The sequence below is a fragment of the Myripristis murdjan genome, chromosome 24, assembly GCF_902150065.1.
Source record: "Myripristis murdjan chromosome 24, fMyrMur1.1, whole genome shotgun sequence".
Lineage (NCBI taxonomy): Eukaryota > Metazoa > Chordata > Actinopteri > Holocentriformes > Holocentridae > Myripristis > Myripristis murdjan.
The window spans coordinates 19210842-19355020 of NC_044003.1; the positions used below are offsets into that span (position 1 = coordinate 19210842).

The 144179-nt window shown below is 40.0% G+C and overlaps 1 protein-coding gene across 1 annotated transcript; it reads left to right on the forward strand.

Annotated features, from left to right (window-relative positions):
* Window positions 1–5519: 5519 nt before the first annotated feature.
* On the forward strand, window positions 5520–79011 carry cnih3 (cornichon family AMPA receptor auxiliary protein 3). The gene is given in 7 exon segments (XM_030047279.1): window positions 5520–5535; window positions 5538–5656; window positions 20612–20680; window positions 32046–32093; window positions 64594–64706; window positions 68752–68895; window positions 78836–79011. Coding segments are annotated over 7 exon segments (537 nt in total). The 3' UTR covers window positions 78864–79011.
* Window positions 79012–144179: the final 65168 nt, after the last annotated feature.

The following is a 144179-nucleotide window of genomic DNA, read 5'->3' on the forward strand; positions in this document are numbered from 1 at the left end:
CTGGATTTAGTCCCTGGATTTAGTGATTTCCTCAAACACGCAGCAGGATGGTTGCTTGCGGTCACAGGGGCTTAAATGTGGGCCTGCTGGAGCACCACCCTGCTCCCTACAGAGCGCCCGAGGTTCACTGATTCAAATATCTTTTAGAGGCTGGAAAAATCTGGGCCTATAAAGAGAGGGAGTAACACCCTCCTCTCTCTAAGCTGCTCCCCTTGAGGTGTCCTTGAGCAAACCATTAACCTTCAGCTACTCCAGTGAGGCTGGTCAGTGGCCAACAGTTGAAGCCCAGTTTGACTGAACAGCTCCCAAGTGTGAATGGTGTTAACTGGGCGGAGATCAGAAAGATTGGCCTCAAAGGAGTGTGTGTGCCCAGCAAAAAACAGTTCTTTGGATAAATCACAGGTGGAAAACACTGAGGTCTGAAAAAGCTTCTTGATTGGACTAAAGGATTTGTAGTTGCTACGCAACACCCATGAAATGCTTAGTGGGCATTGTGCACATTATGGCCTTGGCCCCCCTCCCAACAGAAAATTAGTGGCTTTGCCAATTTGTGGCTATGCTGCACCCACAGAAAATTGCAACAATGCCAGTGTTGCAGTTTATATACTGCCATGGCATAGCTGTGAATATGAATCCCCAAGGCAGCTGATACTGAATGTTGTTTGATCGTGAACTACTATCGAGTTGTGTGCACAAAAAGGATAATTCTGTGAACATTCCCATGAATAACACAATGAAATGGTATTTTTGTAACCTCTTGCTAGAGATGTGAAGGAGCCAAGACAGTTCAATCACCAGCTACTTATGAGAGCATTTCTGGAAAAAATAAAAACAAAATATGTCGAATATAATTTGCCTAAAAGTCAGAGATCACTCTGTGCAGAGTTAAGATGTCGTATATTACTACTACATATGGAAACTGAAACACGCAGAGGTGTGACTGAAGATGGAAGAATTTGTGCATATTGTGAGCTAAATGCGGTGAACAACAAAATTTATTTCATTTCATTCTGTAATGGCCTTTATATCATGTTGCACAACAAATACTGTTTAAAAAAGTTCATGTCCCTGATTTAGATTTGAGAGGTATTGGGAATGGAACTTTAATCAAATACCTTTTTGATAATGTTTTTACATTTTCTGAACATCTTCCTAAAGCAATAGACTCCGTTCTATTTGGACCGGAAACTACTGATTTATGAACTGGATCAAACATACAGTGGTTGGCAATATGGGATGGACATATAGATTTTGTTTTTTGTCTGGATTTGTGTTCTGAGTCATGTGCTTAGGGGGCTGTGTGTTGATGTGTATGTTAATGTTTGTACATTTGTTGTTGGTCCATTGTGAGATCTACAGGAGGTTTATGTTTATGTTTACATTTGGATGGTGTTTATGCTCATGTTTGGATGATATTTAGGTATTGTGCTGTGAAATGACACACCTTAATGTTATGTTTTGTTATTATTTAATTTGCCTGAATAATCCCATGAGGGATGAGTCAAGTAAATGACCAGACACCAAAATTAAATATTCATTCATTCATTCCACACCTTTGTGCGAAAACTTAATTGAGTTCAATGTATTTTTTGCTCTACCGATTAAAAGGACACAAGGATTCTTTGTTTGGGCAATATAATTGTATTAATGGTTGATGACATGTTTAATTCAGATTGTCAACCTGTAGACCCTTTTAACATTTTCTGGGTGTGATTTGATGACATGATGCCTGTTTTTTAAACCAACGAGTTACTAAATGTTTTGCTGCAAAACTTTCATGTATGACAGAAACATTTTTGCTTTTTCTAATAACAATGCACAATACAGTATGAAGCTAACATTCGCTTCATACATGAGATACACTGTGAGCAATAGCTAATTTGTGTGTTTTTGTATGTGTTTTTTGCTGAAAAGGGATGTTGGGATGGGGATTGACACGGGCAGGTAAGGCAGTTTTAGTTGACGGGTGTGTGAGGAAGTGATTGTTCAAGGATATGATGTTTTTAGAGGCTGAAATATTTGTTCATGTAGAGTGCTTAAACATGACATCATCACTGAAGATACAATGATTTACAGAATGCAGAGATACTGGATTTTTATACAAAATAAATAGATATATAAGTAGACAAATTTAAAAAATCAGTTGAATTTACTGGTGAATAGATGAGTCTTCCATCATGGAAAATTGACTAATAAATTGAACAAGTCGTTACTTCATTTCATAGTTTACTCACATGGGAGAGCCTTCAATAAGCAGCTGGAAGAACTGGTGTTTTTAACCAGTGGCTGGTTGCCATTGTCACTGCACTGCAATGATGGCAAGCAGCAGTAAAGAAACCAAACATCAACATCAATTCTGATGGTCAAATGTCACAGTTCTCACATACAGAGCCTCACACACCATATGGAGGTATAGTGCAAGACATCACAGACAGCAGACTACACAGACATTCAAGGTTTAGCTGCTATGCATTCACACAGCATGGTGTGTGGTCCACTTGAAGCTGTAGACAAAGAGCAGCTGTGACTGTGTGTATCTGTTTGAATGCAAAGCAAGATGAAAAAGCTTGATAAATAATGAATTTAAAATTTGAATGTCCACAGACAGCTTTCTTCTCAGTTTCTGACTGGACCACACTGTGCTCTGACTGTCCCAGTCAAATCTCAGATGCAGTATCATGGAATGTGATTTAAATAAGAACAAAGACAAAAAGGCAACCTTAAAGTGCTGAGCAATTATGTAGCACTGTATCCCTAATCTGCTGAATCACTAGTTGCTATGCAAACTCCTCAGTCCATCTGTCTCTATCTGTCTTTGCCTGTCTGTCTTTTTCTTTCAGGCTTCCTGTCTGTCTCTCTTTGACACTTTGACATAACAACTGCTTGATGACTCATAAAGTGGCCGACAGTGCTGTCATAATGCCACTTCTATTGGAGAATAACAGCATGACAGCGTGGTGGTTAAGTGTCACTGTGACAAAGACAAGTCCTGGAGTGACTTAGGAGAAGTGTGTGTGATGAGGATGAAGAGGATCTTAGCTGCTTGTGGACAAGAATGAAAAGCTGCACTGCAGCAGTTCTCTATAGCATCACGGGGGGGCTGACTGACAGGCTTAAGTATTGTACCAGCGAGCTTTCACACCAAGTAGCCAGCTCTGAAAGGAATAAAATGGCAATTTGGAGCTCAGTGTGCTTTTCTTTTTTTCAATTGAGCTTGTGTCATGCTGTGGCAAGAGTAAGAGAACGCATGATCAATTCAGTCAATTGTTAAATGTCCTTGGAAACTTTGTGCCACACTTAGACACACTGCAGCAAATGCCCAATGAAAGAAAATGCAGACTGAAGCTGTCCATCACATCAAAAGTATCTCTTAAATTAATGTTATTAGGCCTTGCCCATCAAAGTGTACTCAACATAAAACTGTACAGGTTTTTATGGACAGGGGATTAATAAACATGATGCTTGTACTAAAGTCAACACATCTCCATACTTGAGGGCTAAGTCAGCAGAATGCTTTAGTGAGGATCTTCCTAAACCACGTTCCAGACAGTTCCAGTGTATGTTATTTAATTCACTAGAAATTTAACCAACTCCTGTCACCACTATTAATCTTCCACAGACATAATGGCAGACAGTTATGCAGCTGGTTACTGCATTATCACATCAACAAATAATATCCTTTCCTGAAAAAAAATCAATAATGTGTGTCCATTTGGGGGCTCCCTCACGTTGCTGTGTATACTACTTACTTTGGTTGGTTCTGGTGTGTCCAGTGTGCGCTCAGTACTCTTCAAATCCTTCCATATATGATCTGATCTTGATTAACAGGGGAATCAGAGCTGCTGTTGGTCGATGCATGCTATACACGTAGGTAAGCTACTTTTACGCACACAACGTAAAGCGTCGATATCTAGATTGTTTTATTTGGGTTTACTTGAGACGGTAATGCAGTGGTCAATTGCGCCACAACCTGTTACAAACCGTTGCTGGGATACAAACCAGAAGCGTCAAGCAAGCTGGACAGAGCAGATAAATTGAACTACCGGTTATCACTTTCAAAATAAAACCCGCACAAACTGATCCCAGCTCTTTTTGGCTAACATTAATGTGTTGCTTCACGTCTAAATTCAGAACTACGGCCACAATGTTCAGTATTTATTTATTTATTTATTTATTTATTTATTTTTAATTTAGGCATGTTTCCAGGTTGTCCATTCTAGGGGGTTTTCTATTGCATCTTGAATATTTCCAGTGCTGCATGCACATGTAGCTTACGGGCATTTTTTTTAAAGAGTCAGATGGGGGCGCCAGGAGATCAGTCTATTAGCTCACCAGCTGCCTACATCAAAAGTGAATGATCTCGTTTCATCAGTCTCATCAATGAAATGTGTCTGCAAATCATTGTTTCCCCTTCAAAAACAAAACCATCACAATACGTGTTTGGCTGGATATTTTGGTTAGTTCCTTGTAATCCCTTACATTGTCTTCCTGTGTTTTTTGCAGCCTGAATTTCAAATGATAAATGCATAATTTTGTAAAGTTGAACATAAGTAATTTCGTTGTGATGATAGCACTCCTAAGGAAATCAGCGAACAGTCTATGTCAGCGAAATCTATGTAAGATTTCAAACATATTTGCCACCGTAACTAATGATGACTGACAAGTTGTTGTTTGAGGAATGTGGTATTAGTTGTAGCCTAAACTTTCAGTAAGATCACCAAATGCTTAGAGGCAACACTGGTCACCTGAATTCTAGTTTTAGATCACTTATCCCAGTGGGTTCCTGGTGATTTTGCTCTCCACTAAAAAACTACGATAGAGTTAAAGAACAATAACTTTGCCATATCCAACTAAGAGTAAAACGGGGCATTTGAACGGGTACACGCACACGCACGCACGCACACACACACACACACACACACACACACACACACACACACACACACACACACCCCAGCTTGAGCACTGCTCTTTTAAATCCACCTGTTCAAGCGTCTTCCTGCGCTCTCTGCGCGGTGCTGCTGATAGGTTTGTCGGGGGAAGAAAGCAGCATTTTTTACGCATTGTGCCAGAAGTGGCGAGGAGCTCCTCTCACAACATCATCACACCAGAGATGCTCATGTAGCAGCTGCTCCTCCAGCCGCTGCTGAATGGATTACCTACGAATTCATCTCTCTCGGATGGTTTTGCGCATAACCTCCTGATAACAGTTTCCACGTTCCTCTGACACGACTTATGCGTTCGTGTGGTTAGATTATAATCTCTTCAAGGTTTGTGGACGTTACCAATCATGCCAAGTGAACTGGACTGATTGATTACCCCCATCCAGAGACAAGCTTTGACTCCAGAGTCACATCCCCACTGCGGAGTGGACGCACGCTGACCATCTGGGGAGGTTTTCTGCAACAAATTGTTGCAAACACACACACGGGCGAAGTCATGCTGCCGGTACCGCCTTGGCTAGCCATGGCACCGTGATAACTTTCTTTCCGCCGCCCCCTTTCTTTTTTTTCTTTTAGATGTTTTTCAGTGGGATCGTGCTTTTTGGGGAAATTATCCACCGTTTCCCTTTTCAATTATGTTCACTTTCGCTGCCTTCTGCTACATGCTGTCTCTGGTCCTCTGTGCGTCCCTGATCTTCTTTGCGATATGGCATGTGAGTAGCTTGTATTTCATTATTAGTCTTATTATGCCTTTTATAGCCAAGGGACTGTTTGATAACACCGGTGATGTTTAATGCATGTCGGACTTGCAGGTTGACGGCCCAGCGTTGTGTGTGTGTGTGTGTGTGTGTGTGTGTGTGTGTGTGTGTGTGTGTGTGTGTGTGTGTGTGTAATTGTGAGGTAAAGGTCCGAGAGTCTATTTTGCACTATTCAAGATAGCAGATTTTGGCTCTCTGACTATTTGGGGCTATTTTCCTTATAATGACAGGTGCGCACCTGGGCAATGATGGTGTTTATGGGAGCTCCGGGTCCATCTAGGCTACACATACTGCTTGTATTTTCACCAGTTTTTCACATCAGTGTCACCAATGTTGTCACTCCTTCTCCAGTTTATGACAGATCATTTGTGCCATGACCTAATTTAATATGTTGAAGTGATTGCAGTGGTGTGCAGCTCTCTAGATCAATCAAACAGTCTAGCTTCCAGATCAATTAAGAAATTTTGTACTGTGTTGACGGTGAACCCCCAGTCCCCCTTCTCCCCCTCCCCTCTATCTTTCGGCACTGCTCCCTTTCCCTTTAATCAAGCCTCTGCTTGGCAATACAGCAATGCCAATACGACTGGCTGCATTACGATATTTGAATAATCTAATTATTTGCTCCCTGAGCCCCCCTTCTCGGTGGGTCTCCATCATGCAGGGCCTTATGTAAAGACAGATTTGGGTCAGGTCTTCCAGCCTACTGCCCTGGGTCTGTCTTTTGCATGGAAACAACAACAGATCTAATACACTTGGAATGACTGATGAAGGGCAATTACAGCCCAATAGTCTGCGTGCCTGTCCGTCTGTCAGACAGTGGCCCATGTGCCCAGGAATAAATAGACCAGCAGACAAAGAGCACAAAGTACCTTCATGACTGTAGAATTAAAACTGGTCGAGGAACTTTCTATGCATCGCACAGACAGACAGAAGGCATAACACTGCAGTCTTCCACAGTGTAATGAGAGCTCAACTTGTGAGAGGTTTGAGCTAACTGATAAGAACTAATTGGAAAATAGATCAGCACACATGCAGTATAACAGATCCTAACTTAATGATGCTATGGCATACCCCATTCCTACAAAAAAAACTGGCTCAATGCATATTGGATGGACAAAAAATGCGACATTATACCATCCATTATGTCTGTGATGTAAATTCAGCAGCCTGCTCATAGAGGATCACAATGGAACACATAATTCTGTAGCTTCAGCAATAATCCACACTGCACCAGGCTTTATTTTGCATTCTGCTTAAGAAGGCAGAAACAGTGGAGATGCCTTCTCTACTGATTCCCATTCATAGCGACATACAGACATGCAACATAATAAGCCTGCACTCTATACTGTGAGGGAAGATAATTAGGAAGAGGCTGCGAAGTGGGAATATGGGTAAAGATGTAAATGTGAAGCAGAGCCAGGGCTGGATATTAACACAAGCCACCTGCCAAATGCCGAAAGATTTTGGCAAGTAAGTCTATCAGTTCTACCAGACACTTTTGGCTGGTAGCCAGCTTGCCATCCGTCATTTTTTTCTATTTCAAGAACTCATTTGGCTTCAAAGAACTGGTGAAAATACTGAATCCCCTTGCCACAGTGGCCAGTTGACCAAAAGGTTATTTTCATGCCCTGAACAGCGCATTGCTAAAAAGAGCAAGGGTGCTGAGTCAAACGACCCTGGGTGAAATGCAGCTATAAATAAAATGAGCCTGTGTAAATGAACATAGAAAGACAGGGGCTATTAGACCAAGCACAAAAAAGCCGCTGGAATAAATGAGTTATGAATTGCGCTGCCTGCCTCCTATTACCAGTCCTGCCAGCAGGTAACATGACTTCCCAGTTCATTAAGGTCTCTCAAAGATGGAGAATGATATATGACTGTACATAGATAGACTTTTATCACTAATTGGCTGCAATCAATCAAACTATACCGCTCAATCCATTAGCTTACATTATCTACTTCTTGACTCATTTTCAGATGCTGAATCCCCCAGATAAATCTTTCATTTACTTGTTTTTAGATAGGGGCTTGGGTCGGACACGTCTGACCCGTGTCGTCCCGTCTTCCCACGACAAGCTTTTCCTTCTCTACAGCTTTCATTGCCCCGCAGATGAAGCGATGTCTGTCAAATGTATGGAAGGACAAAGGGAAGGGCATTTGAGCTATCTTTGGAATAACCATTATCATTAATCATGTCGTTCTCTTAACAGGCCATCCCTGGTTTCACTGGGGTAGAGGTGTTAAGTCTAGACAGGCTGAATGATGAGGAAGGAACAGATCTAGTCTCAGACCTGAAAACCTGAACTGAGCCACCACCTTGAACCCAAAGCATTTCTTTTTACCGCCTGAACTGAGCCCTGTGTGTATCGTATCCAGCTAAGAAATTGGAAAACAAAATCTGTTTTGATAAAAGCTTTTTAACCCTCACCACAGCACAGACAGACTGATTTTAGTGAGAAATGGAGCTTTTTTGGCACATGCAGCATAATAGTCTGCTTGTTTGACTGTGTCAAGTGATACGCTGAATGCTTAATAGTGGGAGATGAATAGGATAAGCCACCTTGTCCTAATCATTGCATTTTGTTTCAATATGTGGTACTCCTTATCACTCTGTGTAATCCTGGCAAAATGACACAGGCAATTTTTGAACCACTTTAGATTACGGCTCTTATTCTGTAATTATGGTGTAATTGCACTTAAAAATTAACACATCTGGTTTGGTTGTTTCCAGTTACGTAATGTGCATGTAATCTGTCACCGAACAGACACCTGACCTTATCTAAATATTTACCAATTTAAAATAAATTTGATTGCAGCCAAAGCAAAACAAGCTATTGTCACCAGAAAAACAAACAAAACAAAACAAAACAAAACAAAACAAAACAAAACAAAACAAAACAAAACAAAACAAAACAAAAAAACAATCTCTGTTTCTGGGCTTTTTTTTTTTTTTTTTATAAAATTTGATATTTGACAGGTTGATACTGAATGAATAAGTTTATAATATATGCTGTTACAGTCTATTCACAATCACATGCACAACAGAGCTTGAATTTAAATGAGTCGATTCACTTTCATTTACATTTACAGCTTTGGTTTTCATTACATTTGCTGTAAATGACTAGCATCCTATATGAACCCTGCCCCAAACACTTTTTTTTTTTTTTTTTTTTTTTAAACTGGACCATGTGCATTAGTTATTCCAGATTGTGTACTGGGCTCTGAGGGAGTCTTTTTTCTCTTTTACTGTAAGTGTAAAAAAAAGTCTAATGTCTGCCCTTGAGTGTCAGCTGTAGACTGTTGATAGTATCTTTCACTACATGGGACATCTAAATGATTTTGACTTCATAAATTCCTCTCTTCCTTCATCTTCTTTTGCAAGGAATAAAGTGACTTTCTAACACAAATTTACACGTAGTTAGGAACAACATAACTCCAACTTGAGTAATTGTCTTGACAGAACACCAAAACTGATTTGTTCCCTGAGAACAAGGTTAGGTAATATTTATGTAATGCCATGCGACAATTTTCTCACCGCCGGATAAAATGACATTTTCAGCGTTACACCAGATGCAGCAATCGGGGGAATCAATCTGTTCATCACACAGAGAGCAGCACCGCAGTCACCCATGGGAGCACTCAAGTAACCCATTATGAAGCCATTTTAATTAACATACAAGGTGAACTGCGACCTCCCCCGAGCTCAGCAGCTCAGCGCTTCAGCGGTCCAACTCAGACTGAACGATTCTTTTCCCATGTAACCACAGCCCTAATGCGCTCTAAGTGTCATTAAGGCGGGGAGCGAGCCAAGCGCTACTCCATCTCACTGGTGATGTGTGGGAAAACCCCATGGTGCAGATATGATGTAGAGGTTCCCCTGCCACTGCGGTAGAGGGCACAATGTCAAGCTGATATCATTTACCCTCCCTGTTGGTGTTCCCATTATGTTGTGGCTGTTTTGGCTACGCAAGACCAAATATTATGGGCGTGGTGGTGAGGGAGGATAGCGGATTTTTTCTCACTTTTCTCTTTTCTGTCTATAGCTCTCCCCTCCACATATAAAGTGATAATCCTTCAGACAGTAATCGCTGATTCCTATGAATAAAATGGAGGTATGAATGGAGGGGTTACAGGTTGTGCTATAATTCATGATAAAATATCTGATAGTTACACCATTTCAAATTTTAGTTGTCATCATGACCATTTGTGATTGATTTTGATTTTAGTTTTTAAAAAGTCACAGTAGTTGCTAGGCATACATGTCGAGGTTGATGCTAGACCAAGGCTACTGCCTTGCATCAACCAAAGTCAGCATCAACCAGCCAAGTCTTCTTATTCTCCTTCATCTACATCTCTAATAGTTTAATGTCAACAGAAGCTCACAGGTAACACTGTTTGCTCTGGTAAACACAGTATGTATGTGTACTTATCTGTCATCTGTCTGCAGACTGCACTCACTCATTCCACATGTTGATGGTGGTACGATGGCCAGATGTGCTGGCTTGTCCAGGATTGTCCCAGTTTCAAGCTGGGTGTCCTGAGCCCCGACAAATATCTGTAAAACACTGAAGTGGTTTTCAACATTCAGGTCTTTTTACTATTCACGCCATTTAGCCAGCAGCCTGCACCCCGACAAATACCTTCTGTTTTATTTTAAAAGGTATCTGACAATCAATAAATGTTATATTCCACCAGTGTAATCCTTGTGTTTTGTGTTCACTAGTGTTACACAGTTTTCAACTACGTTTTGGGTGATTTGGGGAGACAAAACAATTTTTTATCTGCTGAGGCTCTGCTCATGGTGTGAAAGGTGCGCATGGTGGCCTGTGTGTGCTGTGTGGGGAAATAATTGCCCCCCTCGTCCTGATGAAAATGCCTATGTTGCATGTATAAGAGCATACGCATGCAGCACTTAAGGGTCTTGGTTTGGGGGTTTCACAATATGGTCACCCTAACTATTGGTGCAGTATGTCTTCCAAAAAGACCCATCTGTATTTATGTAAATTGTACACTTGTGCTATATGTTTCAGATGCTGACATATAGCGTGCTGATAATTTAAGTTGTGATTTTCAATACAAAACATGGCTACACTTGCCATTAGCTTTATAACACAAATAACTGTTTTGTCTGATCTTCCAGCAAAGTATTGCATTACACGTTCTGCATATCATGATGGATTTAGAAGTTTGCATTTCTGCTAGCATCGCAGGGCATGTTGCTTCCCCACCCACCATGTGTCTCAAGTCTGTCAGTGCATCACACTGAGATTTTGACAAGTACAGGACATTCGCAGGTTTAACAGAGGTGCCGTGTGAATAATTGTTCACACTGAACAACCATAATGCGCTCGCATCTGTGTTACTGTCTTGATGCTGATATGATGTTGGAGCAAAACAACTTGCTTCTTTGGTTTCTATGTGCAAGAAAAAGAGAGAGAAGACAAGACTGGGGGTGGGGGGTGATGGCTGGTTTGAAAGAGAGTTGGTGGAAATGCATGGAGGAAAAAGAGGAATACTTCTCTGGGTTTAGAAGCTCAGGATTAGCTTTTTGAATGGCAGAAGGTTGATTTAGCTGCTGAGACAGATGTGAAAGTGCAGAAGAGAGATTGAAAGTGAGAGAGATATTTAGCCAAGCTTGATTTGTGCTAATTTCCTTAGGCTGCCGCAGGCATTAGTCATGTGATCCGTGAGGCCTCAGACATCAGTGAGTCCATTGGGGATGGACTGGTCAGGCCCAGAGGAAAGGGACAGGCAAGGTCAGAGGAGTTTAGAGGAGAGAGAAATATGGTTGTGGCAGGGAATGCTGAAGAGGAGAGGAATGACTCAGGCTGACGGAGTGATGAGATGATATGATGATGAGAGAAGATGAAGGAAGAATGGCAAAACTGCGGATTTTGCTTACTGTGAGCTAAAACCAGGTTAGACAGGTTAGTTGATAGATGACTGGAGGAGAATACAAAGCGATGATCAGAGACATGAAAAAGGGTAAAAACAGGCACAGGAGACGCTGCAAGGAGATGGATATACAGACAGTGGGAGATCAAAGAACGATAGGGAAGAAATAATAAAGTTCAACTTCTGTGTGAAGGTTGAGGTTGCCTGGGAGAGTGAAGGGAGTCATCATGAAGTGAGTGAGTTACAATGGCAGTGTGGAATACAAATGCAGAAACAGACGAGCAAGGGAGAGGGAGAGCAAGAGGCAGAAATTTCCTGTTAAGACAGACATGTAGACCTGTTCCACAGCAACAGGCGTCCAGGAGAGGAAAGGGCACTGTTTACTAAGCTCAGCTGTGTCCTAATGAAATCAGTGAAACACAGATGCAATTCAATCAGCTCTCTAGCTGATGTGCTTATTGCACCTGTGTCCTTTTTATTTTTAAAGATTATACAGTACTTGTGCCATCTTAGCTTAATGAAGCACCTGGGATGGATCTCTTCTAAAAGAGCTGGGTGCTGTGTGAGCCTCTGTGGCTGTGGATGTACACACACGACTACGCCCCAACAAAATGTTCGATGATGTTGAAGTCAGACATGATCACATGTATGTGCTTGTGTGTCCATGAATATGTGCTTATTAGATCAAATTCACAGGAAAATAGGGGGAAATTAGAGAAAGAGACGGGGATGACATATGACAAAGGCTGCTATTTGGGCTGGGAAATATAGCAATGCGTTATTAGCATTGTGATATGAGATTAGATATTGTCCAGGGATTTAAAATATTGTAATATTGTGATATGGCTTGTTGTCTTTTCCTGGTTTTAAAGCAGTGGCGGCTCTGCCTATGTTGCCGCCCTAGGCGAAATTACTGCCTTGCGCCCTTCCATGTTAGTACTCCAGCCCATTTGTAAAGATTTAGCAGGCGAGCTATTCCTGTGAACTGTATCTAAAATACATTGACAGATTTTTCTTTTTGCAGAGTGTGGGAAGTAGACATCAGGGTTAAAAAATGCATAGGTGAAGCCAGTGATTGTAATCTCAGTGAAGTAAACAGTCAACAGGGCTTTCTGGCACCAAGCACTGGAGGCTAATCGAAGTGGCGTCGGGTATAGTTGAGTTGGCTCAGCATTGATCCACATGTTCATTAACCCCTGCTGGCTCCTCATCCATCATTCTGCCTCCACTGTTCCTATTGTTCTACTGCACAGCACATTCACTGTGAATATATGGGTGATCCCTCTCCATTCACCCCTTAACTCACTCTTTTTCCTTTCCAATTGTCTTGTCTATCCTTCCTCATTCCTCCTCAACCTAGATTCTCCTACCCAGTTGTTTCCCATTCAAATAATTTCCCATGGATTCTTTTATTTTTTTTTTTTTCCTGACATCAGACAATTTTAAACATTTCACTCCACACTTAACATACAAGCTGATTTGCCTTCATGAATTGTCATCATAGCGCCTGCAGCACTGGACAAATCAATACTGTCCTCATGTTTCTGCAGTTAATAGAAATGACTTTGTGAGCTATTTGTTTCCAGGCCTGTTTGTTTCGTGAAAATTGCCCGGGGCCACTCAGTCAACAAAAAATTGACTGATGATTCACAGATTTTGAATGTCTTGGAATTGCATTGATTTCTTGACTGATTGCTGGCATGTTAAAAAGACTAAGGATATCCACAGTGGTTTAGGGAAAACACATCAACATCAAGTCGCATCAATGATATGCAAGTTGATTTACATAAATAGGCACCAAATATGCTGATAAAGAAAATGATTTATCTTTCTCTTTTCTCTAAGAATTGTTCTGTCCAGGCTGAACTGGGGGGTATGACGTGTTCTTTTTCTTTTGGTCTTCATTTCATGATTTTTATAAGACAGGTGTATTTTTACATAAACTCTTGTTTAGCACAGATTAAATTTTGAAATGCTAATTATAGCCTGTTGGTTCAAACCGTCACCAAGGCCACACATAATTATCCCTCTCTCGTATTTCATCATCTTTACATATCTCATCTCTGCTCCATTCTGTCTACAGTACATAGCTGCCAAAAAGCTTATTTCTGTTTCTAATAGTCAATATTTCTCTGAATGTGGCTATTTGAATGGTACTTGTGAGCATGTTGAATCTGTGCCATGCATTATAATGCCATAATAATGAGACCACGAGCTATTCAAGCAATAATGACTGAAAGGCCTCAGGTCATCAAGTGCATGAGCCTTAACAATGCCCATGATATAACTGGCACTTTACACACTGCTGTAAAGTCATAATTTTCAACTTTTCACCTCTGTGTAAAATGCACAAACAAGACCTCAAATGAACAACATAAACTAGCTTAGTATTACCTGGTCCCTCTGTTATCAGTAGCTGTGTTGTCATACTTTCTGTGACAGGTAGCTGAAGTAATGTGGGTTTGGGTCAGTGCATGTAAACATCATAATTGGGTTAGAATAATCTCAGTAAGCTCATGGTTTAATGATGAGAATCTCAGGTAAGATGCCCAGTTACTGTGGCATGTAATCATCATACTCACACAGCGTTAAAGATACATTTTGATGTCAACCTGGAAAAGTATAATAGCCTATTATGGAAGGATATTTCTCAGAGGTGTCCGATTTGCCAGATTGCACAGGCTTTTTGCCTGTAGGTGAGGCAACACAAATAGACAAGGATATTCTTTGAACTGGTTTATTCGTGGTAACAGGGAAACTCTATAGCAGGGGTGCCCAATCATGTGCCATGGAGGGCCAAGAGGCTGCAGGTTTTCATCCCAACCAAGACCTCCACTAGGTGACCTCACTGATCACCTCACCTTGTATCAGAAAGAACTAATCAGTGAAATCACCTGGTGGAGGTCTTGGTTGGAATGAAAACCTGCAGCCTCTTGGCCCTCCATGGCACATGATTGGACAACCCTGCTCTATAGGGTAGCTAAGGTTCATGTGCACAGCTCAACCCAAATAAGCTGGAGATAGACCTTAACTGGAGGTAGCCAAATTAATCCATATGTCTAAATGTAGCAACTGTTTTTTTTTTTGTTATTGTTGTTGTTGGTCATGGTTACTCATTCTCTTTGATAGAATCTAGTTACTGAATCATGGACGTGAACCAATGCAATACTGTTTCACTTGTTAAAGGAATAATTGACCGCTGGAAAGATGGTACATAAAACTGGTCTATATCAAAACTGCACTTACTCTATGCTCAGACATCCATTTTGCTCCACTAATAAAAAAAAAAAAAATGCAGAGGTGCAGTGTGGAGTTTGCAGTAGCCAGTAAAGTCCACTGGATGATGGTGGATTTTTGCAGGTCAGTGAGCAGGGAGCTCAGGGTGTGGGCAACATGGAGGGAGGGTAAACATTGCATATACTACCGACATTATAATGATCCAAAGATGTTTTAAAATCGGCAAATTATTCCTTTAAGTGTTTGCTATGTGCCTCTGCTGTGACACCAACAGCCTATAAATTTAAGGAAGTAAGTTGCACAATATAAATGTTGCTTAGTCTGCTATCAACTTTTTATTTAAAGACAATATGCAAATACTGTCATGAATTAATGTCACTGCAGCACTGCCTCTCAGCCAGGCTGAAGTTGCTGTCATGGTGACCTATTTTATAATGTCCATAAAACACATAATGCAAAGAAATCTGTGGGTTAAATACGTCCTGGTGCACCTATTTAATCAAAAGCAATCTTGTAACACAGTCACACCAGATTATAACATATTTTAATATCTAATATGTTGCATCATTTAATAATGTACTATTAAGTAATTAAAACTGTGATTCTAGCTGCATATATGTGTACAGTTTGCCTGTAATGCCTCACAATGCACCTTAAGTAAAGAGTTCCCCGAGTCCAGTTGATTGAATGCTGTGTGTAGATAATGTTGATACTGTATATGGATTTGCTACAAGAAAGGTTGTTTGCTTCCTTTTATGTGCTCACAGTAAAGTAAAGGTTTAACTGTGCCAGGAGCATTTCTGAGTGTCAGGGAAACTGCCTTCTCTGGCTGTCTCCCCCTGCCAAGGTGTTCTGTGCAGATAGAGGCCTACACAGATGTGAGCAGCAAAAACACAGGCCAGTTCCCAACACACACAGAGCCAGTGTCCTCTGGAAAGTCTGCGGGAGAGAGAAAATTATGAGCAGGGGAAAGCATTCTTCAAATGCTGAGGGAGAAAGGAAAACATGTTAAGTGTTGTTTTACAAGTTATGGTGATGAAAAAAGTGTAAATGTATCAAAAAATTGCAATAGAAAACAAAGTAATTTCACTAAGTCTCCATTTTTCTTTGCCTCCTTCCTACAATCCCCAAATAGGTTGTTTGTCCCCTTTGCAGGAATCCCTGCTGTCTGCAAGCCAGCCAAACTCCTGGCACTGGACATGTCGGCAGTTTGGTAGCCACTTTGCTTCAGCAAGCCTATATTATCAATGTTTTATTATGAAACTTGCCCATATGACACAATGAATCACAAGCAACAAAGACCAACACAGACGTGTTCACAAAAGACCTTTTCCCTTTCTTGGTCGTCCCCGCTTTGCATTTTGCTCTCAGCCCAAGATAAGATAAGATGAAACTTTAATGATCCTCGAGGGGAAATTGGGCAGCCTGCATTGTAAACTTTGTATCGTGCCAGTTAGTTAATGCTGGGAGCCAGACAGATTGCAAGAATTCAATCTAGGACCATTCAATTCTCAATTGGCTGTATGCATATTAGACTTAGCATCAGGCGCCAGTTTCATTGTGTTCTAAATTGCTAGTCAGAGGTTGGTGAGAAATGGGTGTGCAGAAAATTAACCCGTATCGAATGAGTTTAAAATCCCAATGAATAATTGAAGCAAGACACTGAATAATTGAAGCGGACCTTGTAGTCTTTTACATTAGAATGGATGTTCCACTGATTGCTGTTGTGCTGTTGTTTTTAATGCAGTTATTTCCATATGAATGCCTTGCAGCGGTGTGATGGCAGCACGAAGGGCAAAGCATGTTTTTGGAATGGGTGCACATTTACACATACACACTAACACACAACAAATTAGACCCCATACATATTCCCTATGTTCTCCTCTCTTTCCATCTCTTTCTCTTGTTCATATACACACGCACACACACGGCAAGGTGTCAGTCCACCGGCAGCTACAGTCTGTATTGAAGCAGTGTTTATCCAGAATCGGTGTGCCAAGAGGAGCAGAGGGTGCCAGTTTGTTCGCTGTCTCTGCCAGCCAACTTCAAAGCACTCTGTTAAAGCGAACATCCACGTAAAAACAAAATTTGATTTCCACAAAGAACCCCGAAGTTGTTGTCAATGGAGCCGCTGCGAACAGCATCCTTTTGAACACATCGCGGATTTGAGTTGTGGCGAGTGTTGTTTGTGATCAAAATTGATTGAGCACTCTCAGATCATTGGAATGAAATTCTATTTTAGGGTGGATTTTCCCTTCAGCCCGTCTAGAAATGACTGCCTGTCAGCAGCTCATCCATAGTCTTCATCTCATTAGGATGTATAGGCGAGGTATTTCAGTGTGGATCACCAACTCTCTGGATGGTTTTGTGTGTGTCTGTATCTCCGTATGGGTTTACATCCCTGTGCATGAATATACACATAATGGGCACGCACAGTTTTTTGCATACATGTACATCTAGATATACGCATGTATGCAGACAATGTGTGTGTGTGTGTGTCCCATGAGGAATGGCCAGAGGGAAAAGACAACACACTGTAACAGTACGAGGCAATGAGCCAGGATCATTCCACTGGGAAATAACATGTAAAGGGCTGGCTGTCACTGCGGGGGCGAGCCCAGGGAAATAACCCAGGATTGGTACAGGCCTCCACTGTCTCTGATGTTAATTCCCCGCACTGCGATAACACACACATCCACATGCACAAACACACATGTCACTGCTGCATTATGTCTTCTTTGCTTCTTTTTTCTCCCTCTCATTTACACCTACAATACAGATAAATGTTTGTTTATGTACACCACACACGCACAAACTCATGACACTGTAATTCAGTTTTTGTGAACGATCCATGCACACACGTGTACGCCACACAAAAACACAAACACACACACACACACACACACACACACACACACACACACACACACACACACACACACACACACACAGAGTATACATTAACATACTTTGCTGCTCTCACATCTTGCAGTTCTCCCATGGCACACACACAGCACATATGCAGATGCACGGACTGGCACACGCGTAATTTCTATCTCCCTGTGCGCTGCCTCTCTCTTTTTGTAGCACACACACACACACACACACACACACACACATACACACGCACCCTTCCCTCTAGGGGGCCAACTAGTCAAGCAATGACAGCTGTCTTTGTAGTGTGATTGCCTCCTTTGCAACACATAATCCAATGAAACAGTTGCACAAAGACGGCAGATTCCTTGCTGTTCATTATTTCTTGATTTTATTACCAAGAGCCGTCCCACAATGCAACACTGGGTGGGCGGAAGGATCAAATGACACCAGGGGACTGGAGTCAACTATAAGTCTCTAACATGCTCATGTTGCCTGTGGGCTGAGCCGTTCCGAATTAGCAGTTTGCATTAATGTTCTCCAACACTTTAATACAATAAAGTTAAAACAAATTTCTTCAAAACCTAATAAATGGGTGTTGTAGATGTTACCTGATGTGTTCAAACTACTGAAAATGACTGAGCAGGGTTCAAAAAAGGATTCTATATGATGGCCTTATTGTGCATGTGTAGGCTTAGTTGAGTGTGGTTTTCATAGTGTAACCCCTTGAAGCTTCAAAGCTTCAAAGGGTGTTGTGCGGCTGCAGATTTACATCAAATACAAAATATCTAGATACCTTGTGCATCACTTATATGCCATCATGAATACATTGTATAACTTTAATGCACATAGTATCCACAAGATATCATGTTCATGAGAAGAAACAAGGAGAAAAAAATAGATTATCTTGTCAAGTGCTCTTCTCAGGACCTCGACTGTTTCAGTATTAGCACCATTTATGGAAACAACTGATGAGTCTAATAGTCTATTAATACAACATGGAATACGGATATCCATTGGTTAATACATGCATGGGGGTTTCCATCTTAAAACCATCCGTCCAAAAGAAAATCCAAAAGGATTTTCTTAACTGCAGTCAGACCGACAAAAATAATCTTCCTCTGATGGCGTAATGAGTTAAGGAATGAATCATCATTCAAAAGCACAGTATTTGGCAGACATGGCATGTGAACATGAATAATGTCTGATATTATTTCAGTCACTTGGGACCAAAGCTGTCTGACCTCTGGGCACCCAGAACACATATGCACATATGTCCCAAAGGATTTTGGTAGCAGAGGGAACATATTGGACTTGGAATCATCCTCGACTGAAACGTGTCCTCATGATAAACAATATGCCTGTCTGTGAATCATTTTGTAATAAATCATTTGATGATTATAAATACAAGATGTTAGGGAAATGTTACCATACTCTGTTCAAATCTATAATCTGTCTATGTAATTTCTGCTGTAATATTTTTTTTAAACACTGGGTGTGTTGGAAGGGGATGGTTCCAACACACACCATATGTATGCAGGGTTGTGTGTGACTGTAAATTAAACAAAAACAAAAAAAAAGTTTGCATTTTACGTTTCTGCAAACCAAGGGTAGCCTACGTTGAAATGTTATGTCGTCATGTAGTATGAAGAGAGCACGGAAAAAGAGCAGGGTTTGAGTCCCGTGTAAAGCGATGACTGAGTTTGTTTTTAGTTGAAGTAACATCAACGGATGTTAACTAACATTTTGTAACGTGAACCATGACCTTTTCCTAAGCTTTACCATGCCGACGTACGTTTTCCTAACCATAACCAACTAGCTCTGGTGGCTAACGAAGGTAAACAAAAGTGGCTAAAACAGCTACAAGCTGATGTTAGCTAGCACTCGTGCACATGTTAACAGTCAGGTGACGCTGATTCAGGCTCATAGACTCTAAGTCTAAATGTTGACACGCAACATATTTGTTTGTTTGCAGAAATGTAAAGTGGCAATATTTTGTTCGGGTGACTGGGTTGGAAAGTGTATCCTTCTCTCAGTATTTCATGTTATTGTGGAAAACTGAAGTTATTATGCTACTCTGTACCCCATCACACATTTTTTCTACATGTTCTCAGACCTTAATACAATGTCCTATGATTGGTCTAAAGTGTTATTTTTGATTTACACACAGGATACACTAACTCTTTCTTCAAACAAATTTTTCATAACATGGAGCATAAATGAGTAATGATACTTGTAACTCAAAATACAGAACATTAAGACTCTTTTTTCATACTGCAAAGTTAGACATCTAATTCTGTTCTTCCCAGATATATTTTGATACTCTGTTTGTTCCAAAACTCAGCTGCTGATGGTGACGGTAACATGCTAGAGAAAAAAAATACTCTTGGCAGGATATTCACCTTAAACAATTGGAATTCACCCTGCAATTTGTTTTTACATTTAAACCCAAGATGTCATTGTTTTATGGCTGCAACACTACATCAGTATAAAACATCTAGATGTCTTGTGCATCTTTGTACACGTATTTCCCTGTAATTAATTCGGACACTTTGGTATCCTTGGAAACCCTGGGATCTCCACTAGAGTAAAAAATAAAGAGCAAAGAAATAAAGTTTGTTTGTTTGAACCAAGCTTGGTCCCCTGGTATTGATAGCCCCACCGATGGGAGCAGCAGTGTTGAAGGTGCTAATGTACAGTTAAAATCATATACAACAATAATCTGGGTTTTCTGCAGCCCAATTAAGCAGATAGTTGCCTTGTGCACAATCGGCGAGATATGATGCAGGATGTTTTTGATCTGCAAAAAGAAGTTTCAAACAGTTTTTCCTTCTCATCTCATTTTTGTCTCCTGCTTCTATATTCATCTCTTCTTTCCCCCCCTTCTCTCTGTCTCTCTCACAGATAACAGCTTTTGATGAGCTTCAAGCCGACTTCAAGGTGCCGATTGATCAGGGCAATCCACTCCATGCGGTAAGTTTGCTTTCCCTCCTCCAGGCTACACCATACATCTACAGTACATGCTACTCCACACGTGGATTATTTTTTATGTGTGTGTGTGTGTGTGTGTGTGTTTGTATGTTTGTTGTTAGTGCATCTGAAAAACGTGCAATACATTTGCTATGGGCCATTCTCATTAATACATTTTTTTTAAGAGGTTTTTCTTTGTTTCTTCTTTCCTTACCTATTCCTCGCTCTTTCACTGCCTCCATTCTGGTATCGTCTTGTTTTCTCTCTCTCTCTCTTTCTTTCTTTCTTTCTTTCTTTCTTTCTTTCTTTCTTTCTTTCTTTCTTTCTTTTTTTTTCTGTGCCTACTCTCATTAATATGAAATTATAGTAGCTTGCAACATGCAGGTATTACATGCTTGCCTCTCCTCACTTCCTCGCTAAATGAACTCCCCTAAGTGACTTAAGGCCAAAGCATCAAATATTAATTAAGTATCATATTTAAAGGACAAACGCTAAAATACAAATACAAATAAAATACAAACCCACAGACCCAGGCAAAGCCAAAGCCAAAACATGAAGTCAAGGTGTGAGTCACACTTGTGTCAGCCAATCATTTACAGCAATGCATTTTTACTAGTTAAAGGTTGAGTGTGATATTTAGGTTTTCCTGAAGCGTAGTATGACTAGTAAGTATAAGCAGGGCTTTCTGACTGATGAGTGAAACAAAGTAAACATCTCTCAGCGCACCCACTCTGGAGACTTCCTCATTCAGAAACACAGGAGAGGTTTGAGGTTGTGCTCTTCTTGGTGCTATAAAAGGCCCTAATACCTCATGATCCCATTTTCCCAAAAATTTGAACTGCACTTAAAGTCGTGTGAGAACTACAGGCTACTGTTATTTGTTAGCCTGGTAGCTAGCAGTCATTAGCATCTGGCTTTTTTTTTTTTAAATCCATGAAGGCATCACAGCCTGTTAGCATATCAAGACATCAAACAGTGGAGAATCACCTAACAGCTGAGAGGCATCATGATGTGTTAACAGGCTCCAATGTGGAGTAATACTGCTGCCTTTAGGCATAAATTAAATGCAGACCTTTCAACCTAAGCATGAAAGACTGAATTTACTAATTTTTTTGTAATGAAAAACATATACCCTAGCCATGTTGACGTCCTTCCATATCTTGTTTGTAAATCATACAAGTAACACTAAAGAATATTGAGGCATGGGTTTTATGAGAGACCACTTCCTTGAAGAAATAATTTTCATGGAAAAATTAATAAAGGAATGACTGCAATGTGATTTAATGGCATACAAACCTATTAGATAATGTATCCTCACGTGATGTTTCTTGTTTAAAAATGTTGGTTAGCTCTTTTGTTCAGTGCTCCATTCCTCTATTGTTGTAAAATCACTAACAGGTATAGACTAGTGATATATCATATTTGCTATTGTTACTTCAGTGTGGAAAAATATTCATATTTATAATAATAATAATAAAACTTTATTTGTATAGCACCTTTCATACAAGAAGTGCAGCTCAAAGTGCTTCACAATAAAAAGAAGAACATTTGAAAACACATTAAATAAAACATTAAAAAGAATAAAACACAGCACAGGGTGGAATTAAAAAGAAAAGGCTAAAAATTGAAATAAAATTTGAAATAAAACAAAAGATGCAAATAAAACAATAAAAGACAACAGTGTGCAATAAAATAGGAGCTAGTTAAAGGCTAAAGTGAAAAGGTGGGTCTTTAATCTTCTTTTAAAGATGTCTAGTGAGCTGGCTTCCCTGATGTCTAAAGGTAGTGTGTTCCAAAGCTCAGGGGCGTAAGTAATAAAGGCGGCATCCCCAATTTTCTTTCAACTGTTGTATTTCAGTGAAGTGTTTACAGAATATCATTATCTACATACATATATTATACCTATATGTATTTTTTTTGTTTTGTTTTTTTATGTCCATGAAGCTGTTCCCCTGGGCAGTCTAGTAAACAAAGTGGATAAGAATGAGCACTGAATATTGTATGAATACTGTTTTATAAAGCCACGTTTTTGACTCTGACTCTGCGCCAGTGGCTCTGTGTGAGTTTTCAGTATGTAAACAATGAACAACCTGATGCTTTATAGTGCATGTAACAGGGGGAAAAACAGGCCAGTTAATAAAATTTGGGTTTCTTTGAGTCATGGTCAGTTGGTCAGAGAGCAGCTTAAACACACACCCTTTCGCTCCTTACTTCAATGTCCTCTATTTTTTTTTTTTTTTTTTTGAAAATTTCATACTGAGAGGAAACAGGCAGATAGGTCCTGTTTCATCACTTAAATTGCCACAGGAGCAATCGCAGATAAACGGATTGTGCCAATGGGTTGTGGAGGGAAATTCGCATTGTGGCCACCTTGGGAAAGTCGCCCCTGGTTAAGTTGTTTTAGGATGAATTCCAACCCACTAAATCCCTTTCCCTTGGGTCTTTTGGGCTTTTACTACTGCAGTTGACTCTTTTAATAATGCATGGTGGTACAGTATGAGCTGTTAGTTTGGAGGTGACTTTGACTTAGAGCTCTGGACTGTATATAGCCACTCTGGAGTATTGACTTCTATGCATCCTTGGGGAATGAGCAGAAGAAAGAACGCAGTAAAGTTGGAGAAGGGGAAAAAGAGAGAAAAAGAGAATGTAAGACTGGGTGAAAGAGGACAGCTGAAGATGCAAAAGACAGAAAGCGGGAGAAACAGATAGCTGAATGAGGATTTCTTAATGAAAAGAATTATTTGGCTTGAAAGGCATTTTCAAGGCTTTGAGGACAGTACATTGGGCCAGATTTCCCCACACTGTAACACTTTCATATTTTGTCATATTTGCATATCATTATGCAGTGAAGAATGTATCAAAGAATTCAGCAGGGGAATGGGTACACAAGGTTCTGCCACATTTTCTCTTCCTTTTCTTCTTTAGCTCCCCCTGTCTCTTCTACCCATAATCATCCATTTTCTTCTATGTCTGTAGAGGAAAAGTTGGAAGTGAAAAGACTGGGGCACATCATCCAAACAACTTTCGGTTAACACTAGAGGACAAACGACAAAATTTCAACTTTTGTTTCAGTTGGTTTCAACGAAAGCACGTCTAACAGCACGTGTAGCTATGAATTCACTTTTCTGTGTCCCTTGCTTGCTTTTTGAAGGACACACAGCTTGGACCCAACAAGGAATTATACATTTGAAGTACTGTTGTTTTACAGCGTTTGACATAATAAGTATTTAAAGTCCTTTCTGTATCTTGAATATGGTGCTGCAGCGTGAACTGTTGATATATGCATTTGTTAGCCCACCCACTGAATATCAACACCAGTCGTCACTGGATTTTTTTTCAATTAATTTGTCTTTTACAGGGTTGCCCAGATACTTTAGAAATTACATAGAAATGCATAGTTTATGGATTTGAGAAAAATATAATACCAAAAGTTTTGTTCTGTTGTCCACTGAAGGATGCTGATTGGTTCGGTTAGAGAGTGGCCAGATGGTTTCATCTGCAGATCAGTTGGCTGTGATAACCAAATTGTGCTCTGGGGCTCTTTTCGGTTTTGCTTTTTTTTTTTTTTTTTTTTTTTTTTTTGAGTGGTTATGACTGACAACTTGGTGGGCCTAAGGAAACCAAGGATAGTGAAAGTTAACGATTGGCTGAAAATTGCACTACGAAACAAGGAAACATGTTCCTTTCATGTAAACGAGAAACAGAGGGAATGCTTGCTGTTCAGTCCAGCGGATGCTTATACTAAGCAGCAAGGCTTGTTACATCCAAAACCAGTCACACATCGAGTTAGAAAGCACCCAGTAGAGCACATGCCCCCATCAACACTGCATATGCTTAATATTCACAAAAAGTTAATGACACCCACTGCCACAGATAAATGGAATGGGGTGAAAACATAATCCCAATCCAACTCTGTTACCTGATGTATAGCAACTTTAACGTTTCACAGAGCAGTTTTTTTTTTTTTTTTTTTTTTTTTTTTAACACTTTGAATACAAAGTGATTGAAATGGGAGTTAGGCTTGATTTTAAGGTACCAATGCATACTCTGTACACATTTATGCAGTTAATGACAGATAAATGTAAACATGGACAAAAAGATAGTGTGGGTGAGCCTGAATCAACACTTCTATGCTATGGAACCATGCCTTCAGACACGCTCGTGCACACACACACACACACACACACACACAATACATTCACCCTATTTGAGTAAAGTTGGGTCTGGCCTGCTATCAGCTGTATACCTCAGTCATAAGAAAGCTAAAAACTTGTAACCGTTCGTAATATTCCCTCGCAAGTTTTACTTTCATGTCAGTGGTTATTGCTCATGAATATGTGATGTCTTTCAAATGGGTTAAAACTTCAAACTCGTTTGCATCCTTGCTCACTCTTCCCATCTCTCTTCCTGCTGTTATTCTCCCTCTCACCACAGGAGGTTATCAATCACAGGTTGATAGCTTCCTCCTGAGTGGTGTCGTATCTCCCTAACACACACACACACACACACACACACACAAACAGGCTTGAACCATCTCTCACTATTTTCTCTCTCTCTCTCTCTCTCTTTCTCTCTCTCTCTCTCTCTCTCTCTCTCTCTCTCTCTCTCTTTCTCTTTCTCTCTATCTGGCATAATGTCTTTCGCTCCCTCTGCCTTTTTTCCTTCCTCTCTCTCTGTCTCTCTTTCTCTCTCTTTCTCTCTCTCTCACTCTCACAACCAGGCAGTCTAATTAGCAGTTTTCTGTCAGCTTGCTCCCTCGGGGGGGAACTTCATTTGGTGGGGATCCTGCACACACACACACACACACACACACACACGCACACACACACATACACAAATGGGTTCACTCCCTGTCTGTGTCTCTGTACCTGTCAGTCTCATACACAGATCTTGACAGTTTTTTTCATGATATGTAACTCTTGCTTCATTTACCCATACTCTGTGAGTCTCTCTCTATCACACACACTCTCATGCAGATCATCTTCTTCTAATCAGATAAATTGGAGAAAACAGTAAAAGGATTCTAGTTGCACAGGGAGGCTAATTGTTTTCAGCCTCAGAAACTATTTTGATTCACAAGAAAAGTAGGGCTGCTGTTGCTGGAGGTGGTGGTGTTTTGGGTGTCGGTAACTCTTTGTCTCCGATAGTTTCTACACTTAGTGTTAGTACATCCTGTGTGGGTGTGTTTGTGCAGAGACTAGTGTTACATGGGTATTAAACCAGCAGTTGTAGGAATTTATCACCTAATCACTGCAACTACCAGGTATGTTTGTATTTAAGTGAAAAGAAGTGCATTTTTTATTCCCTTATTTAGAGTTCCAGTTTGTCTGTCTGTCAGCAGGATATGTCAAAAAACATATGGATGTGTTTCCCCAAATTTTCGAGGACAGATTGCTCTTGGGCTAATGAGCATGTGACTCCATGTTGGCAATGATCCAAATCTGAAATTCTCACCCTTAGATCATTACTCTTTTATAATAATAACTATAAAAGTAACATACATTGTGAGTTTAGATAGAGGAAGTTTCCATTTTCTGAGCTCCTATTTTTCTGTTTTTATTTTATTTTTTTCATTTAAGTTTTTATTTGCCCGGATTCTGTACAGTACTTTTGATGTAACAGCCCTTTGAGGCCCTTTGATTTGTTGTTTTAAAATTTATATCCAGCAGAGTTTGATTCCCGGCTCAGGTCTTTTGTGTTTGAGTTTGCATGCTCTCCTTGGGGATGCGATGGTTTTCTTTGGGTGCTCCAGCTTCCTCCCATATTCTAAAATACCTGCAAGTTAGGTGAACTGGAGAAATTTTAAATTGCCCATAAGTATGAATATGTCTGTCAGTATTAGCCGTGCACCCCATGTATGAATTAGGCTTCAGCCCCCTGCCATTCTGAGAACAATAGGCAAAGGAAATCGATGAATGAGTGCTCACTGCACTGAATATTTAGCTTGTTCTGTTTCTCTGCAGCTGGTTGGTGAGGTAAGAGGAGGCACGACTTGAAGCTAGTAGGGAGATAATACAGTGGTGCAGGTGACGCATTCTGTTTCGTCCAGCGTGAGGGGAACAAGGAGGTGATTTTTTTTTTTTTTGTCTCGCAACAATCAGAGATCAAGTAAGAGACTATGGATTGGGCTCCATCTGTCTATCACATGTGATTTCTGAGCCTATTGTGGCGCGTTTTGAATGAAACTTGGTGGAATGATGGATTTTCACGATGCCGTCCAGGATTTGGAATATAAACCTGATTGGTCCACCACAACATAATACACTACTGAGCCAAAAACTTTCAAACAACAATGCCTCAGCCACCACAGATTTGTCAACATCTAACATATGGTTTGTTATTCAAAGAACCCTATAGGGATATTTTTAACAATATAGTCTGTGTGTGCTTACATCCACACATACAGATACAAATACAAAAACTTCAATCGATTTGTATCTCTGTTTCATTCTCACACATCCACATCCACTCTCTCACACACAAACACACCGTGTCCCTTGATGACAATACACTTTAGTTTTAAACGCTTTGTATCCCACAGTGCTCAGAGTTTGGCAGGCATTATTCCCAAGCTCATGTCATCTGTTGCTTTCATGGCTCTCCATTACCAGAAACGCACACGTGCACACACTCCAGCGAGGATGTGTTCGTACACACGTACACTCTATTATCTGGGGATAAGGCTACAGCCAGGAGCAATGATAATATCACCTAACGCTCCCATCTGAATTCATAACGATAACTCACCAGGAGGATAAAGGCATCCTGTAATGAGAGCCTGGCCTTCTCACAGATCAGAGCCTCCAAGTAGTTCATGAATTTGAGATTTACCACGAGTGCATGTTGTTGATGTACACCAGCATTCCACCAGTGACACAAACACAATGAACACACATTGTCGCAGTGGTTTAAATCACACGGGTTATGTGTGCTCTATGAAACCCTGGTAAAACTAGCTGTAAGATGTTATTCTTGAACTGAACTGATTCCCCTGTTCTGTGGATTGTATTTGACAGCCTCTGTGTGCTGTTCACACCATATAAATGCTCCTTTACGCGGCCCATTTTCCTCTTCCATTCATTTCCCTCTCTCCTCCATGCCTGTCCCCCTCACTCAGTTTTAATTCTCAAACTTAATTGCTTTAAAGGCGATTTGGCAGCATTTAAACATATGACAACAGAACTTTGGCAAAAATTAAAAAAACGAAGGGGAAAAACAGAAGCATCAGCATCTTGGGCTGCCCCTCCTTTTTTTTCTCTCCTCTTCATCTTAAGGGTTCATTGCCCAATCATGCTTATACCAGGCAGTTACTATAACCAGGAATTTGTTATTAATTGGTCTGCGTGGTTAAATAAAGGTAAATTTTACTGGAAAAACTCTCCCTGTTCATCCAACCCGCTCCCCACCTCCGCCTTACTCAACTCTTGTTTACAGTTCGATGCCGCTCCTGCTTGTCAAGCAAATTCTTGCTGAGTAACATTTCAAAGAGGCATCAGCCTAATTGCTTGCTAATGAGAGGTTTTGAGTAGGTAGTGGCAGGCATATGCACACACACACACACACACACACACACACACACACACACTCATACACGTTGCTTCTTTTGGTGCTGCAAAGAGAAATCTGTTTGTGCGTCCTCATTCAAACCTGGGACAAGATGAAGGCGAGAGAAGATTGTGTTGTGCAGGCATGATTTGGTCTGCTCCTTGATGAGGTGTGCGGGCTCAACCAGAAATAGACATGAGGACTAGAGATAATTGGATATCAGACGGAGCCTTTCATGGCTTATCGCGGTGTTTTTGTCAGAGAAATGAGAGTGTGTGTCCCTCTGTGTCTCCTAGTGTGTGCATGTTCCTATGCAAGAATGCAGTAAGCTTGTATGTGCACTGTATGTGTATTTTGTGTGCATGATGTGTGAAGGTTAGTATGTAAGTATGTTGATGTGTGTGTGATGAGGAGGGTCAAAGCATATGAGAGACTGAAGAACATAAAAGTGTTACAACTGTCGTCATAAATGAATCAAACATACAATATTAACCCACTCTGGATGTGGCGATATGTACAGCCCACATATGTTGAATAATATGTGTGTACAAAACAATGGGGCAATATGCATGTATTCATAAATATATCCATATATCCATTTCATATAGCCCATTGGTATTTAATATGGACATATAAGCCCTATATGGAAATCTCCTATGTGTACATATATCACATTTTCATTTGGGAGGTCTCCATTATGTTGATATGGCATGTCATACTTCAAAGACAAACTTTTTTCTTCACTGTATGTTAAAATGACTTTTCCTTGTACTTTGAAAACATTTGAAATAACGAAAAGTTAAAAGACAGTGTGATATTTTTTGGCAATTTTCTCAAGCCTCCATAGTATCTGAAATGAGGTGAAGTCCCACGTGGCGTTTTTGGGGAGACGAGTGAGAGACAGAATGGAAATTGTGTTGCTTTTCCAGCATATAATGCTATACAGCAGCAAATACACACACACACACACACACACAGACACACACACACACACAGGCAAAGGAAGGAACAAATAAGTGCTGCTACCACGGTCACACTGCAAAAAAAAAAAAAAAAAATCTCCATTTTAACACACCATTTAGTCTCTTATTGAGTGTTAAAAATCTTGTTTTTCTTAAAACAAGAAAAATCTGCCAGAAGGATGAGATAATCCCACTCCTTTCCATGCAATTTCACATGTTTTAGGAATTTTTAGCATTTTTTAGCACCGGAAACAGGTGGGATGATCTCATCCCACTGGCAGATTTCTGAAGAAAATTTTAAGATTTTAAAAGTGAATATGAGAGTAAATAAATTGTTAAGATGGACATTGTTTATTTATTTATTTAGTTATTTATTTACTGTTTTGTTGCAGTGCAGTGTAACATGCATTCATATAGTGTCTTGAGTGACCCTCCCCCATACACACACACACGCACACGCACACGCACGCACGCACGCACGCACGCGCACACACACACACACACACACACACACACACACACACACACCACCTCCCCTCCCTCTGCATTGTTACAGTGGTATTACCTCAGACTTGTATGCAGCCTCCTACCCAGGAACCTCTGGTTTCATTATTTAGAGCACGGGCATTAATTAAACATTTTTCTAGGAGAATCGTTTTCTGTAACAGTCTGATTTTTTTTTTTCATAGCACTCAAATGTGCACAATTACACCCTTATCATTTCATATTTTAGGAAATAGCACAGAATGTCACTAGGCAGAACCCTGCAGAAGAAGGACCAGGCATTTGTCAACATGGATATGCAGTAAATACATTTTTTTTAGGACACGCTCAATGCCACTGCCCACACCAACTTAGTCCCTTTAGAATAAAAGTGTGAGAGACACACACACACAAATGCACACACACACACACATACTCATTCAAAACATTAGGGCCCTCTAGCTTCCCTGTTTGGCATTTGAGTTGTGCTTCTAAATCTGGAGCTGTTGTCAGCCCAGCTTCGCTGCCCACAAGCATCTTGGAGCAGGACTGTGAATGTCACTTTCACAGAGTCATCCATCACTGGCTACTGACTATTACCTGGTAAAATATGGTCAGATTGTAAATGGACAGAATATTTAATATAACTTTTTTTTATTTATTTATTTCATTGAAAAATTTAATGTTGTTAGAAGCTACAGCTATGCCCATTTTTGATTCATATGAACAAAAGATCTTGTAGGAAAAAAAGAACAAACAAAAAAATGTGTGACCAGAAAATGATTGGTGAAAAAAAATTGAATAAAATATCGTGAATAAAGTTTAGTGTAATTTAATTTGACCTAAATGCTTGACTGACAAAATTAAGTTTTACAGGCAAGTTGCTTGGCATTTCAGTATGCGCATTGAATACATCTGGTGCATAGGCACCAGATGTATTCATGTGTGTGTGTATGTGTATGTGTATGTGTATGTGTGTATGTATTTGTGTGTGTGTGTGTGTGTGTGTGTGTGTGTATGGTATGGGGACTTTTTGCTGCCTCTACTGATGTATTCTTATTATCTAGGTCTTTCTTACACAGGGAGCTCCTGTTTTGTTAAAGCACGCACGCGTACACACACACACACACATACAAACACACACACACACACACACACACACACACACACACACACACACACACACACACACACACACACACACACACACACACACACGCTGCTAGTTGTGGCTCAACAAATGTAGATTCTCATCCTCACAGTACACTGCTCAGTTTTTCAGAGCAAATCTAAATTCATGTGCTGTTTGCATGAATTCTGCACACTATATAAAGGAAACACAAAAAATATCAACTAATTTGTACACCTAACATAAAATCCCCAAGGGTGTTACATGTGGGTTGCTATCCATGTATAGATGCTGTCCATGGTTTTAGTAATCAGACAAATTAAATCTCCCTAATCAAAGCATCATAGAGGATTCAAATACGTGCTCAACCGCAAACAAGCTGCATCATCACCCCGTTTATTTCAGTGCATTTTCTTCTATTTTCATCATCTTTTTCATCTGAGCTTCACCGCCGTCCTGACTTTGATACCCTGCATAAGCATCAATTATTTTTTTATATACCTTAGTAATCCCATTGAGTCCCCGTAGAGACGTTTGCAAATAGCTTTTGAAATGCAAAGAAGTAAAAAAATGACAACCGCAGAACAGGAGGTTTGCAAGAGAGATCAATATATGATTTATGAGCATCCCAAGTTATGCATTGCCCCCCATGGAATTGACAGCGCTGCCACTCATGTCCAGATTGCATCTCTATAGGATTTTGTAAATATTTGATGACGATGTTAAAAGCTCTGGTGGGATTGTGGTTGTCAGAGTCAGCACTGTGGCTGCTGCTGATTTAACATTTTACAGGTTCTAAGGACCTCAATTATTGAAATATTTACATTAAAGCATGTCATTTGTTTATGTAATATATTCTTGTTCATTCATTTTTTATGTATTTATTGGGGTGAGGGAGAAAAGGAGGCTCTACTTCAATTTGTTTGTTGATTTTTGCAGACAACTGCATGTTCTGTTTATTAATCAGGAATATTTACCATGTGGTGAGCTTACCCAGAAACACTACAATAAATAAATAAATAAATAAATAAAAGCCTCAAATATTGTTCACCTCTAAAATCAGCCTCACCTTGCACCTACTTTCATTCCATGTGCAAGAACAAATATTGTCTTCTCTATTTCCATGGTGTTTCCCACAATATTATTTGATCCCAGTATCACAGCTGACTGAGTTGTCAAATAATAAATTGTTCTATGAATCCAAAAAATATGAAAAGTGAAAAGTTTCTCTTGTTTGTTGCCCTTTCAGAGGGAGAGACTGCGGAACATTGAGAGGATCTGCAATCTGCTGAGGAAGGTAAGCAGCAAAAAAACAATAACCTGAATCAGCCCAGCTCTGGTCATGTATGGTACAGATTACAATGTCTGTATCATGTAGGAAAGTCTTGTATCCCTTTTTTTATTTTTCACTAAATGATGTATGTGGAAAGTGGACCATGACCTCAGGATTGAGCCAAAATATTTGGTAATTTCCCATTAAAAAGAAAAAAAAAAAAAAAAAAAAGTTCAGCTTTTAAATTCATGATGTCATTCTTTCATGGCTGCACAATTACATCAAATGTAAAATATCTAGATGGTTTATGCATAATTTTATGCAGATTTCCATGTGATGCAGTGGGACATATTTGCTACCTTTGGAAATTTTCGGATCTCCACTAGATTTTAACATAAAATTTTGTGGGTTTGAACGGTAGCATGCATTTGTAATGACAAACCCACTGATGAGTCCAGTGGGATGATTAAACATATAATAGGTCTTATTGAGAGAATGAATCAATTCGCTGAATTCCTTCCCTGCATTCTGTAAGTTTGTCACTGGATTTTTTGCTCTAATTTGAACTGTAATCGAACTGCCTCATGTTGGACTGAGATCAGAGGGGAGACAGAGATTGAGAGGCGCTGTACTCTGCAGAGCCATGCAGTCTGTCTCTGTTTATATGTGTGTGTGTGTGTGTGTGTGTGTGTGTGTGTGTGTGTGTGTGTGTGGCCAGTTTGCCTGGAGGACACAGTATGAGGATGAGACAAGGCCTCTTCCCAGCTTCAATGTGACATCTGTTTCACTCTATACCTCTCTAAAGCTCACACTGTGTTTGCGTGCTGTGAGTGTGTGTGCACGCATGTGCATGTGTCTGCTATGTGTGTATGTGTGTGTGTTTCTGGGTGTATATTTAAGCTGGGGGTTGGAAGGTTCAGAAGCTGATCTTTGTTATCAGTGTTGTCAACTCGAGTCCTAGGGACCTCTAAAGGCCCCAGGGGAGATTTTCCCTACACACACACATACACACACACACACACACACACACACACACACACACACACACACACACACACACACACTGTCCTTGCAGCTGTGACCTGTTGTGCAGTAAAGAGACTACTGGAAGTGGCTGTAGAGGTGCTACTAATGTCTTATTATGCATCGGCTAATAGGGGGATACTGCTCAGTTTAAGAAGTAATGCATGCTATTCCTCAAATCAATATGGAGAATCCCTCTCCCAGTGCCAGAAACCACAGCACTCTGACTCAAACAGTGATGAAATCAATATGTCATAAAAACCTGCAGCAACTCCACAGGCAATAAATGGCAGATGGATTTTGTTGACTCGCAGAGTGCTTGTTTCACTTAACTGCATTATTTTGTGGTACCATCGGTTATGAACCAGAAAACGCTCTCTCGTATCCGCAACATCCCATTTTTAAAAATTTTGCTCTGAGTTAATTGTCAACACCTACTCCTAAGCGAAAGCAACGCACACAAACAAATCAAGACACACACATGAAAAAAAAAAAACAGATAGGAACCAATAGCTTCAATATCCACTTGGAGCAAGCACCCGCAAGTGTCACCAATGATGCTGTTTTGACTCAGTTTCATCGACATGTGACGGGAGTACCACACCTCCAAAGTGCTGTTTTTGGTGGGAAACCGTACTCAGTTTCTGTGTTGCTTCTGCTGGGGAGAGTAGAGATCATTGAAGTAGAGAGGCACAAAATAAGTAAACTTTCATTGTGCCAGATGACTGGCTCCTGTTTTTGACTCCTGTTTTGAATGTGATGCTGTTGGTTTCTATCAGGACATTTTCCAAGGCAATGTCGTCAGACTGTGGGTTAAGTGTCTAGTCACCTGGTGTTCAGAAAGACACATCACCTTGAGGACCGAGGTTCAAACCATCCAGATTGTAGGCTAAATATCTGTTTTGCTGAAGTGTCCCTGAACAAGACATTGGCTTCAGTCACATAATAACCTTTGTCTTGGGTGATCCAATCACAAGTGGATGGCCATGACAGATCATCATTCACACCTGGTATTATTGTACGTCTCAAAAGTGTCTCAGTGAAAACTGGTGATAGAGTCTGTGATCAATGCTATGGGGCCCAACGGGTCCCTGGGCACCTCTGCAAGAGGTTTGATGGATTGGATTGGTTCACAGCACTGAACCCTGTTCACAGCTACACTATCCACTTGTGATCCAATCACCCAAGATACTTGTTAAAACCAAATATGACCATGGTGACCGAGTCCCTATTCTAGTTTGTAGCAGGTGCTATGCTCTGACACAAGCAAAAATACGAATCATTTATCACCCACATATTGATCTAATATCAGATACTTGTATCATTAGAACGGGGTTTGTCCAAACCACATCGAGACAATACCAATGAATGCATAAACAGTTAACTAAAGAATTAATTGGGGCCGCATTTTCAGAACATGATATCTATTTCATATGTAGCTCAAAGCAGGCAAATTAGCAGTTTAAAAGAGCTCAAATTGGATGCATGAAAAAGGAAATACTTTCAGTTTACTTTCAGTTCAGTGCGTATTGCGTTCATTATGCCTGTCAGTCTGGATGCTTTAGGTCTTGATGCAGGAGAATCTGTTGTTTTGCAGGTTTTTTTGTTGTTGTTTTTTTGTCACAGCTCTCCTTTCCTCTCCTGAACTATTCAGCACATTCCAGCTGGCAGAGTCACACGGCGGTGGTCATCAGTGATTTGGTTAAATACTTTGGCTGTGTTTCTGTATGTTGGCATAATCTATTTGATAGTTTGCAGCACATGCATGTGTATGCACACACACACACACACATACACAGGTGCTAGGATACATGCCATTTTTGTTCTCAATGGAGTGTGTTGTGTTGTGATGGGTTTTTGGTCGGCAGCAAGCCCATGCAGATGACAGTAGCTTGAGGGGATATGCTGTGTTTTTTTTTACTCTCAAGTGTGTGTATGTGTGTGTATGTGTGTTATTCATTAGATGTGCAGTCTTGTGGCTTGAAGCGATGAGCCGGCACGTTGTCACAGCAACTGAGCAAACCTCTGAGTGTACTCATTAGTGCTCTTCCTCCCTTTATTTTTGGGCCTGTCTTGTCTCTCTTCCTCTCTCTCCCCTCCACTCCTCCAGTCTCTCTCTCTCTCTCTCTCCCTCTCTTTTCTCCCTCTCTGCATCTCTCTCTTCCTCCCTCCACATCTCTCTCTCAACACCTTATGATCTGTACCTCAGAGTGGGTGACAGAAAGCAGTTAGAGACAGTGAGCATAACGCCCTATACGCTGTTTATTTCTGAGAAGCCAAGGGGCTTTACTGAATCATTGCCTCACTGTCTTCAAAACTCACCTTTGGCTGCCTTTCACTTGTCTCATCAGGTGATGTCGATGCTTCTTTCCCTGTGGAGAAACAATCTCCCCAAGCTGTCTTGGAGAGAGGACAAAAAAAAATTTGAGCACAGAGAGTGAATCCTTATAGTTTGAGATGAGCTGTGTGCTTGACATTGTGCCGTCAGTTTAATACATTTTCCCAGTTGTTTTAATCATCTTGCTCTTGGAAAAGTTTTGCGTTAGGCAAAGTGAGCACCTCAAGGTCCTGTGTGTTTGCGTTTCCACCGTACAGCGAACTTTACAAGTGTGAACTTTTCAAGCGTGTAGTCACTCTGTATATGACTGACAACCACAGGTGGGACGTAATGAAGTTCAAATACTTTGTTACTGTTATTTCAACATGAACATCTGCACTTTCTACGCCTTATATTTTCAAACAGGTTCATTACTTTAGTTTTAATGCATTCGATGTCAACCAGATGGGACAGTGACACATAGAAAAGACGATCCCTTGGTGTATCCATCCACATCCGTGCATATCACACATGACAGATGTAACAAGACGAAACCGACAAAAGAGGGAGACTCGAATGAGGAGAAATGGCATCTAGTGAATGTGATGTCTGTGACAGGGAGAACTACTAGTCTTTGAATTATATTACAATAATATGACATGAGATTCGGTTAGCTTTGATATTATCTTATTAATAATTAACAGTAACAGCCAGTTGTCAAAAGAGGGCCTTAGAAATGTTCTTTAGAGGGCTACTTTTTACTTTTACAATTTAAGTACATTTCAGAGCCTGTACTTTTTATTCACAAGTATCTGTACTTCTGTTTGAGTAAAGAATGTGTGAACTCTTGCTACCTCTGCTGCCAACAGCAAAACTATTAAATAACTCTTAAATGGAAGATATCAGGAATATATACGGTCATCAATAAACTGAGGCTTCTTGAAAAGCAAGAGTTGAAAAGAGGCAGCTGCTTTTCTAAAGAGCAAGAACAGCTATGACAGGACATGACAGAAGAATCTATTACTAATTTTTGTTTGTGGCCCCTTTCTCCTGTTTTTCAAAATGCTGGGGGTGATGCGCTCACCCCCAGCATTTTGTTCATCTCTAAAACTCTTCCTCAGTTTTGTGGAACCTGGAAAGCACTACCATTGCAAGGGCCATTTTGGGGTCAGGACTTCAGCCCTCATGGTTAAAAAAGGCAGACTGGCTGGTTTGGAGCAAACAGGTTCCTCTAAAGCAGGGGTGTTGAACTTCGCATGTCGAACAAAGTCACTGATTACCTCACCCTCAAGCAGAGAGAGGGGACTAATCAGTGAAATCAGCTGGTGGAGTTTTTGGTTGGGATGAAAACCTGCAGTCTCTTGGCCCCCCATGACACCCCTGCTCTAAAGAGTTCCTGTGTTCTGGGGACGGTTCCTGTGGTTGCAAAGGGGAAATAGACTCCACTACTACTGTATGTTAAAGACTGATCTCTCTACAGACTTTGGTGCTGTTTATTTGCACCAGTCAGTATGGATGCATCTTTAATGCATTATCTTGGGGTTTCCCATTTGTTCCCATCGGCCAAGTCATCAACTGATGCTTCCTTGGTTAGCAAATAAACTTTCAGGATCTTTATCCATCCTCGGAATACCTTTGCTTTGAAGTCATATCTCAGTCGACAGATATGTGTAAATTTGTCTTAGAGGACACAAGATCAGACATGAACACATTGAGAGAATCTCTGCAGTTGTCATGGCAGTTGTCTTTTCTCCCCATCTCCAGTTTCTCTAAAATAAAAGTCTCATATGCATATGAGACTTTACCTCTCTTTCTCTCTCAATTCTTCCATTCCCATCTCTTGCTCTCTCATTTATTCCTTGTCTGTGTCTTTTTCTCGCCACTCTCTCTGTCCTTTTTTATCTCTTACAGTATGTTTCCCCCTCCTCTCTCTGCCTCTCTCTCTTTTCACACTCTTCACATTGGAAAGAGATGAGAGAGGAGTCAGAGATTGAGTGGGGCTGTGCTGAGCTGTGCTCTCTGTTTCTGCTCAGCACTGTGTGTGGGTGTGTGTGTCTGTGTGTCTGTGTGTGTGTGTGTGTGTGTGTGTGTGTGTGTGTGTGTGTGTGTTGCACGAGCATGCACGTGTGTGCCTGTGTGGTGATTCTGCATATCCAAGCTGGTAAACAGGAGCTTTTCATTTTTCACACTATTATCTGGACTGACTGGTGGGCTCCATGTGGCAAAGCCTAAACATCGACTGAGAAGTCCCATTCATATCCTATAGATACACTCACAACTTGCATTGCAACCAATATCTGTCATTGCATATAAACATTTATTTTGTGCTTCCCTGGTGTTGGCTTTGATATAAGCTTTGGCTGATATATTTATCTCTCGCCATTTTCAGCAGCCTGTAAAAAGAATTTTTGACGACATGAAATACTTCCTCAGCTGAGGTGATGTAAATGTGTCTATAACACGGTTCAGTCTCTCCATTTTAAGATCCACAGAGCTACACAGTCTTTTTGGCATCTCCTGTAATTAATGCCAGAGGCAACTGACCATCATAATCAATCAAGCAGTGAAGGATTGGAGAAGAAGAAGGAGGGCTTTTTTCTTCTCCTGTTCGGTAAAGCTGAAAGCTCAGCTCCTTTACATGGCTAAATTACTCCTGGTAACTTGTATTGACATATTTATTTTAATTACTATAATTTCCAAAATACAATAGCATATTGTGAGGACTGACACAAAAACCAAGTATCAGAATCGCTTTATTCACCAAGTATAATAAATGTGGCATTTTATTAAAGTGTATGGATAACTGTGGAGAAATTTTGTTGTTGCAGCAGCAGAGCATGTTTTTCATGCTAAAGCAGAATCAGAGACACTCTTATTTTAAATGGAGACAGCACACCCTGCACCATTTTGAAATGCCCCCAGGCAGTAAGACCACAGCCTTACTCTGAATGTGGAGTTGGTTAAATCTAGCCTTTTGGTGCATGAATTATCATTTGCTTTCCATATTTAGGAACACTGTGAAATTTTATACAACACTGAGTCTTTTTTCTCTTCCGTAATGGCTTAATGCCAAAGAAAAACAACAATTTTCACACAAAAAGGTTTGTACGCATGCGCTGCCCACACAGCAAGGTTACAACATCTTGCCTTGCGGCAGGCCGTGTTGTTACCATGGTAACTGTAAGCCATTTGTGTCAAACTCAAGGCCCGCTGGCCAAATCCGGCCCCTCGCAAATTCTGATCCAGCCCTCATATCAGTTTAGGTTCTCAATTATTTTTGGCCCGCCGGTAGTAGCCGTGGTCTGCACAGTGACGTACGCCCTCTGCACCGATCCAAACCGACGTGGGCGCCTCCAGCACACCTGCAAGGTAGCAAGCTAGCTAACACAAAATGACTCAAAAAAGAAAAGTTGATACTGAAGGCAGGTAATTTCAAGAGCTGGGAAACTGAGTACTCCATTTTCAAAGAATATAATTTGCGTCGTCATATTGAAACCACACAAGCTGAGATATGAAGCCCTGGACGGGGAACAAAGGCTTTGGAAGGTCGCCGAACTGAAAAGAGGCATGCAACTTCAGCTTTTTCTTCGAGCAGTTTTTTTCTTCATAGCAGAAGAAATAGCCAAATCAGGAAAGTTATTCACAGAGGGGGATTTTTCCAAAAAACTTTATGCTAAAAGTGTGTGATATTGTATACCCCAACCGATGACAAGCATTTGCAAATGTCAGTCTTGCCAGAAATACCATGGCCAGTAGCTAGCTGCTGATTTGCTATCACAACTCAAAGATAAAGCAAAAGAACTTGTTGCTTACTCCATTTCTGTGGATGAAAATACGGCTAGGACAGACACAGCTCAGCTGGCGATTTTCATCTGTGGAGTGGAGACCCAGTTGTCCACTACTGAGGACCTCTTGGACTTAAAACCAATGCACAGAACAAGCACAAGCCAGGACATTTTCAAACAGGTGGAGGGGTGCCTAAGTGAGGTTTTATGTGCAGCCAGTAGCATGCCAGAAGGCTGTATGGGACAATGGGACAATGAACGTCCCACACAACCACATAGTTGTGATATTTATGTCTGTGAAACAGGCTATGTGAAAGTTATGGAAACTTGTGTGTGTCCCTCAATGAAATTGAGTTGAAGTGCATGCATTTCCATTTTTTCCTTTACCTGGAGTGTCGAGCAAGCTAACAGTTGTCTTGTTTCTCTGGGCTGGCAGGGTTGTTGTCTGTTGGATCAGTTTTTTTATTTACTGGTATTCAATTGTCTCAATCACACACAACACATCACCAGCGCCAGATGTTGTTTAACATCCCTCAGTTTGCACTGATGCTCCGCCACGCTTGACTGATTGTTGTGGTCAAAGTTTTTGAGTCATTGCTTCAGAGGTGTAACTGCTGGCCTCTGCTACATCCAAAAAGCTCAAAATTATATTAATTTGTCCATAAAATCTTATCCCACATCACAGGTGACCATTGCAGATCACAGTGTTGAGTTGTCTTCTCAAAGTGGAAAGGTTTTTAGGTCTGAAGTGAGAGTGAAGCTTGTTTTCTTGTCTGAAAAAATGAAAGTATAAAGGGGCTTTCAGACAGGATGCAGTTTTTGCTACACTTACTGTTGGGTTCAGTGCAGATCTAAGCAGACATTCTGTGAACTCACTGAAGTGCATGCAAAATAGGCGCAGTTCCCACCATTATGTAACATTACAGAGCATACACACGGAGCATCAGTGTCACATATATGTGTCTCTGCTGTTCTCCCAAGGTCTCAGTACAAATGGAGACTGGTGTCATACAATCTGAGCAATTCAGGCCGAGCCAAAATCAACTGTTACTGCATTTTTTTTTTTTCATTCATTTTGACCATGGTTGATTTCCCAGCTTGTATCCCTTTTCTGCACAAAGAATTTGCCACAATCTGATGCAAAAAAGTTCACCTTTCTACATTTTAGGTTAAACTCTGGGCGACCACACAGTGCAGATTCATCAGTGCACAGCATAAGCCTTTGGAAATAATGGGTTCCAGCGTGCAGGGCCTCCACTGTCACATCCTATCTGAAAGCCCTTTTAGTGCTGTCTATCTGATGGTGGCAGTTTCAGTGGTCTACCAGGTCTTGCTAAATTGTCAGGAGTCCTATTTTCTCTATATCTTGCAGTATTTTTAACCTCAATTTTGGAAACTCCTGCCCGCCCTCCCCCTGAAAGGATGGAAAAGTTAAAGAGGCAGGGTGCACAAAAGTAAAAAAAAAAAGGGCTGCTGAAATAGTGATAATGATGTGGAGATTTTGTGTAATTTTCTCTTGCATACGGTATATGTTTTCTGCATTCATGTTTCTCATCAAAAAGTAAACAGTCTAAGCTGGATGGCCATTTGACTGGAAATTGTCTAGTCTCTAACTTTTGCACCGTAGCGCTGATAAACATAAATGAAACTCACATAGTAGAATTGTATTTCAGCATTTCTACATATGGAATAATGGACTGACAATTCTTGACATCTGCTCCCAACAGATGCCTAATTCCGTATGTGGACAAATAACATATAATGTACTTTGATCACAGCAGCGACAGATGGACATCGCAAATGTTGACTAATGCTGCTTAGCTTGGAACATGTTAAATGATAGCAAACATTGTTATTGTCCATAAGGCACACAATTATGTTCAGCATCAGCTGACTGAATGACGCAGATATTGTTCAGCTAGGAAAATGAAACCCCAAACACACTTTTTTTTTTTTCAGTAAATGAACCTTATAATGAAATACTTCCATCCTTGTATTAACCTTGATCAGATATTGTTACCCTCCTTCAAATCTTGACCTTAAAGTGGCTATTCCACTTTATCTGTCCTCAAGTTCTCACACTTCCAAAAGCTAGTGTAATATTGCATACGTATTTTTGTTATGATATAGGGGAAGCAGTTGGCACTTTTAGCTACCTGCTTGCATCATGTGTTTTTTGACAGTGTTTTCCATAATGGGGCACATGGCACAAAATGGAGTGCTAGATGTCATGACCAATGTCATCCATAGATTGTCAGCACCAAACGTAACATTCACCGTTAAAAGAAAAAAATCATACAACCACCACCTACAGTGAGGTTATGGAGGGGCGGCAGTAAAGTAGCTGACACCTTCAGACAGATATTACAGTGTCATCTGTGTGTGTGTGTGTGCCTGCCCTTGTGCGTGTGTAGGGGAACAGATGTCACAGGAGGATGTGATGCAGAGTGATTGATCGATGGCTTGCTATATATTTATGCAGCTGTAAGTGTCAAGACTGTCGTTTGGGTTGTCAGAGTTGTCCTTTGGAAATGATGTTAAAATGTCACTTTTTGTTTTTTTAAGTAGCAAAGATTCAGTCTTTAGATTAGCATTCACTGCAGCTGTAGTAACAAAACCTGGTATGCAACTTGCATGAAACACAAGGGCTTTGAACCTTTCTTGTGTTCTTTTTTTCATCCTGCAGTGCTTCACAGAAAATAATTGGAGACAGGGTAGTCCCAGCGAATCCCTGAGTATGGTACGAGGTTGGCATACAGTGACTTAAAGGATATGTGGGGGTGACAGAACAATCCAAACATCTTAAAATGTCAAAGTTGACCAGATGCAGGTAGTTAGCATATTTTGGGATTTTAGTTGTTGCTATTTTTATATAGTTACATAGAAATTTTCCATTTCACATTAGTTTTACACACTAGAAAGTTTAAATTAAAAAATATTACTTTTAATGCATTCTTTCAATGTGTTCAATGCAAAATTAAAGGATAGCTAAACCCTAAACCCAGATCTGTGTAAGGCCTTACGTCTACTGGTGAAAAATCTTTGGTGTTAGGTGATGCCACCACAGATCAGCCAATAGAAGATGACCAATTTACTCTACCTGTCACCAATAGATGTAATGCCTGTAGGGAGTAGGGCCCTCTTGGTATCATAAGTTCTTCTCACACATGCACTGCAACCCTGAGCTTACCTGGACTTTACCCAAAAGAGCTGTATGTAAGAATGCAAATGTCCAGATTAGCTGGACCGGACATGAAACAGACTTTACCCTGCTACCTCCCTGTAAGTATGTATAATGTTTGAGTCCATGTGTGAATAGAGCAGGTCACTGTGTGGAGAATTCACAGCAAGCGAGTGGGTGTGTTGATGATGTTTCTATCATGCCTCCTGCATGCTCTACCCAGGCATGACCCCTTGCCCAAACCAAACAGAGCATTTCTATGAGGTGAGAATGCGACTCCTGCTGTGTGCTACATGTGTGCATGGGCAACTCCCGACAATGTCTGGAGTTCATGTGAGAAAATGGCAATCCACTTGCAGACTCTACAACAGACTCTGACCTCAACCACGGTGTTTTTGGCATGCATTACATAACCAGTGATAGTGTTGGCAACACCCTCATTTTTGGTTTGAGAACAGCAGATTACAAGGGTTCAGCTTACAGGACAGAGGATTTAGGCCAAACTTACGCCGTTGACTGTCTATGTTGAAATGGACTGTCTCAAACTCACCTCCTTTGTCTCCATTGACAGAGAAAGCCAGAGTGGATTAATAAAATGAATCAAACTTAATAAAAAAAAATGTTATTAACTATTTTTAACACCCAGGCACATTGAAAATTATTTTCGAGCTACTTGGAAACACAAGTGAGAAAAACCACAGTTGTCACTTTCTGACCAAGCAAGAATGCCAGACATTTTCTAACACTTTTCAACTAAGAAACTGGTCACTGTGAATAATATGTACTGGAATGTGGACAGGATGGACCAAAAAAAAAAAAGGGCAAGTCATGTCCGACAGCTATGACTCAGCTAAAATGCAGCTAGCTTGACAAGTTTTCTAACAAATCACTTGTGGTTAGTTCAAGTAAACCTGTTGGTTTCAGGTTACAGTTGACAGTAGTGAAAACACACATCCATACACAGGGATAAATGTACTGACAAACACTGGGAAAATCATGATGGAAAATGAGGAACATGATGCAACACCCAGATTCAAAAAAATATAGCACATTCAATCCAATCTTATGGCACAAATAAACACTGAGGGAATCACAGAAGTCACACACGCACATACAGTGTGATCTTTCACCCAGGTGTGAAATTGCCAACTTCTCAGCAGTTGGAATAATCAGGGCTTAGTATGCAAACAGCACCACTTCCCTGATCCCGCAAACTGTTACCAGGAGAAAGAGGGAGAGAGTGGGAGACATGTGGAGAGAAAGGGAAGAGGAGGAAAGATAACAGAAAAGGAGAGCAAATGTGTGTTTGAGAGACAGAGGACGGAGAAACCATATAGGAGGGGAAAAAACGAGGCAAGGGAAAGACGAACTCTCCTCGACTAATAACTGACAACCACTGTTAGGCGCTCCGGGAAATTAATATTAATAATATGCTGCGTGCCTTGCATTGGAAACCAGCATGGAGGTTGTGGGCACTTTAAAAATTGCATGACTGTTTTTAATGGTTATATATACTAGTGAAGGACAGTAATATTTAAAAATATTGTATATGCACTCTAGCGAGGAGAGAGAGAAAGAAGGAGAGAGAGAGAGAGAGAGAGAGACACGTTTTTTTTAATGCACTTTTGCTCCATTATTAATTGCTTGAAAAAAATGTCATTTTGTGTTCAAACGTGCATATTGTGTTCTGCTGAACAATAGATAAAGCTAAAGTTAGAAAACTTTGTCTGCAGTATGAATGAGGGATGGATTTAGGGTAAATACATACAAGTGTATTTGTATGTATATGTACTATAAACATGCTGTTCCAAAAAGCCAGCAATCGGCCTCTAATCATTAATTTTACTTGACTGATGTAAGATGTGTGGAGTTATGAGTGGTTGTTCACAGACTCATCTCTAAATGATTGCTTGGATGATCTATCAAGTGATCCATCCATCCAGGTCATTCCACTTTCCACAGTGCCCATCTGCATGTGAGGAGCTTTTAGTGGTAATGATCTGATGACCTGATGTTGGAGTGCAGAATTGGTGTTCACTCTTTCCACAAATAAAAACTCCAGTGGCCAGTGTAGGGGTTAAGTTAAATTCATGCCTGGGGCAAAATAGCATTCATTTCTGAATACTGTCAAAAAGTCGTGAGGATCGCTTGCTCGGTTGGCATGTCATCTGACAGCTTTGACTGTGGCACTGAATGTGGTGCAGCTTGAAAACTGTAAAATGATAATATGACTATTTGTGAGATGTTATCCAACTAGGAAAACCTTGGCATCCTCTTTTCATTCATTCTTTTAGTTTGATTAGTGGAAACTCCAAATGGAGGCGTGCAGATGCTCCAGATTTATACACGAAGCAAGAAAATGGAATTAGTGTTTAATTAAAGCAAAGGGATTGCAGTCATCATGGAAAATGTAACACATTCAAATGTTACCAATAATATACTGTATAGAATTTGGCACAATCTCATTTTTATATATTTTGGCACAGACAATAGCCTTGATAATTAACTGATAGCACAGCCTACTTTTACTGCTACTGGCATAGTGAAATCCCTCAACTAAAATGTTAACCATATTTAATGGATGTCCTTGACAATGTCACATTTATTTCAGAATTAATTCTGCTAATTTACATATTAACAAGTGTGATGCAACATTTCATTCAAGATCATGTAAGAATGTTGCTTCATTTGTCTACAAAAAAAAAAAAAAACCTTTTTCACCTTTTTCATGAGGAGCATCACTGATTAATGAAGTACAACTCAAAATAGCTCCAGCACAGGAAACACTGACTATGAAACTATGCCACTACTGAAATATATTTGATGAAATGAGCTGAACACCTTCCCTGACCTGTTCTCCAGGCTCTCCCCCTGTCTCATTTCTCCTCATCACTCTTTCTGTCCTCTTCTCCCTGATTTGCCGCAGGTCAGTGTCTCTGTCAGTGTCACTCTTCGTTCTTGGAAAACTTTTATTCGGCAAAGAGTCTATCACTGGAACAGGGAGGGCACGAGATTTTTACCCCTGTCCCCACCTCCACCACCCCTTCCACCTCTAATTAATGATAAAATTAGGCCTCTGTGATATATCAATATATCTATATCGTCACATGACACTAGAAATGTCTGGGATTTTGGATAACGTAATATCATGATCTAACGTAAGTGTTATCTTGTCCTGGTTTTAAAGGCTGCAACACAATAAAGAGATGACCAGAACTTATTAAACCATTGTATCTGTCTCTTTTATTTGCCTCTACTTACTTGGCCATCATATCCACTTTAGTAGCAACTGTTTATCAAAAATCTCTTGTATTTAAATATCTTATGAAAACACCAACAGTCATCTCTACAATATCGTCACAATATCAATATTGAGGTATTTGGTCAAACATATCAAGATATTCGATTTTGTCCATATTTCCCAGTCTTAGTTAAAATGAACATAAAACTCGAACCACACTTGTTACCATTAAATTGACATATTGGTGTGTCTTAGAGGGAGTGTTTTGAGCCATTTCCTTTCCTCCTTTCCTCCCTTCCTGTCCTTTATCTCACTGTGAATGTCAAGGTGAAGCCAGTTCCACGTTCCACTTCCAACCAATCAGATTTGAGGATGCAAAGGGAGGGTGGGGTGGTACTGGTGGTGGTGGAGGGGGGTCCCCTGTGGTTGCCATGACGCTGGCTGTTATTCTTCAAAGGAGGAGCAGTACTTTTGAAGTTTCAGTACAAAGGTTCTCCTCTTCTGCTTCACTCCCCTTCTCCTCCTATCTCTGTCTGTCTCCCTCATGCACACACACACACACATACACACACATAGACATATATACTTTTATATATATAGAAAACAACAGCTGGACATGCAGGTGATGTAGTTTGTGTAAAGTGTGTTGTCTGATGTGGGGTCACTGAGGACCTGTCTGCATGATTTGAGAAAACTCGGTGAAGCTTGCCGAGTTACAGGACACAAAGTGAAGCTGGCTGCACCGCACAGATGGTGTCTCTGTTTGTGGGATTATGTGTGTGTGCATGTGTGTGTTGCGCATGCAACCTTGCTTGCATTTAGCTGTGTGTGTGTGCGAGCGAGGCAGAAAGAGATATATGTACCGAATGGCACGTTTTGACTGGGAAATTCTCTTTCATGTTTTACTGAAGGATAATGGTGATGGTGATGATGGTAATTATGGTAAAAGTTAGACATAAATGATATAGAATTTCCTCAACAAGCTCATTCAAGGTAGATGATTTCTCTTTGCGTGAGCCAGAGGGAAGAGAGGGATGCATTTTGACTCGAAATCCCTTCAATCATGCGTAGTGATCAGTGCACCTCCGTGAGAAAATCACTGATTATTGTGCATGTTAAAGCAGCTCTCATGGCAATGGCAGTTCAGTGGTTGTCAAAGTGGTTTCTGGGAACCCCCGGGGGTCCTTTAAGGGGTTCCAAGGACTCCCCAGCAAAATCAGGAATACTTTAATATCCCTACAGTATAATTTCATTCACAAGAAATTACCCCAGTTGTTCCAGTGAATGTATAAGAGTGACTATTCTAATCACAGGTCTCACTCTCACGACAAGTATCTCTCCATGCAAAGTGTAGGCATTATAGAAAATCATCAGCATAAATCCTGCCATATGAGGCATGTTTTTCTTCTATGTGGAGATTTCAAACATGAAAATATTTGAGAGGCCCTGACTCAGCGCCTGATGTCGATGAGGCGAACGCGCACATGATTCATTGTCACCATACTGTTGCTTACCTGATGATTTGCTTTTGACAGAGCACATCTGGGGTATTTTTGCATGATGAAACAGCATGGTTATTGTTGTACTGTAGCATTAGATCCTATAATTAGAACGAAACTGATTCTGTTTCCGTGGCTATTGTTCTCTGCCTCTCTGCAAAGCTGCCTGGTAACGGTTTATTTGAGGCAAAAAACGGGATGGGACGGTGTATCTAATTCAGTTTTTCCCCTACACAACCAATTTGTGACATAAGCTTAGCCTGCAACCAGTTCCTGCTGCTCTCTCTGCTGTCTCTCTCTCTCTCCTCTCTCTCCTCTCTCTCCTCTCTCTCTCTCTCTCTCTCTCTTCTCTCTCTCTCTCTTTGTTCTCAATGTCACTCTGCCCCTCACTGTCAATCCTATCTCTTCCCTTTTTTGACGCTGGGACTCTTGCATTGTCTCTATCTCTGCCTCACCGTCTTTCTGCCTGTATATATTTGCCTGGCTCTCACCTTACACAGATAGAGCACATCTCATTTTACTGCTGTAGTGAATGCTTGGTCCTCAGGTAATTTGTGTGTTTGTGTGTTTGTGTGTTTGTGCACGTGCATATGTTTATGCATGTGTTTGACAGTGTGGATATTGCTGTGTGATTTCTGACTGTCCAAACCCAATCAAAATGTACATCCTACTGCTGAGAAACAGACCTTCTCCATATGTAGAGATAGCTGCATGTGTTTTTTGTGATTTTATGTGTGTGAGTTTTGGTGGGAATCTTTATCTTTTCGATTCAGTTCGTGACTCACTGTTGGTGACAAGTTTTTCTAGTATTGGAACAGTTCAATTCAATTTGGATTTGTAATACATGATTGAAGTCAATGATTTTATTCATTAATTTTAGCCAAATTTTACATCTACGTGCACTATTGTAAGACTCTGCATTGTCTTCTGAAATGTGGGGGGAAAAAAACAGACGAACGAAATATTTAAACATAATCAGTTCAAAAAAGCATTATTAACAAAAATAGCTGCATTGTTTAGTACTCTGGAGCACCGTGTCCTAACAGCATGTTAGTGTCCATCTCGTCTCAAAGGAAGCTCTCTGTTCACACTGAAACCGTAAGAATTTAAATTAAACCATGTACATTTTTTCGACAGAGGTTCAACTCAAAATGATGCGCTACGCTGCATTGTGTCGCTCCTGGCCAGTCAGGACATTCCAATAGAAAATAGAGCAATCAAACTGATTTTGTCACTAACGATTGCTCCCATTGCATTCAGTTTGGACAGTGTCAGGTCGACACAATGTGAAATCTTTTCAATCAGTTCAAAGCATTTCATATTGATTCAGGCTGAGGTTAGACCCATCCATTCTATTTATTTCTTTTAGCAGATATATTTAGTCCTTTGACAAAGCACTATGAATGGCAACAGAGTGGCGTTGTCCATCGGCTGGAGGACTCGGATTCAAGCCGCAGTGTCAGCAAATGGCCTGCTGAAGTTCCATTGAGCAAGACAATATCCCCACCGGCTCCAAGGGTGCTGTTCTGAAGCTGACCCTGACCTCTGATGTCCCTGTGGAAGTGGACAAGCAAAAAGACAGTTTTCCCTACAGGGATAACAGTATAGGCTGAGGTCAATGTCTGATCAGTTTGTCCCCATTAATGTAGTTAAGATCAACATAGGAAATTTCTCTGACACACAGTAACATTAGTTTCACATATGGTGTTTTAGGTTAGAGGCAAAGATGTTCGGTGATGGAGGTATAACTGCATTACTGCTGCACAATGGCTCCATTCCCCAAGCAATTGTTTGGAAAATTCAAATTGTGTTCCCTTCTAAACCATCCAAAAGGCACAAGGAACATTTTGAAAACCTGTTATTTGAGAGATTTTAGTGTTGAGTTGGAGTGCAGGGAAGCAATGCCAGCCTTTAGGCAGCAAATACTGAACATTTAAAAAGACACAATGAAAGAAGTGAAAGTAGGTAAGACTAGGAAACCCCTGGGGACAAGTAAGACAACAGGAACCAAATGACATGAAAATTCAACACAAGGATCAATGGTACGCTTACCATCCATTAATAACAAGTATGTGGAAAAACAATTGTAGTAGGTATGTCTGGTAAGTCTCACTGACTCACATCCTCAATTATGATATGATAAGTCTGCAATTTTATATTGGAGACAAAAATAAAAATGAGTCACCCACTGTCATTGAACATTTGTGTATGCTAAATGTTGGAGCAAAAAGATTCCAGCAACACTGAAAGCAAAATTAGAAACACACACACACACACACACACACACACACACACACACACACACACACACACACACACACTTTATTGTGAAAACCAACACATTTCAGCAGAAAGCCTCCTATTTTGCCTGACCTGTTTATGCACCTTGCAAAGAGATGAAGCTGTGCCAGACTACCAGCTCTACTACTATATTCCAAATGTTTGCATGGAGTCCCAGAGTGAATGATCACCCAGCAGCATATGGATGATTCTCATCACTTAATGATGTTCACTGGGCCATTCTTCTAAAAATTCTGTGTATTCCTGTGAGAAACATTCCTCTACAGCAAGCAAAGCCAGGGAGACCCCTGTCCTGCATCCTGTGAAGTCTCCAACAGCTACCAGTGTACACATTTCTCAAAACAGGACAGGGTATAATCAAATGGTGAGGCTTGCCGCGGTTGGCAAATATCAGGGGATGCAGACGACATGGTGGGACGGAAGGAGTCATTAGGTTGTCAGCGAGTCTGTGAATCCATGTGCTGAGAGGCTGCATAGAAAGACAAAGAGGAGGCAGAGAAGAGGACAGAGTGTGAGAGCAACAAAAAGACAAGATGGGGAAGAGAAATAGAGTGTAATGCTTGTTTGCACGCAAAGCTGGCATTTAGGCCTACACCACCATGGTTTGATTCACTAGAGCTACTCATATTAAACATGGATAAACTCAGGGAATTGTGAGTCACTCTGGATAAAAGCATGCACCAAAGGTGGAAGACATAAAGTAACTCTCCTAACCTTGCTGGAATAAATCTTGCACCATCCCAACACAAAGAGTATAACTACTCTACTTTGATGTGTGAACACATTTTCAAGAAATGTGTCATTGAGATATGTTTGGAATTGTCTTATACTGAAACAATCAAAATGTAATTTCTCATTTTCAGTTTGAAAGCACAAAGCACTGTTTGTAATTGCATAGGACAACCAAGTGTGTTAATTTTTTTCTAACACAGCAAGGTAACAAAATTCAAATGGATGATGTCAGAAGACTGAGGTCGCCCTGTTGTGATGGGGTTCCTTTCAAAATGACAAATCCAACATTTGGAAAACAGTGATGCTAACTGTGGCATACTGACTGCTGACATCAAAATAAAACTTATCACAGAAAACATTTAAAGAATACATCAGATTTTTTTAAAGACTGTATTTAAAGAATACATCCGATTTTTTTAAGACTACACCCCCATTAAAACATGGTCAGGCATGATTTAAAATCATATACTGCACAATTTTAACAATCACTTTACACTGAGGAGCTTACCACTTGAGCTAGGCATTATGGACAAATTCTAATATTATGATATCTTTGATTGAGTGCCTTGATATCAGTATTGTAACAGTATTTTAGGAATGACTATTCACTATAGGGGTGTTTTTAGATACTTAAGATACTTAAACACAAGATGACCATCACTGCTGTCATAAGTCTTTAACCACATCAGATTTTTTTAAACAATCATTAGCAATGTGGATATGCTGACCAAGGATGTAGAGGAGAATAAGTTAAGATTGGATCCCTTTAACATCATACAAACCAGGAAAAGACCACACTTGTGCTACATCACAGCATTACAATATCCAAAATCCCAGACAATATCTAGCCCCATACCACGATATTGATTCAATACTGAAATATCACCCAGCCATACTTACCACTGTGTTGCAGCTTCTCACAGAGCTTCACTACAGTCCAGTGGGGGAATCATAAAAGGCTTCAAAATCCATAGATCCATCCACCTTTTTGAAAAGGGGGAGCTCACAGTATAGTCACATGTGAAGTTATCTTGCAGCTGTTACCTACAATAGCATTTTCCTCAGTAAATAAACTTGCAGCATGAAAAGAAGAAAAAAATCTGCAGGAGCACAACATTTGGCATACTTGTAGCCAGGAAAACAGATTTGCCAATATGCAAAATAGTCATTATATTTCCTGACAGAAAGTATGATTTGTTTAAATATATATATATATATATATATATATACTGTGAGGTTCCCATTTTAAAAAGGAGATGTACTAGTTTTTGGAGGTTTAAGTGATTACACAATTGAGAGGCTGCAGCACAAAGCTAAGTTCCTCATTACTAGAGGAATCAGTGAAGTTGGGGTCTGTTTCATAATGATGCCAGATTTTAATGAGGTCTGCATTGAAAATAGTAATAATAATAATAAAAATAACAACAACAATATGCAAACCTATCCTTTAGTAGCAGTTATTTCAAGACTTTTGCCAAGTGAAATCTCAAAATGATATACAGTGTTTTGGAATGAGTCTCTTAATTTATCCAGAAGGAGCTTGTCCCAGTGACCATAATTTCCATTCCAGCTGAGGGCAATATTGCTAATCTCAGTAGCTTCAAACTTTTAAACGTGTGCACCATGGCTTTTAGAATATACTGTGGCCTGGGGCTGCTGTCATCACCAGCTCCTGCTGAATGAGAATTTCATCATCTCAATTGCAAAAAGAAGAGTCTTGCAATTTCATGCCTATCATTCCTGCCCTCTGGGTGAGAGGGCATCAGCAGACACGCTGTCGGAGCTCAGTTTATTTAAGTTGAGAAAGAGGACCCTTTGATGTTGCAGCTGAAGAAAAGCTAGACTTTCTGAAGCTTGGCAATGAATGAAAGCAAGCTTGAAGTATACAAAATATCACAGCTGTGTGGCAAAAACCTAGCATCTCAAATATGTCAAGTTCTCACTAATTATGCAACAGACAATATTCAAAACAAACAGCCTACCATTTAGTTTGATGACCAACCGTTTCATAGCACAGATTTTTAAGGTTATGCATAGTACTAAAAATCCAAGAAAAAAAAACAAAAAACATACTTCTGACCAAACTATCAGCTGTTGCTAAGTGGTTGGCAACATGATGCAGCTTGTAGAGAATAACATCATTAACTCCAACATTGTTCCTATAAGCAAACTGCAATGGATACTGAGAAAATGAGACCTGCCTGCTCAAAATCTTTCTAAACATTACATAATGTGTGAAGTTAAACCTCTAGGTCAAAGATCCTTCCGTTCACACTGCATTTCTTAGGAATAGGAGCTAAGCATGAGGTTTCCCACCATAAAGGTTAGGGTTAAAAGTTAAGGAAAAGAAAAAAAAAACAAAAGAAGGATTCCAATTAAAATATTCTTATGGAAGTCATAAATAAGTGTTCAATAGGGATACTTATTTAGGGAAACTCATGCTGCATACCAAGGAAGCTCTAGACCCATGTGATCTTATACTTATATTATGTTGCTGTGCGGCAAGATTTTTTCATGTAAGTGTATTAAAATAACCATACATTTTGTGAACACCACACACATGAACATAGCGGCACATACTGAAAGCATGTAGCATGTTCCCTGCCTACCAGAAGCCTTCTTACTAAGCCTTTGTGTCCACATTTTCCTCTGAATTCTGTTTGAACAACTAAATGAACTGTGTGCGTCCCCGCACCACCGCCACTCAGACGAATGCGAATCCTTTAAAGGGTGTAAAATATGTATAATTATTTTTTGCTGAGCTTAATTACAGTTGCCTATTCTGAAAGGAGGGTTGAGACAGTAATTGGCGAGTAGGTCTTTTTTCATCTCAGCCGGTGGAGGAAAAATTGCTGCAGCTAAAATGAGCATCCCAGCTCCATGCAGAGGAGTGCGAATGAAAAGGAACTAGGCAGAGAACAGTGTGGTAAACTTGATTGTATGTATGCAACATGAGGGGTAACGTATGGGAGACTGGAGAGAGGCTGAGGGTTATGAGTTTCCAGGCTGCCTGTGTGGCTAGTGAACATCTTGCTTAGTCATTTTTTATCTCCTTTTTGCTGTAATGTTTTGATCTTAAAGGAAGACTCCATACAAAAAGTATTTCCATAAAGAGAAAGCCTTTGAAACCTTCTTCATTTATTTATAGTTTTCCATCTTGTATTCATGATTTTTTTTTTTTTTTTTTTTTTTTTTTAACATTGGCAGAACCAAGTAGTTTCATGGAACACAAAAGAGTGATGAATGACTGGTTAGACCATTGCCATTTAAGTAAAATATTTTCTGGCAAACAATAATTGAATTTGTGAAGATGTATAGATTATTTAATGGATTAATAATGCATAGATTAACCACTGCAGATGCTCTTCATAATATAAAGCATTATGAAGTGAGAGGTAACTGACTGATCAACCTGAATGTGGCTCTTGATGCCCTCAGGACACAGATGAGAGAAAAATGTGGGTTTGATGTTTTTTTTAAGTTAAATAATCAAATTGTTCAGGCAGTAGCCTGAAATTCACCCCCTTCTGTGTTGCTACTGTAGCAACTCTGGAAGAGCACTACCTACTGCCAACTGAGATATCCTTTTTGGCATGATGATAGCGTCATTGCTTGGAGAACATGAGGCCCTTCTGACAGCAACATTGGTGACATCCCGGGTTTGTGTCTGGTCCCCTTCAGATGTTACAATATATTACGTCTGATTGGCAGAGCTGACTGCACAGGCTCTTGACTTTTATACCAGCTCTGCCTGTGTCTCAGGAAGAAGCCAGAGTAGACTGGCATTAAGAATATGGGTGCACTGATGAAAGCTGGCTTCCGACTGCACTGCGGGAACAAACATCAGAGGCTGCATCTATTTTTCTCCTACGTCAGTGGTTTGAATCCAGGAAACTTTGCAGGAAACCGAACACCTGCCAGTCTGCCAAATGAAAATCTGAGAGTTCAGCCAACAGTTAAATCTTGGTATCAAACTTCATAGCCACCCTCCTCTGTTGGGAACCGTGGTCTAATGTCTGCTCAGTGCTTCTAATTTGCTGTGGTTCTGCGAGCTGCACAGCCAGGTGGGTCACAAACCAGGAGTCAGGGTGAACAGAGTAAGATGAAGAGTAGGGAAAAGTGGCCTGTGAGGTTGGGTTGCATGCTCAGCTGCATGCAGAATAGTTACATCCTCACTCTTTATCTTGCATTCTCCCTCTATTTATTTATTTCCCTCATTAATTCTCAGTGTTGCTCAGTGACCTGGTGTGTACCTCATGTCCCTTCAGGGAGCCGCCTGAAAAGTCACATTTGAAAAGCTCTCCAGCCTCTTTTCAACTGTGAATGAGCGCACTCCATGGCAGGAGGCCTCACTAATTGGACCTAGAGAGGTTGAGGCCGAGACGAGGCGGCTCTGTCAGGCTCCGCTTGGGCTCTGAAGGGAGCGTGGGCTGGAGCTCTCATTTACAATATTGAATGGTGATTTGTAGTAAGAGGTCTGGGAGCTGCTTGCCTCAGCCCACAGTTAATGAGAGGAAGGAGTGCACACAAAAGTGAATAAGCAGGAACACCTTTTTAGAGAAAGTGAAGGTGGATGAAATGTTTGTGAGAAGGAGGGACAAAAGAGAGGGACAAGAGAGACAAAAAGTGAGTCAGAAGGAGGTTCTTTTGGTTATCCAAATGTCACCTGAATCTAGTTATTTTAACATCTTTCGCACAGGAACATAGATCACTCTTGCCCAATGCACAGATGATGTCTTTGATGTCTTTCATTTGATGTGCTGGGTGGTTTCAGCGACATCAGATCTTCACCAAATTATGATGCTCTGCTGACAAAAGGAAAAAAGTGGAAATCAAATGCTTTGTTTATATTGTCTTTTAACAAAAACTTTTATAAATGAGCACATACAATGATCTGAAACAAGCAAAATTCAAATGAGATGCAGTCCATTGAATAAGTAAGGGAGGACGAAGTCAATTCAGGCCACGATTGCAGTGCGTGACCCAGTAAAGTTCATTATGTCTCTTTCCTTCAATGTCAGCTTTCCCAAATGAGAACAAAACACATCCCTCTGATCTAATTGTGCCTTGCCAGGATTTTGTCTTCCTGACACCACTGCAGATAACAACTACAGTGTGGTCCGGTGCCTTTCTTCAAAAAAATCAGGAGAAATGAGTCATTCCTAGGCCACGGAGGCAATCTGAGCCATTAGCACAGTATCACATGCAGTGCATCACTATTCCATTCAAATTTCTGCAGATACCCTTAAAACTGGCCATCTAATTTGAATGGAGAATTACATAATCTGTTTTCCAGTGTGCTGCTGTCCTCTAAAGCATGGCTTATTAGTGCAGCAGCCAGCATGTTATACATTTTACCAGCAGATGGCAATGTCAAGAGGAATGGGAGATGTCACTGCACCTCCTGGAGGCCAAACAGAGAACAGCTGTTGAATTCCATTGTAAGTTACTTGAGACTGATGTCATTTAGAGGCAGTTCAACACTACAACCTCATCACAGTTCACTTCTACTGGAAAAAAGAAAGAAAAGAAAAGCCAGTCACTTTAACTGAGCAGCCAAATAGTTGCTCTAAGGGTCATGCAGTTTAGCGACAGTATGAAGTGGCCTACCTCACACAGTGCGTCACCCAGTGTCACCAGACTGGAGACATACTGGCCTTTGACTTAAGTTGTCAAGTGCTGCTAATGTCATTTGGCTGCATCGCTGCAGTATAGACATATCTATATTATAATGCACGGATAGTTTTCCAATGTCTCACAGGCCTTACTGACTACTGTATATACAGTATGAGGTAAGCTAGATCATTCAGCATGAGCCCAAAATGGAGTTGAGAAAAAGGTTTTTGTTCATTTATGTTTTGGTTGTTTTCTTTTATTTTGTTTTTAACCTATTCAAACATGAACTTCTAGCCTAAATCTAAATCTAGTGATGATCCCAAGGTTTCCAAATAAACCAAATATGTCCCCTTGAATTCCAAATGGAATTACAGATGTTGGAGTTCATGGCAAACCCACCGGACTCATCAGTGGGTTTGTTATTACAAATGTATGCTGTGCTGCCGAGCTTTGTTCAAAACCCACAAAACTTTATTTTAAATTCTAATGGAGATCCCAAGGTTTCCAGAGACAACAAATATGTCCTGCCAAATGGCACAATGGCTTCTTGGGACTGAATATTCACTCAGTGTAAGCGTGGTGCAGCTTCAGTGAAACAGTGCAACTAGTAGATACAGAATATATGTATGTGACACTGTCATGCAATATGGAAAAAAAAAATGTTTGTTTCTCTAACTTTGAAGGTACTCAAGAGAAAAGGGAAAGTTATTGTTCAGTTATGTTTTTTCCTGTCCTCCCATTCCCCATTTCCCCCTGTATTTTTTATACTGGTACTGGTTTTTATACTGTAGTTTTTATACTGGTTTCTTGTATGGTGAGCAGAAGTGGGTCAGTGCTCTCACTGCATGTAGGGACACCAAGGTGAAGACATATCCCCCTGCTCTTTATACATTGTGCTTTCTGTGTATGGCTGGGGTGGACTGCTCAAACATTGCCAGCTCATTCTTTTTAAAACAGTGATAAGATGGCTGGAGGATGGCTGTGTCCTGTTGTGAAAAATGCATGGAGACCTTCCAGCCAATCAGAATGAAACAATCATTCAGGCCATGGCAAAAGAGGAGAGATGTTTGTTCTTTTCCACTGCATTGCTGCTTCTGTGTTTTGTTTATTTTTCTTCTGTTTTTTCTTCTCTTTCTTTCTTTTTTTTTCCTCGCAAGAACATGTCACTGATACAAAACCAGGGCGGAAATGAATGAATGCCACATATTGCCTTGAGTTTTACTTGTATGGCTACATGACCTTATTTCACCATTTACATTTATATTTACAAGTTTGGCATTTGCTCCTAGCCTGGGGGAAACCTTAGAAAAAGCTTCAGTTCGTTTCAGGCAACCTAGTGAGGAATGAGGGTACAAGCCATGGCACACTGACACTGTTGCTGTAAGAAGAGGGCTCATACAAGATACCAAATGCTAAATGCTGAGGCAGTATAGAAAGCAGGCTTTTGTTGTGCTGTGCATAAGCATTACCAATGTGAACAATTCTTTCACACCATTAAAATGCATATAACGTGCCGGTGTCTCAAACACTGAGTCAGACAGTTTGAGAGTGACAAAGGTGGAGTACACTAGAAAGAAAATATTAAAAATGAGTAGTTTTAAAGACAGGACATTGTGCAAACATATTCATCTTTAGATATAAAATTTATACTGCACTTCAGATGAATCAGCAGTGAAAAAGCCTGACTGTCATTTACTGACTGTACATGATACAGTGTCACTCCCCTTCCCTCACTGTCCTGTTTCTTGCTTTTACTCCATCTCCTTCTTTTTCACACCTCATCTCACTTTCACTCTGCTGCTCCTTGCTCACACCATGATACATAATTCATGCAAAAATACTGTATTTTGCAGGTGTTCTGGCGACTCAGCAGATTAAGACGCGCAGTGTGTATTTTCAGTATTGTCGATATGAATCTGGCTCATGCCATTTTTTACATGCTACACCCATCCTTTCTCTGTATTTCCTGGTAGTCACTACTGTGTGCTCTTTAGCAAAGCAAAGATGCCTGAATAAAACAGGAACATTGTATATTCCTTATAAATTTGAATCACAATCAAAAGTCTCAACTGCCAAGTCCAGCAAAGCTGCAGTAATCTGTGTCATTGATATTAGTGCGTGCTGGGTAATAGCCTATCAGCCAGTAGCAGTTTGCAATTTGTACTGTGCTGCTTTTTCAGAAACAATTATTAACGTGTTGACTGGAATATTGTTTGTTCACTTATACAACTGATATTGCTCTTTAAAGGCTTTTCAAAACCGTTTAAAACCGGACATGGACTTATAAACACTGGTGTAGTGTTGACTTTTACACTTACCCCCTGATTTACTTAAGCTTTCCGGTGGTGCTAATGGCATTGTGCACAACTGAACATAACTGAACTGACTGCAGATGAATTGTAGCTTTGATGGCAATTATCTGGGACAGTTATTTAACTGTACATTGTCCCTGTTAAATAAATAAACAAATAAATAAATAAAAATAAGGATATACAGGAACAAATGGGTCTTGGACATCAGCTGTCAACTCAAGGGGACAATCCATAGAACATACGCTGACTATATATGGAGTAACATATTTATATACTGTATATGCAGCCCATTCGGCACTGTATTACTATGTGTGTTCAGGCAGTGTGGCGTACAGTATGGCTGCAGCTGTACATAGTGTCCAGTAATGTGGTGACACAGTGCATCATGTGATACTTTTAATGAGTTGGATTAAAAACAAAAATAGATTCCCACATGAATGAACACTTGTCAGGGCTGCAGTTGGGAGCTGCTGGGTGGATCAGATGGGTGTAAGGGCGGCCCCCAGGCACCACAGCCAGAGATACAGATCTCCAGTCCCAGCCAAGCACAGTCCCAGATGGGTCCCTCTCTCAAAACACACACACACACATACACACACATACACACACACACACACACACACACACACACACACACACACACAGCATCAGAAGATCCTATTCAGACAGTCTGCGATAAAAGGAAGAAAATAGTCTATTTGCATGGGGATTGCATGTACATGCTCCAGCACACAAAGACATACACACACAGCTATTCTGAGTGTGTATACTGTATACACTGAGAAGTCACTGCAAGGTCGCCAGCGGTGCCCCATGTCTGTCACAGGGATCAGCAACACAACTGAGCTTTGAAACGAAACCATAATGCTCAGAGGCACTGGAGGCTTAATATGAGACAGGAACTGGATTTGGTCAATGATGCTGAGAAAAATATGGTTGGTTTTGTTTGTCTGTCTATAAACACAGTTCCTGTTTAACATATCCATAAAGTTTCATTTTACATATCCATAAAGTTTCAAACACACCCACCGTAGCAAATAAACTGAAACTTAAAGGAATAAGGAATAAGACAGGCTTTCCAATACCTTTTTCACCTCTGTACGTCCAGTGGTTCAGTACACAAGGTTATGTTAGCCATAGCCACCACACCCTACTGTGTTTTTAAAATACTCAAAACAATTCTAGTAATTTTCCAGCACTGAACATAAGCATAATAAGCATAATGTTAACAGCTAGGTGAGCCATTTTTGTGTAGAGATATGCTTTATTTAATCAGTTTTGGCAAATGCACAATGTTCACAGCTGAATAAAATCGGACCAAAGTTCAACTGTTACCCGCTAATGGCTTTAAGCATGACATGATACTGATGCTCAGTGACAAAATCAAGCATATTCAGAATCTACATTCTGCTTTCAAATACAAACCTTTGTCCTACAAAACTGTTCAACACTGTAACATTCAAGCCTACTCAGAGACATGGTGCTGTAAGTTTTCTTTACACTTGTGTTTTTGCGTATTTTACTTTATATGCTTGGGAGTGTAGCATTATTGCCTATACTGGATTGGTGGATCATGTTTATGCCTTCAACTACGTGCTCTTAACCAACATACAGCACTGTAGGGATTTGAAAGTGGGCAGAGTCTGTGTGTGTGTGTGTGTGTGTGTGTGTGTGTGTGTGTGTGTGTGTGTAAAGCTTTGTGTGACTGTTTGTTTTTTAATGAGCTTTTTGTCTGTGCATATAGGGATGGTAGTGTCTCTCTGTGTGTGTGCATATCCGTGCATGTGTCCGCTCATCCACGTACATAAGCACTTTTGTGTGTGTGTGTGTGTGTGTGTGTGTGTGTGTGTGTGTGTGTGTGTGTGTGTTGTATGGTATGTCAGAGTGTGTGTATGTGCCTTCTCCACGGCATGTGTGAAAGCAAATGGATATATTTAGTTTTTGTCTGAGCAGCAGTTTTTCTCGTCTCCCGCTGTTGAACAGCTATTCAGTGAAAATGTGTTATTCTGTTATTAGGAAACATGTAGCCATCTGAATAATGCATCCCGAACACTGCCTCTTCATGGCAGTATATAACGTACAATAATCTTCAAGGGCAGGCAGCTCTAATGTGTCAGCCCGTAGACTGTTAAATATACATGAGTAGTGAACACGCTTGCTTTTGTGTATAGCATTAACTATGGCACTGAAAAGCTAAATTTCACTGGACAACAACATTTTCATGTTTTAACATGCATGGCTCTCAGATAAATCACTCACCCATATTGGGGTTTGAAAGGCGTTCATAGCAATTTACACAGCAGGTGGTTTCACTCAAATAGTCTGACTGGTCAAAGATCCTTGAAGCTGTGAGTTATTGATTGAAATGGTGAATTTTGTGGTCAGCCAGGAGGATATTAAGCAAGTGCTAAGTGGGATCAGTTGTCAGTCAGATAGTGTGTCCAGTAGTCTGACTTGTTTTTCCTTGGATTCTCCATCTGTTAGTTCTTCTTCTATTTATTACAAACATACTGCTTCTGCTGTTGCGGCCAGAAATATGAAACACATCAGCTCTGGTGCACCAGAGGATTTTATTATCCAAGAAAGACCTACCAGACACTGTGAGTGTGTAGAATAGCAAATGTAAAAGCCTCCATGAACTGTGCATAGGTTGATCATGATTTTGCTGTATCAAGCAGTGATAGAGAGCGTCACAATGGATGTTTATTTATATGAAAATGTTGCAGATAATTACTTATATAAAATATTCCACACAGTGCACATGCTACAGTAACAACCGCATAAAAGCTGTACCAGCATAGAGGGCATTCATTACTGGGAATATGGATACTTCTGCACAGCTCTCATGAATATTGCATTATAACCACAGTAAAGAACACCTTCTCAGGTGACTTCATTTGAATGTCACTACATTTTGAAAGCATGGTCAGCAACTATGTACGTGCATCTTATGCATTCTCTTTTCTGTATGGTAACTCAGTGTAGGCCTTTTGATAAGGTGGACAGCCAGAACAGTATGTATACATTAGTTTTATATGATTGTGGTGTGAATATATTTGATGAAGTGCATGCTCTTAGATACCTTTTTCTATTTATGAACCTCTCAAAATGTAAAGAATAGATGTGTAAAGAAAGAAAAGAGAAGACAATGTTTGAGGCACGCTTTGAGGTCGTTTTCCGACAACATATTTGGCAGCCTCTCGCAGCTGTGAAAAGGTGCCAGACGACTGGGGTTCCCCTTGCCACTGGAAATACCACTTCACAATGAAGATAGTGGCACTGGGACATGCACAATCTCAGTGCCACTTTAAAAGCATTTCCGTGCAGGCAGCCTACAGTATACCTTGGCAGCATCGTTACAGACAACTGCACCCGGGATGATGAGATTCAAAACCGAATCAGGCAAGCATTAGCATCCCCGAGAAAGCCCGTGCAGTCTGCATTTCCACACCGCTCTGTGTTTGTGAGACCTGGACGTCGTGCAGCCGCCACATCAAATACCTAGAGGTCTTCCATTTACACTGTCTCCTGATCATCGACACCACTTGTGAGGACAGGGTGAAATCTGAAAACAAACAAGCAGGTTTTTGCAGTGTTGTGCCATGTTATAATCTATCCCTGATCATACTTTTCATTGATTCGTTTTTAGTTAAATTAATTAGAAGAGTGTACTCAGTAACACGCAGATCTCCACCAGGCATACCTCCCCTTTTCTGAACTATAGGCTACTCTATGCACTGAGCAAAACCTCAGAGTTAATTGTTTTATCAAATACTTTTCAAATTACAAATTAAATTACTGTATGACTAAAATATAATACAGTATATTATGGGAAAAAAACTCCCCAAGCCTCTCAACTTTAGCTGTTTCTTGTTCTTTCGTATCTGTTGTACTTCATTGCACACATTATACCAGAGGTCGGGAACCTGTAGCTCGCGAGCCATTTGTGGCTCTTTGCCAGAAGTCATGGCTTTCAACAGAAACCGAGTTTCAAAAAGAGCACACTTTAAAATAGCAATATTCAAAATTACTACTGAAGGTCTCCCTCTGTCTATAACTTCAGATCAGTTCAACTGAAATAGCTTTATTGCTTACATATGATGAATATTATTCAAAGTAAATACATGGACATCATTATCCAGGTTCCATACTGATACAGCCCATTCTTTAATTGCTATACAATGCAGCACACTACACTACAATTTTCTAGAATTTATTCAATTACTAAATAAACTTTATTTATTTATTTTTTTTTTTGTCCTTTAACCTAGAAGAACTTCCACTTTCTCTTTTGGAATTATCATTTGGAAGTTTGTTATTTTCTTGGCTATTTCCCTGTAGTGGAGATCTCTTACTGAGGCGAGCTTCTCACGGTGGAGGAGGAAGTGATTCTCTGTCTCTATTTCCCCTGACGAGCACATATACATTGCTTTCTGAGCAGCCATGTCTGTCTGTGTCTCTCTTTCTCTCTCTCTCTCATACACACACACACACACACACACACACACACACACACACACACACACTAGACCTGCGAACATTAGGTAAGTAGTCCACCGACATATGAAACAGTGACATCTGCTCTTCTACAGACGTGAACCAGACGGTGTTTCCTGACAGAGTTTTCCAGTGTGTCTGCTCTGTGTTCTGTTGACTCTCTTGTCAGCAGTGTGTAAACTCAAAAAAAACAAATGCAACTTTGATGTCAGTGAACTCGTAAGGTAAGGGTAAAGGTAACACCTACCACCTTGTGTCACCTTTTCTTACCAATTCTAAACGAATACCTGACTTGAATGAAAGACGTCTGGGTGGCTCACCGGTAAAGAGTGCACACCATGTACTAGGGCTTAGTCCCAATCGCAGCGACCGGGGTTTGAATCTGACCTCAGGTCCTTTGCTGCATGTCATCCTCTCTCTCTCCCCAGCCTTTCCTGTCTATCTCCACTGTGACTATCAAATAAAACAGAAAATGCTGAAAAAAAAAAATCTTTAAAAAAAGAAAAAAAAAGTCTGAAAACATGTTTCAGTCATGAGTGATTTTAGTTATTTGTTTATTTATGTATTCTTCTTCTTCTTCTCTTCCTAACCCACACATGTACACACAGGCTGTTCTGGGGACCTAGCAGCAAAGCAGAATGAGCCACTTCTCTGATTGGCTGGTTACATTGGAGGTCACTCTGTTCTCTAGCACTGATTGATTAATCTCACTTAAGTACGTTAATGACTGCACATCTGACTTTTTTCAGTTACTTCTGTACATTTTAGAGCACTAAAGCATGCCAAATACAAGGAAGTCGCCATTCTAAAATATCCTTTATGAATAACCTTTAAGAAAATGCCCAAAAACAAGTTAAATTTCATTACAGCTACTGAATATTAAGAATGACAGGAAGAGTGATTCCAGAGGACTCATGCATAATCTTGCTCACTGTTTGCCAGAAGGTTGTCTCAAGCTGGTCCTAGAGTTATTATGATAATGACTGATGAATCCTTGCCACCAGTGTGTGTGTTTCCCATTGTGAAGCTAAGCTCTCCATAATCTAGATGGGAGGCTTTTAGCCACTTGGAATGCACACACTAGACAGATTTACAATGGCTAAATATAGGCTATGCTAAGGATTTACAGAGGAAATTATGATGCTTTAGGTCTTTCTTACACCTGTAGGCATTAAAATGATTATGTAAAAAAGTATTCGTTTATTTTTCAGTAATATCTGCATTTGAAATTCATATCACCCAGAGAGAGTCTTACATGTCTTCTATCTTCTTACTCCGATATCTTTGACAAACTTTATTGCCCCTTGCATTCACTTTCAAGGTTTTTGGCATTTTTATCCCATCTGTTTTACAATCCAAGCAGTAAATCAGCAGAATAAGTTCACATTTATGTATCATCAGCATTGCCAGTAAACCAATGAAGGACCAAAAATAAATAAATAAATAAATAAAATCAGAGCAAGAAACAAAATATCAATGCCATGAATGCAACTCATTCATATAATTGCATATAATTGCTCAAATACCAAGTGTGCACCGGTTCTCATGGGCATTTGTTTGCTGTTCTTTACCAGCATCTCCCAGATATGTATTGATGCAAAAGACACTTTTATTAAAATATATTGCAGTCTCATCATGTAATATTAATGTATCATTAGGAACGCAATAAAGATGCTATAGCGGAACAGATATAGAGCCAAGCCGAAGTGCTGAGTGGTGTTTGAGTGTGCCAGCAAGGTGCCTGGCTCTCTGCTTCTTGGCATTACAAGGGTTATTCAGTTTTCTAAATCTGAATAATCAGTCAAACTGCTCTCACTTCTCTCCCATCCTTTCTCTCCCTCTTTCCTGGTCTGTGGCTCCCTTTTTCTCTCAATCTTCCACTCGTGCTTCACCATCACCACCACTTCTCACTGTCTACTGCTTTCTTCCCCTCTTTCCTGTCTCTCCCCTTCTTTCCTCCCTGCCTTATCCCTTCTCTTCCTCCCCTCTTCCTCTCTGTCTCTCTCTCTTTCTCCCACAGTTGGTGCTACCAGAGTACTCCATACATGGGCTCTTCTGTATCATGTTCCTGTGTGCCCAGGAGTGGCTGACTGTAGGCCTCAACATCCCCCTGCTCTTCTACAACACATGGAGGTAACTATCCAATCCATTGTGTGTGTGTGTGTGTGTGTGTGTGTGTGTGTGTGTGTGTGTGTGTGTGTGTGTGTGTGTGTGTGTGTGTGTGTGTGTGTGTGTGTGTTTGTGTCTATGTGTGTATGTGTTTGCCTTTCTGGACAAAAAAAAATGCAGAAAACAGTCTGCAGTGAGGGCATTTTTGCCAGTTTACTTTAATGACAGGTTCACTACTTATCAACACAGACCTTATTTTGAAAGTAGTTTTGTGTTATTTGTATACATATTGTGGTTTTTGAAAGCTTCTTTGGTTGCCCCATGGTGGTCTTTTTTAAAAGTAGTAGCTGCCTCAGTGTCATAAGTTTCACACAACTGAACCTAGTAGTGAAGTTATACATGAAACTGTAAATAATAAGAAAAAACATTTAGGTAAAGTTTGAGTTAAAAAAAAAAAATGTGGGTAATGTGATCCTATCCTACTATTTAGGTTTGAGGCATTAGTGTTGAAATTAATGCACAAGGTTTAGTTGAGAGTGAAGGCTAATGGTTGAGGTTAATGTAAGTTTAGGGTCAGGAGTTGGGATTAAGCTAGGTGGTGAGAGGTGAGAATTAAAATAAGATTTATGCTAGGGCAAAAGGTTACATATACAGGCTTGCAGTGGAGAGGGTTGATGTTAGCGGCTTTCAGTTAGAAACGTTTTCATTGAAAAGCTGCAGATGATGTTAATACAGATCCAATGTCTGTGAAAGCCAATAGTCAGAAAATAGGTCACCTGTCAAAGAACACCAGTCTTTTGTTTTTCTTTCTTTTTCTGTCTTTGTCTTTGTGGTTGCTGCTGTTCTTCCTGTTGGTGAGGGTTTGATGTGGCTCACTGGCAGGCTGCACTTGATGGGTTTGTGTTCAGCAGGTTGAACCTAAACAGTGAGGGGACACAAGCAGAGAAATGTAAGACAAGGAGGAGAAGGAGGAGGAGAGGAGAGGAGAGGAGAGGAGAGGAGAGGAAGGGAGAGGAAAGGAGGAGAGAAAAACATCCTGCTGCCTCACTAATTGGAAATTGTGCCAGATGCCCACTGGCTACAGATGCTGCTTCCCGCACAGCTGAGATGAGAAGACAAGGAATGAAAGAGACAGAGAGAGAGAACAAGAGAGAGAGAGATACTGAGATGGCAGAGATGGAGGGAGATGGAAACAGAAAGATGGCAAAAAATTAAGACACGAGTTGCAGAGGGCAGGATGGACACGTGGCAGAGCAAGAGAGAGAGAAGAGTGAGTGATGGGAGAGAGATCTAACACTGACAAGGTGATTTGGAGGAGAGTGGGGGCAGGGAGGGAGAACAGTGGGAAGCTTCTGGACTTTCAGGATGATGGGTAATCATACAGTACCTACAGAGCTGGGTCGGCATAGGTGTGCACACAGTCTTATGTGTGTTTGTGAATGTGTGTGATGATCCTTTGTGCTGTTTCAAGCTGACAGATTGCCAGCAAAATGGTCAAAACCTTCACATGTAATCCCCAGTGTTTTGAATAATGTGTCAATATAAGGCTCGTGTTGTAGCCATACTAACTGGCCATTTTTCTCACGAGGAACATGCTTGAGAGGCTATATCATGACCATTTTAAGGGTTGTGTGGTTACCTCAGTGACATCAGCTGCTTTGAACACACACATATGCACACACACTCACACACACATACACACACACTGACATCTCTGTTGACCCCTAAGCAAGAATAAGAAATAAGCACCACCAATGTTTGGACTGGCTGTAGATGTGACAGAGCAACCCGCAGGTGTTGTGCGTGCGTGCGTGTGTGTGTGTGTGTGTGTGTGTGTGTGTGTGTGCAAAGTTTGCTGTAGTAAGGCCAATCAGGTAGTCTGATTTTGCTCACATTTGGAGTGAAGATGCATCGGGCATTGTATTTTGTATACTAAAATGATTGTCCGGTTTGGTCTAAATGTCAAACTTTCACCAGACCAATTGTGATGAAACTTAAAGGGATGATGCAGTTTATCTTCATTGGTTGACAACCTTGTTCTCTGATTTTATTGATTTTGATTGATTTTTGACTTTTTGATTAATATTTTAACCTAAATTGCTTTGGATTAAAATACAGATGGTTGTTAAATTTAGGGGGGGAAAAGGCTCTTTTTCTTGGGTTCTCAAAAAGCTGACAGTTTGTTACTGACTGGCCCTTAGAGTGGCTGCCATCATTTGTGGGGGTGAGATTTCCTTGTTCTTGAAATTCTCAGTGTGTGTGAGTGTGGACAGGCAAGCTTAGAGACAGTTTGGCCATTAGTGCAAGTTATTGATATGCTTTTGTTGCAAGCTGAATGTGTGTTTTTCTGTATGTGTGTGTGTATGTGTGTCTGTGTGTTAAGTTAGAATTGTCAGGAGGATGAACTGCTCCACCAGTGCTGATCATTGTTTACTTGCAGCAGATGATGTTGCCTTTGATGTGTGTGTTTGTGTGACTGGACAGTTTTTATGTTTTCAGCTTTTGTGACGTCTCTCACCTTTTCTTATGGGAAGCTGTGGAGGGATCAGTATCTTTTTTTTTTTTTTTTCTTTTATCACCAAAATGTTAATTAAAATGTGTTATGCAATAGTTTGTTTACTATTAGCAAACTATGTGTACCTCATTATCAGCCATTTGAGCATGTATCTTTTGTGGAAATACATGGAAATTATTATGTATTCAATGACTCATTACAAAACTCCTTGCCATACTCAAAATACATCATAAAGTATTATCAAATGCATTATTGAATACGTCATACATGCATGAGTCATCTACTGATCACACAGACATTATGAACTGAATGTACATTGCAGTTAATTTATGACCAAACAAATCACTGTGAGCAGCCAGATGTACATACATAAAACCATTGTTTAGCCCAAATTATTGACCACATGTGTAAAAGGTGGCAGCTTCCTGGTCTGACATCACACACACCATTCAGTTCAAAACGTCCAACATCATAAGCAGGTGTGTGAAATGCTTCAATGTGGCCCAAAGCCAGGAGCCCTCTTTATGCACCTGGTCCATTACTTACATTACTCTAAAATAACCCATTGTTACAATTAATCCAATTCATTTGTGTCAGCTTTGGCATCAATTAAAGGCAAAGTTCACCCTAAAAATTATGAACATGAAGCACTACTATGATTCAGCAAAGTTCAGTCAATATTTGTGAACATAAAAAAGCAACACAGCAGCGGTGAGACCCTCTTGATGTCTTCTCAGGCTGGTTTTCATTGAGTACACATTTTCAGTATGGCACATTTACTATTTCCCAGTTGCGAGAGCCCAAGTGAAATAAGTCTCATTTGTATATAAAAGCTCCGGGAAACATCCGATAATTCAACAAACACAGCCTGCTGTTTATCACCTCCAGGTTTTGTGTTTTTGGCAGCACTGCAGATTAGACCCTTGGTGCTTTTTTCTTCACATAGCTTTGAGAGAGACTTGTTTGTGTTCACAAATATTGATTATACTAAAAACATAGTAATAACATATGCAAATGCAATTACTGGGTGGATTTTCTCTTCAAGTTTCAATCCAGTCAGCAGGTGAAAAAAATAACTGTAATTTGAAAGTAAACATTTGTGATTAGAATAATTTGTTATGCATGGAAATCAAAATAGTACCTTGTTTCCTTGACTGGCTGGATTTTGAAACAAAAAAAGAAACATCAACTCCAGCCCTGATTTGACCACATAACAGACCTGGGTAAAAATATATATTTGAATATCCATTCAAATATTTTGTCATGGTGCACTTTGTTTATCTTGATGGACATTTTATCAGCCTGAAAAATGGAAAGGCCACAAGATAAGGCAAGCCAAATCGTTCCCCAATTTACGCAGACATATTCAGTTTCAATTTCACCCAAGTCTGCTGCATGATGGTGTCCACCTAACTCATCATGCCATCTTTTTCCATTTTATCCCCTTCCCAATTTCCTCCCATCATCTCCCCCGCCTCCCTCCCTTCTCCCCCCTTTCCCCGGGGTTTGGAACGGGTCAACTACCCGTGGTGTGGTCTTTGCCCTCTGTGGTAGGTACTTCCATAGCCCAACGGACACTAAGGAGCTGCTGTACGACCCAGCATCTGTGATGAATGGCGACACGCTCAAGTTCTGCCTGAAAGAGGCCTGGTGCAAGCTGTCCTTCTTCGTCCTCTCCTTCTTCTACTATCTCTATTGGTGAGCCAGTGGCAAACAGGGTTGGGGATAATTGGATTACATGTGAAAGTATTACATTAATCTGATTACAAAAAAAAGGTAACTGGAAAAAAAAAGTCAAACAATAACTTGCCATCTATTGGAATACATCCTGAAAGCAACCCTGGAAACCTGGGGAATGGGTTTGGAAATAGGTGTCAACCCTGCCTTTCACCTCCCTCATAACACTGCAATTTGACAGTAACAAAATACTGTAAGTTCAGTTATGAGCTGAAAATGGCTTTATTCTCAACATGTAACTGAATCAACCTGTCTGGATGGTAAGTAAGTATATTCTCTCACAGAATGAGCTATCAGCCAGCCTGTCTTATAGTATATTTTGTTACAGTCAAATCTGAGTGCAACTACTAAAAGGGAGCTGAAGCCGATTGTTTTTTTCAATATTAGTCTGGCTACATGGCCAGGTGAACTTCCCTAGGATGTTCAAAAGGTTGTTTCACAGAAATTGGCACTAACCCTTAAGGATTTGTTTGCAATATTATTGCAAAGAGGTGTGTAATGCAACCATTTCCATCACAATCACCCTACAAGTCCATATAGCTATGTATATTTACTATTAGGGCTAATACTGCTCGCATTATAAATGGTGAGACTTGCATGAGATGTTGATAGAATCTGTTTCATCACACCACTGATATGCATTAAAATTACAAACAAATGCTTAATGGGATAGCAGATGCCAAAATAAAAGGCAACTTTGAATGTCCTCAGAGAGGATTTATTAGCAAAAAGTAGTTGGAGTATGGATAAGTGCCACATCTACTAGAGAGGATAACGTTTTGGATTATTGGAATGAAAATGCACATTATTGTTCTGCCTGTGCATTGTTACATAATTTCTCTGGTTGTGATAAAAAAAAAAAAAAATCTGGAGTTGATTGTCATTTACACAATGTTTCTGTCGATGTCTAATAACCATGTTATTAATCATTACGGATTCTTGTTCCATGTGTCGTTTGGTGGTTGCAGTGTGTGGAACCTGGAAATATCCCTCTAATAGGTCTTATCAAAGGAAACACTTAAAGGTACAATCCTTACATTTTTTGCCCTTTTACACTATGACAGTGAATGGAGACAGAATAGCATTATTCTTGAGAAATTTTTACATGATCCGTTGTGGTCCCCCATATAGCCCCCACAGTCTTTGGCACATTATTCAGAATGAGAAAACCTACATATTATGAGCCATTAATGTGCCATGAGGGACTGTCGTGGCTATGTGGCTTTTAGCTATGAGTCGTGAAGCCCAGTGGCTCTAACAGTAAGAGTATTCCCATATTATTCTTAGATTTTTGAATGACATGGCTGCAGGTTTAAAGATAGAGCTTTCCACAGCAGCCAGTAGCTCAGATGATGATTTCTGATGGCAAATTATTCCCTTGACCAAAAGGATTGCAACTTTAACATGGAGTTGTTCTTCTATGTGTGTGATAATGCTGTGACAGGGCATGTCAACATATAATGTCCAATCCTTGTAGGCACATTATGTATTAAGTTGTTCTTGTCTTTTTCTGCAGTAGCTTCATTGTTAATTATTCATTATATTCTGATAATGTCTACATCACAGCAATACCACACGGGTAGAAAAGCAAAATCATGAACAATGTTAATGACTATTGCTATTATAGAATAATAACAGATATTGTATTTATGTAAAAGACTAAAATTTGACATCTTTACAATATATTTAATCTAGAATTGCATCTTAAAATCATTTTTCAAACAAGTTATAAACACCTGCCAGTGAGGTGAGATTTTCTTGTTTCCATTGCTGTGTCACTTCTATGATAGATTTCTTAAAACAAAAGACAATATCTTGTTATGAGGGGATATTCATTCCTTCAAGATAATGTGCTTTATTTTAAGAAAATATACAGTTCATTGAAAAAGTCAGCATTGGAAATGACCTCACCTCACTGATATGTTTTGACTTGTTTTATGAAAAATTATGATTTTAAAAATCAGTACTAGATTAATTGATTCATGAAGATGGACATATTTTGTCATTACAAGAGAAAGTTGCCCTGTTTTCACAGCTACCGCTGTCACTGATGTCAGCAGAGGAAACATACATTTTCATTTTCATTTCCAATACAATTAAACAACATTACACAGCACAATGATATAGTTATTAGTGTATTTCTACTGTGTGTTGAGAACTGAGGGAGTCTGGATTTGACTTGTTTTTCTTTTCTTTTTTTTCACCAAAATTGAAGCGCATTAAGCACAAAATACCTTTCTGTAAATATTCAGAAAATTACATATTTAATCTCTTGACAACACATTGATACACCATCCATGTCACAATGTTGGCTATAACCTACAGCTGTAATATGAGGTATGAGTTACTGTGTGGTATTTTAAAATAGCAAGACAATAATGTGCTCCCTCCTGGCATGGTATAGTGATAGTAATTATAATAAGAAAACAACAATAATAATAATTATAATAATAGCAATAGATTTGTGTAGATAGCTTATCTGTATTCATACCAAAAAATTAGATGATGAATTCAAGTTGTCATTGTTGTAGGAGCAGAAAGCAGCCTTCTCATGACTCTGAGGAACAAATCTTTAGTGAAAGAGGGAAATGATGAATTTCTGAGGAGTTGGGTGATGATTTTAAGTCTCTAGCTGTAACTTTGTCCACATAAACTTATCATTGCCAGAAGACACCGAGCAGGGTACCCTACAGTATTAAGACTGATTAACTACAAAAGACGGTGTCCCAAGAGTCACTTTGCCTCAGCTGGGTTGAATGTGGCTTGCCAGGGCTAATATTACTATTGTCACAAAATGGGCAATTATAATGGGTGTTCACAAATTTGCCAACATTTTAGATTCTTCCATTATTTGAGTGGCACATATGAGGAGTAAACCTGGCTACTGTTTTTTGGTTCTGCCTTGGACACCGGTGCTCATGTGGGTGTAAACTGAACGGTCGTCTTGAACTCGATCATCTTGCTTCTCCATCTCACTCCATGCTGTCCTGATCTAGCTCATTTTGGACTGGATCTGCTGTTTCAGAGGACACGAGCAACATCAGCAGCAGTGAGTTACTAATCAGTGCAGGGTGATGGTCCATTCACTTTCAGTTCCATCAAGTCCAAGTTCAATAATCTTAATATGATTCCTCTGTTATCTACAGCTTCACAAAGACACTGGCTATGTTCATACACAATAAATGAGTGAGGATGGTGTCCACTTTTGAGCAGCAATGGTGTCCAATTTTGAGCAGCAATCCAAAGCTGAAAAAATGTTTTGAAGGATGCACAGTGTCTTTGTGATTCATTATGGATGCTCTCTCTAGCTAATGTGCTTCCAAACTCCTGGAACTACTTGCCGTCCTAGAACGGCAGTTCTTTGAAAGAAAGTAGTTCTACCAGTTTGTAAGTAAGATGGCTGGAAAGAATGTTAATTGTAAATCACAAACAAATGTGTGTCATCCACCCTTCAAAACTGTTTTCAGCTTTGGGTTGCCACTCAAAATTGTGTTGGTTGCTGGACCAGTTCATTTTGCAGGGGAGGGAGTAGACGGGTTAAACGTGGATGGCCAAATACATTTGCATGGAGCAGAAAAAATTACTTTTAATTACGACTCATTACCATCTCTGCTAATGCCCTGTTGAGCTGGGTTGCTCATAAAGTATAAACTTGGGTCATTATCATCAAGTTGTAATATTTACACGCATTGACCCAAAAGCAGGTTAATAATGGAATTCTCATTATATGTAAATATAGCTACTGACAATAATTTATATTTATCCAATATTAATTGAGTTTTAGTTTTGATTTATCCATCAGATTGGTTGAATTGGAAGTGAATGGGCTTGAAACCTGCTCTGTGGGGTTTTCTTGGCTTGTGATACTGACCCTCCTTTTGCACTGCCTCAATTCCCAACCCAAAGATCCTTCACACCCTTCCAAAAAATCTTACATGCAAGCATTGATGGATGCATACACACAGACACACACAGACACACGCACACACAAACACACACACACACACACACAATGAAATTGTGCATGCCCTTACAGACACACACAATTTAACACAATGTCTCTCTGGCTCACCTCCACACCTGGATGACGGGCAATTTAAAATCCTTTTTGGGTGCTCAGTCGAGCTTGTCTGGTGCAGATGATCCACTGGAATTGCTGTATGATTCTTTATTTTGTTCATCTGGCAATGCCAAGAAGATGAAAGCAAAAGCATAAAGGGCATCCAACAGACCTGGGCAAAAATATATATTTGCTTGATGGTTTCAACCTTTTGAAGTCAAGTCAAGGTTTGCTACAGTATCTAAATCGAATGGTACCCTTGTATTTTACTCTATTTTGTTTTTATTTTTGTTAATACTTTAGTAACGCTCACCCAGCCAATTACAAACTGTAACTATATAGTAAGTCTGGTGTTAACCAATGGAAAGGTAGTATACAATAACACTGCTAGAACTTAAAATCTCCATACTACAAATTGCAAGTACTGAAATATACCTACCATTATTGTTTTGTATTGTTTTGTATTATTGTAGCGTTAAAGTACTTTTCCAATACAGTACTTCAGTATACTGGCTGTTGCAGTGGAACAAAGCCATTGTGGCATATGGCTTTTTTATATTTTCAAATTGAATTTAATTGCAACCTTGAGATTACTCCATCCCATTACTAACTGGCTTCTATTCCAGATATGTTAAAGCTATACAGTGGTGGCCTTAAGCATCTGGGGGCCTGTTTCAAGAGCTAATATCCTTCCACCCCACCCCCCCTCCCTCTAGGAAAAAAAAAAAAAAAAAAAAAAAAAAAAAAAAAAACATGAAAGAAAAAAAGAGGGAAAAATTATGCATTATGCAGTTTCAGCATCATGGACATTTCAACAAAAAATAATCCAAACAGTTCCCTTAATGAAAAACTGAAACAATGACATTTTGCTGTGGTATGACCAGAAGCCTTCTTGGCAACTAATCCTAATTTAATAGCACTTTGTGTTATCTATCAGCTACCATAAAACAGCTTAAACAGTTCTCTCTCAAATTCAATTAACAACGAAGGCAAAGCCATATTTTGCCTGGGAATGAAAAGTGTCTGAAACTACTGGTAGTTTACAATGAATTGTGCTTCACACTCTTTCAGGACCAAGGACAGCTCACGTCAGGCCTGGAGAGTGAAAAAGAGCACGAGAGACAAAGAGGGGAGAGAAATGATTAGTGGAGAAAGAATAAGTGGGCTATTGCCTATAAACATTGACTGAAAGAAGTAGAAGTAGTAAATTATTATTATTTACTATTATTTTTATATAAATATATAGATGTAGATATAGATTTTAAATGATTTAATTTTTGGTTTATAAAAAGAAAATGTAGATGAATGGGTGAATCTTGCATGTCAGTCGGGGGACCTTTCGGGGGTGGGGCAGGTGAAATAAAACCTTGGGTGCCAATGAAGTTGGATATACTGTGATAATGTTAAGGTTAAGTTCTGCTTTCACAGCAGAAATCATTTTGTAATATATTTGTTGCCACTTTAAAAAACTGTGGCTTTCAAACTCATCAGTTCCATTGTAAATGCAGCTTTCGAGGGAGGTAAATTCATGAGGTGACTAATGAAGTATTTTGCCCAGGTCTAAGAGAGCCAGATGCAATTCCTATTATAGCTTGATTCCAGGTGATTTTTTTTTTTTTTTTTTTTTTTTTTTTTTGCCGTGCCTCCTTCCTCAGCAGTTGATCCTCCTGATCTTGGATGAAAATGAAGCCCTGCCTGACTGCTGGAAGGTCCCTCAGAGTGTGACCTTTACCCTCTAACCTCTCACCTTTCTTCTTTTTTGTCCTCCTGAACCTCTTGTTTCTGTCACAGGGATACAGAATTATACAGAGTTGATATAGCTTTCCTGTTTGTGGGATGAATACAGAATTTCTGTTGCACTCCTCCACTCTATGTGACCCACTGGTCCTGATTGTATTGTTGGATGCTGCCTGCACTGGATTTGCTGTACTGCCTCCATTTAAAAGTCTAACCTGTTCTTCTAAGTCTTCATCTCTCTGCATTCTTCCCTGGCATGTAAACCTGCCCCTCACACTCACACACACACACACACACACACACACACACACACACACACACATACACACACACACACACACACACACACGCATGCACGCACGCACACAGAGAGTAGTCTTTTGCTGTTTAGCATCATCCATATATTAAAATCTCACAGTCTCCACTTAATGGGAAATTAAATCTTGAGTCCTGTGGCCTCACCCTCCCAATTACACTGGCAAGTTTAGCCTCGGCTCATTAGCCAAACAGACATTTAAAGCTAATGGAACAGGAAACAAGCGACATCTGTCACAAAAGGAGAGCGCGCAATATAAAATGTTTATAGGAGGCAGGGGTGCAATGGTATGGCCTCCTCCTTGTTAGTACAAATTATGGCATAATTCCCATTTATTTTAGGGAAAGTTTGAAGTTAAATCAGTGTTTTACCAAGGTATAGCTTTCATAATCTAGACCAGTATTTCCCAAAATGGGACCCAGGGACTTCCAGGGGTCCTTGAGAGCGTCACATATATATTTCTGCTCTACTCCTCCTCATCATATTTTTAAATATAAATCAAAAAGAAACAATTATATTTTTAACATAATAAATTGCCTGCAACTTTTTTTCAATGGTTTTTGGAAAGATGTTTCCAGGAAAAATCAATTAGTGGCCAAAGAAAATATCAATGATTTTTCCTGCATAAATTGTTAAGACAGTGAGAGTGAAACTAGTATTTCTATCTGTTCAGCTTGAATAATAGTCCACTGAAACGATGAGATTATATAGTGTAAAAATGCACTAATTTATTTGCCTAAAACTAAGACAGCTGTGATTAATAATCGTGATTACAATATTTAGCTCCCTCTTTGCGGCATCATCTCTTATAACAACTCATATTTTAGCATATATTATGTTTAGTTAATGTGTAATTAGGCTATGGAAAAGGAAGGAGCTGTAGTTTAAAAGCCTACAAGTAAATCCACTAATGATGAATCCCGTCCTCAAAGCCCCTAATGGTCGGAAGTTAGGTCCCTAGGGAAGAGTCATGCCCTCCTCTCTCTCTCTCTCTCTCTCTCTCTCTCTCTCTCTCTCTCTCTCTCTCTCTCTCCCTCACTCTCTCTCTCACTGTCTCCGGTCTTTGTCCATGGATATTCATGCGTCAGCAGAGTGGACTTAGTCTTCACGCCAGCAGCAGAGATAGCTGAGGTGTTAGGTGCTTGGAGGGGCCTTATGGACGAATACAAATGCTTTGAATGGAGACTTGCTGTCAGCAGTGTGCTCCTCTGTTCTTGTCAAGTCACAGCTCAGCCAGTGAGCAAAGTGTTAAAACCCCAATCTGTGATATTTGCTGTTGCTGTTCTTTGATGCAAAGCCTTAATTTTAGCAGGAAAGGACACTATGAGAGAGAGAGCTCTCTTTTCCAGGTGCACACCCTGTTTACAGACTTCGTTGAAGATGACTTTATCATATTATAAAGAAAACCATCTCCTTAAAAAGGTTCACTTGTTTGCAGAATGTACTAATCTATACTTTTTATGGCTTCATAAAACATCAAACACCTCATGCTCAGCTGCCATACATTATTACTCCTTGTATCACGGTGAGTGGGAAAAAAAATGTTGTATGCATAAGCTTTTGGATCTCTTGTCAAATTTTCTCCTTTTGCATTTGATCGTAAACATTAAATCTGAACCAAATGAAATAGAGGAATACAATAGAACAGAACAGAGCAAAATAAAAATTGAATACTCTATTGTCCATTGCAGAAATTTTCTTTAACTAAGCATTATTTGCCAACTAGTATCACTGATTTCCCAATTTGATTCTTTTTGCTACTTATTGAGGATATTAAATTGCATGTTTCTACTCATGTATAGTTGTTGTGCATAATCCTCATAGGAAAGGTCAGGGAATTATATAAATTCTCTGGTGAAATCTGGGAATATCAGGGAACTTTACCCAGAGTATGGGTCACATTACAGGACTGTACCAGAATGTGTTTCACAGTTTGTTTTCTACATATTCATTGCTTTACATGGTGTTCATCAGGTGCATTCAATGGTGGCATTTTTCCACAGCTGGGGACTTTAATGAGTTGGGCGTAAAAAAAAAAAAAAACAGCAGAAACATGCCAGGAAGGATTTTTTTTTTTTTTTTTTTTTTACATTTTTAGGCCATGGTAAAGACCTAAAACTGTAAAATTACTCCAGTAACTTTTCCCATGCTATTCGTGGTAATAATGTTAATGCAGTCAGCACCAAAAATGCATGATAAAAGCATTTTTAGCATTTTTTGTTTGAGGGGTCTTAGTGTAGGGATTTTGTACTTTCATTCCTTGCAGTTGTGTGGTCAGGGATATCTAATAAAAATCTGTTAGAGTGTGGTGATGCTGCTCAGTCCTTCCACTCAGCTGGCGATTGCATATCGGCGTATTGAGACAATTCAGATCACTTCTGATTCAGATCTTGAAACTGATTCAACAAATACTCCTTATGACCTATATCCACTCTGAGCTGGGTAATTTTAATTTATTTTTTCCAATTTTTATCCAATTTGTCCTTCTGTTGCCACTGGTGTGTTCAACCAGCAAAAACAGATCATTTTTAATGTCCATTCTATCCAAAGTGTATCAAATTTAATATGTCAGTTTAGCACTGTAGTGAGGACAGGGAAATAAAGGGAATTTGTGAAACACTTTTGTCTATTTTTTGGTCTTGATTTTGACATCCTGCCTTCAGCTCAGTTAGCGCCACCATCTGTTTACACTGGATAACAGACAAATGCAGCTATGACACCTCCTCTGTAAACAGCAGGAACATCATATAGTTCATCAGAGGAATGTGCTCGCCCAGTAGAGTAGCTGTCACTGTTTTTGTGTCTTGTTGAATGCATCAGTGTGAACAGAGAACTTTTTGAAAATGCCCTTGTGTGGCACAAATGCACAATTTTCAAATTTACCTGGCTAAGCGTGGATATAAAGTAAACTACATTCATTTGAAAAGAACAAAAAATCTATTTTATGTATGTATCTGATTCTGGCATATTCATGAACAGTAGTTACTGAGGACTGTGGCACCACTATGGAATATTTAGAACCAAAAGGTTTTGCTAGCTGCAACCAAATACACCTAAAAAGTGATTACTTTAAAGATGCTAAGTGTGTGATTACTACTAGAGGTTACAGCATAAGGCCATGACATGTCAGTGGCCTACAGGCCACATTTTAAAATGTCCAAGTGTTTGTCCTAAAGAGGAAGAGAACAATCTCCTGGTGGTGAATAAAACACCAGATCACGTCATCAAGAAGCTTTTTTACTTACCTCTTGCCTTTGATATCCAACCTCATTCTTCAAAGTGGCATTAAATATAAAACCTGCTTTCAGTGGCCAAGATAAATAAAGCATGTTCATTCTCCATTCACTCCTTAGCAGTGTCATTATATAATAGGTGGCGGTTTAGAGTGGGAGATCTTTTGTCCTATTATATTGAGAGGCCCATGTTAACATGAAAGTCTGCTTTTGAGTTTCAAACTTTCAAGTAAACAAATAGACTTCCCATTAAATCTGGAAGAGGCTCAGACAGTAATACTGAGATGAATCAGCCGGAAAACTAAGTATGGATCAATGAAATGTTTGACAACGTAACCGCTATGCATGCATGCACGCACACACATTAGTGGCTGAATGCTTTCCCTCCTGAATGCAATGTTGGTTCAAACAGTCCGTTAGATGATTCGGTAGTTTGTTTTTAGCAATGTTTGCCTTGTCACCATCTGTCTGCCCGTCCAATCACAGAACTGTTGACTCACTTCCTATTTCTTGTTTCTTCTTCTTCCTCTTCTTCTTCTTTTTCTTGTGTTTCAGTATGATCTACTCCTTGGTTACCTCATAACAACTGATCTGTCAGCGCCTGAGAAAAAAAAAAAAAAAAAAAAGAAGGGAAAAAAACTGGATACATACACCGCAGACTCGGTCTGGAATTCAAAGCTTGCACACAAAAAGAAGAAATTTCAAATAAAAGAAGATGAACTCTTTTTAGCTGTGAGGCCAAAACCATTGGGGGAGGGGGGTGGGGGTGGGGGGGTCAAAGCTTCTTTCCCATCTGGACCCCAAAAGAAGGAAGGACATGTTTTCGAAGCAAAGGCGGGGGGAAGAGACGCGGTTCAGGTTTGCCTTCCCACCCAGTTTTTCGCCCTCTCCTCCTCTATATACTGTATATAGAAACTACAGACTAAAGCCACTACTGTTTACAGTTTGACTGGTCATAGAAAGACCCGAGTTAATCACTGCCTGGCCAATGTTTGTACCACACACACACATCCACAGCCTTTTCTCCATCTTCTTCTGGAGTCACACGGTGCGCACAGCAAATAGCGTACAGTAGCAACGCCGGCGCCCCAGAGGACCAACAGCACAGTAGCGTTTGCACAGTTTGTCTCAGGCACAGCACAGCATGGTAAAGCACCGTCCACAGCTCACCAACAGATTCCTCCTCAGTGTCTCGCTGACTTTAGTTTCAGTGGTGAGTCAGAAAAAAGACGGACTGGAGGACGAAATGACAGATGACGCTGTACAGAAAAGAGAAAATCATGCTTTGGAGGAACACATCGGGTCAGCGAATGTTTTCTGCATTTCCCCCCAAACAGCACATACAATCCACGGCCTGTGTGTTTTCTTTACGTTAATATTATGTGAATGGCTTTTGTGACGTGTGCATTTTGGTGTATTCTTAAACAGAAGGCATTTCTGAAGGCATTTCAAATCATGATCTATAGAAAAAGTATTCTATACAGCAGATGACTTCTTAGTGTTGTCCTAGTGTCGTTCTAGTGTGGAAACCTTTTTTTTTTTTTAAATAAAAATTTAAGACATACAAAAACGAAACATGTTAAAGCTTTTATAGTAGAAAAAGAGCACAAATTCTTTGCACAAATAGTGTTAATGATCTTGCACAATATTTGCAATATCCGGCAATGTTAAAGATACTTAACGTTAGTCTAGCCAAACGGGTGAAGGTCTTCCAACATGTAAAAAACTATCCAGCCCTGTTTTAAAAGTGGGGAATACAATGTGAATCTTTTCTAGCGCTATTTACACAACGGACCAAAATGTGTTAACTTGTCTTTTCCGTATAAAAATTGATTTATTCATGTCTAGCCTATTTGTGAGATATTGATGGCTTGCCTCCAGTATCTATCCTAAAACAAACAAACAAACAAAAAAAACTCCAGCATAACTGATCCATAATAAAGGGAAAATGAGTGGCAAATAAAACAGGAGACGAGAAAGATACGTAGCATTAATCCCTCTTTCTCTCTTGCTATTGTAGCAGAGCTGACAACAATATTTTTTAAAAAACGTGTCAAAACAGCCAGATGTGAACTTCATGTGAACCTGCTTTTACTGATGCAGTTTGTTTCAGCTTCTTTCAGAGAATTTGTACCAGCCAGGCTTCTTAATGATGATATTTTATTGATCCCTGTGGGGAAACTTTTGTCTTCACTTGCTCCCCGCACCCCACCTCTACAGGGAGGTCAGAGGTCAGGGCCAGTGGCAGAGCAGCGCCCCTGCAGCTGGAAGGGGCTCAGTGTCTGGCTCAAGGACTCTTTGGCATTGCGGGTGCCTGCCGACACGGGGGCATAAGCCTGTGTCCTCCAGCTGAAGGACAGTCTTTTTAACCACTAAGACACCCTGCCTCCCATCGCATCAGACCTCCACATCTTCGCTCTAAAATCTGTTTCATTAGCAGCTACTCAAGGACCAGATAGGAATGCCCATTCTTTGTTGTTTTCTCTTATTCAAATTACAGCTTTTTATATCCTTACTGTGTATGTGACCACCTAAGGTGAATTTAGATATTGTTTATGAAATAAAGTATTTTAAAATCAATGCCTTGATGTTTACTACATTACAGCATAATTGCAGGTTTAATTTCCCTCTCATCAAGATGATTGCTTTTGCACTTACTGTCCTCTGAGAAGATATCCATTGAAGAAAGAAAGAATGAAAGAATCTCCTCTGCAATACAACAAGAGAAATAGGTTTTCTCAACATCATCTTTTTCTCAATATACTTCACAGCATGTTGCAAGCCCAGATTTATATGATAGAATTTAGTTTTTTTTTTTTTTTTTTTCCATGGGCAGTAATTAAATTTGTGTCTATATGCAGGAAAAGGTAAATTTGTGTTCATGCATACAAATCTGTAGATTAAGTTATGTGCACAAACTCCTGTGAGACAGTGTTGCCTCTCCAAACAGTTAGCTGCATACCAAAATGAAATGTCCACAAACTAACACCTCATCCTCAAAATCAGTGCTGGAATGTGAAATGCTGGAAAGTACAATAATATTCCATATAATATTAGAGATTTTACGGTTTAGCAGTGAAGTATTTAAAAGAGAGCTTAGAAAAATTCAGTGAAGTTCAGTTTAACAAACAGATTGTCTTATCTGTATATATGACAATACAGCATTCTCCAGTACTTCAAACAGAATGCACTCAACACTGGGCAGACTGTTTAAGATCCAAAGTTTCTGTCAAAGAGCCTAATTCATACTCCTATAAGTGGTGATAACCCTATAACTGTACAGCAGTAAAAATGCAGTGGCTTTTTGTTAAGGGGAAGCAGCATATCAGACAACATGGGCGACAAATTCACCAGCTTTGAGTCACATAATGACAAAATCAGCTACAAGTCTCTAAGAATTATCTATATTCTGACATGAAGTCATACAGAAACATTGCTTATTTTCAATGCAATACTAAAACAATGTTCCATTAATAATTTCTGGTGGTTGTGTTATTGGAACTATTGCAAAATAGACCTTGTAACATTTTTTTTAATATACACTATATTACCAAAAGTATTCGCTCACCCATTCAAATGATCAGAATCAGGTGTCCTAATCACTTGGCCTGGCCACAGGTGTATAAAATCAAGCACTCAGGCATGCAGACTGTGAAACAAGACATTTGTGAAAGAATGGGCCGCTCTCAGGAGCTCAGTGAATTCCAGCGTGGAACTGTCATAGGATGCCACCTGTGCAACAAATCCAGTCGTGAAATTTCCTCACTCCTAAATATTCCACAGTCACCTGTCAGCTCTATTATAACAAAATGGAAGCGTTTGGGAACAACAGCAACTCAGCCACGAAGTGGTAGGCCACGTAAAGTGACGGAGAGGGGTCAGCGGATGCTGAAGCGCATAGTGCAAAGAGGTCGCCGACTTTCTGCACAGTCAATTGCTACAGAGCTACAAACTTCATGTGACCTTCAGATTAGCCCAAGTACCGTACGCAGAGAGCTTCATGGAATGGGTTTCCATGGCCGAGCAGCTGCAGCCAAGCCACACATCACCAAGTGCAATGCAAAGCGTCGGATGCAATGGTGTAAAGCACGCCGCCACTGGCCTCTAGAGCAGTGGAGACACGTTCTCTGGAGTGATGAATCACGCTTTTCCATCTGGCAATCTGATGGACGAGTCTGGGTTTGGAGGTTGCCAGGAGAACGGTACATTTCAGACTGCATTGTGCCGACTGTGAAATTTGGTGGAGGAGGAATTATGGTGTGGGGTTGTTTTTCAGGAGCTGGGCTTGGCCCCTTAGTTCCAGTGAAAGGAACTTTGAATGCTTCAGGATACCAAAACATTTTGGACAATTCCATGCTCCCAACCTTGTGGGAACAGTTTGGAGCGGGCCCCTTCCTCTTCCAACATGACTGTGCACCAGTGCACAAAGCAAGGTCCATAAAGACATGGATGACAGAGTCTGGTGTGGATGAACTTGACTGGCCTGCACAGAGTCCTGACCTGAACCCGATAGAACACCTTTGGGATGAATTAGAGCGGAGACTGAGAGCCAGGCCTTCTCGACCAACATCAGTGTGTGACCTCACCAATGCGCTTTTGGAAGAATGGTCAAAAATTCCTATAAACACTCTCCTCAACCTTGTGGACAGTCTTCCCAGAAGAGTTGAAGCTGTAATAGCTGCAAAAGGTGGACCGACATCATATTGAACTCTATGGGTTAGGAATGGGATGGCACTTCAGTTCATAGTATGAGTAAAGGCAGGTGAGCGAATACTTTTGGTAATATAGTGTATGTGTATCTCTATGTATTTTTACAGAATTAGTCTATTGGTCTTCTCTCTGTGAGAGTTTTCAAATTTTTTTTTTTTTCTTATGTCAAAGCAGTTGTGGGCTTACAAGACCAGTCAGCTAAACACTTGCCACTCTGACTCTTCTCTCTCACAACAGCAGCAGACTTGAGCAGGCCTTTAACATTTTTCTGATCATCCTTAATAATTGTTGATATATTAGCCAATGAAACTGACATGAGGAGTTGCAGATTTGCAAGGTGAAATTTTAACTTCTCAACTTGAGAATGTTTTCACAGATAAAATAACTTGGTAAAAATAGACAGACATATATACACATGAAAAAAATGTCATATTTTTAAATAGCTTATGTCGAATGCAGACTGTGAAAAGCCATTTATGTGAAAATCTATTCATGATCCCCATCTAGAAATTGCCCTTGGAGTGTTAAGAGCACAGCTACATCAGAATTTATTACTTTACTTATGAGGTGTGTATGTGTGAGATACTCCTGAGCAAACTCAGCAAAGTCATGCAAAATATAAACCTTGTTAATATAAAGTGATCTCAGCTCAGCTTGGAATATAAAGAGCAACAGAACACAAAAATAACACTGGGCAACACACAGTGTTAACAATTATTTCTCAACAAAGCACACCCTCATCAGTTCCAAGTCGATTAAACTTTTATTTTTTAATGTTTCTTGTAATCTGACTGCTTTGTGAAAAGGAGGCGGTGAAGCCTCAAACTTCAGGTTATACAGTTTTTGCCATGAAGACGGAGGGAGACAGGATGTGTGTTGAAATGTGACTGTCTTTCTGAGAGTCAGTATGTGTGCATGCGTGTGTGTGTGTGTGTGTGTGTGTGTGTGTGTGTGTGTGTGCGTGCGCGCAGGTGAGTGAGTGTGTGTCCAAGCTGTGGCAGACAGGCGATGACAGATTGGTGACAGCCTGTCTTCCCAGTATGCACCTGGGCACTCTCCCCATCACTGCCACATATTTCATCATAATTAAACCATGCCCACCCTGCTCACCCCTTTCCCCTTCACTGTATGTGTGTGTGCGTGTGTGTGTTTATTTCATGTGTATGTGTGCACCGCTCCACATACGTTGTCTTCCTGCCTCTTCCTCTGTTGCTTTTCTCTCCCCCAAATCCTTGCCAGCATCCAGCACTCCTCTGTTAAAGCTGTGAAATGACATTGAGCTGTTGTCCTGTGGCTGTGGCACACTGTGCTCAGCCTTCTGGAACCTGAGGTTTTTCAGTGTAAAACAGACTTTCTCCAACTTTTCGCAGTCAGGGAGCCAAATTTAATCTCGCCCTGCATGGGACCGAGGCTTACTGAAGCATACTGTTACTTTTTCCCATGTGGAGGCCCAGCAGAAATAGGCCCCATGACTCATTTTGGAGTTCAAATACATCGTTTTCAAAGATGCAAATATAGGAGGGTGAGTCAAGTTTGTGCAGAAGAAGACAACTCGATGGACTGACAGAGCAAGCGGTAATTTGTCTAACTGAGTGGTTCTCAGCCATGTGCCATCGAGGCCCAGCCTGGTTTCCAAACTGTAATTCAGTGAGGTCTGGGCCACGTCTCTATCAGAGGTGATCCACATATGGGCCAAAAACATTGGTTCGCATTGAACCTATTATAGTAGGTTAACTGATTGGGTCATCTGGCATCACCTCAACAACAGCAACCTTTAGACTGGCTAATTTTTCAATGCCAAAACATTCCCCAAGAACTGACGAAATTACCAAATTTATTTTATTTTGTTGCTGTCGGTGACATCACAGCTCCTCATGGCCGCTGTGATTTGTTTCCTTCTCACTGTGCACTGTGAGGGCCTCAGAGAATTTGTGAACCAGCCAATCAGGCATCTCACACACATTCCAATCAAATCTCCACAAACACAACCCCAGTTCCACACCTCAGGAATCGACACGATATTCAAACATGTGGCCATGGCAGCTCATGAGGCTCATCAAGGCTAGTCGAGGCCCAGGTGTCTCCAGGTTTACTCGAGGTGAGAGGTAGAGTGTACTGTATCCTGTTTCAGGGGTTGTCTCCTTCGAAGGTCACAGTTCAAGACCGCATACATCAAACTTGTTCAGCAAGGCTCTCCCAGTCATAATCATCCTCCACATGTGGCCTTCTTTTAGAAGAATTTGGAGGATGCAACATTTTACACAGTTGTTTTCATAGTGGTTAGGGTTAGCAAGTGAAATATGAGAAATAATAATGTAATCTAATAAAACCTAAGTGCAACTTTCTTTAAAAGAGAGTGAGAATGAAAACGTTTTCAAGTTAAGCTTCATTGACTTTTTGAATGTCAACTTACTGTCATGTGTAATAAGTAACAGCTGTTTCACCTCGTTATGACGCAACAGACCATCCCAATTAGCGACACCCCCTGAGGATTAAGTTGGACAGTGTCCTCCTGTTTTGTTTGCTGTAAACTTGTGCACATGTAAAGCCCTTTGAGACTGTAAACAGGGATTTTGGACTCTAAATACACTTCAATTTGAAACTTGACTGTTTGCTAGCAACAAGGTCTAGCCTGCAGTCGTCCAAACACCACATTTTCGTAGACCATGTCCTTTAAAGGATTCAGCTCCTGAGTAGCTACAGAGTGCAAGAAAGTGTTTCAGTTTGTGGTTATGAAAGTATTTTTGAGCTGTGAGTTCCCCTGCCAGAATCCAAACACTTTTTTCTCAAACAGTTTTCAATTTCACATAAAATACAGTCCATATTTGCATAAGCATAAGAGTGTCAGGTGTTCTATGACATAAAATATACCCGTCAATATTTGATCCACAAAATTTAGCAAAGAGATCCACAAGACAACTCCCATCAACCTCACTGGACCCTCACTGGATTTTTATGATTCGGTAGAGAAACACAAATGAGGCCTCCTCCATCTTTATTCCTCCCTGAGAAGTGGCTTCAGCCAGAAGGGTGCACCACATATGTGGTGAAAGACTTGGCCACACAACTTTGGCTTCAATAGGTACTGAGTCTGCTTTTTTGCACTTTGAGTCTCCTGTTCACTGACTCAGCCAGTTTGTCCCCAAAACACCTCTCGACTCTAATACAATCTGAACACTTCCCAGGGAGGCAGATTCTTGTTGTTCCCTTTATCACAAAACTTCTGTCTTCCAAAAAAAAAACATTTTTTCCACTTTCACCACACATCTTTCACCTCCCTTCACCATCTTCCCCTGTGATCCTTTTATCCTCTTTGCAGACAACACTGATGAAAGAGAGAGAGAGACAGAGAGAGAGAGGGAGAGAGAAGTAGCTAAGCACTATGGGCCTTGACAAGTGTGGTGGTGGCCTCCTGTAGAGCTGGATGGGCAGTCTGTCAGCGTCCTGCGTGCTTCAGATGGCCATCCTGTCAAAGCGTATTATCCACTACACCACTGGTGAGAGAGAGAGAGAGAGAGACTCCTCCGCCCCCACACACTCTCACTCCCTCCATTCCTCTCTTCCCCACTTTCTTCCTCATTGTCTTTCCATCTCTGTCTTAGTATCATCACCCCTTTCTATCTCCGCCTGCACTGACCCTCTCTCTCTCTCTCTCTCTCTCTCTCTCTCTCTCTCTCTGTTTATCTCTTCTTTCGTCTTTATTTTGCTGAGCACACAGCGTTCCCCTATGCAGTATCTGTAAATCGCTCTTAGACATCTATTTGCTCCCGGCTTGGAACTAGAGGGATTTTGATGAAACATGACTTTCATAACATTATCTGCTATAAAGCTTAGATTAAAGCTTAAGTTTCTAAAGTAATAATGTGCAAGATCCTCTTTTTTTTTTTTTTTTTTGGGCAGCAACTTTGGTGATAAGTGGATACTGCTGGGGTGTTTTTGCACAGCCTTTCCCTAGAAATCGCTGGTACATCACAAAGCGTGTCCAGTACTGTGGTCGTCCATCAATATGATCCCATCAGAGTCTGACTGGAAGTAGATAAAAAAAACAAAAAAAAAAAACAGCAAATGCTTTCAAATTACGATGTTGCTCTGGCTATATAGTCTTTCAGATGAAAGATGCATGTGTCGAAGATTATGCTTTTGATTAATTCATGAAAATCACACTGCGTCATAACATCGTATGAGCAGACACGAGCCCCACCAGGAAAAGTGTAGTTGTTTCAAAATAATAGCTGCCTCATAAAGAATACATGAATAAATTTGAGTTGAAATTGCCCATAGGAATAAGTTTGTTACGATCATAAATTTCATGATTTATTTCATCCGTAGCAAGCATACATTGGCCCGGCATACGATGTACATCTACCATCGTAAGCTGGCTGAACATCAGAAAAAGACATTAGGAAGGGATACATCAGTTTAGATTGTGCCAATGAGAAAACTACACAGGGGTGACATAAATTCGAGCCAATCATTTATCAGTTTGGCATCAGGTAGGCGTAGAGGTGATGAGAGTGTGCACTCATGAATAAAGCCGATTGTTCACAAAGTTCAGGTAAACCTTTGAAACTGCAGCTTTCATTTTGCAGTTGTGTTTAGTTGATCTTCTTGAATAAAAAAAAAAAAAAAAAAAAACACAAATATTATAAATCAAAAGTTCTACCAATAACAAACAGCCATGGTTTCCTCTGTTGGAGACAGTACTGAACAGCAACCCCCCCAGACGATCTCAAAACTTGGATAATATGCTTCCTCAGGCTTAAAACACTCCCTTTTATTGTTGAAATAAGTGGTCAGGTAACATCTTACATGCAAAACTACAGACTTCCAGATGCACAGCCATAAAAGACTGGATTGTCTGGGAATAACACGAGAAGAGAGAGCTCATTATGAATCCCTTCAAAACGCCATCAATCTGCCTGCCAAAGAACAAGAAAAAGAAAATTGGCCATCATGGCTTCCTACAGCAGTTGTTTTGCATTATAAAGTGATATGTGAGACCTCGTCAAGTTTGGCTGTGGCTCTTTGAACTCCAGCCAGTTGTAAATAAGATTCACTGTTGTTTGACAGGCACATTATTGCATTACAAGCAAGTTGTTTTTTCCCCACATAAGCCTGCAGGATGTAAGTGTTTGGCATCCTTTTTGGGAAATGTATTATCATATTATGTTTCTGTCCTGCCTATCGCCTGGAGACAAATGACAAAATCTGATCATCTAATAAACCCAGGGGTATACTTAGGATGTCTGCCTACTCAGGGGCACTGCAGTGATGCTCGGACATCCTTGACAAGACACTGTCCAATAGCTCCAAGATATTGAGATTAAGGTGAACAACAGCGGTGATAGTATAGTTTTACAATTTTTTTTTTGTGCATGCTCTCCTAGCTCTCTGTGTTCACATTGTTTTGGAGACACTAAATTTCCTGTCTGAATTTGAGTGTGAATAATTGTCTATGTGTGTGTTAGCCATATGATGCACTCTTCATCCCTCACACCAATCTACTTGTCTCTCATCAAATACACATAAATAAATCCCTGTGGGTATCTGGACATTCTGGACTGGATACCACACAGCATCACAGCTGGCCATTAATTGTCTGTCTTCTTTTACATTCATCAACAAGGAGACATTTTCACAAAAGCTAATCCTGAGGTATTCTGAGGAACTGCATTACAAAAAAAGTAGAAAAAAGCTTTGTTCAGGAAACTCACTCAAGCAGTTTTTTTTTTTCAGTGCCATATTTTATAAACACTTGCTAATTGTCTAAAGGGCCCTACGCGTAAGAAATCCTAATTTTTTATATGTGGAGTCTCACAATGGGAATGCTGGCAAGTGGACCCAAATGCTGAGGCTGGAGGCTAAACTTGGTCAAAAGGTCTTTACTGACAATTTTGCAGGTGGCATACAGGAGATGATGAAACTCTGGCCTACAAACAGGAAAACAGAATGAACCGACTGGAGGGTGACAGGAGCAAACAGGCTGGCAGAATCAGGCTGAGTGCAGACTATAGACTGAATGACTACAAAAAAAAAAAAAAAAAAATACTACAGGGCAAGAGACTCATTGCTTGTCATGCTGGAGAGGAAATTGCAAATCAAACCATTTTGAAGAGCATTTCCACTTTCCCACCTCCCGTCAAAGTCATTCCAGTGAAATGAAGAAATCAGCCTTTACTGTAGTCTGTATGGATCCCCCTTTCTTTGATTCAGCAGGAATAAGGCTGTTTAAGAAAGTCTCTCTCAGGAGTTCCTGGGCACAGAATTATAGTGAGTTTTGGCATTCTTCGACTGTGCAGATTAGCACTGTTTTACACCACAGGTTTTTAGGTGTACTGTGGGATCTGGGAACGACCATTGGCTGGGTTTCTCATAGACTGTGAGCATCAGGGCCACTGGCGATCCATCCAGCAGCCTTCCTACGCCAGAGAAAAAAGAGAGAGGTGGGGAGTGTGGCAGCAGATAAAAGCAATGTGCAAAGACTCCTCTCTGCTTGGTTTGTTTGTTTACTCAACACCGACACAGAGCTAAATGTTACCAAGCACTAGCCAGTGTCTGCCGCTATTGTTGCTGCATTGCTTAAATTTAAAACAAACAAACAAACAAACAAAAAACATTCTTTTGTCTGAAAATGTTGCGCTGAAAAAATGACCTGAATCATATTTTTCTGAGACTGACCTAGAGTGGCTGAGGTTTGCACTTTCAATTTGTTTCATTTTAATGTCATTTAAGTAGATAACATCCAGTCCTCCAGAACAATTTTTTTTTTTTTGCCAGGTTGGGAGAGTTGAGGTGGGGAAAAACAAACTCCCATCTGTTAAGGAAAATAGGGCTTGACATGAACGTTTTGGCACCATCACACACTGAAAAGTCTTCAGAGGCTTTACGCTTTAGGTTTTGTTTTTTGCAAGTAAGACTCTTGTCTTACAAACAAAAGAATAATAACTGAATGAATGAAAGACTAAAGGCATCTGTCTCAAGACTGTTATGTGTGCGGTGAATTTGTTATTTATGGACATTGCTTGTTCATGCTGTCACCAGTGCCTTAAAGGGACCACATGCCGGTGCACTGGACATTATTTTATTGTGATATGTACAGTATCATGAGGTTCTTGCCAGTGCTCAGCCCAATCAGTGATGGCATTATCCAGGTGATGTGCAGCACATGGTTCCTGCTGGACAGATTGTAGGAGTGCCTTCCATCTAGTCTGTCTACCCTGATGACTGATGACTGATGGAGGGCTGCAGAGATGTTTGTCCCTCTGGTGGGGTGTCTATTTTCCGCACAGAAACTCTGAAACTCAGCGAGAGCAGCTGTTGGGTCTTGCTGCCCTCCGTAACCCAGGCCCATATTGTCCAGCTACGGAGTCACTCATAAACACAAATCTCTTTAATGACCTGGTTGCAATACAGGTGAAGTCGAGCTAACTGTGCAACAAAATAAACAACAAAAACATGAAAGCTGCTCAAACTGTCAGCCTGTCAGCCTCCAGGTATAGAAACGTGTGTGAGTGTGTGTGCGTCTCTGTGTGTGGTATATGTATGTGCATCCTGTGGCTAGGTAAGACAGAGATGCTGGGCTCTCTGTGGGAGTGCTAATTACCAAAGATATGCTCTTCTCTTCACTGAGCTGAGCTGACCTTCAGCACTATTGCATTGCAACTACAAGGCTATGGAAGCACACACAAGCTCATTCTCTCTGTGTCTTTACATCTCTGTATCTCTCTCTATACACACACACACACACACACACACACACACACACACACACACATGCTCGCAGGCTAGATATAAGCTCTCCTACTGTGACTGAAGAACTGTTTGTCCTTGACCTTTATCTCAATAAACAGGTTTAGAGATGAAGTCCCTTCCCCTCCATCTGTTTCTCAGAGCGCAGTCCAGGCCTCAACACTGAAGGTGGAAGAGGAGAGAAAAACATACGAAGCTGAGGATTACGCTTAAAGACATAATCAGTTATAGAATACTAATTACCTGTCACATGGTTCGCATAGTGAGAGCCTGAGCATAACATAAAGATATCGATGCTCTTTCTCCAATCATAAGAACAGAATTTATTATTCTGTATTTTTCGATGTCGGAAGTGCAAGTGTGCCAAAATAAAACCTGCCATATGCAGCAATGCAACCTGAGTCTGACCGCTCAGATTCAAATTCATGTGGTGTTTACTTCACACTCCACGGCGCAGATCACTGTCGCTGTCACTCAGCGTCTGACGACAGCAACAACAGTGGAAGTCATCTTCATCAGCAGATCAAAGCTCATCTGAGCTCCACTGTAAATATTCTGCAACAACAGTTTAACTTTGACCAGCTTCTAACGTTTGCTCTCAAGTGTGATGTTTGTTGTTGTTGATGTGGGTTGTTTCACAGATCTGCTCATATTTTGGATAACAATCACTTTTCAAACATGAATGAGGAACAAAATAATCTGAAAACAAATAACAACATGAAAAGATAAATGACTCCAAAGGCATCAGGATTATGTCATCATGTCAGTGCTATATATTAAATGATATGTTCAAATATTTTGCAGTGGAGGTTTATCATTCCTATCTGATTAGTATTAAATTACGTTTAAATTTTAGCTACCACTCGTAGGAATCCACATGAGAAACAGCGGCAAAAAATACAGATCATAATTGGTGAAAATATATGAAATGAAGCAGGGGGGAAATGTGTGATGCTGGAGACCAAAAAAAGTTTTTCTTGCTAGTTTTAGTGAGAAAAACAACACTTTTCAAGCTTGGCACTGTTCCTCAGGCACCGTCTTGACTTAACATAACTTATATTATTTCAGAAAAAAAATTTTTTTTTTTTTTTTTCCTACATGGCAGTTAGAATTATAGAACATTTGAATAAAACAACTTATAATGTGTTAAACAGAGATTTAATGTTGTACCATCTACTGAACTGAACTATAGAAGGTGAAGATGCTTTGGGAGACATACTGTAAAATTATGGAGAGACATAACAAAGTTTTAGAAACAAATCACACCATATATGAGTAGATTCCTCACAAATAATTGCTCCACTTTATCAAATTTGCACTGAGCACAAGACTTGATTATCTTGCTTGTTCATCTGTCCTTCATCTCCTTTGACGTTGTTCGCTATCTCTGTCTTCTACATGTTTAATCTTACTGTCTAGGCTAAAACCATTTATCTGTTTGCTGGGTTTTCTTCAAGGCAGTGAAAGATAGCAATGAATGTGATTATGAAACAGATATTGCTATCAACCATCCAAAAATCTTGTTCACCTTTGACCAATATCTTTAAAGTACTGGCAGTGGCGGTTCTGCCCATGTTGCCGCCCTGGGCGAAATTACTGCCTTGCGCCGTTCCGTTCTAGCCGCGCGCGCGCATGCGCGCGCATGCGCAGCGAGAACTTCCAAGCGATAACGGCTGCTACCGGTGCCCCTCTGGCGGCTACACGCGCCCCTCCCAGAGCAGGGGCGCCAACACCTGCACAAATACCTTTTTTGGAAAAATACTTTTTATATGGACAAAATCTTATTTGCATAAAAAAAAGCCAGCAGGCTTGATGCTTACAGGTGCCGCGCCCACCCGGTCAGGTCTGCCGGATCTGACAGGTGAGCGGCGCACACATACTGCCATCCTCTCATTATAAATCAACTTTTGTTCATAAGCGGCTGCAGCAGCACAACGGACAGTGACACAGACAACATGGTTGATTATTGACTGCGCAATGCGGCCATTCGCCGGTAATTGCAGCATCAGGCGAGCCTACCTACTGGTTTATATGCAAGCATAATACATGTATATTTGCTTACACCCCAATATTAGACGAGGGCGTTTTTCAGGGAATTTTCAATGGAAAAAATATTGTCTTATATTCAGATGAATACGGTAATAGAAAACTGCTTTGCAGCGAGGATGATTTTTTTATTTATTTATTTATTTTTTGCGCTCATGCCGCCCCCCATGTGACATGAAAATATGCCGCCCCGGGCGGCTGCCCGCTTCGCCCGTGCCTAAAGCCGCTACTGAGTACTGGGCAGTTTAGCGTATCCCAATTAGAAAACATTTGATTAGCCTTGAACCACTGAAACACTGAGAATGCATTGTTAATAATTCATTTTTGCAACCAATTCTTTTCATGAAATAAGAGCTAAAAGAACAAAGTGGTGTGAATGTGTGGGTGTGTGTGGAAGAAACCGTTTTTCATCAACAATGAAAAGCCATTTTAGGAAATCAAGGTTTTTGCAGGACACTGAAAACTTAAAAATGTCTAGACAGACTCTGCCTGGACTGCACCTCCTTGTGTTTGTGAAAATACGGGGCCTCCCAGTCAGCTCTGACTTCAGAAACCAAAAGAACCAAGACTTGAACCTGCGATGTAAATCCAAGCTGGTGTGAATTTTGTTTTTCATAGTAATCACAAAGCAGCACATCTGGCTACAACTCTCTGTGCCGCTTTATTTCCAGCCACAAAAAGGATGCCTGAGCTCTTTTTCTACAGTATGTGTGTCTCGCTCTTTCACACTGTAGCGCTCCCTGTGATGGTGGGTGGAGGTGGAGGTGGAGGGTACTGTTTGCTTGTTAACAAAGAGTCTTGGGGCTGAATCAGATGGAGGGACTCCTAAAATAAACCTGAGCTCCTGTCTGACTACAACCCAGACACCCTGCAATTCTCTTCGTGTGTGTGTATGCGTGTGTGTGTGTGTGTGTGTGTGTGTGTGTGTGTGTGTGTGTGTGTGTGTGTGTGTGTGTGTGTGTGTGTGTGTGTGTGTACATATGCACTTTGTACCTGTGCTTGTGTGTGCATGCGGTGTGAGTGTGTGTCTGCATATTTGTGTCTCCCTGCACAGCCAGTGGGGAGGATAGAGAGAGGTGGACGGTGGCAGTCGTGAGGTAACAAGTCTGAATCCCCTTATCAGCAGGAAAATCCCTGTGGGGAAACAGATTGAGAAACACTCACCTCTCCCCCAGGTGTCCTCATGAAACTTGGCCCCCAGTGGCTCCTATTTATCTGCTCGTGGGACGGGACATCAGTCCAGTACCACCTGCTTGGGAAGCCCAGATTAAATTGTAATAGATAATGTGACATAGAAAGATTCACACCTTCATTAGCATCATCACTGTAGTCAAAGGGCACCTTCACAGCAAGCAGGTTTAGAGCAGTTTAATCAAATATTGGAGGAGATGCTCCCAGTGGTGGAGAGTAATCAAGTGCAATTACATGAGTACTGTTCACGAGTCCATTTTTGAGTATCAGTACTTCACTTGAGTATTTGTCTTTTTCGAAATGTTTGACTTTTACTCCACTACATTTCAAAGACAAATATTGTACTTTTGCTGTCACTACATTTTAATGAAGGTCGTTGTTACTCGAGCTTTGAAGTCAGCCGCTGAATTTTTCGTCTTTAAAATGTGATTGGTCACACGCTGTGTTCCTCGCAGGAGAAAAACCAATCACAGTACCCGCTCTCAACTGGGTTTGATGTGAAAGCAGAGATATGTCATCCAGCTCCGTGAATCAAGCGCAAGCCAGACATCCACTTTCAAAATAAAAGGCATCTGTTCCATTTTTTTTAAGCAAAGCACAAACGATTAATCCGGCGGTGGTAAGTACATTTGTGTTTCTACAAGTGTTTCAGTGCTTTCATTAGGTGGTTTCAGAGAGTTACGAGATTCTGTAAAATGCATTTATGAAAACAGTACAGCAATGTGCTCTGAGTAAAATTTGACTGAGCAAACCTGTGGTGGAGTAATATTTAACCAAATATTGATTTAAAGTGTAAATAACCAGAGGTATTTACACTTTAAATCAAGGGATGGAATTGTGTACTGGATATTAAAGGGTGGAAAGGAAAAGGTGAATTTTGCATGCACATACACAAACCACAGTAGTCTCCATCCCTCTGTATCTTTGCTTCAGAGGAAATAAAGCAAAGAGTTTAGCATTGCAAAAGCACACACACACACACACACACACACACACACACTTGCACACACAAACACACACACACACAACATATACCCTTATCACCCGTTGGCTTCATGTCTAGTATGCCAACCTTTCATCTGTTTATGCAGGATAAGGACACCATAACTAATAAACATGGAATCCATGAAACACACACATGCACACAAACACACACACTCACATAGACAGGCACACTTACATCCATACTTGCAACATGGATAATGCACATGGACACAGACACATAGGTGTATTTGCATGCAGGCGAAGTGAGTGACACACACACACGTGCATGCACACAGCAGAGTCCCAGAAGGAAATCTTTAATACTAATTTTAATTCCTACAAGCTTAGCATCTGTTCTTAGATAATCTATTTTTGATGGGGATTTGTGAGCGTGTGTGTGTGTATGTGTAAATGAGTCAATGACTGTTTCACATTGAATGATTACAGCATGAGCAAGGAAGCTTTTGAACGAATACAAGGTCACCAACCAATGGATTACATAATGTGGGATTTAAAAAAGAAAATAATCTGATCACAAAAAAGATAAACAGTGCATACTGTTCATTACAGTTGCTGTAAAAACATGAATTATGTACATTAATCTAGAAGTGCCAACAAGACAGATTACTCATTGGAAAAAGGCAATTAATTTGACACATTATGCACACAAACATAATACAAACCTTAAAGTAGAGGTAGATTCTGTCTGTATTTTAAATATGTAACAATACTCCTTAAATGCAAGCTGTCAGTGAGAAGAGATTTGATAATTTCATATTCTGCAACACACACGCACACACACCAGGTGTCTTTATGAATTATGGTGCTTGGATTTATTATTATACGTCCGTCGGGCTCGGTGTGTGCCACGATTTATTGCTCACATTATAGCTATAATATTCATCTTCATCCTGATCTCACCGTTTATGTTGCTATTGATTTACCACAGCCAGGTGATTATTGTGTGCTGCGACTCCGATTTCTTCAACTCTATCAACTCAAACATGTTCATAGAGGCATTTTTCTGTTTTGTTTGTTCATCCATTGAACACAGTGACTCATTTGTTCCTGGATTTCTCAGACAGCTACATGAAACAATGCTTAAGTGGTTGTCTTTGTGTGTGTGTGTGTGTGTGTGTGTGTGTGTGTGTGTGTGTGTGTGTGTGTGTGTGGGTGTGTGTGTGGGTGTGTGTCTGTGTTGGTGTAGGTGGGTGTGTATATCCATGTATGTATGTGTGTTTGCATGTATCTGTCCTTGCAGTGATACATAGGACCATGTATGTCCATCTGTGTGTGTGTTGAGGGGCTGAGTGTGAATTATCGCCTCTGGGAAGGCTAAAATAACAAGAGCACACACATCAGTGTACACACACACACACACACACACACACACACACACATACAAACAAGAGGCTAAAATAGCTGGGTGAGAACAAAGCCTGGACAGCTCTCAGACAGGAAACTGCTTACACCACATGGCCTCATTCCCCTATATGTGTCTATGTCTATGTGTGTGTGACCGTGTGTGTGTGTGTGTGTGTGTGTGTGTGTGTGTGGCAGAGAGAGAATTAAAGAGAACATATGTGTAAGTATCACAATATAGTGTTCCAGCGCCTATGCAGCATTCATCAATGCTTACACGTTCCATAACTAGATTACATAGTGCTGTGACTACACACTGAACACCTTTGAATACAAGAAGCTGACAAGCGATTAATTCATGGTGACTGACCTTGTCTTGCATGTGATGTATCGAAAGTGAAAGCGGGTTTAAGGTAAGCTACAGTAAATCAGGCATGTCACAACTTCCTCATTTATATTCAAAAGTAGATATGTTTTGAGGCTGATGCCAATATCCAATATCCTACCCCACTGAAGGCCATTACAGACACCGATATGAATTTCTGAGTCAGAAAGCAATTGCAGGCAAAAAAAAAAAAAAAAAAAAACACTCAACTTTTCAGACAGGCCTGTCTTAAGATAATTGTTTTCCAAAAGACCACGACCAACAAAAGACCATGTTAATTTAATTCTGTCACTAATTTGATAGTTGCAGCAATGAAACACTCTTTGTGTCTGTCATAAAAAGCCTATTTTTACAATAATCTAAATATCCATAGTAAAAATTCTTTTCAGACAGACTGGCACATGAGTGCAGAACAGGTGGATGCAAATGCAGGGGACAAGGAGAGCAGAACTGAGGAATAATACATTATTTCGCCAAAGGCAGTTTACACAGGCACATACACAGGTGTAATCAACAATGAACCGATAAAGACAGAAGTGAGGACAGGACTGAAGTGCTACTTAAACCAATGAGCTAAGCAGCTACAGCTGACAAGACAGCAGACAAGGAAGGGAGTTGATTGGCTGAGAGAACAGTCAACGGGAACAGGGCCAATGAGACATAGATCAGCCCTGCGTTCCAAATCGCATACTTCTACTTTTTACTTTTAGTATGTACTGCAGCTGCTCTTACAAAGTATGCAGTGTAGTATAGCGTAGCATGCGTATGCATACTATTGGGACACACCTTACATACGTCATCCCTGGCCTCCGACCCTCTTGCTCACTTCCGCCGCCGTCCGTAGCGCCGCATTTGAATGTTGTTGTTAAAATGCCGGTGCTGTTTCATACTGCGCTGTCGTCTGTCATATTTCTTATCTTCTGTCTTCTTGTTGCTTCTGCTGTCACTGAGTGAGGTGAGTGCGATATGTGTGTCATGTTGTCTTACATATGTGGGCGTGGCTTGTACACGCAACTCAGTCAGTGCGACGTAAGTTCCGCTGCACAAAGGATTGTGGGTCAGAATGGCCAGAGAAGCATGCTGATTTGCATACTGTGAAATCTGATCTGGATGTAGTAGAACATCCTGGTACTCTTGGCATACTGCATCTGACATACGATGTATTGGGACATACTAATTCTTTTTTTTGCCTACTAAATAGTATGGCAGTATGGGTATTGGAACACTGTGGTTCCTCTCTCACCACAGCTGTGGAACACTAGTCTGTAAAAATACAATTAAACTTAACTTTCTATGCACATTTACTATCCATTTTAAGGTTAAATGCATCTCAGGTTTCCCTCAACCACTGAACCCAAACTGGTCCAACCCTTCAGATATCCTATTCAGATATTTCACCCAGACTTGTAAAGGGATTTGAATTCCAGAGTGAGCTTGTTTAGAGGAAAAATGTTATGACTTTTTTTTTTTTTTTTTTTTTTTTTGGAGACAAAGTTTGATAAGTTGCTTTTGTGAGCCAACTTTTTGCAACTTGATTGCTCTTCTTTCTGACAAACATAATACCAGTATTTTCAGTAACTGGCCAATTTATGCCCACCGTTCACATCAGTTTTAGCCTGTCGACTCCACTGTTGCAGGGGAAAGATCACCGTGTTTGACCTACACCCACAGACAAATGTGCGATTGTCCAATCCATACATCTTTGAGACAACTCGCAAATTCACCCTACAGAGAGACGGGGAAAAAAATATCATTGAAAAGTTGAGGGGAGTGTTTTATTTCATCCAAACTTCAACATCGTCACTTATGTCTTCTTGTCAGGCCTGAATCCTCTTGAAGGTTACAAAATGTTTTTAAAAGGGAAGTTCATCTCAACTGATTACTGATGGGAGCGATTCTGGGTTTGCTTTCGGGTTTATCAACATGTTCCATGTTCCTGAATGCCAAATATGAATGCCCAAGGTAACTTTCAGCATCAAACATCTGATGCCTTGGCCTCCTGCCCAAGCGTCTGTATTTGATGAGTTGGACATATTGGGGCTGACTCCAGGGGACTGTTCAACCTTGGGATTCAGAAGTAACAATTCAAATTTTGTTCTGGCCATTGAACAGCAGATCAACTCTGTACTCTGGCACAGATGTTAGAGGGATTGTCGGAGTTCACCTCCATGGTCTAGAGTACATGTGCTCAGTAGAATTGAAGAAGCTTCATAGGAGCTGCTGCAGAGCTGCCGAGGTCACTGCTGCAAAAAAAAAAAAAAAAAAAATTAGCTTCAGTATTATTTAGCTGTGTTTAGTTTGAATCCAATATGTCATTCAGCATTTCACCATAAACTGTTAAAGCAGATGCTGATACTTGACTTGACCAGAGCCGACCATGTGCCTGACTTGACTCGACTTGGCTTGCTCTGCTCAGACTGGTGACTTACTGGTGACTAAAGGAAGTGAGATGTGGTCCCATCGTACTGTCTGTGCTCATGAGGAGTACATAAAGCCCTTAGTCATTCATTACCAGTGATTCAATGGAGGCCAGCCTCATCTCATCAGCCACACAGTGTTTGTGTTCTCCCCTGCCTGTTGACTGGGTCCAATGCCATAATCATTTTCAAGTTTTCAGATTTTGTCCTAATCCTCATTTTGGCACAAAAGTAGTAGAATATATTTTGAGTACTTGGTAATAACATGTGCATAACTGGATTTTCCTTGTTTTGAAATGTCCTTATCTGTTCCACTTTTATTCTCCTGTATTTGATAATTTACAATGAAAAAAAGTAATGTTCCAGGACATAATGGGTTGATGATGTGTGCTCCAACTAACATCGCATTTGATACTGTTAAATTCTCTAAAGAAATAAACAGTTTTGGCTGATTTTACAAGTTAGACGTTTTATGTCCTTACACAGAAAATACTGGAATTCTTTTTTTTTTTTTTTTTTTTTTTTTTTTTTTTTTACAGGGATCATTTTCATTCACTGGATAATGTAAACACTAACCTCCCAACTGATCTTTCTCACCACAGAATAGAATAGAATAGAATAGAATAGAATAGAATAGAATAGAATAGAATAGAATAGAGCTCTAGTATCAGGCTTACTTAAATTGCCAAATACAACACATGTCAATATTGACAGCTAAAGTTGTGACATATAAGTATATGTTACAGGGACAGAGATCCTTGTTTTGTTATGTCCATCTGTGCGTCTGCTCACTATTTTCTGTCTAAGCACTTCTCTGTCAGATATTCACACCAAGCATGTTTGCGTCAGTCTGTTTGAACTATGGAGTGTTTATTTCAGCCAGAAACAGAACCATTGCATTACAGTACATTAAGGAGGGAGACATTCCCATTATATAGAGAGCAGTTACTCATGCTTGAAAAGTCGAGCATAATAAAATGACCAAAGGGTGAACTTGGAGGCTGTGGACATATCCATTTCCATTGTGATTAGCTAATGAAATGCTGCAAGGAGAAGATTCAAATTTGTTTTGTCTGAGAAAACATGAATGCATTTCCATGCTATCAGCTGTATTTTGGAGTGCAGGAGGAGCTGTATAGATGAGCAAGTTAAATCAATCACAACTCATACTGTGGCATTGCTGAAGAGTCACTTTGAATTGTCTCGCAAAGATGAAACAATGTAAGCAATTATTATGTCAAGCACCAATGGGGCAAATCTGGGATAAAACACAATATCAAAATAGTTTAATGTTAATTGTCAGGCCTCAGTTAAAGCTGACACATACTGCTAATTGGGAGTCAAGTTAATATGACTGGCCAGCGTAGATGTGATGTAACTGGGATTTAATTATTACTTAAGGGGTAACATCCTTTCTCAGGGTGTTTCCGTTTTTATATGTCATATGTTTATATGTCACACCTTTAGCTGTCAATATTTTTGTTTGTTTTTTTGGCCATTCCATTATATGATCTCTGTGTGTGTGTGTGTGTGTGTGTCTCTCTCTCTCTCTCTCTCTCTCTCTCTCTCTCTCTCGCTCTCCCTCTCTGTGTCTCCTCAATTTCAGATCTTCAGCAGAAGGATGAAAAAGTGAAGCCTTTGGCAACAACAACCAGCCCTGCTTCTTCATCTTTTCTGCCTCTTTGCCTCATCACTTCTCCATTTCTCTAACCTCAAACCTCTCTCCCTCTCTCTGCCCCCCCCCCCCATCCTCTCAGTTTCTTCATCCTCTCTTCTCTCCCCCCTTCCCCTCTTATCCTACATTCTTTACCACCGCTCTCTCACCCTCCCTCTTTCTTTCCCATCCCCATCTCATCTCCTCTTATTTTCTCTGTCATTTAATACAAGGAAGCCAGTAACAATGGTTCCTCTGAGAGAGTTGCGGATCAATTTCCCTGCCCTCTGGTATTGAATGGTGTCTTTGTGTTTGGGTAATGCATCACAGTCGGCGAGCTCTCTTTTGCCGCCCAACCCTGTGCTTCACTGGAAGCAATCACGGCGGCCAGCTCTCTGCAATCTTTCACTTCCTCCTCCATCCTCTGACACCACTGACATGTTCAATTAAACAAGGCATTGTTACTTTGGTGGAATTACTCTTTAATAATGAGATAGTTACTTGAGCTCTAAGGAGGTAAGATATCTCAAGAGCCCTATTAATAATCTGGGCAGGGAGTGTGAATGAGTAATGCTCACCATTTCCTCAACAGCGGTCGAGACACTTAACCTCCCAGTTGCTTCAGTTAAGCTGCTCAGTAGCCGACAGCAAAAGGTTGTGGTTGTTCCTGTCGGCTCCCTGGCGTGATGTGTGTAACTGTATGACCGTGTTATACAGCAGTGATGAAATCTTGCTGGGAGAGGTTTAAAAATAAAAAAATAAAAAAATAAACATACCACACACACATATCGTGCAGGCCAAAGTACGATATTTATCATACATGGCTGGAATGGAAGTCAGGCACATTATGGGCTCTGTCACAGATATGTTTAGATTTGGATTTGGATTTTTGAGCAAAAAATAGTTAAAGAGGACATCTTTACTCAAAATGCCTTCTGAGATTAAATAAAGGATTGATTGATTCACTGAACAATGGCGATTATGAGTCATCAGTAAGTGATAATCTCTGACAAATTCATATAAAACTGTGCTGCACTTTAAACAATGGGATTCTTAGTGGAGTGCTACATCCAAACACAAAAAAGTCAAAAAAAGTCATCCGAAATTTTCAAGTCAAGGAGAAGAAAATATTTGACTCACATCCTAATAGACACAGAGCTGTCATCAGAGCGTTTGTACACTATACAGGTTCAGTGAAGTATTATACACAAGGACAGAGTGCAGACACAGCTGGGGGTCGGTCCCAGTTATTTAGGAACCAGTCACTTCTTTAATCCCATGGTTCTAGATTCAGGGACCAATAACAAGTTAAAAAAAATCCTCTTTCCCAAATAAGATATTTTAGCTAATGTTGAGGTATTGCTAGTCTTATTGTTTTGGTGAATATTAGCTCTGATGCTTTGGCAAAATTGTTTTTGAAACATTCATGCCAAAGAGCCATCGAATTAAACTGAGAGAGAGAGGCAGATAGGCAGAGAATGAACATAAGGTAAAGCTGAAAACCATTCATTTGCCTTTCCTCTGTACTGTAAATGAATATATGAATAAATTAATTTCAGCAGATAAAATACCATTATGCTCGCTTCTCCCTCTTTTCTAAACCAGGAGAGCCATGGCTGTGCCTGTTGGACCCACTCCACATAAATAAGTAGCTGTCACACGGCAATGGCAAATACATTTCAGCTAAAACGTTACTAACTTAAGAAAAATAAATAAAAAAAAAAAAACCTCTCTCAAGCATTAAGATTATCTTATGAACAATGCAGTATTGCGCTGTAATACAATATAACAAAGAAAAATGTAAAAAGGCTGTTTGTTTGATAATCACAGCCAGCACAACCAAAAGTAATGCAATAACTAAATGAAACTGCCTCATACAAAGTGAAACAGCACAGTGAGTCTGTTCTGGATGGATTACAGGAGCTAAAGTCATGACACCATACTGTATGTTACTGTAAACACACACTGCATAAGGTAGCCTGTGTAGGCCTCATGTTTCAGTCATGTTTAGGCCAGTAAACACCTTTACATGGATGGAGCATCTTCATTGTTTGGGAAATCCACTCACAATGTAAGAACTGAGCTTGTATAGTAATTTCATACAACTACAGTTGTTCCAAGATGGTTTAGCTTTAATAAGATGAGCTCGGCTAAAACTTCAAAAGGCTGCTAATCATAATCCCAACTGACTTTTATGGTTTTAATTCTCAAGTATGTAGTAAATCTGGCAGGAATACCATCAGGATTATTGGTGTGAAATTTTGTGCTGAGAGGCTTTATTTACTATTTTATTTATATTATATTATATGTATTAAATTTATATAAACAATGCATATATTTATATAATCATATAAACAACAACAGTACTTAGATACTTAGAACATAGTAATATGTGACTACTTGATACCATGTTGCCAGGGAAAGATGATAAAATTTAATTAATTAAATTAAATTAATTAAAGGGTAGTTCCAGATATTCTCAACCTGTGTCTTTTTTTCCCAGTTTTTCCCATCATGGTGATTGATTTAGTTGAAAATTTCATCACCATCGTCACCAGGCAGATTGTTGATGACTCACTTTTGGCCTCTATTTCTGCTCCTCACATACATACACACGCACACACGCATGCACACACATGTACACACACACACACACACATACACACACACACAGTCACAAGTTAAAGGGTGTTTCTTGACAAATGAGTCTTCTAAACAGTGAGAATGTCTTTACTCCCACTCACATTGGTCATAACGTCTGTTAACAGCTAAGCTGCCCTGCAGTGTGTGTGTGTGTATGTGTGTTGTTTGTTGCTGTATCTCAGTGATGATCTTTATATGGCCTTGATTTGCTGATGGCAAAATGGATTCACAGCACTTAGCAGACCACTGGCATGTTCTGCATTACAAGGTACATTTTCTTCATGAGAGGTTATGAAGGCTTGTAAGTAAATGTGCTTACTGAAACCACAACTGCAAACGCAAGATCACAGAGAGGAAAAATCTGCTACATAATTGAATGTACACTTCTCGCTTTCTCGCTCTCTCTCTATCTCTCTCTCTCACACACACACATACACACACACACACACACACACACACACACACACACACACACACACACACAAACACACATATAAACTTACCTACACAGCATAATCTCCATTATGGCTCTGGAGATAAATCGCAGATATCTATATTTAACTACATCTCTATATATAATATTTTAATCCAGTTAAAGAGGGGCATAATATATTCTGGGCTTTGAATACATATTCTTTCCCATATTGCATGAGTGTCATATATCCTGTGACTGCTGGTTGCAACGTCTCATTGAAAGCATTGTTGCGTTGATACACTATTTGTCAGTCAGACCAGAAATTACCTACATGTCTTGTGCATCATTTTATATACATTTCTGTGTAATCCAACCAGACATATTTGGTATGGCAAAACCAACAATGGGACAGGCAGGGTTGAAGGTTAACCTACAAGGTCTTAAGAAAAGCATATTAAAGCTTTCATATTATTTGTTGTATGAATTGGCCATAGTGGCAAAATGGGTATCCATCCATGAGAATGCATTTTAAGGCATACGATATGTTTAAATGAAACATATTTTAGTGGATGAAGAGGGAAGTTATGAGTTGGATAAATACAGAGAAAGGTTACTGTGCCAATAACTCCACACGACACCCATTTATTTCACCTTACCACACATCCACTGGGATTATGTGTACATGTGTGTGTGTGTGTGTTTGTGTGTGCGTGTGTTTGTGTGTGCGTGTGTGTGTGTGTGCGTGTGTGTGTGTGTGTGTGTGTGTGTACTGTATGTGTCTCAGCAGGCTCCCCATTTTGCTCCCAGTGTGTACCTCCGGTGTTAGAGGAAGACCTTTAGATTAGCTTTAAACCACCTCTCCATGGCTCCGGGGGTATAAATATTAACAACCTCAGCATGGTACTAGCCCCACACACACTGAAACACACACACACACACACACACACACACAGCTCTTGTGACGCATAGGCTGCATTTTCACAACAGCACCGGTCAAACATTTTTGGAACATTTTTTTTTATTTTTATTATTATTATTTTTGACCATTTTTAGAGATTAAGTCAGTAATAGCAGAGATTCATTTTCCTGCTAAAGTAGCTGAGTGCAAACTACCTGCCTGTGCTCACACTGGAAGTATTTTCCTAACGTTAACCAGTGGTTTGGATATTTTTTTCATATAAAAGACAAGTAAAACTGACAGAGTTAAGGCCACAGAATCTCACTTTGGAGTCTATACGGGGGACTTTTTGTTATTGATTATTATTTAACAGAATAACTGTCTACATCATACTTTGTAGATAATAATGAAACTTAAAATTAGGTTAGTGGCACTTGTACATCCTGTAACCAGAATCATTTCTGGTGAATTAAATTATAGAAAATTGAAATGATTCCTCATTTTGCTGTGGAACCCCCTGCATCCCACTCAGGTCCCAGGTGAGTCCCCATACCCCACTTTGAGAACCACTGGACCTTAACAATGAAATCACCTCCCGAGCAGGGACAACACAGCTCTGTAGGTACATCCAGTGCGTATTGAACTAACCACTGAGCTTCTGTTGCATCAGTGTGCACCATCTGCTACATTTTAAATGATGCTCTCAAGGCTTTTTTGTATTGAGTGTGTTCTTGTTCAGAGAGCTTGTGTGTCACATGGCCTCGGGCTAAAAAAGATAAGGCCGAGGCAGAGTGTTGTGAATATCACAGCAGCGTTATCGGACCAGGGGAAGTGGTGACCGCTCCAGAAATTAATCATAGTGGCACAGACGATGAATTCAAATAAAGAGCGGTGGTGAGATCAAGTGACGCTTCATTTCTTTGTGTGCAGCATTTTTTTTTAAAAAATGTTGTAGATCAAGTTGCCAAGCTGATGTTTTTTGTCGCTAGGTGTTGTCTTTTTTTGAAGATCTGCCATGTTAGTAAATTGTGCCTGTAATGATGCTGAAAGCTTTTTTTTTTTTTTTCAAATGTTCCTAAGTGTCGGTATTTGATGACAATTATATTGACTTGCAAAGTGTTTTTGGTGCTCTCAAAGAGCTGAACTGTGGGTGTCGATTCAAAAAAATATTTTCAAGCCATAAAGAAATGGCATGTTGACAGCCTCTTGCCAGGGAAGTGAGACTGTTAACTTTTTGGCTGCATCTGTCATCATTCCTGGAAAAAATAAGCAGACCTCGGTGTCATAATTTAATGGGGTTGGATGTATTTTTTCTTTTAACAATAATGAAGCCTTTTTGTTCAAGCTGTCTGACTGTCATTCTGTAAAACTTTTTTAAAGACAATTTTTATCATCTTCAGGGTGCAACTTGATGGTGTGGGCCTGTGGTTTTTAAATGGCTGAGTTGGCACTCGTTTTGGTGCAAAACCGTCTAATGTGTCACCTGTGAAGGGGATGTATTTGTCACTGCCTGTTGCTGAATTTATTTGATAAAGTAACACAGTTGTTCCCATGAATAGCTAACATTAGCATTGTGCATGAAGTGTAGGGCAGCAGGTTGAAGGCAGCACCTTTCATTCACTTTGGCCTGAGTGACTGTGCACCTCCTCCCTCCCTGTGAATGTTTTTTTTTTGCTCTTGCTTCCTGCTGAATCTGGATGTTGGGGTGAGGCTTGACATGGAGTGGCAGCCTTCAAAAGTGCAAACCAACAGGAGATGAATCAGCAGGCAAAAGGCAGTTTCATTTGATGAAACGTGATGATTTTATTAGTTGAAATTTTTATTCACGCCTAATGGTTCATGCTGATGTCACCATTGAGGTTACGTTGTTTTCTAGGATATAACTAATAATAGAATTTGATAGCAAAGAAGCTATCCTTTAATTGTTACAGCAGTGCAGCAAGCATGAGGTAAAATGTGGGTCTCAGAAAGATATATCGAGAATGTGAGAGATGGAGAAAATAACCCAGTACAATTAATGTCAACTCTGAAGTCAGACATATCTATAAAAAAAAAAAAAAACATTAATTAGTGTGGGTGCTTAAAAAATGCAAAACCAAAGCCTAAGCCCAAACAATACATAAAATCCAGTTCAAAAACCCATCAAGGATCTATTTTTGGTTACATCTCGAAAAGATGCGGGAACATTTTGGCATGGATCCTCCTTACACCATCAAATGCAGTCATTGTTTTCACTCCACAATTTACAGGCAATTCAAAGGTAAACACATTTTGTTTACATCTGGATTAAGGATTAAGCCTTCTATTAGCATGAGGCAGTAGCCCATGGAAAAATCCTCCTTATTATATATTTTAAAAAAATCAATTACGGCAAAATCCTCAGCTGAAAGTTAAATCTCAGCAAACCAATACTCAAATTACCTCCTGGTGGAATGGGAGAGCGTTAATGCATTTACCGTACATCAAAGGAATTTCGCCTCACTTGTCCCAAGAATCTCTCCCTCTATTCAAGGATTTGGCTCCCTACTTTTGAGCCCATACTGTATTATACAGTTCAGGCATTAATTTCACCTCCATCCCCTACAGCTACTCTTGAGAAAGAGCTTAAAGGAGGTTTGTCCATGTCACACATTGATTTAATGATCTCACTCACAGTGGCTGATCCAGAAAAAGCAGCTGCTTTTCTGATACATGAAGCATAACATGACATACATGAATACATGTTCTATTCCAAAACACCTTGATGTGGGTTGTGTGTACCTGTTTGTGTGTGTGTGTGTGTGTGTGTGTGTGTGTGTGTGTGTGTGTGTGTGTGTGTGTGTGTCTCAGCCGATGACTCATGGCTCTAATAGCAGACTACTGAGGCAGTGAAGCAGCAGAAACACAGAGCTTCAACATTCACAAGAATATCCTTCAACTGCACTTTGCTTTGTTCCCTTTATGTATTCAACTTTCTTTCAATTTTTTGTTCCATTTCACTTCATCATCACCTTTTTGTCTAAGAGTGTGAACTGACACCTCATGATTCTCGAGCCAATGGGCCTCATTTATCAGGTCATATACAAGCTAATCTTTACACTGAACTGTAGTAACCCAGACTGAGCCTCATTATAATCCTGCATAGCCAGACCTCCGTGTAAAACAAAATGTGGAAGTTCAAGAAGAGCAGTTGGATAAAAAAGGTTGCATGCCTCATCCGATAAAACTATACAAGGATGGAGCATGCCACTGTTGCTCACATGTCTATTGTCCTACTAGTAAGAACGCCTTTGTTCCATAATTATAGGATTAGAAAGCAAAGATGAAAATATTCTACATTTCTCTGTCCCACATAAAGCATTGCGGACTGTCAGACAAGTTTGATAAATCAAGTCTTACCACAAGCTGTAAAGTCTACCTCAACTCAATATAATGTCAAGAGAATAGCATTTAGCAAAACCTCAAAGTTTTCACACATTATTATGGTTAGTGTAGCTGAACCAATAAAACTAACTGTTTACAGAATAATAAACCAGAGGTGCTAATTCCAGGGAGTGCATCTTCAAACTCTGAACCAATCAAACGTCAGCTTCTGGATCCACTAGTTCTCATTAACATTCATTTTCTGGCAAGAAATTTTCCAAATGTCCATTGTCTGACAAGGAACTGTAGCTACACAAGATTAACTGGACTATCTTGAACAATATTGAACTGTGATATAAGCTAAGTTGTGTTAAAGTTTATAGAACTGCACTGCACTGTAATGGACTCTACTCAGGGGTCGGGAATGGAGTGTGTCTTTTATGTTTCAATTTTTCAAGTCTAGCCATAGAGGCACTTCCAGTGCAGTCACCAGGAAAAAATATTGGCATTTTTTAAGCATGCAAAGCCTTTTCCTAACCTTAACCATGACAACAAAACTTTTCCCTAAGTTTAACCCCACACACACACACACACGTACGCACGCGCGCTTTCTGAAACGTTAACGTCAGCTCAAGCTGTAGTGTCCCCCGAAGCGGCACCATACAACTTCACTGCTTCAGTAGTTTACGTAGGGTTCACGTCACGCCTGATGGAAGCCCCTATGGTCAAAAAGAGCCCGCTTCGTAACACAGAGAAGGCAACTTTATGAACGGGAAAGTGAACGTTATGTCAAAAAAAAAAAACAAAAAAAAAACATACTGATACGTACACTATATTACCAAAAGTATTCGCTCACCCATTCAAATGATCAGAATCAGGTGTCCTAATCACTTGGCCTGGCCACAGGTGTATAAAATCAAGCACTCAGGCATGCAGACTGTGAAACAAGACATTTGTGAAAGAATGGGCCGCTCTCAGGAGCTCAGTGAATTCCAGCGTGGAACTGTCATAGGATGCCACCTGTGCAACAAATCCAGTCGTGAAATTTCCTCGCTCCTAAATATTCCACAGTCAACTGTCAGCTCTATTATAACAAAATGGAAGCGTTTGGGAACAACAGCAACTCAGCCACGAAGTGGTAGGCCACGTAAAGTGACGGAGAGGGGTCAGCGGATGCTGAAGCGCATAGTGCAAAGAGGTCGCCGACTTTCTGCACAGTCAATTGCTACAGAGCTACAAACTTCATGTGACCTTCAGATTAGCCCAAGTACAGTACGCAGAGAGCTTCATGGAATGGGTTTCCATGGCCGAGCAGCTGCAGCCAAGCCACACATCACCAAGTGCAATGCAAAGCGTCAGATGCAATGGTGTAAAGCACGCCGCCACTGGCCTCTAGAGCAGTGGAGACGCGTTCTCTGGAGTGATGAATCACACTTTTCCATCTGGCAATCTGATGGACGAGTCTGGGTTTGGAGGTTGCCAGGAGAACGGTACATTTCAGACTGCATTGTGCTGACTGTGAAATTTGGTGGAGGAGGAATTATGGTGTGGGGTTGTTTTTCAGGAGCTGGGCTTGGCCCCTTAGTTCCAGTGAAAGGAACTTTAAATGCTTCAGGATACCAAAACATTTTGGACAATTCCATGCTCCCAACCTTGTGGGAACAGTTTGGAGCGGGCCCCTTCCTCTTCCAACATGACTGTGCACCAGTGCACAAAGCAAGGTCCATAAAGACATGGATGACAGAGTCTGGTGTGGATGAACTTGACTGGCCTGCACAGAGTCCTGACCTGAACCCGATAGAACACCTTTGGGATGAATTAGAGCGGAGACTGAGAGCCAGGCCTTCTCGACCAACATCAGTGTGTGACCTCACCAATGCGCTTTTGGAAGAATGGTCAAAAATTCCTATAAACACTCTCCTCAACCTTGTGGACAGTCTTCCCAGAAGAGTTGAAGCTGTAATAGCTGCAAAAGGTGGACCGACATCATATTGAACTCTATGGGTTAGGAATGGGATGGCACTTCAGTTCATAGTATGAGTAAAGGCAGGTGAGCGAATACTTTTGGTAATATAGTGTATCTCTGCGCATTTTGAAGTGGTTATACGGAAATTCGGTACATTTTCTAGTGGGTATACGGCGTATACCTGCGTATCACGCAGACTACACTACTGCTTTTCCTAACCTTAACCAAGTATATTTGGTGGCTGACAAAGCTGATGAACCAAACAAAAGTGGCTAAAGTAGATAATGGCCTACCGTTAGCTAGCATTTGCGCATCTACGGACATTAAATGTCATGTGACACTAACGCAGGCTCCACTATATTGGCTATATGTCTATTTAACATATTTTGGTTAAGAAACCTTAAGATGGCAACATTTTATTCTGATGATGACTGGTTTGAGCAATTCACTGCCATGCTACCACTTTGAGCCAGACACGCTAAGCTGGCAGCAGCCACAATACAATGACTGCATGAATGTGGAAGTAGTGATTAAAACTGAGTTCACCTTGTGCTGCAGGAACTAATGAGAGTGCATCTAATTCTTGAGACTGTGCTGCATTGATTTGCTTCTCCTTAACCTTTTAACCTTTTCAGACGTGTAGAGAAGAGAGCTTCCAACAGCCAACTTTTCAGTTTTAGGGGCACCTGTGTTTGTGTCCTGCCGTGTTATAGAAATATCATGTTATCATTCACAGTGTTCATTAGAGGGAAGTGGGGAGAGTTTGTCCCCTGAGTGTTTGGAGTGGGCACAGTAGTGTGGAGTGGGTCGTACTGGTTCAGTGCATTTACACCATTAGAATGACTCTGAATTAACTGAATTAATGTTCTCTCTCACTCTCTCTCTCTCTCTCTCTCTCTCTCTCTCACACACACACACACACACACAAACACACACACACACACATTCACACTAACAAATATGATACATACATGTGCTAAGCACCTACACACTCAGTGTGAAAACACAAAGTTGCCCACACACACACAAAAATATACACACACCTACACATTTACACATGTCCCAAACAACTTTTATTATCCAGTTTCAAAAGCACACAAAAATCTTTAAATTCATAAGCACAAAGGCAGATTGCTTACCAACTTGGCAGGCATACATGTGAAGGACTCATTAGTTTTGCGTGCATGCACACACGCACATACACACACATGCATGCACACAGCTGGTATCAGGAACAGAGAGGGAGAGGAAACTGAGTACAAATTATTTTCATCAAGCATGACACATTCATTTGACATCTCACCATGAAAAAAGTGCTTGAGCAATCACACTCTTGGCTGGCCAACATCAGAGCTGCTAATAAATTTTCTATGGAGCTCACTGGCGCATCCCCACACCCTATCTGTCCTCATTTCAAAGACGACTGGAAAACATGGAGAGATGGAGGGGGAGCAAAAAAGGGAAGGGAGGGGAAGACAGAGGAAAGGGGAGGAGAAATAGGAGAGGGAGAGAAAGAAGAAGGAACATCACCTCACTCTGTGTCTTTATCTCTTTCCCTATAACTTTACCCTTACTGTATCTACCATTTTCCAAAAGAAAAAACATTTAAAGCTACTCCATGGGTGATTTTTAGAGATTGCCATTTCCCCCAAAAGAGATTCACCCTATTTGCCAAAAAGATGTTCTGGTGTCAGACATTGCCACTGGTGGAAAATCCACACCAAGAAAGGCCAAAATTAGAGTAAAATACAAAACTTTATTTCTTTCCAGTAAGAACTCCATCCATAAAAAACTCTTTAGAGTTGCTTCTAAATGCCACTTGGGACTGTGAAAGTGCAAAGTTGCCTAGTAGACCTTTAATATTTGGCAAGATATTATGACTGAGGTGGTGGGGAAAAAAGTGTAGAATGAGAAAAAGGAAGTGACACTAAGAAACACTATATTTACATTTGGATCAAGGAGGAAACTGAGAACAAGGACAAAGAGTGAAAGGGCGGAATGAACTCTCTTTTGGTTTTCTATCTCACTCTCCCTACTTTTGCTCCTCTCTCTGTCTTCACATGTATCTCGTAATCAACCATTTCTTAGAGGAAAAGATAAGGCGCTTTCAACATTCACAGAATAAGTCAGAAGTACACAATTTCATCTGTCCAGCCAGCTGTGGTTCCAGTCCAAGAGATATGTCTCATTTCTTTGTAGTAATGATGTTGGAGCTTAGCCAAGCAGAAAGTCTACGCTACTGACCTCTCACGGGTGATCATCCACCTCACTGGTCAGAAAAACTCACCCTGTGTCTGTATGGGTGAGTGTGTGTGTGTGTGTGTGTGTGTGTGTGTGTGTGTGTGTGTGTCTCTCTGAGTTTGTCTATGTGTGTTTACGTGCATGTGTAAGTCTGCGTTTACGTTGTATGTCCTCTCACCCACTGCAAGGTCATATATATGCTGCTCATATGTGAATGGATGACTAACCATGAAAATAGGACATCGTGTGCACTATGGAAGTTCAATGCTGAGCAGAAGCTTTAATGATGTGGAATAAATTAATGAAAGATGTAAGAAATAAATGAGAAGGATTCAGTATAGGGAATGATGCAGTGGTTGTCAGAAGTTGTATTTCGGAGTGATATGCGAAAAGACTTTCAAGATATTTTCTTCTACTTGATTATTGAACACAGACAAAATGTATAATGTCATCCACAAGAATATGCAAGATCAATAAGGTAACCCAACCTGTAAAGCTTTGGTTCCATGTTTCATGAGGTAAAACTTCATCCCTCCTCATTTTTCCACAAAAGTTTATTTTGTTCAAATCTTGTGCACAAATTTGTTTGCATGCCAGTTCACTTTTTCCCACCATGATTTGCTTTCAAACTAATGATTTTCCATGTAAACAGTAACTTCAGAATGTAAACTTTTGAATATGTTTCATGTTGCGTTCATATTTTTTGTTAAGTATATACCTTTGGACTGAAACACTACCTCCAAGATCTGATTACCTCGCTAATCTGACTGACCATTCCAATTATTTTTGGTTACATTTGGATTGCCTTGTCTGTAAAATGTATATAATAAAAAATCAGTTTGTTCACTGTAAATCTTAATATTTCTCTTATCCTTACAGTCAGTTTCTCTATTTTAAAGAGTGTTAGTGTCTGTAATCATGGACACATAATCATAAAAATCTGTCAATCCTAATCTTATTTTACCCCCAAACATGTCAGACAATAGTCCATTAAACATCAATCACCAACAGTATTCTTTCAGAAGTATCTGTGATATGAATATGATCCCTGTTCACATATTATATGTTAAGCACTGAGGCTAAAGCTTTCATCCAAAATATAACACAACACTTAAAATGAATGCAGCGAGAAAATAACTTTGCAACAATCAAGTATGACAGAGAAGTGGAAATAGGAGTTGAGGAAAGAGATAGAAAGAAGAGGAAGGAAATGTAATTTGGAAGGATGAGATGAAGTGAAAGGATCCATTTATTCCCAATGCAATTAGACCACTTAATTTGCACATAAAATGATGTGGTATCTCATTCCTGTGTGCGAGCTGTGGATTTTGTGCTGATGAGCTTTTGATTGCACTGTATCAGGCTGTTGACTCCTTGTCTGGTTGTATCAACTGATGTTTACCATCATGGTGTATGTTATGTGCCTTTGTCCTGTGCTTTACTACCTGTTTTATGGTGCTTTGTCTGGAAACAAAGTTTGAAATGAAGTTAACTGAAACAATGAGACTGAAGGTACTGTGTTTTTACAGTCATTGAACCAAATTATGCATTCACTAGTTTTTGAAGAGTGAGTATGCATAAACATGGACATTTTTGCAGGTAAAACTAAGGCTGTTCATTGCCATCCTGGTGAGTACAGGAGGTGCCTGTTCTGAATTTGTTACATTATAATACAAATAATACCAAAAGAAACTTGCCCACTACTTCTTTTTTTCCTTTTGAAGTGAGAATAACAATGCAGCATGAGTCACAGGGTTTTGGTTTGGAAGTGCGTCATCATTGCTTTTAAAGGGAGACCCAAGAGGAAGACGCCTTGGGAATCATAAGGATGCTAATATATTAAAGGAAACATCCACCCAAATATAGAAGTCACTAGTCAGAATTCTATGATCTTGGAGAGTTCAGTTTAGATCTATGACCATGAAAGAAGTCTCTTTATGGTTAGAAATAAGAGAGCCAATGCTTCCCGCTGGAGCTGCTCCATCGACACTGATGGAAATTTCACAGCGACCTGCCCGGTAACAATCACAGTCGTCTTCTGTTGGCCACTGAGCAGCTCCACTGGGCCACAACTGAATCAGATGCGGCCGAAAATACTTACTCAGAGTCCCACCATGGAAGTTATTATTAATTCCTAAGATACCAATGCTCACTCAGTTCCCCATGCCAGATTTTTCATATTTGCTCCCACAAATAATTGTCTATGCCTTTCATTTGTCCTGTTTTGGCAGGAGACTTCAAAAGCACCACTGGGGCTGTGACAAAGGGGTATCAATGAAGAATGGTTTTTAATTTTCTGGGGATCAGTTGGCATGCCACAACTGATTTATGGCCAATAACCACTCCTCACAAGGTAATATAATGCATTATCCTTTTGCATCTATCTATCTATCTATCTATCTGTCTATCTATCTATCTATCTATGTAGCCGTCTCCTCCACCACCAGTGTCTGGACTCCAATGGGGGATTTATTATTCGGCTGGTGCCTCTTAAACTGAAAATCTCTCCGCAGAGTCTGAATGCCAAAGACTTTATAATCAATGCCTTATTACTTATCCATTGTAATAACCTATTATCCTTCTCCATTCACTTGTCTCTCCTGATTGAAAGTCATTCTTGAGTGGCCACAGCTGATCTACCTTTCCTTGATGAGGTTTTTTTCTTCTATTTCTTCTTCTTCTTCTCCCAAATAAATGGCAATTGATTCCACATAGGAGGGGGCTGGCTGCATTTTAGAGCAGTGATCCCAAAAGGACAATGGGACACATTGACAAGGGAGTAAAGACAGTCCGCTCCACAGGATCATTATCCTCAATCGGCCACCTATGGCAGTGCTGTGTAAGAGAACACCCACTGAGAGCTATTCATCCAACACACATTTTTTAACAGCTGAGGTTTTTTTCAGAAGGAGCATCGTATTTTCACAGAGCGCTTCATCATTGAGGCTGGTTCCACAGGGAGAAAGCTCCTCATAGTACAGATGGTCAATATTCACAGGGAGACAACATTGGGAATTCATTAGATCGAAGTTGCTAAATCAGCAGAAACAAAATCCCATTGCTAGATTTTTTTCTTTACAACTTTAGAAAAATTATGAACACAGTTATGTGACCAATTTGGGTCAAAAGAGTTCAATAAATATCAAACCTGTATGGCCCTAAAACTGGTTGTGATTTTTTTAATACAGCCCCTTCAGTGATTGATTTTGATACTCCTGCTCTAGAGTATACATTTCCAGAGGCTTGAGCAACTACAACAGTGAGCCATTAAGTCTTTTTAATCTCTGGGAATATTTTGGTTCTGCATCTGGGACTGGTTGTGCAGCAGTGGCTCAGTTTTCTTGAGGGCTCTGCCGACCCCTAGATCCCTAGCCCATTGAAAACCTATCGTCATTTGTTTTGATATGACATCATCTTCTCTTTTCAAATGAGGCTGTCTCATTCTGTAACTTGTGAGGATTGATTGAGTGGTGCTAATGGATGGGGTGGATCCTGTCCTCTTTCACAATAACAAGCTGAGCCTGAAAGCAGGAATACAGACTGAGAGATTTAAAGAGGTACATGTTTGTCACACTTTTACCCTTCAGCTCTTCTACATTTAGTTTAGTCACCAGACAACACTCAACAAGTGTGTTATTTTGAACACAGATGCCCCACTGAGTCTGCTGGTGGCACTACAGGGAAGTTCATGGGGTCACCAAAATTGCCAGGTTTCATCCTCATGCCAACATGAATGCTGTCACCAAATTTCATGGCAATCCATCAACTAGATGTTAAGATATGCTATTCTGGGCGTAACTGCTGACCAACAAACAGAACAACTAACACACTGACATACCAGTCCCTGCTTCCAGTGGGGCAAAAAAACAAACAAACAAACAAACAAAAAACTTCTCAGTGTTTCCCCTGTTGTCATACTTTTCGTAACATTCAGTCACACCATGTGACAGAGAGACAGAGGACTTGAAGAGTGCCATAGGGAGTCGAGCTCAAAGACGAAGAACCAACGCATTATTTTCAAATCATTGTCAACCTTGAAATGTAGTTCATACTGGATCATCACATGAAACAAAATGAAGTCTGCCAGCAGCTCGTCCAATGTCCAGCTAGCTGCCATTGCCCTCACCCAATTGTTAACGGTAAGGCTACTACACAGAGCCACTATCACAAGTTAAGCACTGCAAGCTTAATTCTATGTATAATAAATCTATTACAGTTCACTGTAACAACCAAGGGAATATCACTTTTGAACCTGGTAGCTCAACCCACTGAAAAACCCTGACTGATATTGAGGTGCTGGTTCCAAATGAATGAATCATCAGAAAGACTGGAACTGCCCAGGACTAACAGGGAGAGAGGAGAGGATACAGGGGGGATTCAATGCAAATTTTGTTCTCAGTCATTTCATTGCTCGCTCTGAGATGAATGATGGATGGGCTAGCTTGCGGCTCATTAATTATACTTCTCAATATTCTCTATACGCCCAATCACTATCTATCTATCTATCTATCTATCTATCTATCTATCTATCTATCCATCCCATAACCTTGAATCTCTCATGTTTCACATTCACGAGAAGGGGCTTATCCATGGGAGTTCCTGCTCTGAGATGTGCCATCTTCACCGCTCCTGTTAGTGTTTCATCAGAGAGAATAGTTTAATGAGCAGATGGAACAATGTAATGGGATGAGATGCAAGAGACAGATCCAAGCTGGCTGTGCTAGAGGAAGCTGGGCTAAGTTAATACACCTGGCCTTACACAGATACTTCGGCCGATACAGTAGATGTTTAAAAAAAAAAAAAATGCTTGCAACTGTAGTCTTGCTCTAGTTTAATCTAGGAAAGTACAATAACAGTGTAGATAAGGGCATTTTTAATCGCTGTTATATTTGCACTATGGATACAAAGTGCAGCCAATATTCATGGTTGATTTTTTTAACTCTCCTGCAGGCATTTTGGAGAAACTGAAATGGTGCTTCACTTCTTCCTCAGCTGTCAAAGGGTCTGTACCATACAGTTTCCTTTTTCTACGTTTATCCTGCTGTGGAGCTGCAGACAAATATTTCTTGAATGCTATAAAGCCAAATAATTATACAGAAAAACAAATGTTAAGAGGCGAGAAATGCATACATTGACAGAAGAACCAAGGGATTGTTTCTATTTCATTGTATTGCACACTGATGAGCTACCTTTATTTTCTGCACATATGGTGCTGTTGATACGCTGAATGGTGTTATCTAATGATATGCTGCATGCTGTGGCAACTCATAATGTGTTTCATTGTGCTTACATTCTATGTGTTTTTACTGTGTGCCTTTATTCTAACCTCAAGCGGTACACCAAATTTCCAGTATGGGACAGTAGTTTTGACTTGAGGTGAACTCCAGCTGGGGATTGAAGTGTAGAAAAGTTCTGGAGGTCAGGCTGAATGAGTAGGTTTGGTGATTAAAACAACACCATGCAAAGACAAAGTGCCCTTGTTTCAGTAGCTAGAGACAAATTAACAGTTGGATAAAAAGCTGTTTTCCCCCTCCAAGTTTCGTAGTTTTAACAAGTTGAATTGTCAAAACTTTCTTAGTTGCAGAAGTTGAATCTATTTTATTCTCAAAAGTTTTGCAAGCAAACATTCAACTATTCCCCAGCTGCCCAGCTGCAAGAGTCCTCTGATAATGATGATTATAATTATTTTTAAGTAATGACCAAAAGCGTTTCCACTTTGCAATAATTCGTATATAGCACAACAGCTGCATTCTTCTCAAGTTGTTGAATGTGTGTACAGGATGATGCGTGTGTGTGTGTGTGTGTGTGCATAAGTGAGTGCATGCATACTCATCATCTACTTCTTTGCAGCTGCTGTTTCTTAACTATAGCTTGTCATTGTTCCGCTACAGTAGGCAGCTTTAAGTGTGGCTTGCAGCTTTTGCCTCTCTCTCATGTTTTTCATATGTCTCTCAGGCTATTTGTGCAGAGGCAGCAGCTGCCAAGACCTTTTGACAGCAGTGATTAGTAAGATTAAGTGAGCTTGCAAAACAGAACATAGAGCCCAGGTGTCTTGTTTGCTTTTGAAAATGAATCCCATCCAGTTTTGTATTCTGCTACTGTAACATGAAGGTGACAGTTGGCAAATTGACTGTGTGTGTGTGTGTGTGTGTGTGTGTGTGTGTGTGTGTGTGGTGCTGTATTTCTGTGTCTGCGGATGAAGTAATGTTCTGTCAGATTGGTTTAAGTTATAGCACAGCCATTAAACACAGTGACTTACATCTCTAGTAGCGAGTTTGTCATTGTATTCCAGCCTGGAACCAGAGTTATACGTTGTAGGATAATTGATAACTAGTGGAAATACCTCTGTTCTATTAGTGTCTTCTCCAGCAGTATTAACTTGATTCATGGTGGCAGTTAGTTTCACACAGACATCCTTGGATTTTGGTTTCCAGTGTTCACTTCACAAAACAAAGTCTGTGCACTCCTGGCTTCAAACCGTTTAGAGTAGGGGCTGCAGCAACAGGATTTATAAAATAATATATATATATACATAACAGGTGATTGGATCAACCATCTGCCTATCATTAGCTATATGACTGTAGCATGAGCTGGGCAGGATACTGACCCAGCAATCCCTAACAGTTCATTGCCTGAGTATTTGGTGATTACATATAAATCTTCAATGCATTTCCATTAAATCGAAACAAAATTCAGGTCGTTTTGTCTGTTTGTGGGCCATATCTAGATGTTAATGTTACTATATAATGGCAAGCAAGACACAAAATGGGAAAAATAAAGGCAAATGACAGATGTGGATATGCACATTACTTGGATATAGTTAGGTTAACCACTGCTCTACAGCATGTGAGTCCTGAGCATAAGAGAGATAAAGCTAAACAAACAGCAGCAACTGTGATGTTGAAAGCCAGAAAGCATATCATTTTTGCATATCATTTTTGATTGCTCACTTGTTAACATGTTGGTACGCAGCTCTTGTCAATTTTGTAAGGAAAATTTACACTGTAGTACAGTTGCTTCTGTTTTTGCTTCTGTTTCCTTAACCTTGTCCATAGTTCCCGAAAGCATGCCATTTGGTTTGGCTCATGGTGGCTGCAGCGTGCCCAGATGCTTTTGTGAGACAAATGTATTCGATTCGGTATATCACAGTGAGGAATGTGAATAGGTAATGCTCTATTCTCCTGTACTCTAAATACCACCTTTGAGGTGACTTAGCAAAGGCAATGAACCCCCAATTTCTGCAGGGGAACTGCTGAATGGCCCACAGCAGAAGATTGTGGCTGCACTGAATATCACTCAGGTCTGAGCGTGTGTAACAGTGCGAATATGAGCTGAGCACTTCAGAAAAAAAAGCATGGCTCCCCTGGATAAATGAGCTTTAAAACAATCCATTGAGCAGTTTAATTTATTTGGAAATTTTAAAAACTGCAACAGATGCAGCCTTTCCAGGTAATGAACCAACAATAACTGAGATGCTGTGTACCTACAAGAGCAACAGTGCATTTCCAGAAGGTTTTACAGGCATGGCATTGTAAACCTGCCCCATGGAGTTGTCAAACCACCATGCCTGGCTCTGAGTAATAATATTATCCTCTCTTGGTCCTCCTGCTGCCTCTATCATCTGCTAAGGCCAGACAGATATATTGGTGCGCTGATATTATCAGCCAACACTACCCTCCCACAGGAGCATCAGTGTCAGCAATCAGCATGTATTTCACAGCATATTTCATGTCTCAGACAAAATGAGCACAGACCTGGTTTGCCTACGGTTGGGCTGACATTTACACCTGAGAAATGAACACTCTGAAAAATACCACAAGGCCTGTCCATGTGGAATTAGTTTTACCTGAGGAAATCATCTCATGTTATTAGAGTCAGGTGTGTCATTGTCCCTGGCATAAGTCAGTGATTTAATCCCTGCACATGCAGAGAAACATCATTTGTGATTATAACAGTCTGCACATCCCAGTGGTAAATAGAGTACAAATAACATGCTGCTTTTCAGCAAACTCCCATGTCCTCTGCCATCAGAAGTGAATGTTTGATACAAATTACCAGTTATTTGCATTGCAAGGCAACATCCACAAGCTGTATTTTTTTTATCGGAACAAGAAGTTGCTGGTGGATACAAGGCATGACATATTTCTGAAAATGAAGTTCCCCTTCAGTTAGTTTGGGAAATAATACTGTAATAGATTCATCATGGACAGAACATTAAGTGAAATCATCGACTTGCAATATTAAGAATTAGATTAGCCACGTTATCCTGAAATACTAATCCTGCCTGCACGGGGCTGGTGCCTATTTTAAAATTACATTTGGCACTTGTGAGCAGCAGGAAACACTGAATTATAGTGTTAAAACAGCCTGAAATGTTGCCCTTTGTTCTTTGAGAGTACACAATACACTCTATTGGATATCATTAATTTTGCATGGGCAACTGGTCCAAAAATATTACGTTGCAAGTCTTATATTCAGCTCCTGCATTATACCACTACGACCCAGTATTGCTTTGAACTGAGCTGTTGTTGAGCGGGGGGTAATTTGTGAGCTGGTGATGTAACACACGGTAACTCTGTCAGACAAACCTAAATACTGCAGTAAAATGGAAAAATCTTCATTCTAAAGAAGAGGACCAAAACAGTGTTGCTTCATGTGTTATGATTTTTGCCCTGTTGGCCATGTTGGACAGCCCATTCGTCCACATATCATGTCGTTCAACACTTTACCCAAGGGTAACATCTACTGAGCCCATTGCAATAACTTTGGTGAGCACATTTACGCTCCCCAGAGGATGAACCCTATAAGTTTTGGTGCCACATGATCTTTCCTCTAGATCTAATTAGTTCACTGCCATTTTCATTGAGTGCATTCATTATCCCAAAAGGAAGATTCTCCTGTGACCCTCCTGAGCCCATGAGCACCATCCTCACACCAAAAGTAATTTTCTGAACATACTCATGCTTTCCAGGGAATGAACTTTATCCATTTTGATGTTGACATCACCCTTCCTCTTGGGCCACCCTCTTAGGCATGGTTGTCACACCAAAACATGAACATGAAGCAAAATGCATATTATCTGATATGATTAGCAGTCTTCATTGTCCTCCATGCACAATCATATTTAAACAATAACGCCAATATAACAGACCAACTTTGCCGTTTGTATTGCATTTTTACTTATATATATTTTATCTTACTTTATTCTATTTTTACTTACTTTTTTGGATGTATAGGTGTTTATGGAAATTTCTTTCTTTTCTTTAATATTGACTACATTCCTTTGTGCTACTGTGTCAAATTGATTTCCCGTTCAAGTGATCAATAAAGATACATCTGATCTTATCTTACTGAAATATTTGGAAAAGCTAATTTTAGCTAATAAGTTCTATTTTGGAGTTGAGAGAGAAATTAGTTCCATCCGTCAGTCAAAATTTAGTTCACTGTGATGGTGAATTCATCTCCTGTAATTACCACCTTCACAGGTAAACAACCTGCCATTTTTAGATTCATTACTAACTAGGTGTGATGACAAGGGGGATGCTGTCTCCCTTCTCCCTACAAACACACTGTAAGAAAAGAGTGAAAGGGAATGGAAGCAAGCAAGTTCACCACTAAGCCATTTCTCAGCCTTTGTAGTCCAAACCACATGTCACTCATGAACCAAATCCAACACCTTTGAAGGTTCATGCAAATGATAAATGCCTTTTATTGACCTCTATTTACTAAAACTTGCAACAACAGCTATAACACCATCTCTGACGCAGCTTATAATTGCCGGTGACAGAAAAAAAAAAAACAGAAAAAAGAAATTCACACTTTCACAATACAATGATTATGCGGGCTAATCAGAGCAGAAACCCATCAGAACTGCCTACTGAAGAAGTAATACATCATGATGCACATGTGTTTAGTTATGGAGAAGTAATAGATGAGTCACTGGCACTGATCAGTAAACCTACCAACCCAGTTAAATCAACAGTCAGTACATTTGACTGGAAAGGATCAACAATGGAACAATTTTTTTACCATTACTCTTTTTAACATCAGTTGCAGTACATTTGACATCGGACAAATAACTTCTGCTTGGCCATATATTGAACCTCTAACCTCCCCATCCAAAACTGCACTTGAAGATAAAACCATTATACCTCACAATTGTTTCAAGTCAGATGTTATAAATCCCAAACTTAGTGCCAAGCAGAAAACAAACATGCAAGCATTCTCCACGTCAGTTCAGCTCCTTCCTCTGACCGCAACCCTATGTTTCAAATCAATAATAAAATACATAGACAGTATATCTTTCCTGTGTGGAAACAAAGAGGGGCACCAGCCCGGGGCACCTTTCCAGTGATCGCTCTCCCATGACTGTTGATGTTGTTGAACAGAAGGTCAGCCTGCCTGACACCGAGTTTTACCAGCACATCCAGTTGAAATCAGGTGTCAAGGAGAAAATTGATATCCAAAACTTTCAGAACCCCATTACACTTTTGCTACTCAAACTAAATTCATTTTTGACCCAAAAAACTGTTATCACAGAAAGGCTACAGCACTATTTCAGTACCAATGGAAAAATGGACATCAGATTTAAACATACAACAGTCAGACAGTAACAGGCAAGAGAGATGCAACAGCACATTCTCCTTGTCATGTAATTCAAAAATTAACTATTCAATAAGATTATACATAGGGTATACATCACTGCCTACAGACTGTACCATATGGGTTTCACAGACAGCAGCACCTGCACACAGTTGCCCAGCTGCAATAGATAATCACCCCCAGCATCATGGCGCTTCACTCCAATTGAGTCGTTTTGGTCAGAGGTCATGAGAAAGCTGTCCGAAATCCTCAACTTCAGCATCCCTCTCTCCCTATCCACCTCTCTTCTAAGGTCTCAAAACAATGTCAATAGCCTTAACCATGGCCAAGAAAATCCCCTTACTCAACAGGAAAGACAGAACAAAATTATCAGTCACTGGCTCGATCTGCTAACAGAACGCTCAAACCTGGAAAAACTAACAGCAACCCCAAAACAAAACGTGATTCCCTTCTGTGACACTTAATCTCCTTCCCTGCAGTTTTTTCAGAGCCGATTCCTCTGCATATCACTCCATTCAGGCTGTACTGACTTTTACTTATAAACCACAATGTGCATATTTAACTCTACCTTTTATTTTATTACTGGTTTCCACTGCCTCTACCATTATGTTTATTTTGACCTTGTATTTTAATATATATATTAATCTAATTTTATTAATATTCTTTTGTAAATGCCTTTGTTGTATGTTTGTGATCTAGACTTTGTTCTGTAATGTTTTGTACCATTCTTGTTGTTTCTAAGCCATTGTGTGACTATTTTAGGTATGCTTATACTATATTTAGACTATATTTTGCAGCCTCCACTGACACCAGATTGTGCAATACTAACTTTGTTATGCTAACATGAACATAAACCAAAGCGAGGAAGTTACAGTTATACTCCATAAGAACCTGATGGTTGTGTTTGTCTACAACATCCCCTCCAGTTTATGTTTGATTTCACTTAATTATTACTGTGCATGTGGAAATATATTGTGTTCACTGTGTTTGCGTTCTCCCTTGGGTATCTCTGCAACCTCAAAACAAGAATCTTTAGTGGCACGGTAGAATAAAACAAACCATAAGACACTCTATGTTTGCTGTGACCACTGTGAGGTAGTTTTGCAGTGTTGAGCTACTTTCAGTAAGCTTTTGCACACCGTGTCCCTTTAGCTTCAGGGTATATATATATATATATATATATATATATATATATATATATATATCCATACTCCACACGGCTCAGAATTTATTCCATGCATTTCCATGCTAGTTTGTTTGATCCGTCTATGTGCAGTGTGTGAGGATGGGCAACCGTGTGTCAGGCGAGGCTGAGAATTTGCAGTTTTCATTTCCAACCAAACTCTGCGGTAGCTGATTTCACTGTTTGCAACACCTTTAAAAAAAACTGTTTTCTCTTTGCCCTCTGTGGTAAATGGATGTCTATCCCTGATGTACACTAAACTAATACATCCTGATGTGCTCCTCCATTGCACTGCATCACTCTCACCCACATGTCAAGATGTTTCAGTGTAATGCAATGCTGAATATGCAGTGATCGCTGTGCTTGAAGTCTGCTGTTGATTGTGTATCCTGCAGTGTCCCTTTTCACTTAATGTGAGGTCCCTGTCCCTGTGCTGCATGTACCAGAATGTTTTTTTGTTTGTTTGTTTGTTTGTTTGTTTGTTTGTTTGTTTGTTTGTTTGTTTGTTTCAGTGGAAGTTGCTAATATGTCGCTGCACTAATTAATATTGATTAAAGTCATTCTGGTCAGAGGAACACTGGTCGCCTGTTGCTTATAAATTTCTAAGCTTGGAATTATGCAGCTCTAACCAACTTAATCAAAACTTAGTCATCCATGTACTCATGTATCTTTGAATATTACTTTTTTGTGTGTTTTTTTTTTAAAACTGAAACAGAAAGTACTGTAACACGTTATAATACCCATCATTAATAAATGGTAATTAAAGAAATAACAATTAGTAATAACAATTAGTAATATTTAAATACATGGTGTGTATATATATATATATATATATATATATATATATATATATATATATTATAAGTTTATTATTGCACATGTTATAACATAAACTAAATTAAGTATTTTTTTAATAACTAACAAAAGGATTCATAAACCTAAGAAGTTGTTTGTAAACATTTACAAACATTATGTAGATAGATTAACCAGATATTTGTAACACATTGTAAATAGCTAATAACAGGTTGTGAACTGTCTATAAACATTATTTTAATGGCTATTTTAAAGTTGCAGCTGATGATTATAATACATATATATATATATATATATATATATATATATATATATATATATATATATGATTAATATACTGTATAAAATGCTATCATGTGTTTAACAATAAAGAGTTAATTAATAAATACTCTACTGTATAATAAGTAAAAATTATTAATTATCATTTCATTGTTTGTTCACTGTAAAATAACTATTAACTAAAATTTAAGTGCCAGTTTACCTTTTATTAATGATGGTTATTAAAAAGTGTTTTTGATACCACATACATTTTGCCAGCGATTGGGTTTATATTTTAATTCCAAGATCCCAAAATGCGATTTTTTGCTACAGGAGAATTTCCGGTTTGCTGTCTCTTCAGAGGTCAGTGAAATGTTTTTAAAAAATTTTTTACAAACATGAACATGGTGTCTACTGGCCAATAAAAGACACAGTATTTTTTTCAGTGTGTAGTCGTCATTCTGTTGAATCTTGTTTCTCCGGTTTATACTGCTTGTCTCCGGGGCTAGCCCAGCTTAATAATGCGTGTTCTCGGCTGTGTGGATTCAAAGACCCCAAGAGGAGCATGCTGCTGTGGCTGGAAATATCAATAAAGTTTTATTGGTCTGTGAGGACAGGATGAGAAAAACAAAGTGCAAAATGAATCCTGGGCAGTGGCAGAACATAACACCACAATAGTGTCTCCCCCCATGGCTAACATCTGCCAGACTGATTAGAGTTTCTGGTTGCACTGATTACTTTTGTCTTCCTGCAATGTGCATTGTTTATTCTGACAAATCAAGTTATGTCAAGATGCACAAGGTGAATTAGACATGCAGCACACTGTCTGAAGGATGGAGGAAGGGAAGGAAGGAAGGAAGGAAGGAAGGAAGGAAGGGGGAGAAAAAAAGAAGAAAATAATTTTAAAAAGAAGAAGAATTAACAAATGAAGAAAGGGAAAATTACTGAATGAATTACTGTTTGCCTTTAGGCCTGTTCGATATCTACAGTTTGTTGCTCAGGACTGTGAGAAGGACATCACCAAAATATATGTTTGCAATTACAACAACTGTGCCTTCGATGTAATCTCACTAATCACCTCCAAAGGAAGGTAATGAAATGCTGTTGATGTATTGTAATTTCTTCTCCATGATCACAACAAGCACGTTCCCACATGTAGTACACATACCTTATTTTTCTGACAAAAAGAAGGTACTGTGACCCCCAGGGCACTGTTACAATAACTTGGCCCAAATTGGGTTTCTACAAGGAGCATATTCAGCAGTTCACCTCTGCATCATGACATAATCCTGCTTTCTCCAAGAGACACACTCTAGTGGACTGAACATGAGACGATGTGATTGGATTAAGGCAATTCCTATCTACCGTGCTGCCATACAGTGCTGCTGTGTGCCATGAGCCGACCCTATAGAATGCAGTCAGAGGTCATTTGAATTAAGATCAAATAGTTTACCTCTTGTTAACCAGAGTATATCAGTGTGCCAATCTCCAACACTACACGAATGCAGAAAACCAGGAATTCATACTTGGAGTGTATGTGCTCACGGGACAATAAAATATATGATGATTATTCAGTGTAATATTGAGATTAGGTTACTTTCCATGTGGAGACGCAATGTGGGGGGTGCAGCACTGTATGCTCCGCATAATCCATGGGTGTTCACTGTGCAGCATTTCAAGTGATCATATAAACTGAACTGACTCTGCTTTTGCCTAAGGTGCACAAGAACTGCAATGTTGAGCGTGAACAATTTCTTTTCCATTACAATGATCTAGAAAACCTTGAGATGGTGTATTTTGCCAAGTTGCATCATATACAGTCAAATAAGACTCATGACAGCCACAAGCGTGCCAGCATGGATGCAGCAAATGTAGTATATTTTATGTTTTGTGATCAGATTCCTGTTTGTTTTTATGAAATTTATTATTACAACCACTGTCAAAGTAGCTTGTAGAGTTATCTATTTATCTATCTTTCTGTCTATCTATCCTATCTATGTATCTATCTATCTGTAGATATACATATAGATATATATTAATGGAACAGTAATTAATTATAGTTAATAAAGTTTACTGTTAATACATCTTGACACTGTGGAGATTGTGAAGACATTGTAAATGTGGAAACAGTCCTCTAGTTTCACAGTGGTTGTAATAAATTTCATTTAAACAAACAGAAATCTTATCACATAACATGAAATATTGTCTAAATGACAACAAAATATATCAAGTCGGCATACTGTGCAAAATCATTGGAAGAGATGTAAAGGAGACACAGACAGTGGTAAATGGGCTGGAGCTCTAAATGACACCCGCGTCCTCCTGGAAGAATCATTCATCCTCCTCACAGTAACAGACACGGCGATGCAAATCGAGGGAAACACTGAGTGGCTTTCCAGCTGGCATGACGCAGCACTGGGTGACAGAGCGAGAAGATGTCAGGAGTCATATCCTTACCGGACATGACTCAGCACAAAGTTACATTCACATGTAAAAATGGCTTCTCCGTCAGTATTTCTCCCCGGAAAAATGTGAATATTGAGTGACGCAATTCTGCTATATATCAAACACTAGGGAATCCAACAAACTCCCATGAGTGACATTGAATTACTGCGAGCCTTTTGGTGCTGTATGCAAATTTTGTTCCTTGGACGACAGCCCCCTCATTTCCATATGAAATTATCCCATCATTTCCTGTGGCGGTTGACTGTGAGTTGATGTGTTTCATTCTCTACAATTTCCTAATTTTACTAAACAGGCTTAGCTGAGCCAAGAGAGGGGGTCCAGGGGAGAAGTTCAAACAGCTGCTCCAGCAAGACTAGCGTTTCGAACTTCATAAGTTTAGATGAAGGATTTCTTTTAGTCTGACTGTGATCAACGAGCAGCTCAGCTTTAACACTGATGAAAACATCACACCAACACCACTCTGCAAACTGGAGATAACAGAATTTTTACAGCAAAGAGAAAATGTTGACAGGGGACTTCTCAATCCAAACAAGAGTTGTGTGGCCCGGGGAAGGGAGCTGGTGTTTTATGGCTGCAGTCAGCAGCCATCTGGAAATGCAACAAAGACCAGGGTCAGTGGACTGTGTCAACATCCAGCTGAACACAGAGTAATGTGCAGTGTGTGTGTGTGTGTGTGTGTGTGTGCTTGTGTGTATCTCTACATTCATGCGTGACTGCATAGCTGTGGAGAAACATGCTTTTGTGTGTGCACAGTAGTTTTTCTATGTGACGAAGGGTCATTGCTTTGCCTTGTCATGCACTAACATTTGCGGTAACAGCATAATCCCAGTGCTTGTAACTTTCTCTAATTTCCTGGTTCAGTGATCACTTGAAGTTATTGATTTGCTAATGAAATTTTACCCCTGCTGCTTTTCGTCCCGGACAGCATGATTAAGTTTAGGCTCTGCTGAAAGTGGAAAGTAATATCATGAATATCCTTGTAAAGCTTGTAAAGTGATGTTTCTAAAACAGACGGTTGGGATCCGAAATAGGTTGTGGCCCTGTTAAACTGTCAAAATAATAATAAACACCATATATAATCCTTTTACTCTAAAGATATATTTGTCAGTGCAGCAGCTTAGCCATTAGAAAGATGCTATTCCTTTCTTCCAGCTAATAATAAAGTAACTAGGTGAAACACAGTTTGACTAATACATTTAATTTATAGCGTACACATTTAAAATATAAAAATATTAATTAAAAAATCATAATTATTCATAAGGGAGTTGTAAATTAACCCTTAGTTGGTTGAAATAAGATAATGACAAATAACAACTAGTCAGTTCTTCTTTTGTTCTTAAGATGTAATCAAACAGTAACAGTTATGAGTTGTTACCCAGAAAGTTGCTTTTATTTATTTATTTATTCATTCATTCATTCATTCATTCATTCATTCATTCATTCATTCATTCATTTTTTGGTCTCTTAATAACCAGTCTTTAGGTAACTATAACCAGCTGTGTCACATCTCTCTAAATTCGACACAACTGAAATTACATAGCAATGATGTGGAACACGCAGTTTTCACCTGTCTTCAATAAATTAAAGCGGGTCTCCAATTCAGGCTTTTTCCTCTTTAACCAAAAGAAGGGATTTGTGGGATTTTGCCATTGGTATAGCTTCTCTAACTTTCATTTTCAGTTCACACACTCTCTCTGCAATCCACTCCCACTCACTTGTTCATGTGGGAGCTGCCTGTGCAATATAGTCCTCCACTGGAGGCCACTGAAGTGCTCCACAGGAGCAGGAGGTCAAGTGCCTTGCTCAAGGGCACTGCAACAGTAATTACTGAGGAGAGGGGAGCAGAGGAGAGCATTAGTAATTCACTTTCCCAGCCAGATTTTCCAAACTAGGCTGGGGATCCAACCCGGTGATCTCTTAGTCACAAGCCTATTTCTCTAACCTCCAGGCCGTCCTGCAGAGCTTTTCCTAACGGCTATAGTGACGTTAGTCCAGCTGACCTTGCTGAGGGTGATGTGGTCTGACGTAGGTGTCATGTTTCTACATTTGCATCCCTATCAGCCCTCCCCATGTGGCCTTAAGGTACATGTCCCCTGCAGAGCCAAGAGGCTGCGTCCGCTATCAATATCTATTAATGCTGACCACTGATATCAGGTTGCTACCTTTCTTTATGAGATACACGGTTCTGCATCCACAACCCTTGTCAGTACATCTTTATAACAGAGAAATAAGAGTTATCTCTCCATAAAATAGTTTACATAGCACATTACATAAAATCAAGGTAATCAAGTATACAAGGCACTGAATACAATATGAGACACACTTTTATTGTGCTCTTTTCAATTGCAACTTGTTTACAGACATTGTTACAGTAGGCTATAACAAAAAAAAAAAGCCTTTTACAGTATTGTACAAAGGGGAAAAAAGCAGGACTCTGCTGTTAGGGAGGGAGGTACTCTACCATCATCCTCTCATGTGCCACAAACCACTGTCTTATCAGCTGTGAATGGTGGAATCATACAGTATCCCAAATGACGACGTATTTGGTTAGATGGTCTCCAACCAGACCACTTTCATTTTCAGGGATAATGTCCCTGTAAAGGGCGTCTAAAAATTACGATATTACACATCGTAAGATTCCCTCCTTGTTGGCCTGGCACATCAGTTGTAGCTCTCTGGCTGATCTGATTTCTACCACGCCTTCTACTTGTGGCTAGATTGAAACCAGCCTCATCAATGAATATGAAGTTGTGCAGAGGTTCCATGCTGTCCAGCTCCAATGCACGCTAATCAAGAAAGGGGAAAAAACTGTAAAAAGTTGTTTCTGCCTGACATATGCATTTAGAAGAACATCTTTTACAGTACATTAGGCTACTGTAAATATACATACGTACAGTATTGTCATGCAACTCCACCATACTGTATTACACTACACAAAGTAAACAAGAGTTTACAGTACTGAAAATATGCATGGTATGCATACTGTAAATGCTGTAGGCCTACCTGTACATACTGGTAACAGAGCTCCTTCACCCTTGCACTATTCCTTTCAAATGACACATTGTATAACTGTTTCATGCGCATTTGATTTCTCCTCAGCACTCTGTCAATCGTACTGATGGAAACTGATTGGATGTTCCTGAACATTTTGTTGTCCTTTGTCACAGCCCTCTGTACCTCCCTCAGTCTAATGACATTCTTTGCAATCACCATTTCGCAAATGGCTTCCTCTTGTTGAGGAGTAAAAATTACTCTTCCTCCACCTCTCTGAGGTAGTCTTGCAATCCTACGGGTTCAGAGTGAATTTCCAGTTACAGTAAGCAGTAAATCATATCACTGTAAATCATATCACATCCAATATTTCCTTCCATCATTCTGTAAAATATGTTGTAGTACAGTACTGTAAATGGCAAATCCTTACTGTAAGTAGGCTACAGTGCTGTAAAACACCACAGTAGGCCTAATGTAAATGAGCACAATAGGGGCCTAAATATACAGTAAAATGTGAGAAGTCACATTCTTGTTCTAAGCTTTACGGGAATACATTCACAGTACTATAGTGGTATGTCAATTACAGTCATGAAATACTTCTGTAAACACACCTGTTCTCCCGATGAAATGTTTGAATGATTAAATTTACAATGGTTCTCCTAACATTTGGCTGCACCCTTCAGCCTGCCTCAGCCATTGTGAGGCCATGATTGACAACATGGTCCACAATTGTAGCCCATATTTCATCAGGGACAGCCTGTACTCTTCTTCCTCTATTTTGTCACCTTCGTCCTTGCGTCCTCACCCCTCTTCCGCGACGCTGACCTTCCATTTCTGTACCACAGTATTGTAGAAATGGTACACACGTCCTGCTCGGTTCATATATGCTCGCCCATTGAGGGACCATTGGATTCAGCTGTGAGTGACCAAAAAACTGGCTGATCATTGGTTACAGCTAATTCTTTAACCATTCCTCCTCATTCGTGAAAGTTGAGATTCACCTGAGCAAATTACTGTAGACATCTCCAGAAAAAACATGATAGACATGTATATAAAGATATGTATATATAGATGCCTGAAAGATTTTGACAACTAGTTCAACAATTTTGTATGTAATGACACAAGCAATGAAATAAGGACTGTTTTATAGGGAATGACTATTCAACATTCAACCAGTATAGTGTGTTGTGATGGCATGATGTAAGCAGATGATAACGTTACAAAAAAATAGAGAATTGCACTGACAAAACTGCATGATGTACAAAAGCATTTGCTCTTTGTTCAAAGCAATGAGAAATCGCTTGTGTGATGTGCACAAGTGACTTAATGTTGTGGAGGTTGAATGAGAAATTTTGAGAATTTCAATTCTGATCTGAGAAATGCACTAAAACAGCTGAGAAAAACTGTAATACCATCCATGTGTTGTATGAAGATAAAAATGTTGAGATAGAAATATTTGCTAATTAATACAAACTGTATTTGCTAAGGTGATTTATTTTTAGCTCTGACCAGCAGCCAAGCAACTCTGCTGGTCTGTCAGCCGATCGGTCTGTCGATCCCAAAACTGTAAGATGAATTACTTCCACCACTTCTCATACCTGTGGGGGTGCTGTTGCCTTCCATGTTTCAATCTCACACACACACACACACACACACACACACAGACACACACACACTTGGTTCAGACAAGAAAAGGACGTCTGGAGGATCTGGACTGGTGGAGACTGGCAGTATGTGCAAACACACATGAAGACTCACTGCAACACAAAATGGTCCAGTAGAGAGAGACAGGACAGAGACATGAAGCACACGTCCTGTTTCATAGCATTTATTTGACTGAATGTAACAAAGTTAAGAAACTCAGCCAGCCTCTCTCCAAGGAAAAAATACACTGGACAATTATACAGACTTATTTGTTATAATTAATATAAATATAAATAAATATAAATATAAATATTCTAAAATATCCATTAATTGGAACTACATTTCATACAGTACTAGTCCTAACATAATCCCAGAAGCCATTCCACTGAGCAACGTCTAGGCAAACCTGCTAAAATGGCAGTTTATCACAAATTTCTTAGTTTTCTTAATATTTTTAATCTTAATTTAAATATGACATTGTCTCTGCTAGTTCATGTTCCTTGTGCAGGTCCAGAGTCGATGAACCCTGTTGGCAGAAGCTCATCACTGTTCACCTTGACAGTTTTGGCTGTTAAAATGTTAGAGGGGTCCTGCCTGAGGATGATGGGCTGTCCTGCAGCTCAACTGGGATTAAAATGTCTGTAATATAGCTTGGGGGTCTGACCTAGCTGTATACATTCTCATAGCACATCTAAGGATCATTACACCCCATGACATTTCCACTAATATGATATTTCTTGTCGTTACCAGTTTGCTGCTGTAGATTCTGCATCTTTAACATATTTGTATTACTTTTCACTTCATATTTCAATAGTATAAATGCTGCGTCAGTAGGTATGATATCAAAGAGGGCCTTCGTCTGTAAGGCCATGAGAGGAGATAAGAAGATGATTCTTTGTGGCTGATAGTGATGTCAAAAATCAACTGTCAGCTCTGTTTTCTCTATCCTCATTTCAAGGTTATTATGATTTCCAGGTCACACTCATTTTTGTCTCCATTTTTTGAGATTCTTGGCAATATTAGTGCATTTTTTCTCTCTTTGTGTGGCAGTGGTGTGTCATGCCATATTCAACTCTCTAACGTCTAATAGGTCAAATTAGTGATTTTTAAAAAGCATCATTCATTCATGTACTAAAAATGGAAAGTCTTTTTCAAACATTTGACTTCTCAGCTGAATAAAGGTATGAAGGTAAAACAGGAAATGCCATAGTGATTTATACTGCTTTTATGTGTGGGTTCAACACAAGTGCATATGGATCATACATGGCTCATTTGTACAGGAATATTGATTTAGAAATAAATGGCTTATATTGAAACTGACAACATGAGTCACTCAGATTATAGAAATATAAGACAGGATGCACTGTGTAATCCTAATTACCTTTTTGCTCCAACAACATACCTGATTCTATAACAATACAATTACAGAGCTGTTGGTGTGGAACTGTATTCATTTAATGCGTCTTTCTTTGGTGCTCCAATCCAATACTGTTTGGATAAATACAGATGAAATAACATTTCCACGTCTTTTAATTTAATCAGTAATTGGTGCATAGGCAGTGTTTTCCCTATAGCCTTAAAGCCAATTTTAAATGTTAAAATCAGGGAGCATCCAGCCCTGTAATTAAAGTGCCTGCGGTCCCAAAGTGGGCCTGGGTCTCAACACAGGTGTCACCAGGACACATACTTTGAGTACAGCGCAACAGTGTTCTTATGGCACTGTATTTGACTCTGCTCAGCATAAAGCAAACTACTGAATTCAGCCTCAGCACACTGTCATTTTCCAGACAGACTTGAAATGAGTGAGCAGGTAGAGCTTTAGTCAGTGTCTCTGGACTCAAACCTGTGACGTCTCTGTCATGGGACAGCCCCTCTAAGCATCCATCAACCCTGCCACCTATGGTTATTGAAAAGTGTTTATAATGTATTTAGAGGAATAAACATGAATTTTAAAAAATAATGATAATATTAATACTAATTGGTTTTGTCCTATGGGATTTGTAGGTCATAACCTGGTGGGTTTTTTGTTTTTTTTGTTTGTTTGTTTGTTTTTGTTTGTTTGTTTGTTTTTTTATCTGAGGGTTTTATCTAGGTTTGTTTATCTTAGTGAAAAACAATACAATGCTTCAGGTGTTTAGGTAATATGAGAAAATCAGACAGGGACAAATTAACCTTTAAATCACAGATGTCAAAGAAGCACCAATAGCACTGTTATGGTTTAAAAGTTAAAATGTCTTGGCAAAGTACAGAGATTAGCTGAGACTTGTATCACTGGTGGATAGACTGGATTGGACTAGACTTTTTAACTGATATTTGACAATATTTAGTGTGTCTATTTCCTTTGAATTACTAAAATCAAATGGGGAAAACATGGAACTTTGTAAAGGTTTACATGAAATTCAGCACAGGATACTGCTACTACTTGAAAGTACTAATACACACATTGTTGTATTATTAGAAAGCCAACATTCTCATTTTTCATTAGTGCTTCTCAGCATGTGTCACGAGATCAGTGTGACTAAAAGTGACAAGAGTCATAAATAAATAATAAAAAATTAAATAAAATAATCATAAATTATGTGATCAGCTCTTGAGCATCACAGACATCACCATATTCATCTACAGTCAGCCCATTATCACTGCACAGTATATGCAATAATACCAGTCAGCATATTATTGTCAGATTTTTGCAGATTTTCTATGCTGCCATGGCCTTCACCACATACTGAACCTCAAAGCTTATCCATTTGGTTAAAAAATGGCTGTATCCAGTTGATGTGTGCAGGCATGCTATGACTGAGAGTGCTGTTGCTTAAAAAATTGTTTTGCAATTTTGATAATAAAAGTGGGCCTAAAAAAAAAACAGCTATTGTTTTTTCTTCTAAAATTGATATATGCACACATGCACACACATATACTTACACACTAATTCCAACTATGTTTAAATGACTTCAGATGCAGTTGAGCCCTGCTATAATTATTTGTTGGTGACAAGATCACAGTGTGGTGCTAATGAACAAATCTAATGATGCTTTTTTGCTCCAGGACTCAGTCAAGTTAATGTGCCAATCTGCCCCTAAAAGAAGCATCCCTTCAGTCCTTACTGTATGCATTCTTGGATTTAAAACTACCACTGCTGTTCTGAGTTACACCAGAAACTGCACCCAGTTCTGCTCACAATGTACATCAATTGTTTTAGGTCAAAATTTTCCCTAATGCCATGTTTCACTTCTATGCTGATGATACTCTTGTCTACTGTTGTGGAAGACTCAAGCTCTTCAGTGCAAAACAGTCTGCTTTTGACATTGTTCAGCCATAACAATCTGAACTGAAGTTAGCTGGCTGAATGCCAGTAAAACCACAATAATATTTTTTACTCGTACCAAGGAAATTTCAGTCAATTTTCCAAATTCCGTCATCAGGTGACGTAAGCATATTGAGATTATGTCTTACCACAAATATTTAGGGACTTAATCAGTGAAGATCTTTTGATTTTGTAACCACACAAAATGAATATAACTGAATATTCTGTGAGGATTTAAAATCAAATTAGGTCTTTATTGCATAAATAAGACCTATTTGTGTCTCAGCCTCTGCTTAACTGTAGAGATCAGCTATAAATGCTACAGCATATAGCTATAAATACAGCTATAAATTAACGGTATCTTGAGGTTTGTCTCTGAATGTGTAGCTCTCACTTTTCATCCTTATCGACTAGAGTTTGCTGTTTCCTCAGTTGACTCTCACATAAGAACACCATATATTCTATAAATTATATACCTATTTCTTGTCAAAAACTGGTAGAATGCACATTTGTCTTGAGTTATGCTCAACATTTTGGCAGCATGATCAAGAGGCAACCTATGCACTGACTTCAAAGTGCTTGTGACCTTCAGCAGATAAAAGAAAGGTCAGCATGACTTTTTAGAGGATGAGATCGATAAATGGTGGGTGTTGCACACCCACAGATATGGAACATGCACATGTCATAAATATTCGTGCCAAAACCTTGTATCCAAAAAACCGAGTGACTGAACACCCAACTGAACCCAACTGATAATCCTTTTTACCAGCCATGTAATTTTTGCCAGTTTATTTTATGAGAGGGTTATAATTTAAATGGTTTGGCTTGGTGCCTCAGTCAGGATCGTGGATATTTGCCAGTGCTTGAATTCTGTTTTTGTAATACGTCATGTCTCTTTAGGGGAAAACAAAAAAAAATCTGCAATCATCTCTAAAATCCAGTGTATAAGAAGATGTTATCACATTGGCAGTACATATGCTACCTACTGCACTTTGAAAACTACCATAAGCTGTTAATGGTTGATTCTGTTAGGTATTATTTACAGTCATAAATGAATAAATGTTTTGTTTTTTTTTTTTCAGTATAAGAACCATGAAAGAACATTTAGTAAAATATGACCTTCATCAACCTCTTTCTGTGACCACGAATTGCTGCAACAGTATTGAGTATTTGTTTAAAGATGCTGCTTTGGGAATGTTGACCTCTGAAAGAAAATAGAAAATGGACCACTCCCTAATCATGGTAGTGTCACTTTATCCAGTTATATACTTTTCTGGCATTTACTTCTCCATACTTTTTTTTGCAACATGCTTCATCTTAATGGTTTTGTTGAGAGAATGTTAACTTGGTTAAACAAATATCTATAATGATCTGAAATATCATCAACATATTACTAAGATTGCTGAAACACTCATATCCTACCATACCATACCTTTGGGCAGGATTATGTGTGCAGCCCCGCCTTCATGTGCAAGCCCTACCTATCATCTATCATACACTGAGGATTACCTGATGTACGATGGATGAAAAGTAACCACTGAGTCATCAATATCATCAGGATCGTCAGTTTGTGCTAATAAATTACTTTGCCACTTACCAAATCAAAGTGAGCAAATTAACCAGTGCTCATCTGGATTCATGACCTAAAGTTGGAATTCAGCTTAGTCAGTTCTGATGATGTTATGCAATCATGTTTGCCTTTTCTGCCACTGTGCCTGACTCAAGCTGTCAGCAAGCTGTCATGCACTCTTGTCCTGATGCATCCTTCTCTACTCTCCAGGAATGTCTGTAATAAGCTTTACGAATGTAATATATATAATGTGATATGTAACACATTGCCTGTGTTATTTGCATACTGGGGCCAGGAATGGAGGCAATGTGAATGTACAGTGATAAAAAGTGGTTTGGATTAAATTCAGTGGAAGTGCAAAGATATATGCACTGACTGAAAAAATTTTAGGGACAGTTCTTATGAAGCATACATCTAATGGTAGTCCTGGTAGAGGCCATTATGCTTTATTGATTGCCCTTACCAAATCTACACAAATCACAGAGGAGGAGGTGGAGGTAAAACGAGTCAGACACATCACAGGGGGATTTTTATGATTTGAGACAGTTGACATGGATTGCACAAGAGTGGCTACAAATCAATATCAAGAAAATGTCCTTAGCATTTTGTATATTCAGTGTATCACTTACTACAAATACATTATGGTTGTGTATTCTGGCCAAGCCAAGCAGTGGTGTGTAGTAAGTACACATGATCTGATGTTATTTTGCAGGCAGCTCACAGAAGAGAGCGTACCTTGAAGATCCAGTTGCACAGCATGAGTTGGGATGTGCACCTAGCAGTCGTGTGGACAAGGGATATATATACTGAGTGGTGGAGATACTGCATGCCACTACATGTCAGCTGCTACGCCATAAGATGTAAGGTGAAGTATGCCTAGGAATTGCTCGGCTAATACATTTCTCTGCTACAGTTGTCAGACAGCGAGTTGTCATGTCGATTAACAGGCGTCGATGCTAAAAATACAATCAGTGTTTCATGGAATTCCCAGGAATATGTGAAACAGACGTCCCGAGGGAAAATTCCCTGTGGGGGATTTTCCCTGTTCTTCATTGACTTCCTCTCCTCTCTCTCTCCTCCCATCATCCTCCCATTTACCTCCATCTTCTCCCATCACCAACCAAGCTCTCCCCTCCTCCTTCTTTACCATTTTTCCTGGTTCCAGTGCCTCTCCATCACCAATATGTCTGCTGTGACATCTGTGTCACAATGTGGTCTTGAGACCCCACATCTGCCACACATGTACAATCATGTTTCTCTGCAAGTTCAGACTTCTTCTGTCTGCTGAAAAGTGAGAAAAATAAATAAATTTTGCATAGCATTCTTGAAATTATAAATATTTACTGTCTCCAACTGACCATCTGGACATGTGCTAGAACAAATTAAACTGCATAATAGGTAGCGCAAATCTTATCTGAATTAATTTTTTAAAATTCCAAGTTGCTTTATTTCCATTTTGAAGCCCCAGGAGAGATGGTGGATTTACAGAATAAACAGTCTGAAACAGCAGCATGTCTTGCATCTCCAGAATTAAAGCTGCACTCCAACACAGTCTCCTAAAAATTGCATTTCCACACAAATAAGCTGCATTCTTAATTATGTTTAGAGGGAAAATGTGTTTAGTCACAGGTCATGTTTGTTTTGGTTGTGCATTCACTCAAGTTGAAAAGGAACAATTCCAAACAATATACGTATGTAGTGATTTCATGGTTTTATATTAGACATATGCATACATCAGGTGTCACTTTGTGTGTAACAGCCACATGCCTTGTAGATCACTGTATCTATCAGGTTGTAGTTATTGTGTGCCAGATGAAATCCACCTTTATTTAAACATCTCAGGTCTAACCAAACCAATCATCTAACCAAAGAATTAGCAAAAAGCAGCTCATCGTATCACAAAAATAGAACACAAAATTAATTTAAATTTCTCCCACACCACATAGCAGATAGATTCTGTCCTCAGTTATAAATATTAGATCTTATTAAGGTTTTTCCATTATGCTTAATACCTTTAATCCTTTCCTGAACCCATCACTTGGAGGCTTCATGAGGTGGTTAATGTATGCTGCTTTCGCACACTGTAAAAATGTCTATCTGTATTTTAAACAATAATTTAATCCAGTGCTGAACTGAAAAAACACATTTTTAAGCAACTGTAAAAATGTATCCATAGAACAGCTGTTTCAGTTGTTTTATCAGTTTTATTTTAACAACATCTCAAAATAGGGCAAATCATTATTTGTTTGAAAAGCACGTCACTTGATGCTACAAAACATCACGACAGGTGCTGCTTCACACAGGAAACAAGAGAAATCCTCTCTGCCCCTGGTGAGTGTGTATGTTGTCTCCCTGCAAATGTAATGTTATTTATTATGCTGCTCTCTCAGCCTGCTCTCTTGAAAAATGAGGCTTCGGGCTTTCATAAAGGTTAAATAAAAATACAAAAGATGAAACAAGGAAGATGTGGTTGGGGGGGGCTGAGAAAATGGAGTGAAGGGGAGCAAAGAGGAGTATCTTGGGATTAATTAGACGGGTCTTCTTTGTGAGCAGCTAACTCCTTACAGGATGTTAATGACTGATATCAGCTGTGGACAGGGATTAACATGTCCTGCATGTGTGTGTGTGTGTGTGTGTGTGTGTGTGTGTGTGTGTGTGTGTGTGTGTGTGTGTGTGTGTGTGTGTGTGAGTGAGAGAGAGAGAGAGAGAGAGAGAGAGAGAGAGAGAGATCAATTTGCTGACCTTGCTTAATCCACATTGCCATTGTTATGAGAGGACCTACCACTCCTTCACCTATCTACACACACACACACACACACACACACACACACACACACACCTACTCACTCAAACACACATACACACAAATCTATCCAAGTCCTGCTCACTCTGCCACCCTAACAATAGCAGGAAACTGATGACTCCAGCTAGCTGGTGTGCACTCCACTTTCAATTGAATTGTGTGTGTGTGTGTGTGTGAGTGGTGCAAACATCACAGTAATGCAAGGAGGATGATGGGGAGACATGATATGGAGACTAAGACAGAGAGAGAGAATAAAGAGAGAGGGGCAGACAGAGACAGACTGATAGTGATACTCATACTGAGTGTGTGTGTGTGTGTGTGTGTGTGTTTGGGGGGGGGGGGGGGGGGGGGGGGGGGGGGGGGTTTAAGGGGTCATGTATTCATTTATTTCCTCTGAATGTAGGTATGTGTCAGTTTTTATAGAGAAACACCTTCTAATTTGCCAATGTGAAACTACTTCATTGTTCCTTGAATTGATAAGTTGCAGAAAATGCACTGTATCACACACAATGACAGATTTCACAGATTTTCCTTCTCTCAGTCATAAGTAGTTAAATCCATTACAATTACAGTATTGATTTCATTATAAATGCTGAAATTACTGGCCCCAGCATGAAATTAGAGTTACTTAAGTCACTGCATTTTAAACAGCTGAGAAAAACAGAGGACTTGGTGTCTTGGTATCTTGTCAGTGAAGACTTCAATAATGATTTAATTTCCATGTGACAGAATAAATCAAGAACACCTCAACTGGAAAAAAAATATTTCTAACCAAATACAACCATGTGGCATCCCTTTCTCTAAAATCCGCCTCAGATAGAGAGACTTCTAAAATCTGAAGTACTACAGAAATGATAAACTTGCAGGATTTAAGTCTTTTTAGTTTGCCAGTCTGTATAAGACATCCATCAGTGTTCAGAGGCAATTACTTTCTGAGCTGTATCTCATCAGTGGTATTTGGATTGTAAAGCTTCTTGGCTTTGAAATTTTGATTGAATATCAGTGAATAGATTTGATAGTATGTTCTCTGGATGCTTTGGGCTGTGGTTTAGGTGGAGTGGAGGGCAGAGGAGGCGGCTTGCTGTTGTGTTGTATGGGGACGAAAGATCAGGAGGACTGGTGTGGAAATGATCTCATGGAGTATTCAGAAAGAGCATATTTAAATCTTCAAGCCCCCCAGGCTGGGACAGCTGCAGAGAGACAATAATAAAAAAAAAAAAAAAAAAAAAAAAAGAATAGGTAAAGGAGTAGGTGGGTGGGTGAATGGGTAAGGAAAGGAATAAATGAATGCAAGTGAACTAGTGAAAACATAAGAGAGTGACTTGGTGAGTATATGCAGAACTAAAGGAAGAGGAAACGATGGATGACTGAGTGGATGAACAAGAGAAAATGCAAAAAAGTTGGTATTGCAAGCTTGAACTTGTAATTTCCTTGCAGGTTCTTTAATCCCGGGCCACACCACCACAGACACATGTTTGCATGTTTTAATGGTCTCTGTTGTCCAAAACGCAACATGTGAAAACTGAAAAAAAAAAAAAAAAACACTGAAGATTGGTTTCTCCTTTATAATGATTTTTTTTTTTCTTCTTCCAAGATATCTTGCACATATGAACATAGGAACTTATCTGGTCCATATTTTTTCTATTTATTACTTAAATATGTAATAGTTTTTATTTATTGTTTGTTTGTTTGGTCTAAAAGTGGGCTGCCAACAGTGGAAGAAATAAAGGTTCATGTGATGCTCAAAGTGAACAAAAACTTGCCAGTATTAGTGCTCAAAACTGAATAGCGCCTCAGAGCAAAAATGACACAATAAATAGGCTTAAAGATACAGCCTCTATATTACAATGTTTTTGAAGCTTGGTGGTCTTCCTCAGGCAGCATTGGCTGTACATAGCAGAAAATAACCTGGGCTGTATGAGAGCAAAAGTCTAGGATTGCTAGGAATGCCAATGAAGACCCCCGGAACAACCCACATGCAGGACATCTACAGTTTGGCTGGTTAGCGTTACAGCTTGGATGAAGAGGGCACTCTGGGAGGTCTGCATGTCTTCCTGTCCAACACCAGAACCCCTCTCCTACAGTACTGTATCTCAGCTTTGCCACTGCACTTCAAATATGTAGCACTCAACTTTCCACAAACTTCCACAAAGTTTCTACTCTTGCTCATGTTCAAATCAATGCGGAGTGTCACATTGCCTTCAAATATCCACACCAGCAGACTCTAACTGTTAGCCTTCCTTGACTTGTCACACCATCAGCAGCAGCACAACGTCCTGCCTCTCATCCTGACAGGCTGGTCTGGCACGTCACAGTGCCACACCGCAGGGAGAAAGGACTCCTAAATGTTGCATCCACTAGAACAAGCTAGCATTTGTCACATCTCTCAACAGTGTATCCTCCTCACACTTTAATGTGTGAGGAGGATGAAGGGCCCATCAACAATGTCAATTTACCAGTGACTGAGTCACAAGGTGCCATCTGCTTCTGTGGTCCTGTCCAGGAAAACAGCCACAGCAGTTTTTCTAAGTAAAACAGACTAGCACTGGTGAATCTTCAGATGTAATTAGAGAAGAGGGAGATGACACAAAGAGGAAGGGAGAGGGAAACACACTGAGCACTAGCAAAATCCCTGGCTTCAACACATGATGGTTTTACACGACTTTATTACACTGTCAACACAACTCATGTAGCCTGGGAACTAGACAAATCTGCGAGCTCATGTACTTTAAAGTAGCAGATTGGCATGGCCCCTGTCCCGTTCAGAAAGATTTCCAGCCAACCTGGTCGAGGGGAGACCAATCACATCTGTTCATCTAGTATGGGGCGAGTTTGACTGATGTTGTTGGGGCTCAACAGTCACTAAAATGCTACATCACACGTTTCACTGCTCTGATTGGTTGTAGGTCCATCCAGTTGCATCCCTGTTTCTCTAATATGGGGCGGGGTTAATAAGATGATTGACTGAGCATCGTTAAGGCTCAGTGTCACCCATTGATCTGACTGGTGGTAGGTCTATCCAATTGCATCCAGAGGTATTTTGGTCTATGATTGTTGATAACGCCCATTGACTATCTATGATAACGCCGTGTAGAAATCAAAAATGAACTGAGGAATTCCTGACTGATTTGCATTACTGAATATGTCTCGTCATGCAAGGCTACAACTCCGAAATGAAATAATGCTGCACACCCTTTTCATTACATCAGTCCATACAGCATACATTAAACCCTGCAGCCATTGTGCTAGTTAAATAAAAGAATAAATAGGAAAGGAGCAGTGACTGAGTGAATTAGTGAGAGTGAATTACTGTGTGAGACTGTGCAGGTGAATGGTAAAAGGAAGGGTGAGTGACTAAGACAGCATGAGCATAGGGACGAGAGAAAGACAAAAAAGTGAGTGAGTGAAAGACTAATGTAAGTGAGGAGGATGAGAGACAACAAAAAGGATAGGAAAGAAAGTGTGAGTGACTGAGTGAGCAAGCAAAACCCATTTCCAGCGGCTTTGTCCTGGTGTGAAATGCCTTCTCTGTCAGGGGATCAGAGCATTGCTGTCGACTGTGAGTGACAACTGAGACAGCACCTGTGAGGGCAAGCAAAGAGACAGAGACAGATGAAAGAGGAAAGAAAGACAAAAGGAGAGACGGTATGTGGGGAAGGTACGCAAAGGGAGCGAGGAGAGAGGGACCCGGTCAAAGACTAAGAGAATCTTACTGTGCCGATCAAGCTGTTTGAATCTAATCGAAAATTGACTGACAAAGAGAGGGAGAGAGAGAGAGGTGAAGGTTCAAACAGACCGAAATTAAGTGAGGCAAACAACCACCTACCATGAGGCACACAGCAACGCAGCATTACTCTTCTAGATTTACAAGTGTCTTTGTATTTCAGTTGACATGTATTTTCACTAGGGAGCAAAGCGAGGAGGAACAAACAAAGAGAATGAGAGGGATAAAATGAGATACCGACAACAAGTAAGAGGCTGTCCTTAGCATACAACACACATTGGGAGCTGTGTGTGCTGTACTGGTATTTGTACATTGTGACCTATGCATTCTCAGAGGAGCGTTGGATTTGCTCCATATTTGCTCCCTCTGGGGAAATGGAGAAAGAACAGGGTTTGAGATAAGAAAAGAGTGTGAGCTCTAAATAATAAGCTCCATATGTATGGGAGGGCAAGTACGAATGTACATGGGCTGTATGGCAGAAAACACGCATGCATGTGCACACACACATGCACACTCACACACACACACACACACACAC